The sequence below is a fragment of the Acipenser ruthenus genome, chromosome 26, assembly GCF_902713425.1.
Source record: "Acipenser ruthenus chromosome 26, fAciRut3.2 maternal haplotype, whole genome shotgun sequence".
NCBI lineage: Eukaryota > Metazoa > Chordata > Actinopteri > Acipenseriformes > Acipenseridae > Acipenser > Acipenser ruthenus.
Window position 1 is genome coordinate 7,158,134 of NC_081214.1, and position 123,968 is coordinate 7,282,101.

Consider the following 123,968-nt stretch of genomic DNA (forward strand, 5'->3'; position numbering starts at 1 on the left):
CGCCTGGGCGAGCCGTGGAAACACCCTGTGTTGTTGCCGGGAGCGCCAGGCAGTGGAAACAGGGTATTAGCAAGAGGCTGCGGCTTTAGTGAACAGATGTTCAGGATCCAATTTGTATTTGTATTGCTCTAGGAAATCCACTGTGCTCACCAGATGCTTGCTGTTACTAACTGAAAGACACTGGCAATGCTTCAACAGATAACCCCTCCACTCTTTTCTTACTGGCAGCTGAACACCTTGACCAGAAGATGGCAGGTAATAGAATATAAAATAGTGACAATGGGCACAGCCAGTATGTGGTGTTGCATGAGAGAAGACTGTACCAAATTTAGTCCACTTGATGCGTCCAACAGGGGGATTAGTTAGTTAAGTTGCAGGGGGTTTTCTAGTCCTGGAGTTAGTGCTCTTGAAGAGGACTAGCCCGCTGGCACACTGAGATTGACCTTGTGTGCGAGTGTGTGGAACACCAGCACTGCAAGGGTGGCTGTGCTCCTGCAGCTGTTTCTAAACTGTTCAGTGGAACCAATCGAACTTCTCCACCCAGCTGTGAAGTGTGTCAACATACCCGTGTGTGGTCTGCAGCAAGAAGCCATCGTAGCCATCTATAAATTGTTGCTTGAATAAGCTGCAGTGATAGAAAATGACAGCCTCAGCTATGCTTTTCTTTCTTGCCAGTCGCTGGTTAACACCATTCCTCCAGGTGACTGTTACCCTCCCAACCCCAACCGCAACGGCAACCCAACCCAACCCAACCACCTCCCCCAACTCAACCCAACCTAACCCAACCACCTCCCCCAACACCTCCCCCCCAACCCAACAACCCAACAACCCCCCAACCCAACCCAACCACCTCCCCCAACACAACCACCCCCCCAACCCAAACCAACCCAACCACACAACCACCCCACCCCCCACCATACCACCCCAGCCCACCCCCCACCCCCCACCATACCACCCCACCCCAATCCAACCCAACCCAAACCCAACCATCTTCCCCCAACCCAACCCTACCTCCCCCCCCAACCCAACATCTCCCTACCTCCCCCTAACCCAACCCAGCCAAACCCAACCCAACCACTCCCCTCCCCACCTGGAAACACACATCAGCAGGTCTTTGGATTTAAAAGTTTTCATTTCTCACGTTTCAACTGATGACAGCCTTCTTATGTAAAATAAAAAGGAACCGCCCAATGAAGCACTTTCATTTGTAAACAACCAGCACGACAAAGCGCTTTTAGTAATAAGGGACGAGGCAGACAGCACAGCCTTCCAAACAAATGAGACAGGTTTGCATTAACAACATGAGACACCATAACAAAACGTATTCGACAACAAGAATGAGCACCAGCTACATTTACAATGACTCGCCGTCATATATTACAACGTAATACGCAAAGACCACACAGGTAGAGAGATAGATTAACATCTCGAGTTTCTGCAAAAGCAGGCACAATGCATTCATATAACTCCACAAAAAGGAGGAGAGGGGGGGTGTCCCCCAAAATGGCTTTCCACCAGTCATAACATTGGTTGGTTTGCCTTGCCCCACCAAACAGGTGAGTGAGACGTCCCGAGTTTTGTGGTCGGGTGGGCTGTGGGGTGAATGGTCTTTGGTTGTGCTGTGCCTCAAGCTACCAGACTTTCCTTGGGGATTCGGTCAAAAGGGGGGTCATGCCCATTCCTTGAGCCCAAACCCACATGGCTTGTGACACATCAGACACTCTCTGCATGCAGGGAACACCCCAGCACTAAGGAGGGACCTGGCAGCAGCATCGTCAAGGTTCTTTAAGGCTTTCTCTGTATCTGGATGTTTACACAAGTCAACTTGCTGGGGGAGATTTCCCTGCAAACACCGCCAGCCCCTGTACTGGGGTTGAGACTCATTCCAGCACAATCTTTGGTCATTATCTCAGTGACAACTGGCCAGTTGCTTGGAAGTGGCTACTACAGCAGCCTGGTCAGCACATTTTGGGTCAACACCCCCTCCCTCCTCCTCGGAGACCAACCAGCAAGGATCACCGTCAGGTACCCCTACCACTGCAGAGCAAGCGCACTGTCTGAGACATTTCTCCAATACTCCCCACCCACCCCCAAGCACACAAGAAGAGGTCTCTAGCAGTCAAGTCTAGAGTCCACAGAATGGATGCATGGGGGGAGCGGGTGAAAAGGAGTGCACACGACCAGAGAGGGAGACGCACAGAGAAGCCCCCTCAGTCCAGCTCCAGCCCTTCTCTCACTTTGCAACAAGCAGGTGGTAGGGGGGCAGAGGGGGGACCCAGGGCCACCCCCCCTGCTGCATGCCAAACCACACTGTGCTCAGTCCCAGCCGTTGTCCTTGATCATGTGTGCCAGCTCGATGATGAACTTTCCCTCCTTGTACTTCTGACTGGTCTCAAACGCATGCTCCTGCAGACATGGACACCAAGGCAAATCATCAGTCAACAGCAAGAAATGGCAGTGACATCAATCCCCCTTCTCCACCGTTGCATTCCACACAGATCTTTACAGTGCTACTGCCCTCAAGTACTAGAAATCTCATGCAACCCCAAGCACCCCTCAATTGTGTTCTCAGAGGGACACAAATCCCATTTTGTTGTTCTCTGTCATTTGGTCACAATCAAGACAAGCTGCTCAAACGGTACATTCACTTTTCAGCACAATTTGCCACTAAACACAGTTATCAAGACACTTTCAACTACAGTTTCTAAACTTGGACTTTATCACAACAGCATCTGGCACAGTCAACAGAAAAGCAAGGCACATTTCAAAAGCATGCCTTGGGTGACATGGAGGGGTGGGGGTGGGAATGAAGGAAACACACTTACATATTTCCAGCCCAGGGTGGTCTTGCAGTTTTCACAATAGATATCCGCCACGGCGTGCAGGCCGGTGAGCAGGACTCGCTCCTCCGCAGGGCCGCAGCCCACATTCACTCTGGACAGGGAGAGACGCACGGAGTTCAGCAGCCACGCCACACCCCACGACACATTTTACTCAGCTCCAAAACCACGATTCATGCAATTCCTCAGCACAATGCTTATGTCCAGTAGTGTGGTCCCAGTACCGGAACGCCACAAAAACGTTCATTTCTTCAACAAGAATTATTATACCAACTCACATTTTATTTGTATACTGAACTTCTTATACTGAAGTTCCTAATGCTTTTTTCATTGCAACTGAATCAGACAGTTGTGCAGGAGATGCGAGTCATGTGACTTAGCTTGCCTCTTATGTGAGTTCCGGCTCGTCTTTGCAAGAGGACCCCCACCTCTCCCCCTTCACTGTCTCAACACAGAAACCTCATTGGACTGTGACAGTAAGAGGTGGATGTTACCAATAAAACAAACAGATCAGACGGGCCATGCATGCTATACACGGGAGCAAAGTGATGCACCACAGCCATCACACTAACAAGTGGCTTTTCCCCATCCAGGATTGTGTGCTGGACAGATCCTGCAACTCACCTCAACATTTGGGCCAAGCACAAATCTGTAATCTGGACTGTAAAGAAAAGTACAACCAGGGATACTTCTGGACTTCATCCACCCTTCACAGTCCTAAATTTTTGTGCCGATTCTATTACTATTAGAGTCGAGCACATCACATAGATGGTGAAAGACATTAGGATTTGCCATGCTAGTCACAGCAACAGGGCTAGTGCATCTGAAGCTTGATGCAGCTTATTCATTGAACCAGGATTTCACAACTCCTTACAAATCTATTCTTCAGTGATTTACACTTTCAAGAATTTCAAACATAGGTGCTACTTTCCATTTGCACATCACTGCTTTGATATCACAGTTAATAAAATACAGCATCAATTCTTCACTAAACTGATGATCATTTAAAACAAACACACAAGTACAGAGCGAGCAAATTACCTGCGTGGGAAAATACTGCCCCAGGGTCTAAAGGTTACCAAAGACACCTGTTTCTGAACACAAACTTCCCCCGGAGTCTCAGCAATACCACTTTCAAACAGGTGGCGTCACACCACCTGTCCCCATAGAGACCCCAGAGCAAGAGCAGTGACCCGCAGAGCTCTGGGGTCAGGCGTGCAGGCTACACAAACACAGTGCTGTGGGAGGCAGGCAAGAAAGAAAAACACTCACACAGCGTTGAAGAGGTACGCCCGGCCTTGGCTTCCTTGAAAGGACTGAAAGACAAAACAAAAGACACAGTCCATGAGTGCAGCAGCTTCAACACAACTCCTTACAGCTCTTTCACTGCCTGGAACAACCAGGGAGGGCAATGAAGCCGCCACTGTGGACACCAACCCCAATGCTAGGCTGGAAAAAACACAGGACAAGGCTGCAAAAATATACATACACTCAAATCAAAGACATGCAGCATCATCCCAAGGGAAAGCAACACCTGCCGGCTCTGGGGTTCCAGTTGGAGCAGTGCGCTCCACAAGGTGCTTGCATGCATTTCTCTAGTCAGGAAGGTAAAAAGAAGAAAACCATACAAAAAGTATCAGTATCAGTACAACATGAAACAGACTGTGGCCAAGGAAAGATTTGCTTTACCTTCCCCTAGATACACAAGGAGAGCTTGCAGAGGACACTCAGAACCTGCCCCAGCAGCAGGACGTGACAGCAGGAGCAGGAAGGGCAACAGGGCAGCTCAGAGAAAGGAAGCTGCTTCTTGTGTGTCTGCGCAGCCAACAAAGACTCGGGTTTCTCCCAAAATAGACGCATCACAGAGGAAGACGAGAGAAGCACTCCATCTGTATCTAATTCAACACCTTTCACCTTCCTTCAGAGTGCAAGGACCAGTTCTTAATGGGCTCCTTGTCCTGGGAGATGGTCACTTCTCACTCATCATTATACAGCCTTTCTTTATACACCAGTAGAGCCGGTACAACATTTTCAACAGCAAGTTAGAAGGGGTGTTTTTGGACAACCGCACTAAAACATTCGCCTGCGCATCAGGACCTGTGTATCTCCTACTTAGATTTAGCGCCCAAAGAATGCAGGTCACACACGCTGGGGGGGGGGATGCTTAACAGATTCCATTCTGTTTGTTCATCCTGTGAGAAACTCGAAACTCTCTACGTGAATCCAGAGCAAAGTGTTGGAAGCCTTTAAATAGTTTTTGTTTTTTAAATGCAAAACGTAAAACATTCCTGGAATCATGTGAACAGGTGAAAGGCGAACAGCTAATACAGATTCTAATACCAGAACGAGACTGGCCAATTTCTTGACCACACTGTTGGCAATCGAGTTGCTGGAGCAGAACGCTAGTCTATTTGCAGCTCATGAAAGAATGCAGCGATGGTGATTGCCTGCAGCGGGCTTCTCTTTACAACCCGTTGCAGTTGGTGCCACCTTCAAAATCAAAGGAAACATCCCATCTACTTGGGGTTGTGAATTCACTAAATACTTGAAATTACATTCACTTGAAATAAAAGAGGCCAATGTAAATCTTGTTTAATTTAATATCTCACCAAAAACATAGTTGTATTGCAACTTGAGTGCTTTCGAAAGGCTATTTTACCTTGTGAGGTTATCTGCAATCATTCACACTCATGTGACTTTGTCTACAATGAACACAATGGAGAGACATTCTTAGCATTCCACAAAGTGATGTCTATTCAGCTCAAATCCACATACAATGAAGCTGAGTGTTAGGAATCAGAACCACGGGGAACGATTGCAAACATCAGAAGCTGAAATAGGGAGGCCACGACTCAACTCAGCGACAGGGTCAGGAGCTCACCCTTTCAAAGACCACCTTGTAGGAGTTTAGAGGGTCTTCAGCTCTGCTCAATAAAGTCACGTTAACATCATGAACTACATACCGCTTTGTAGTTTTTCATATACTTAACGAAAAACTGACAAAAACTGAAAAAAATGCGACATTTCAAAATCTGACATACTACAATTATGGCTTCGGGTAGACAATATAAATGTATATAATGTAGCTTCTTTGGTTACATTTAAATAAACGTGGTCTTCGTGCAGCTCTGTCACAAGATGCTATCGCTTCAACAGCTGTTTCCTCATCTAGATTATAACGTTTCTATTGAAAGACTGCAAGCCTGTCTGATAAAACCAACATCAAACTTTATACTTCTGCTTAAATGACGCATACGCAATCCCAGAACTCCAGCTCCTATCAGAAAATTTTGGTGTATCAAGGGCATGTATCACACTTGATTTACTTTGTTCCTGAATAAACTCTTTTGACTGAAGTTACCTGAAGAAGACTGACCCTTACATGACCATTGTTCAGCTGCTATCACATACGACAGGGCATGACTTACAAAAAAAGAGAAGGACAGGAGCAGAGGTACTTTAGAAAACAGTCTTCTATTAAGTCCTAGCTACGAAAAACTGGACGGCTAAGCCATTTACCGGTAACACAACACATATACTTATCAAGTATCACAATACCTTTTTTATGTAGGCCTGGCCCCACAGGCCTTAGCCTCAACGCCCCTCTGATGCACCTTACAGACCTGGTTGTATGCACCTTACAGACCTGGTTGTATGCACCTTACGGACCTGGTTGTATACATGTTTCGGACTACCAGTCCTTCTTCAGCTGAAGCAGCGGGGTCTCTCCTTGTGTCTGGTTACTCTTCCCAGGATCTCTGACACTGTCTTTCATGTAAGCGACACTGGTTTAAACAGGATGGTACCTGCATGCTTATTTTTCTAGCAGGGCTCCTTCTCAGAAGGTTAGCCGTACACAAAATAAAACATAACAACCAACCCAAAGCCTGACTCCGTGCTGGAGCGCCAACTTAACCTTTAAACAACCCCTAGCTACTAAATCAGACGGCAAAGGCTTTTACTGATTCATCAAAACAACGTTGCAAAGAGCAGAGAGGAAATGCATTCCACACACATACTTCCACGTTTCAAACCTTTTCCGTCGTCACCGGAGCAACCTATGAATCGTAGCACTCAGACATGTCCGCTTGATTACAGACAGGTCTGCCGCATTTGGAAACTGACCACAGAGGCATTCTGGGGGATGTAGTCTTGCTCTCCATAATTAAATGACCAAGACTACATTCAGGTTCAGAGCAGCTGCTTGTAACTACACACAGGAACAAGCAAGCAAGCCTATAATCCTGGGATAATGCCATATTTGTCATGGTTAACGGCACTAAAAAGAATAACCTGCACACACAGCGTCTTCAATAACAAACACCCTGTGACAAACCCAATGCCCAAACTCATTAGCCTTATAAATACAGCTTGAGACATCCATTTAGGCTAATCAAACACAAGCTGTACTGCAGAATCACAAGCTGTACTGCAGGGCTCTGACAGCCTTGGATGAAGAGTATACATTTCATCAACCACGACCTGCAGTTTCACTGTATTGAATTCATCAGGGACATATCAGCATGCATTTCCAGGACAGCCAGTGGCTTCTGAGTTAGGGAGGTAGACAAAAACAAACCTGCCTATTTGCCAGCTCAGAGGGGCTGCACCAGGCCAATGTGTTTCTAACAGATAAATAACACCCTGTGGAAAAAAAATCAGCTCTTTGGAAAACAGACAAGCCTTTGACATTTTCTGAATTAAAGCAGCCTGCCGTCTCAAAGGCGCTACTGTCCTGAGAACAGCCACAGTGTGAACAGTGCGGGCTGTGTGCAGCACCCCAGCAAGCTGCCCCTTCAGACACAGGGAGCAGCCCCTCTGAAACGCACCCACCTCCCTGAGCACGGCCTCGGGCTGCTCCACTGAGACTCCACTGCAGCTTCCACATGCTTCTACAGAGACAATTAGGAACCTCTCTGTGTTCACCAAGCTACTGCTCTATCAAGCACAGCTGCATTACAGCATGTTACTGTAAGTCCTGTTTATTTTTAAACATTAACACTTTAGCATGACATGTTGAATCCTCTATGGGAAATGCGTGTACCCAGTCAGGCAAGCCAGCATAAGAATCGCCATCACTTCTGGAGACTTTACTGAAACATGTACAGGTAGTGAACAAAGAAATGGAAACACCTGGGTAAATGAGGGACACCAAGTATATTGAAAGCAAGGGCTTCCACACAGGTGTGGCTCATGCGTTAATTAAGCAAATAATATCCCAGCATGCTTAGGGTCATGTATAAAAATGCTGGACAGGCCTGGTTGCCTATAATTATGGCTAGCATGGCTGCAAGAGGAGACCTCAGTGACTTTGAAAGAGGGGTGATTGTTGGGGTGCGTTTGGCAGGAGCTTCAGTGACCAAGACAAGTCAACTTGCTGATGTTTCACGAGCAACGGTGTCTAAAGTGATGTCGGCATGGAACTCCGAGGGAAAGACATCATCAGCAAAGGGCAACAGTGGGCGGAAGCGCATACTCCAGGATCGTGATATCTGTGCATTAATTCGAAGTGCAAGGCAAAACAGACGAGCAACTGCAGATCAATTGACTGTAAATTTCAACCTGGGGCGCGTGCAGCCAGTTTCATCAAAAACGGTCCACCGAGAACTCCACAGAGCGGGATACCATAGTGGCCCAACACCCTATTAAGTGACTTTACATTGGTGTTTCCATTTTTTTGTTCACTACCTGTATTTAATAGAGCTGTGTATAGCATTTCATTGCATCTGGTAGACGTTGAACACATACTCAGCATGAAATGGCTCACACGGAACACTTACTACTATGTAAGCACTAAGGCTGGCACCTAATCGGACCTGCATATTTTTAACAACGGTTCAACATTTAGGCAAATCTCTCCACGTTTAAACATATAAGATATTAACACCCCTATTTCATAACTCTACAAACTGCAGTCTTTTCACACAATCTAGACCTCAATAACATGGTTACGCAGATTAATAAAGATGATAACAGTGAAATGAAATTCAAATACATGATGGGATTTTCAATTACACACTGTGGTGGTGCTGGGTCCTTGAACAGAATTAAAATGAAAATACAATCACAACTTTCATTGAAATTAACCAATTGCCTTTTTGTACTCTGTTTTTTCAGTATACAATCCATGGCTAACTTGAACGATGGCAGTGTTGTTTGCGATGGCTCCTGAAAGGGCCGATATTGCTCTAAACTGTTTGCTGTTGTTTACAAGCCGATTCCCCTGCCTGCCGGTCCCCTGGGCAATATGAGAGCATTCTGTTTCCTGCCTTCATCTGGAACCCTCTCTCCACACAGTGGCTCTGAAACACGCAGAAACACAACCTTAGACAGGCAGCCGGGCTGCCAGCCAGCGACGTGCGGAGAGCAGCCTGCAGTCTGGTTTACTGCCCAGGAGAGGAGCAGTTAAAGGAAGCATTTACTCTCCTGCAGCCCCACAGCTTCTCTGCATGTAAAGGAAGCGGTGAGAGATTCAATGTTTTAGCCCTATAAATACAAAAAATGGACGAGAAAACGAAAAATGTAAGCTCATAATTAAGGGGGCCCCTAGTCTTCTGGAGACAAACCACCAGCCTGGGTACAGACAGACCGCCAGCCTGGGTACAGACAGGCCGCCAGCCTGGGTACAGACAGGCCGCCAGCCTGGGTACAGACAGGCCGCCAGCCTGGGTACAGACAGGCCGCCAGCCTGGGTACAGACAGGCCGCCAGCCTGGGTACAGACAGGCCGCCAGTATGGGTACAGACAGACCGCCAGCCTGGGTACAGACAGACCCACCGTGATACACTCAATGATCTGTTTAAAAGTTTCATGACAATTCTCTCAATATAAATGCAGAAGTGACATATGGACACATGATAAGGGTGCAGCTGCCTCCTTGTTGCCAGGGACACACAGTCCAGCACGGGTCACTCCACTCTCAGCTCTCCAGCCGCGTCGCTCCCCTGCTTGCTCTAATCACACAGACGCCCTGGTACCTTTGAGATGAGCTCGTCATGGTTGGCGAGGTGTGCCCGGCAGTGGATGCAGCTGTAGGTTCGGTGGCAGCTGGGCAGGTAGGCCTGGAAGGTCTTGGAGCGGGTCATTCTCAGGACGGGCGGCGCAGGGTGGCGGTGCGGGAACGGGCTGCCGGCCCAGGTCGGCTCGCACGGGAAGCACCGCAGCACACAGGTGAGCGCCGTGGTGGGGCTGGGGGGGGTGGCGCACACCTGAAACACACACAGCACTTCATTCACCTCGGGGGAGCTGTGACATTCCTGCATATTTACACATGACAAATTAGTCTGTAGCAATAACATATTTCACTATTACTTGCAACAGTTTAGAAGTTTTTCTTTTCATATCCTTCCCCAATAGAGATCCTTAAAAATATGTTGGGCTGCTGCAGCCCTATCTAATACAAGGTAGGGAAGGGCTGCTGGTATGCACTTAATGTTTTCTGTTTCTTGTTTATGAATTGGAAACAGAGTGGCTATCCTTGAGGGACTGGGAGGCAGGCAGTGTGGCCTCGTCATTACAGATGATGACTAAGAGGTAAGCAGTGCGGCCTAATGGTTTGAGCTCAGGGACATGGAGGGAGAGTGTGGCCTAGTGGTTAGAGATGCGGAACTGGGAGGGGGAAGCAGTGTAGTCTAGTGGTTTGAGTGGAAGGACTGGGAGGTAATGGTACCACAGCACAGTCTCACACAAAGTCCTGCACTTTTCTCCCTGGGACCCTGCCAGCGAGGATGGAGCCATGCATAAACAGCCCTCTCACAGCCCAGCAGTGGCTGGATTAGCAAGCGCAGAGTGGAGCCTCCCAGCTCCCAGCTCCCAGCTCCGGCTCTGCCCGTCTCCGGAGCAGACACCCGATCCTTCACCAGACCCAGGGCTCTCATGTTATTCAGCACTTTCTCCCTGTCCGCACACATTTCACTCACTTTCAGAAATACACTGACTCGTATTTCAGGACTCGGGTCAGTCAAATCTTGAGTCATATTTTCCATCTCTGCTTTACAGGCTAATCAAGACCATTGGAATTGGAAATATGTTATTTAGAGAGTGCTATGAAGTGAAGGAGAAACCTCAGTGTGCTGCCACTGTGAACACAACTCACATTTCAAGAGAAACCTATAACAGCGTCACAACAAAATATTACAATTCGCTTTTAGTAATACTGTTGTATATTCTACTAGTGTTATATGGGTGAAGGGAGAATATCTGCAGAACCCAGAGGTGGAAACTCAACCCTATACAAAAGTTTATCAGATTTTCTCTTGCAACAGGGAACTACAACGAGTGTGTAAGAGCTTTTCTTTCATAAATTCTATTAAAATAGCAATACTTAAAGGGACTTTGTGTGTATCCATACCAACACCACGCTGAGGGACGTGTCAGACACTGTGGGGTTTACTGAGGTGACTGGGGACATGGTCTTTGAAAAAATACATACATTCAAAAATACGTGTACATTGTGCAGTACAGATGAATGGCTTTTGGACAGTTAGAGGCTGGAAGCAAGAATCCTAGAATAGAGCATTAGGAGTTAAACTAGTGCTGGTTTAACAGCTACACGGAAATATCCAGTTTCCATTTGGATCATTTGAATAGAAAAAGAGATTAAAATCACTCATGAGAGGGATTTACATACTATTTTTTTATTTTGTAATTCTGTATCCAACCCTCTGTATTATTTGTGTGATTTCGTGTTCATTCCACAGGGAGTGGTGCTTTTAGAACACGGTATAGTCACAGTGAAGCTGGGCAGCATATTGAGGGCAGGGGCGTGTCTGGGAGATTCTGGACAGATTGGCCCCCAGCTCAGGAGTGAAAGGTGTGTGTGAGAGTGAGAGTGTGTGTGTGTGTGTGTGTGTGTGGCGGGGGGGGGTTCAGGGATCAGCCTATGTGCAGCCTCCCTAGCGCCTCAGCATGGTAACCGTCTGGAATGGGATGGGTGGGGCTCTTCACAGGGGTCATCAGGTGGTCACCTCCCCTCTCCAGTGTTTCGTTGACTAGCCCACTACACCTGAAAAGGCTTGACAGCGATGCTGGCGTCCCAGCACCACCACCCAACCCAACCTAGCCCAGTCCAGTTTACTAACCCTAACCATCCATTCCTTTTCAAATGAATCAGACCCAAAACTAACCCATCCAGCCCAGGTCTTCCATGATCTCTTTATCTTCTCTTACAATGGAGTGCTCCCTCTCTACAGTCTGTGTACATTTTGCATCTGCTGTTGAGCCCAATCTCAGCCCCCAGTAAAAGCCCAGGGAGGTGCAGTCACGCTTAGTAAAAACATTGTCATGTAAAACACATGCAAGCAGGGAATTCAATGTATCTGTAAACATTTACAATAACACAGGTAAATGAAACTACAACTACAGTCGCTTATACTGTAGAAATTCACAGAGCAGCAGCACAATCTAGGGCCCAAGTCACACAAGGGAAAAAGTACATTAAAAAAACATGACAACTAAAATTGAAACTGGAATTAACCAAATACAGGATACAGTACTTCTATATGAAACCTCAGGACAGAGACGACTGGCCACATTAAGCGCCTGTCAACAAAACAGCAAAATGAAAATATAAGTGATGAGTCCCTTTGAAATACAGCCCCCACAGAAAGCATCTTTTCTTTAAGTCAAAGACAGACAAACACGCTCTGGAATCTTAAATCTCAATGGTGTAATCAAACTACAGTACAGAACCGGCCTGGATAACTGGCAAACACACACACGCACGCACACACACAACACGGTACAGAAACTTGATTACACGGTGTTTTTTCATGAAAGTACAACACCTACACATTACGCACATGAAAACGTGTACCTGCCAGTGTGTTGAATAAACGAGCCGTTCGCATAAAGATCACGTGTGTCCACACTAAGCGAATGTTGCATTAAGCGAAGAGCCCTGTTTTTATTCTACAGTAGCAATATGCCTGGACAAGGAGGGTAATTAAGAGCAGATCTTAACCAGCGAGGTCCCTCACAAGCCCCGAGCGGGCATGGAGAGACTGTCCTGCTACCAGGAGGGTAGGCTGTCAGTCCTGGGATGGCTTGAGGCATCAGCGCTATTCCTGCTCTGCGGGTCAATACTGTTTGTGTGGACTTGGGTCACACTGACCAGTGCTGGTACCATGAACTCCAAAATGCATCCCTCAAATGAATATTGTTTTAGTTTTTCAATACTAACCCCTTTATCCAGTTTAATTGAATTGTGTTGTGGTCCACTATCTTATTTTTGTTGCATAGCGAATTGCATGTTCAATCACTGCTAAAATAAACGAGGACGTCATTGTTCACTACGCTGCTGCTGCTGCAGTAGATTCACCACTCTGGTAATATTGTTACAAACTACAGTGAAACAGAATCTAACTGCGCAGACAGGCAGTCCAGCCAAGTATACAGAGAGCTGCTGCAAAACCAGCTGCCCTGACTTACCCCGGCGTGCACAGCGTTACAAACCTTTCCCAAACTTTACACCCTGTCATCTGTGTTTACCTTCAATTGACGCACTGCACAACAAAAACAGTAAAACACCATGCATTTACCTTCGAATAAAAACAATATGAACAGGTTTCAATCGCCCCTGCGCTGGTTTCTTTGGGTGACCAGTCTCTTGAAAGCAATCGTATCCCGTGTTTGCCGTGTATTCCTTGGGTCCCCCTTTTTCTCCAGACGCACAGGTTTTTGGATGCAACGCATAAGCCCGGCGGTGTTGTGAGTGTGAACTCAGAGCTGCATTTCTCTCCCTCACCGTACGGACATGACGGACAGCCACATCTACCAACAGCTGCACAAATTCGGCATAGCAACACTCCGCTGATTGGCAACCGGCGGGGACAGCTGGCCAATCAAAAACTTTATTTTTTAATCTACCTGAAAACTGCGCTGCGGATAGCGGAGACCGGAGAACCGAAAACACACGACTGCTGAGGGCAGCGTCTGACACACCTATCTATATATTTTACAACATTTAAGTATCGAACCTTGACAAGCAGAGACATTTAAACTGCATAGTAATTCGGGCTCTGGGACTGACTATACACACATAAATATTAAACCACACAAACGTGGTTACCATCAAACGCACATTACATTCCCTAGTTTAGTAGAATTATATAACTTCATGAATGAACAGCGTAATTGCATGACTTTTTGCGGGGTCTGTGCAGTTACACTACACAGACGCAATATACACGCTCCTGTCACTTAGCAAGCGTCATACTGGTGTGAGGAGATAAATACATCTAGGATAGAATTTATAACATCTGGAAATCAACCAGCTGTTTAATTGGCAAAAGAACGACCTCTAGCGGCTGTTGGGCGTTATGGAATTCTTGAAACTGTGACGCCACCGCGTGTCCATTAACAAAATCCACTTGACAAAATTGATAACAAATGAGACAATAATTCCACCGTTTGTTACAGAAAAAAAAAAAACAACTGGAGACGGATCTGATATTAAATCAAATAAATGATTCATCATCCTCATACAAGCAAAGTTTTCAGAAATGATTATAATAAGCAAATACATTCAGCATATACTGTAATCAAGATGGATATCTGCAGCAACTTTATTTAAAGATCAAATGGAAGTCCTATGAAAGATTCATTGTATGACCATGATAACTAAGATGCCTAATTAAACCACAGAGTGGTGTAACATTTTCACACAGGAGTGCCTGTGGTTTCTATGAGGTTTTCATGCAGGTAGGTATGTAAAGGATATAAATGACCCGCTCTGAGGTGTTCTAATAAACGTGCACAGTGCTGTGCATTGCAGTATGGTGCCCTCAGTGCTGCACCTACCAGAACCCTGCTGTGCTGTCCAAACCCATTTCCAGTACTGTTAATACTGTAACAGTTTTCTAATGGGTCTGCTCAGGTTTCCTCAGGGCAATGCTCTCGTTTAATGGCATTCTGATGTGATTTGTAAGGTCATGCACATTAACAATCAATTGAAACACAGCACCAGAAATCTTTCAAAGTATTTATTTTCAGCTCTTTATTTCATTTTCTTATAGCAAGAATTTATGATTTTTATTTGCTTCACAACTCATTCAAATATTTGTGCTAGAGTGTAAACAGCAGACAGCGTGCATCTGTTTACTAGTTGTTGGTTTTTTGTCTTTCTACACAAAACAAACAGGGTTTATAGTGATGACATTTTCCAGGCAAATCCCATGTAGGGATGGGGCAATGGCTAGCTCTCTACCAGATTAGACAGACTAAGACTGTCCACTGTCTGTCTGTGTGTTCCAGACGCGACTGCCTGTCTGTGTGTTCCAGACGCGACTGCCTGTCTGTGTGTTCCAGACGCGACTGCCTGTCTGTGTGTTCCAGACGCGACTGCCTGTCTGTGTGTTCCAGACGCGACTGCCTGTCTGTGTGTTCCAGACGCGACTGCCTGTCTGTGTGTTCCAGACGCGACTGCCTGTCTTCTAGGATGTCTCTAGTACTTGTGAAATAAGGTGTCACATGTGTAGCCACTGTGGTTAAAAACTACTTGCCCAGTAAAGTTGCTTAGCCCCGGTTTAACAGTGAGAAAGACCAGCTGTGTCTACACTCAAGTTACTCAACAGCGTTGCCCGATGAAGTATCTAGCAATCCCTCTGTCCCACAGCTGCTTTCTGATTGCACATTCTGGTGAGTTTGAAATAGACAACCCGTAAAGCAGAGAATCAGAAACTGGACACGTTCTTCTGCGTTCCTCGAGCTGAATGCCTGAAAGAACCTGGCTCTGCTTTGCACAGCTAGTCACGCCCAAAAACACTGCCAAGTTCACACCTCCACAAACTGACTGCTAGAAACACAGGCTCCTTGAATGTCACATCATACAACCCTAGAATCAATTACTTACAACTTTGATACAAGGTGACACTCTAGGCATTATTTAATATCAATTCTACATATACAAAACGGTTAGAAAACGATTGGCATTTATTTCTGTATGTATGCATGGATGTATTTCTAGGAAATTCAGTTATTTATGTTGCCCTTGTGGTATATTATATATATATATATATATATATATATATATATATATATATATATATATATATATATATATATATATATATATATATACACACAAACACACATACATACACATACATATACACATTCTTGTAGCTCAGATGGCATTTTAGCATTTGAAAGCATGTAAGGATGTTGAATGGTCAATACTTCTTGTATGGTACCTGGAAATCAAACGTGACAGAGACCTCCTAGAACACAGGCGTGTATCAAAGTTATTTAAAGAGTGAACACTTTCCTGCAGGCTGTAGCTAAACAAGCAAACAATAGTTTAAAACAATTAAAAATGCTTGGATTAATTACCCATTACATAACTGATTACTTAAGTATTTTTTTAACTGGGACACACATTTAAAAGGGGTTGGTCTTGAGTGGGATACAGGGGTAACCCTAAACCCCAGAGCTACCTCTCGGGTGGAGATTAGATCTTAACTCTTTTAAAAAACAAATTCCCAACCATGTTACTAACAACAAAAATACATACGAGACCAAAATAAAACAATCCTGCATTATAAACCAACTCTATTTACCAAGAACCCCAGCAACATTCAAAACAGTCATTACACAATTCCACCTTTATAAAAAGACAGCATGTATCAATCTGTACTACCAAAACCAACCCTACTCACCTTCACAATTCCACCTTTATAAAAAGACAGCATGTATCAATCTGTACTACCAAAACCAACCCTACTCACCTTCACAATTCCACCTTTATAAAAAGACAGCATGTATCAATCTGTACTACCAAAACCAACCCTACTCATCTTCACAATTCCACCTTAAAAGCAGCACCCGGCTCACACAGTAGCTTCTTCTCACTTCTCAGCCCAATCCTGCAGCATCCACAGGTACAGTCAGCACTGCCAGTGCAGCGTTCCCCTGGGGGTACCCCGGCTCTCCTCTATCTGAGCAACGGCAAGCCCTCTCTGCAGCACTTTCTATTCTAACACATGGTCAGCTGGAGACGCGACTCAGAGGAATAACACAGCTATTCCTGCCCTGAACACACCCTGCTTCACTTACACTCGGGACGTGCTTCAGGAAAAGCAGTCTGACAATGTAAAGTGCACTGAATACAACCTGTCTGTAGAGCCCACTCTGATCAGCGACTGTGTGGATACTCATAGAAAACTCCTCTGTAACCCTTTGCTTTTCCCACAGTTAGACTATGCATTTACAATTCTTTACCTCTCTGGGTTTCACCTTATTACACGTTGCTGTGCTTTGACGATTATTAGGGTGCATTTCCCATCACGTGTAAATGAAGACCACTCAGACAATGCCTGCAGTGATCATGTTTCATTGTGGCTTGCATTAGCTGGTGCTGCCACCTGCTGTTGGAATAGCAGCAGTAAAGTCAGGCATTAAAATGGCATGGATGTTTTATTCCACTGCTGTTGCTAGGATATTTTATTTATTGATTCCAGGACTATTCTATAATGTAATAACCATCTATTGTTCAATCTGAATAGCAGAGAGGGTCCTTAAAGCATATTAAACTTTTCTCTTTTCTCTTTCCAGAAAATACAGTGCTGCTGTGACTTGGAAAGAGAAAATCAATCGCTATTTCTGTTCCACAGCACCACTGAATAAGGCTTACCGCCAGCTGTACAGCTACAGTAGAATACTGTTAGGTGAACAGAAATGGGCTGATAGAAATTTGCAAACTAAGTGTCATCTAGTGATCCATTCCAACTACAACCTTTTACCCTTTTAGTCTAACATGTACGCATCTGACAGTGTTTTACAGGCTGTCAAAAAGGACAAGGTCAAAATAAAAATAAAAAACAGCATTAAAACATTATTGAAAATATTTACACTTTAACTGACTAAAATGAGGTAATAAGACACATCACAATATCCTCCGACGTGCCTGGGGGGCAGAACCATCGCTGCTGCTTCTGTGTCACTGGGGAGAGAAAGATGAGTGTGTGAGGCAGGGGGAGGTGGTTCGCTGCTCTAACTGCTGCAGTTTCTTTCCATGAACTCCTTCAGCTTGGTGGGGTAGTCTGTCATCACTCCTGTCGCCCCCAGATCGAACGCACGCTTGAAGTCCTCTTCATCGTTCAGCACCCAGACATAAACCTGGAGAGACAGACAGACGCCCAGCATCACGTATCTACCTGAAGCACTCAAGGACTGACCGGTTATTCAGATTGATCTCTCCACAGGTGAGGGTTATTAATATTGATCGGGCATTCCGAGTGAAACGAGAGAAGAAACATCACCAATCAGTATTTTTCGAATGCTTGATTTTGGGTACAAAAAATGAAAGAGCATAAAAACTCTCTCTAGGTTTTGTAAAATCTGTGAATTGAATACAGGGCAGCTATCCAACACTGTCTCTGATGTAATATAAGATTGCTTTTCTTTTCATTATTCATTCATTCATTTTTTTAGAATTAGAAAACAGTTACAGAACATCAAATTACAGTTCAATGATATAATACAGATTTAAAACACAGCATTTCTTTTCTAAGGCTGCTCTTCTGTCCTCTCCTGTACCCTCACTCGGACACGGACTGTGAAATGGGCCGATACACATGGCAGTACAAGAACACCTCCTTACCTGGATCCCTCGTGCTTGCAGGTGATTGAACAAGGATTTCCTCATGAGCAGCCTGCAGAGAAAGACAACCTCTCAGAGCATGAGCACAGCCGGCACACAACAGGACAGACGGACATGGCAACTGAATAGTGGCTGGGATGGATGGATTTCTTTTCTAGGGAGAGTTTATGGACTGTGTTTAGTGTTCTTATGCTTTACTGTCGCAGTGGTGAAGTATCTCTGTGCAGTGTACTGAGCCCGGGCTGTGGGCAGGCTGAGCTGAGGGAACAGGTACTTACGTGTCTGCCAGCCACGCCATCAATCGCTGACGCCTTGTCATCGTCTGAGGGTCTTTAAGCCTTAAACAGATTGAGCCAAAGCATCACTTTAAACAAGCCTACTGTATGAAAGCAGTGCGGAAGTTACACTGATATCAGACTAATACCTTTAATTAAGCACAGCACGATCACTGGTTGGTGCTCGATCTATGATTGTACCCGACATACAAGACGCTTTTTACTCCAAATAGTTACAGCATCGGAGGACAACGCAGCTCTGGGCAGCTTACAGGCAAGCCCGCAGGTGCCCGGCCAGACTACAGGGGTTCGCTGGTGCGCAGTGAGCTGAGGACATCCTGGCCGACACTCTGCCAATTGTACGCCGTCCCCTGGCAACTGTACCTGGACTCGAACCGGCAACATGCAGGCTATAGGGTGCATCCTGCACTCCACGCGGAGCGCCTTTACCGGATGCGCCACTCGGAAGCCCCTCTCCAAATAGTTTTTAACATTTTTTTTTTTTTCCAGAAAGGAAAAACGCAGCCAGTAAACTTACAAAATCAGAGGCATTTCACTTAGTTTGATTTTTTTGTTTTTGCACTTCATAGTCGCTTGATCGATGATGTAAAATGCTAAGAATTATAAAGGAGTAGAGTTATAAAGTGCATTAACAACATTTACAAATGTTTCTCTAGATATTATTTTTGAGAGTCACTCAGGGGAGCACAAGGGTTCTACATTTTACTGAGCGTTCTCAGGACCCCCACAAGCCCACACTGGTGTGCGGGGCAGCGCAGTGCCCGGTACTCACTTGGTGATGATGGAAGGCATGGGGATTTCCAGGAACTGCTCTCGCAGGGGCACGAAAGGCAGCAGACCGGTGTAGAAGAGCCCCACCAGAAACAGCACCCTCTGCAGGCTGAACAGCAGTGGAATTCGAGGGTTCTGGTACGGACAAGAGGAGGGGCAGAGGTGAGAGGCAGGCAAAGGAAGTCACAGGCAAAACTGAAGAGGATTTCAGTTAAACCTGATCAATAAAATATTAATAATAATAATAATAATAATAATAATAATAATAATAATAAACTGAGCACCTTGTTTATATATGTAGCCCGTTAGAGAGAGCTAATTGCCAAGGTCAGGGGTAACTTCTTAAACCCTGTGGAGTCACAGGGCAGCATACTGCCACATTGTCTGAGTGCTAATCCGCTGTGTGGGTTCAGCCCCTGCTCTGCAAATCCCCATTTGCATGCCCGCTAAACAGCAGTGCTCAATTTCAACAGGTTTGAGTGTCGAAGCATGTCCTGTGTTGCTTCAGGTTAGTTTTCCATTAGGGATGGAAAGAGTTGAATCCTTTTGTCACCATTAAAGGGATTTAACTTTTTCCCATCTGCGTTTTCAGACGATTTAATCTCGTACCTGTGTGATACTTATTGTGCATTCTCTACCAATCTGCAGTTGCTTCCCCTTAGAACACCATTTAAAATGCTTACTAGCTATTCCAGCAAAAATGTCCTTTTTAAATTCTAATAATTACTAGCAGGGATGTGTAGCTGTTTTTTTTTTCTTTCTGAAGTTGTGATTTTCCATGTGACAGATTACATTTTAGAAATACAGCTTTTAGAACTGGTTGTAAAAGGTTGTTTTTAGTATGCATGGTAAATAATTTGAGTTTATTCAGTACACATGTAATAGGGTATTAAACAGGCAAGAAATGTAATATTCTGGAAAAGTACAGGGTCCCATTTAATATCAGCGTGTGTGTGTGTGTCTATTTGTGTCTGTGTGTCTGTCTGTCTGTGTGTATGTGTCTGTGTGTCTATGTGTGTGTGTCTGTGTGTCTGTGTCTCACCTCCTTGTAGCACTTCTCCACTATCTGGCTGCTGGAGTTGCCCCACACAGTCAGGTGTTCCCGGTTGTACTTGGTCACCAGTTTTGACACCTGCATTGAAAACAGCGAGGAGGTTTACAGCTCTACAACTTGCCACCAAGATCACAGACAGACACCAGTCTCGACTCCACTGAGCGCTCAATGTATTTTGTGAGAGTAATACAGCACGTACCTTCCTGATGAGCGTGTCGTTGTTGACCTTGATGTCGATGTTGACCGGGGTGTTTGGGAAGGCGTCGAACACCTCCCTCAGCAGAGGGATGCGCTTGTCATCCCCTCCCTCACAGCTGCACTCTGAGCAAACAAGGACAGCGCTGTTACAACTGCACACAACACCAGGGGCTTGAGTCTCAAAACTAATAATTGTGCTAATGACGATCTGGAGTAAAGAGCTGTGAGAACCTTGCCATAGATGCGCTGTACCCCGACAGCGATCGACGCAATTCATCCTAAGAAACATAAGTAATGCCCATAGCAAGTTTAATCAAGTTAACCATGACTGAGATTTGGAGCAGGAGAGCAGGAGCTGTCCTAGCTGTGTCACAGTGCTGGTTTTAGAGTTTACTTTGTGTTCTAACCCAACCACAGACATCCTAATTCAACTGGTTCAAGTCTTTATGGGTAGCAGGGTAGGGCTGGACAGATGAGAAGGGACACTGCCTGTCTTGCTGTAATGTCCAGCCGAAGATCATGCTGGCTTTGGCAATGCGCACCTCTCTGGAAAGAGACGTCCAGCTTGCACAGGTAAGGCGGCAGCTCCTGGAAACGGGGACAATTGTTAAACATTGTAAAGGCAAATAAAAACTACAAATGTCCATACCAATAATGTGCTTAGGGATGTACTGTATGAGCAAATGGCAAATGGAGTTTGGCTGTTGTAGATTGACTCTGATCTCCTCAATCTGCCAGTCTTTCCTCAGTTGGGAAGTACTGTACATGCAACGTCATTACTTAATTAGAGTAGAAACACACCAAGGTAAATGTTATGCAACAGCCCATCATGCTTCTTTCAAACTCTGATCATTCTTTTCTACCAGCTTACTGCTCTAGGACTTATATACTGTCCAGTCACTCACTTGAATAACACTAATAAAGGCACAGCCAGTGGATAAATCAAAACAGTGTTGACTCACAGCGTAGGTCAGCTCCGAGATGTTAGCGCAGACCCCCGTCGACCTCTTCAGGTTCTTGTCATGTGACACGACCACCTCCCCGTCCTTGGTCATGTGACAGTCCAGCTCCAGCATGTCTGTGCCCAGCTCCACCGCGCTGACAACGGGACACAAGGTGTTAGCAAGGCAGCGTTCTCGTTCTCATGGGGCTGTCCGTGCTGGACTTGCACTGCAGAGACTTTCCTGTCACTTTTTACATTTAGGAATCTACAATAATGATTAAAAAAATCTTTCCTATGGCTGTCTTTAGTGTTAAATAATAAAATAGGAAAATAAAAACAAAGTCTGAATTGGCTCTGGGTGCGTGATGAGTCTCTGGTGGTCAATGCAGCCATGTGACCATATAAAAAACATGGACAAATAAGGAAATGGTGAAGGACTTTAAGGTCTTTCTCACCCATCACCCTTTTCAATCACACCACAATCTATCACACCAGCCAAGCAATGCTGCAAACGTTGCTGCAGTATTGCATGCCTCTATTCTCAAGAGCCAGTCTCTTAATGGCGTGCTACTGAGCCCCTTCCCGCCTCTGAAAGGGAACATGGAGGCTTGTGAAGCAGCAGCCCCTTGTAAGCCCTCAGAACAGGGGCCGGCATTGTGTGGGGTGCCCAGCGTGTTGCTAGGAGACGCCATGCACAGGAGCAGCTTGTGAAGGGGAGCTGACACCCGAGCAGGTTCGCTCTGTTCAAAAACAAAACCACAAGACAGCCAGCTGCATAATGCCCCTGCCTCAAAGCTTTGTGCACCCTGACCGGAAAGCTGGGGTGGTATTATAAATCACAGTGTATTACCCTGAAGAAACCCACAGCATTGTCTACAATGGAAATGGATTTCAGAACTGCACAGCGGCCGTGATGCAGTGATAGCACTGTCTGGGAATGAAAGCATATGGGTATCAACAACACACTCTCACGCCTGTCTCCCTAAGGGTCTCCTCCACTGGTTTTATTTACATGGACAGTATGTTAAATAACTTCCCACAGCCAGAATCATTTCTAGAACATCCAAAACTGAAAATGCAGGCGACAGGTGTCTAAACATAGCCTTTATTCTGATACTGATAGACAAACTAATGACAGGTTCATCTACTGTAAAAAATGCGATACACCTCCACCATAACCCTGCCAGCAAGTATATCGTTCAGAACTATCAACAACCAATCATAAGACAGATAGAAACACTACGAAGAAATGAAGTATGAACTGTAGACACATATTTAGGCGAGAAGTCTTTATAAATATCTTTAAGGAAACTTCTTTTTGTTAATAAGAATCAAACTGGCCTTGCTGATGAGATGGACTGGTGGCTCAGACACCCTTGGCTCACTATAAAACAGCTTGAACCCTTTTTTTTTTACTTTAAAGATATTTAAGCAGTAGAGATCCACTGTGGTGCAATGTGACCTGACCTCTAGATTGTCCTGCACCTAAGGAAATGAGAACTAGTCAGGGGTGGTGTGGGTCACTGAATGGATCCAAGCCAGACCTGACATGTATGGGAATTTATTGATAACATCAGGGTTAAGCATCCATGCTCCTCCTTGGTGTAATGTCTCATCTGAAGGATAGGAAGTGCCCCCTTTACTAACACCATGCTGGGGCATTGCTTGAGCTCAGGCTCAGACAGAAGAGGGGTACCCCTATTGCGCCACCAACAACCCTTTCTGCAGGACCTGATTTTTCTTAGAGGACCCCCATGTAGGTACTGACCGGGCCCAACCTTGGTCTGAGGTCTGATGAGATCAGGCTCTTGGGATCCCGAGGGGCACTGCAGGGACCAAGCATGTGGGCAGACAGGTTAATACTGAGTCACGGACAGTGCAAGCTCTGACCAGAGCAGGAGCGTACTGTAGAAACGCTTTGTCAGCTATAGTAAGCACTTCACGTTTTCATTTCTCAACTGTTTGTTTTCATAAATAACAGCAAAACACTTAATAACACATTATAATAATAAAAAAAAAAAAACTGTGTAAAGAAACTGATCAAACAGACAGAAGTTGCATCACCAGTGGCATTGGACAAAGCGGACACTTTTCAATAAGATAAACCAAGCTACTGAACATTTTATTATGTCCCCTAGATCCACTTCTGCTTAGACAACTTGAATACAATCCATTATGTAATTAAACAGCCCTGTTTCATTTGCAAGCCTTCTTCATAAGCACTACCAGCGTCATTTTGAATCAAGCTCAATTTAAAATCTGTTTCTACCATGCCGGCTAATGTCTAGAGAGCACACTGTCAGCACTGACTCAAGCAATGAGCCTGCATCTTGTCGCCGGAGACAACAGCCTTCTCAGTTACCAACGACCCATAAACCAAAGCAGGCTGCTTTCGCTTGTCCTATGTAAGTGATCTGCACTGCAAAGCCCTTGGTGCGCTGCCACCCCGGGCATCACAGCCCCCTTCTGTGCCCTACATTTGAATAACTGTGCTCGCCACACAGCTGCCTGCTGGGTTAAGCAACTCTTCCAAAACAGGGTGTTACTGGAGTTCAGCAGCCCGAGAGACCCAGGCTCAGGTTAGTTCAACCATCCCTCTCAACACTCAACCATACCATATACAGTGGAGCAGTTCTAGGAACACAGTAGCAATTCAGAAAAAACATGTTACACAGTTCAGTTAGCCTGGGAGGTCTAGGCTCTGCAGGACTCAAATATTACAGTTTAGAATGATCAACGACTACAAATGACAGGGTATACTCAATTGCTTTAAACAGCGGTGGATCTAAATAGGTCATCATCCTCATCAGTGATTGCAGTAGGACATGATTAGCTGTACCCCCCCCCCTCCGCTCCCCCACTTCGAGAGTCCGCTCCTTCTCCACCCTTGCCCCTCATGGATATCAGAACTGCTCCGTCCCTGAGCACCTTCAGCTGCCTTCTCAAGACACACCTGTTCAGACAGCATCTGTAAACCTCACAGCTCTCGACTATACTGGACTATATGGCACCCAATTGTACCAGTACTTGCATCAGCTTGTACCTGCACTGAACTGCTCCATACCTTGCCATATTCTACTACTGCTCCTAACTATAACTGTATCTTGTATTTGATTTTACTCTTATAGGTAACCGTACTCACGTTTTTTGTAATTGCTCTTATTTGAAATCATTCTCACCCGTTTATCATTCTTACTACCTGTTCTTACTGGATTTTATTCACATAAGCAATTCTTACTTGAATTTGATCCTACTGTACTTTCATAACTGCTCTTATTTGTATTATGATATTCTGTAATGTGATATTTTATAATGCAATACTTTGTACTGTGATACTTTGTAACAACTGTAAGTCACCCTGGATAAGGGCTTCTGCCAAGAAATAAATAATAATAATGAATTTATTGCTATCGTGTATGCAGTGCTTTTCCAATCCAAATTGTTTGGTTTTAAAAATGCAACTGCAGTTACAGGTAATAGTCAGTCCCTCTGCAGGGTGGTAATTTGTTTTTAGAATCAAATAGTACAAATAGAATATAGATTTCCTCACATAGATAAAAATTATTCAACAGAATAAAAAGTGAGCCTGACACTTTTGAATGGACTGCATGTTCTATAACGCCCATGCAAAGCAGGCTTAAAATCAGCACAACGATTCCCAAGATACAGCCTTGAATCACAGGCCAGACCCAGAATATACAGATTCCGATGCTTACAAGAACATGCGTGAAGGAACATCTATGCAAAGATTCAGGTGGGATTGAAAATGAACAAGCTGAAACGTTTGTCTGCCGAACTTAAGTTTCTTATAACCTTTGAAAAGAAGCGTCCTCAGAGTGATGTCACCTGTTTGTAGGTGTGCATGGGCAGGGTGTCCAGTAATGAGCTCACCCATGCACTCTCCTGCACGCCCACACGCCCTCCCGCACGCTCTCCCGCACGCCCGCACGCCCACACACTCCCCCGTCCTCCAGCTGTGTTTCTACTCACTGTTTGAAGGCAGCCATTGTGTTCTCCAAGTTCTCTCCAGCACCTGCAGACAGATGACAAAACCGCCGTCAGACTCTGTACCACTGACTGGTGGTAAAAATGTAGCACAGAGACTCTAGTTGAACCATTAGCTTAATAGATATTGTACAGTTGTGGTCCAGTTGTGTGTACTCTGTCTTCATGTCATTGGTACAGCAAATTATGAAAATTGTACTATGCTAGGTTAACCAGGGTTCAAGTCATTGTAGCTTCTATTGCCCTTTTGACTGGTACAGAAGCAGTGCATTGCCACTGAAGGTAATTTGGTAAGGGCAGGTTCAGTGGGAACACCAGGTATGGGGATGAGAATCTTTAACTGTTGTCACTGTTGTGGCTGAAATTTAATTACACAGTTAAAATAATGGTACTTGCAAAACAAGTGTTATTGTTTAATTACAAAATGTGATCCTCACATCAAATGTGCTGCTGCATTGCTGATAATGTGTACCAGCAATAGCAGGAGGCGGAGACATATTAAGACAAGCCCCAGTTAGTAAGCAAGATAAGGGAATAGGGAAGTTTGTACTCTTGACTTGGTAGTTTTGCAAAAGCAATGCAAACTCTGACAGCCCGGTACAGCAGCAGCTCCTGCCCAGCCTTTCAGGATGAGGCTCAGCTCAGTAAAGGTCGACCCCTCCCAGCTTTCAATTATACGAGTGTGCAAGTGACACCCACTGGACAGAATAAACTCTGGAGAAAGAGCTGTAACTGATAGGGGGCGGGATGTTGAAATGTGAGGCTCAGGTCACACTAGCAATAACACTGAGTCTATAAATGGGTAGGGGCTGGGAGTCAAGCAGGCTGGCATAGTGGTTAGAGCTGAGGGACTGGGAGTCAGGCAGGCTGGCATAGTGGTTAGAGCTGAGGGACTGGGAGTCAGGCAGGCTGGCATAGTGGTTAGAGCTGAGGGACTGGGAGTCAAGCAGGCTGGCATAGTGGTTAGAGCTGAGGGACTGGGAGTCAAGCAGGCTGGCATAGTGGTTAGAGCTGAGGGACTGGGAGTCAAGCAGGCTGGCATAGTGTTTAGAGCTGAGGGACTGGGAGTCAAGCAGGCTGGCATAGTGGTTAGAGCTGAGGGACTGGGAGTCAAGCAGGCTGGCATAGTGGTTAGAGCTGAGGGACTGGGAGTCAAGCAGGCTGGCATAGTGGTTAGAGCTGAGGGACTGGGAGTCAAGCAGGCTGGCATAGTGGTTAGAGCAGAGGGACTGGGAGTCAGGCAGGCTGGCATAGTGGTTAGAGCCAAGGTGCTTTTTTATTTTCCATGGTTGCCTGTTGTTTACTATAGTGCAGTCCAGAAGTCATGTTTACCACGCTATACTGCAGAAAACTTCAGACCTCACAACAAGGCCGTGGGGGTCGATGGGATTTGTAGCCACTGAAGAGATGCCAAAAAAACTGCAGTTATTGATTTGTGCAAAAAAAAAAAAAAAAAAAGCAGTAAAGCTATTAAAAGTACCTAACTTTAACTAAAAAAACCAATTGGGCGATATTGAACTTGATAAATAAAACACACACGTTTGGGGGTGAATAATACATCCTTCAAATACACCGCGTTGAAACAGCAACAACACAGCATGAAGATGGAGGCATACAATGTAAAGACAACATGGACCCTGAGCACCTTCAGAGCCACTCAGAAGCTGTGACTCATCCTACCCTTGTGATAAAATACTATCTGTATGCTTTTCATTTGTAATTCATCACACAGGCTGACATTTACTATGGTGAGAAGGTGCAGTGCAACCTTTAACCAACACGCACAAACTTCACAGCGTGCAGGGCATTCCTGTCTGTATAATCAATACTGACCCTGAACTACAGTCCATAGCTCACACCCTCATGTCACTGCTCTGTCATTCCCCTCCTCCTGCTGCTAACGAGCACACCTTATACAGCACACACAGTGAAGCTCTTATCTGGGAGTCTTTATCATGGGATCAAGCAGGTACTGCCACCTCAGAAGTGATCTCTGGAGTTTCCAATACACTGTAAAACACTTAAGAATGAAACGTTATCTTTTCTGTGCTAATGTATTGTGTATGAAAGCTGCCTGTTCCCTCCCGAACACTATTCTGTTTAATTTGGCATGTTAGAAGTCAGATCCGATCACAAAAGAAAATGGTCTTAAGATTCTTAATACAAAAACACTACGTGACCTGAGCACATAACTGAACTGACATCCAGGGCTGATGGATAACTGAAATAGGATCCCCGAATTTACTTTAATACCGCTTTGAGAAGCCAGGGGTAGAAGCAGTATTCCTTAGCTGGGACAGTGACAACACAAGTCAGCACTAAATAAATAAATAAATAATAATGGATGCAGTTCGATCTGGTCGCCCACAATTTCTTATTGCCCCAAGCTTGGTTTTACCACCTGGGCAAATCGCACTGATACAAAAAGGCACCAACAATTGAAGATGTGGGTTCACTTGTACTGTACACCAGTTATAACTACAGTATACGCACCTACTAATACTGACTGAACAAAATCTCAAAGTTCCGCATTATTAACAGTGCTTGCGATGCAGTCCACTCACCGCCGCGGTGGGAGATGTGTCGACTCCGGAACGTCTCCTTCTTCCTCCTGTGCAACAGCGACGGGCACTTGAACAGCACGACCGAGGTGAGCACGTACCCGCCGAGGGTGGACAACGCATACATCGCCGAGCACATCCTCCTTCGCTGCCGGCGTCCCAGACTACAGTTTCGGCGGAGAGAGACCAGACCGGTCTTTGTACAGTATATACAAGACAGATACTGCGCCGCGCTGCGCTGGTGTTGATCCCGAGCGTGTATGGCGTTCTTTGTTTCTTATCCCAGCTGTGTAAAAACGCTGGTCCTGGGTTGGTGTGTACAGTCCCTGGTTCACTGCCCGGACTGTTCTCCGCTGTTGTTCCCGGCTTCCACTCTCTCTCCCCGGCTGTGTTCGCCACAGCTAGCAGCGACAATGGAAACAAGCGGACAGCGCGCATGCGCTAACTCACTCGCTGACTCAGGCCGGCTCAGGGTTGGTTATCTGTCCCGTGCAGGCTACCACAGCAACAAGGACAGATCTACGCAGTGTAAATAGATGTCGACACACCGCCGAGTCCCATAGCTCGGATAGTATGAAAAACAGGGATGTGAGAATGACCAAAACGATCTCTTTATTGAGAAATAACGCAGTACATATTTTGTACTGTGTGGCGCTAATGAGCTTCCGTACGAGGTAGTTTAATACTGAGTGGTGGTCAGTTCATCGTGAACTGGCGAACTGTAATTAGAGGGAATCGACTCTAAAATAACTGGTTACCACTTCAGAACCAGTCTGAATATCATGCAGGACTTCTCACCACTACAGCCAGTCTGTAAATACAATGTACCCAAAGAAACCGTTTCAGGCAGCGGTAACTACCCGCATTGGTATGTAACTAAAAACTACACACCAAAAAATACAGCTACAGGAAGGAATGTTATATTTTTCAGAGTAGATCAGTGTTTATTTTATGGAGGGGTTTATTTTGGTAATGGCTGTATTCACCCTGCTTGGGATTCAGTACGTTTTTTTTTTTTTTTTTTTTTGGTAGTACTATGTGCTTCAGATTCTATTAAAATGTCTTAGAAGAGCGTGAAGTTTGTTTAAAATACTTGTTTTTGACGTGTTATTTATATCACAGCAAAGCCCAGTCACTGTCAGCCTTCTCTGGACAGAGTGGATTTCAGAATTGGGTCCACACTATAACGTTATGAGGATCCGGTCCCACAGGAAGGCAGCCGGTACTGTACCGATCCAATCGGATTTCCATTCTAGTGTGCTATTTATATTCTGCATGAAAACCTCTGGGGGTGAGAATTTCAGTTTCCGCTCAGCAATCAGCGATATAGAAACAATAGGCACCCGTGTGTGAAAATGTTACACCACTTTGTGCTTTAATTAGGCATCTTTAACAACTTCTAGTCTCCTGCATTTTAACATTTTTAGGTTATGTGTTCATTTTCTTTTACTATTTAAATGGAGTAAACGAGGCTGTGTGGTCCAGTGGTTAAAGAAATAGGCTTGTAACCAGGCGGGCCCGGTTCAAATCCCGGCTCAGCCACTGACTCATTGTGTGACCCTGAGCAAGTCACTTAACCTCCTTGTGCTCCGTCTTTCAGGTGATATGTAGTTGTAAGTGACACTGCAGCTGATGCATCGTTCACACACCCTAGACTCTGTAAGTCACCTTGGATAAAGGCGTCTGCTAAATAAATTAATAATAATAATAAATGAATTGCATGTGTGGCCTATTGCAGTCATCAATTAGGCAATCACTAATTTGCCTATTTTGAAAGTTTTCAGTTCCGGTGGTTTGATTTCATATGCACAACAAATCAAGGCAATGGGGTTTTGTAATACATTTGCACAATGATGTCTTCATAACGACAGAAGACATTAAAAACAGGACAGCCTTAATGCTTTCATTTCTTCTTAGTAGAGCCAAGGGTTGAAGAAGCCCCAGCAAGGGGAAGGGGGGTAAAGAGAAAAACAGTCCAGAAATGTTACCTGCAAAGAATACATAAATACATAAATAAATAAATATACACATTAAACAAATCAATGTGCCAGTCGTTAGGTCTTTAATACTTAAAGTAATGTTACAACGCAAACTTCTAGAAACTTTAGAACACATTTCTTATTTGACAAATTCCTTGACATGAACCAAATACAAAAACTAAAAAAATCCATGTATTTATGTTCTCATGTTTCCCTACTGAATGAGCACGGGTCTCTCAGCTCTAACCACTAGGTCACACTGCTTACCACCCAGTCCCTCCGCTCTAAACACTAGGTCACACTGCTTACCTCAGTCAGGCCCCACCTCCACCCAGTGACTCCCCTGAGAATTCTTGTGGGGGGTGGGGGGTCTATTTATTTCCTGACTGCTTCCACAGGCTACACAGAGAAGTCTGCAGCTCCTAACCAGTTCAGGGTTTTGACTGGTTCCCCATTCTGCCAATTTCCAAAGACCCATGCTGCAATGTCACTGCTTTGCACACGCGTGCAGCACGGTATGATCTTCCACATCATTGGTACACCCAGGTGACCAACTACACGCATGCAAAGCACTGAGATTACGGCAAGGAACCCTGGGGGGGGGATCACAGATCAGCCAATCAAAACAGTGAACTGGCTTGAGTCTGCAAGATACACTGCAGCCGGGGAGAGGAGGAGGAGGGTTCGGGAACCAGCTGGGTTTGCTTCCTCAAGTACGTTCTCTCCCAGCAGCTCCCCCTGGTGGTGCTGAGATGTCACTGTGGTGTCCGGAAGCATCACTGTTGCTGCACTGGTGGTGGGGCCGGGTTGGCAGTGCTGGCGCGCAGAATGCCTCTCAGGGCGCGGTAGCTGGCCAGCGGCTGGTTCTCCTTGGGCGGGTAGCAGGGCCCGCGCTCCGTCACATAAGCGTAGGGGAAGCGCAGCACCCACAGCCCGTCGGGGGGCAGCACGATCTCCGCCCGCTCGGGGTGAAAGATGGGGCAGGGGGGAGGCCCTGGCTGGACCTGAGGAGGAGAGACAGAGAGGACGGTGAAACACAGGGGACAGTAAGGGGTGCTTTCAAGAATACTGTTCGACCACCCTCATAGCCTTCAATGGGGCTGCTACAAACCGATAGCAACTGATCCCTAATCTTGATCCCATCCCAATCCTCCATCAGCCTGAATAATCTAACTGGCCTTCATTTTCAGTGGAGGGAAGTGGGGCATCAATACTGGACCATTAGTTTCCACAAAAATCATATTAAGATGGTAAAGATCCAGGAATTGTGATTAGAGTACATCATTGTGAATTGGGCACAGAGAATATCCAGGGTTTTTATTGGTTCACAGTCTGTCAAGTATCTAATTTAAATAAATGTTTTTTTTATTTATTTAATATTTGCCATGCATTTTTTGATAGTAAATCTTAAAGAATATGCATTACCACCAATTTCATACGTGTCTCTATATGACTAAACAGCCTTGCTTATATAATCAGACATCAAGTTTCACACACAATGCTGCAGGAAATTGCAAAGGACCAGTAATTAATGATTATTTTCCGTGAAGGGCGCACACGCTATCAGTTTGTGTAAAAACACAATATTTAGGAGCTTGGGGTGAAAAAACTGCATTAAAATTATCCACCTTCAGTTACTAGCAAGGTAAAACTAGAACACATTTACTAAGGTACTGCTGTGAGGTGTGAGAGCGCCCCCTACCTGTGGAGTGAGGATGATCTCCAGGGGTGCGTCAGGCACTACGATGTAGAGCCGAGCCAGCTGTGCGTAGTGTGGCTTGAGGCCCCGGCCCTGCGCGGGCGAGGGGATGTACAGGGGCATGTCGGAGCTCAGCACTCGCCCAGCTGGCTCCTTGGGGCCCCCAGGGCCCAGCACCTTCACCACCTTGTCGGGCCCCGAGCTCATGAACCTCCGGCCACGCCCATCTTCATACTCAAACCCCACGAAAGCCCTGGCCACGTCGTCTCGGCGACGCCCTCTGGCCTGGCCCCCAGCCCCACCCCTCTTCCCAGGCAGCGCTTTGTTGGGGGCGGGCCAGGAGGAGGGGCCTGCATCAAGGGGCTCGGCCTGCCCCACCTCCTCTTCAGCCCGGCAGCGAATCACAATGTCCCAGGGCAGCAGGAAGGCGGAGCCGGGGAGGAAGCCGGGCTGGTCAAGGCCGCTGTGGCAGTTGTAGGCTTTGGCGGGGCCCAGCTTGACCAGAGACCAGCTTGAGAAGGTAGGCAGGAGCCCCTTAGGGCAGCCGGAGTGCAGCATGCCCGGGAGGTACTCCACTGTGGAGGGCTGTCTGTCCACCAGACTGGGCCTCTTCTCCTGGCCCTCCGCCCCGTCGCCTCCCCCGTAGGGCCCCAGGCTATCAGTGGACTGGCCCAGGCTGAGTGCCAGGCTCAGGCTGGTGCTCTCCCCAGGGGTGTGCCCCGCAGCCTCCTCCTTGTCCTTGAGCTGCTCTCCCTCCGCTTCTCCCCCTGTGTCCGGGGGGCCTGGGGGGTCGTTGCAGGCAGGGGCCGGGTCTGGGGTGCTGGGCTGGAACACGGGGAAATGGGTGTGCTCCAGTTTGGAACAGCACTTCTCTTCCAGCAGCTGAGGGACACAGGCAGAGCACAATCATGAGCTCACTAGATCAATACTTTTTAATGGTTTATATTTAAAACGAAAAAGCACTGGTGCTCTCCCTTGTTAGAAAGTATTATTAAAAGATAATGATTTTCACACAAACCAGTGAATACAGTGCATTGCTTATTTAAATGAAAAAATGTAACACTTAAAAAAAAAAAAAAGAAAAAAACATTTTGCCTGCGGACCAGTTTGGAGGAATGACCTGCTATATATTCCCAATGCCAGCTGCCCCTGTGCCCAGCACACTGACCTGGTAGAAGTCGTAGTTCGCTGCCTTGATGTCGAAGGGGTCGTCGCGGGGCGCCTGCTTACGGCCGCAGTTACAGGAGCTGGTGGAGCGCCCCCTGCTGTTGTGGTGGAGTACAGGCGGGTTGCGATCCATCTCTGGCTTCTCCCCTGTAGGGAAAGATAGGAGGTGTCAGACAACACAGCACAGGACAGCAGAGTCAGCCTCTCTGTGACGAAACTGGATCCACCCAAACACGGACTGGGTTTATCAAAACACTGGACCCATCCACGTTTAGACTGCTGGAAAAAAAACAGTCCAGGTGGAAACCAATGCAAACAATAGGCATTCTATTCATACTGCCATTACATCCCACCCTGTGCATGCAAACACAGATTTGAGTTTAAAATATCAAAATGTATAAAACTATCCATCCACTATGCATAGACGGCTTTAACCCATTTAATGCATACATCACAGGTGAAATACTAAATGTATCAATTTCTTATCCTTTTTTTGTTTGTTTTAAATCAGGGAGGATTGCACCACAGCCTGCAACATGCCTGTTTTGGGGAGCAGGTGGAACTTGTGCATGCAGTGCTGGTCTGTCAGGCTCCGCTCCTCGCACAGCTGGTGCCCGTTGCTCCAGAACTTGTAGCAGTCGTCATGCAGCTGCAGCGCGCACCTCTGGAAGGCGACTCCGCGGGCGTGCTGGCTGTACACGCGCAGCGCCTGGGCCAGCTGGTTCTTGTGCACCGTGGTGGTGTAGTTGTGAGGCAGGCTGGACTGGTACGCGCTGTGGGCGAGCGGCAGAGCCTTCTGACAGCGGCTCTCGGAGAACTTGGCGTCTGCGTCCAGGAAGCCTTCCAGCACTTTGAGCTGCCCCTGCACCTTGAGAGCCAGCTCTGCAGAGTCCTCCTCCTTCCCGGACAGCATCACCTGGTACAGCCGGGAGGCCACCTGCGCCCACTTGGTGTAGGTGGGCAGCTCAAAGTGGGAAGGCTGGGGGTTGCGACCCACGCTGTCATCGAAGCCCTTCTTGGTCAGGACCAGCTCCACGTGCTGCCACAGGAACTCTTTCAGGGTGCAGTCCACCAGCTGGCCGCCCCCCGCGGAGGTCAGGCTGCTGCTCTCCACATTGAAGGAAGGCTGGCGGGGGGAGTGGCGCAGCTGCTGGTAGCGCCGCGGCCCCGTCATGAGCCCGGGGGACTCGTTCTCCCGCAGGGCGCAGTTGGCTCTCAGTTGCCCCAGGAGGGCACCAACCGGGTCTTCTGGGCCGGGCACCACGTACACAAAAGCCTGGTTTGCGGGCACCGTGAACAGGCAGTTGATGCTCTGGTTGGTGAGGACGCGGCTCTTGCGGAAGATGCGGTAAATCTGGTCCTCAAGTGCGTGCTGGAGCCGCCGCCGTGGGGAGTGCTTTTTCGGCTTCTCCGGGTTTCCACCGGGGGCCTCTGCACTCGCTGTGCCCATGCCAGCTCCGCCGCTGCTCACTTTGAGGGCGCCGTTCAGCTGGAAGACAAAGAGCAGCCGCGGAGGGCAGGGTCGGCAGTTCAACTTCCACTCCTTGGAGACGGGGCAGTCCTTGATTGCCGCCCGCAGCAGGGGCAGAGCCTTCTGTCTGAGCGCGTCCAGAGCGCGGAAAAGCCGGTCGTAGGTGACATCGAAGGAGCAGGTGGGGTGTACGAGCAGCAGGACGTGGCACAGGGAGAACAGGTAGAGCAGGTGCAGGCACTGCTGCCTCTCCGCGCCCTTCCAAACCTCGTGTGCTTCGGCGTGGCTGATGCCAGCCTCCAGTGCCTCACAAGCCCGCAGTAGCTCCCTGTTATCGCAGACGGAGGTGAGGAGGAGGTACAGGACGCGGCTCTCCTGGCTGTAGTAAGCCCGGATCAAACTGCCTCCGTCCGGCGTCTCTTCGTCCTGCTCTGCCCCGAACAGCGGGAAGACGTGCTTGTCCGCCAGCGTGTTGATGAGTGACTCCTTCGCCGAGCCGGGCTGCAGGGAGCTCTTCCCGAAAATGCCCAGCACACAGAGCCCCTCATCCCGGTACAGAGAGTCCTCCTGCACCTCCGAAAGAAGAAACGCTCCCACAGGCATGGGCGCCGCCATCTTCATTGAGAACGAACACAACGTACAGACCGTGAACTTCCGGGAACCTGGGAAAAAATAATCCGGGTGGAAACAACCAAACAACCGCGAGGCCGAGCTTTGTTAAAAAAAAAAAAAAGCAACTCGACATTCTAGTCATACAATTATTACATCACAGAGAATGCAATTACATTCCACATAGTTTCTACAATATACAAGTTGTATATATGCCTTTGGTTAAAAGCGCACTCTCGTCTTGTGTGAAGAGTCTGGTGTAGCTCACATTGGTGTATGCTTTTGTAAGTTTTAGAGAAATTTGGTCACGTTTCACCATTCAGGAGTGCCCGGCCTGTATGTGGGAATTGTGTGGCGCTTCCATTTTAGAGTAACTGCCACCGTGCTTCTCGTTTTTATTTTAAACATGGCATCATAACAATAGGACACATTTACTTGTAAAGAGAATGGATGTATTTTTCTTGCTTTTTAAACATCATTAGTTTCCCTCTGCAAGTGTGTTAAATCTTCCAAGGTCAATTTGCTTTAGATTAGCTTTGAGCAGACTTTTGGCTGATCAAAGAACCAGACTGATTTTGAAAAGAACACGAATTGTAACTGGGCAGAGAGGGTACCAAACAATCAGCAGCACGGGTAATGGGTACTGTAGGCGATGCCACTGAAGTGTGATTGCATGGAGAGCTTAAAATGGAAACCATGTATCTAGGCAAGGTGGATTAATAAACACACCTCAGGTACCTTACACTGAAAACCACAGGAGTGACAAGACTTTATTTTTTTATAAAGACAGTCTCTTTGAATATTAAGATGGAACATCATGACATTACAAACATACACAACATTTATTGTTCAAGTAAATCATGCATTTTTATTGCAGGACTCTGAAAAGGCATGTTATACCCCCTCCCAAACAAAAGAAATTAAAGGGACACCAAGTTCTTGCCCACATTTAATTTATTATGAAAGTGGTTGTTCTGAAAGCACCGGCTACAAGGACCCCAGAACCTGTAACATGCAACCGCTATCCACAAGCAACTTCAGATACAGAGAAAGGGTTTGAAACATGAAAATATTTACAAGGAAAGAGCAGGCAGGCAGCGATAGTAAAGAGTTCACACCTCAAGGAAAAAAAATACTGTTTCAGTGAAAACAGCTGGAACCATGGCAGGTTGTTTATTTAACAATACTGATAAAGGTACAAGGTAAAAAGGCACTCTTGTGCTCCAGTTCAAAGTATTAACATACCTAGGACAACCAGTTATGCAACCACTGCAAACGAATCTTAATGCAGTGATCATGAGTAAAGGTCCCTGTCTGTGTTATCAGAAACATACAATGAGCATTGCATTGCTATTTACATATAATAAACAGGAGGGGCACTGGACCATACAGGTAGCCCCACTGTTGTGATAAGTTTGAGAACCTCTGGTTCCAATCAGTGGTTAAAATATGTGATCAAGTGTTTAGGTCATGAAGACTAAATGCTTTTCATTGGAGTTGTTGCTCTCTGGTTATGTGCAAGATAGTGTTTATATTTTTTACACTATTTAAGGTGCAACAAGTCTTAACTCACACAATCTTAAATCATTGCACTGAATTTCCTAAAGTCTTTTTGCTTTACACAGGTGTGTAAGGCTATGTTGCATTACAGTATGGAGACATTCAGTACATATTCAATACATTGTTTATTGCATAGCATTGATAAAACAATCCCGAGGGTATTTAAAAACGCATTTCACAAACACGCTGCAAATACAGTACTGTTGAACTGAATGAGAATGAGTATTCAGATAATTATTAAGTGTGCAATGTTACATTCAATGCATACCTAATAACACGTACAGTTTAAAAGGATACGAGATGTGTTATGAAAACCTTTCCAAAGTAAACAACCACCCAGGTGATTATTATTACAGGTTAGATTTTTTTTATTTTTCTTTTTTTTTTAGTTTTTTAAACAGGTTTCTTCCTGTGCAACGGGGGCCTCTAACTGATGCAAAAAGTAGACTACAGGTGCCTATTCCCCACATGGTTTATATGGTAGATTCCCTGCCAATATCAATATGATTAAGCAGCTGCATCAGTCACGTTTAATAAAAAGACCACATGCCACATCAGGAAATCACTCTAAATTCACAGACCCCGATTAGCACTAACGTTGGACTACCTAATGTTACCTTAGGTAAAGCAGTCCAAGATTAGAGCTAATTGAGGTTTGAAACCAACAGTGAGTTTTGAATATATCGACAGAACCGCATGACTGTCCTTTCAGACAGATTTACAGATGCAGCCATATACCCGTTCTTAACAGAACCCTGATTATTCATTAACACAACTCAATATAAAAAAATGAAGCGTATAAAATGTTTTAAAACAGGAGTGGATGCAGGACAAGGAGAAGTGGCTTCCCACGCCCCTGAACTGCGTATAAAACCTGGTCGTGCAGCAGTGGAGATTCCCTTTGCTGTCGGCAGCTTTCATAAAGCACTGGAATGGCTGCCAGCAGCACCACCACCACAGTTAATAATAAATAAACAAATCAAATAAAGTGCAGTAGTTTAGTGGTTTGTGTCATCAAAACTCCTGTTCACAGGCCGGTTCGAAGGAGAAGGGCTTTTAGGATGAGCCATCTGTCAGAAAGAGGAAGAACAACAGGAGTTAGTAACTGGGAATAACCACACACTGCATTGTTTGAGTGGAAACAGGTGTCCTGTCCAGCGTTTAAGGTTTCTGATTTAGGCCACTGTATCAAATCTATCGATTGTCACAATACACATCACATTATATCACATCATATGAACAGATAAATGATCATACCTTGAAGATTTTCTAATTGTATATTATGCATTTAAGTGTAGCTGTACCAAAACACAAAGTGTATGTATTATATAGTGACTGCACAACAAAAGAAACACAGAGAGTGTGTGTATTATAGTGACTGAACTGAAGCCGTGCCTGAAACTTGCGGCGCAGCGCCTGCGTCATGATGGGTGTGAGGCCGGTGCCAGTCTCCCTGTTCTCCTTCTCGTACAGCGGGGTCCCCCCAGGGCTCCTGAGAGTGCAGGGAGAGAGAATCACTCCGTCAGCACTGCACCGCACACCTTATAGCCCCCGCCAGAATATATTCCTATCCCGAAACAGTCATTAAACACGAGACGAATCGGTGCTGGGGAGCGTCTCACCTGTCTATGTTCACTTTCTTCAGGTGCTTGCGCAAATTCAGAGGGCTCTTACTGGGGGTCCTGGAGGGAAAAAAAACATCAAGCAAACAAATCATAAAGCGCATACGCAGATTCACAAACCACGTTATCATTGGGCACCCAGTTCCGATGCTCCAGTCTTTCACCTGTGCAGCCCGATTTTGAGAGGCAGGTCGGTGTGCGAGGATCTCAGGCTGACTCTCCGGAGGTCCGACATCGTTATCAGTGGGGCACGCTTCTTCTCAGGAGAGATCGCCTGCTTGGAAAACAGATATAAACAATCAAGAATGAGGAGCCATGGCATTGTGCTGGGCTGTGATTTTGTTATAGGCTTGAACACTTATAAATGCAAATACAATACTATTTCAATGAAACTGTTCATATAGAAAAATTCAGCAAAAACAAGGATCCAATCAGAAGTGGTTGCTCCTTACACAAGACAAATCTTTCCCTTTTGAATGACAGAATGGTTTTTGCCGTGAAGTCGCAGCTCTGGTATCCAAGCCAGGGCAGTCCTCCTCTACCTGGGGCTTGTGGAGAGGTGCATTTGCTTTCCTCAGCTTCACGTTGAGCAGGTCCCTGAGGGTCACTGCAGCTGGACCAACCTGTTTCACTGCAGCACTCTGTACGAGACAACACAGCAAAATCAACGTCAATTACCATTAATAATAATAATAATAATAATAATAATAATAATAATAATAATAATAATAATTAAATAAAATAAAATGTTTATACAGGAAACCAGACAAGGTGCTAACCATACCACTTTCTTCCCCATAGTTTACTGCTATTGTCACTGCTCTGCAGGGTGCACTGTACTTCAGTGTTGCTCACTCTTACCTGGCGTGATGTGGTGCTCCCAGCCTTCTTCTGGATTTGCAGTGGCTTCGGCGGGGGCAGCGCAGGTGGGGGAGGGGGAGGGGGAGGGGGTGGAGGAGGAGGAGGAGCTGGGGGGAGGGCTGCCAGTGCCGGGAGCTGCATGCCGTGTCCCTTAACAGACGGGGTGTGAGGTGGTGGCAGCAGCAGAGAGGAAATAGCCCAGCCCCTAGTGTCAGGAGCCTGGCAAGAGCACACTACATTCACCGCTCCACTCAGCTGAGAGAGACAGTAAAACCGTGTTTCTGTTAGAGTAATGGAACAAATGCATAGCCTGCTAAATTCAAGTTTCACATTTGTGTGCTGCATCCCCTGCCAGTGACAGAGGACACTCATATCCAGCATCATCGAGTCTATTCTTATAACACCAAAGGCTGAATGATGCTGCATTAACCACACCTTAAAGCAGTCTGTTAATAGTGAAAACACTCATGATTTACACTGGAAATGTAAAGGAGATATAGGACTGACCTGCAGTGCGCTGCGCAGTCTGGCCATCTCCACCTGCAGCTCATCCACCCTCTGCTGCAAAACGTTCATCTCCTGCAGACACACCCGGGAGGGGAACAGAGCACCCCACAGCCTGGAACACACCTGCAGCAGCACAGGGAGGGGCAGAGCCAGAGACAGCACGTTAATAAAGGTAATTCAGCTACGTGCGCCTTCATCGCCGAGTCTGACCGGCTGCTGTGCAGAGCTGTCAATGGGAGACTTTGTGACGTTTGTTTATTGCAACTGCACTGTGCTTTGGAATTGCAATAAAAGCAAACTGGAGAGATAACCTAGTCACACACAAAGATGCTTAAATGAATATTGTTGTACCTTAATCAGCCGGGACCTCCAGCCCCAGTACAGAGAGGATACGGCCAGCAGGAGGTTGGAGAGAATGTTGACACTGGTGACTGGAGCCCACCACGTTACAACCTTCTCACCAGCACTGCACTCAACCATTGGGTCTGCAGGGCTGAGGAATGAGAACAAGGGAGATACACAACAACACTGGATGCTACTGGAACCTCTTTCCTTGGAGACTGATCTTAACCTGACATAATCACACCACAAACACTCTCAATCACAATACAAAAACATACCCAAACAAACACATATTTAACCCTTTTCCCGTTGCAAGATGCCAGCAAATATTCAGACGGCGAGTAACTTACTAGCGTTGTGAACTGCAAATGTTGCTTTTCATTTATGCATCAAACTAGTTTGAGTTAGAATGAAAACTCGTGCAAACGGATGTACTGACGCGAAGCCTGCTGTGCACTGCATCTACAGCACGTGCTTCCCTGATGGCAGCTGCAATGGTAAATGTGAAAGAGGCAGTTTAAACCCTGTTCTCACCACTCGTGTGCAGGGACGACGGCTGCTCTGGGGCTCTCCGCGGCTATGCTCCGCTGCCTCGCACGGCGCTTCCTGATGGTCTTCCATTTCCTGCGCCGCTGCTTCAGGTTGGTCATGCCCTTTTGGGAAGGGGTGTGAAGAACAGCACAGTTTTATTACATGTTAATCAATAGAGACAGTACACAGCCAACCAACTTAAAAGAGAGGAGTTCTTCAAAACGGGTTTAAGTGCATGAAGCTCTGGAAAACTGCAGATCTAATCTTTAAGTCATCCTTAAAATAAATAACCCCCAGTACACATGGGGTGATCTTAATTGTTTGAGTGACAGGTCATGTCTTTGAAAAACACTCACTAGTTAGGTCCAATTCCTTCTGTGCATACTAAGCTTCTAGAACAGATGAAAACATGACTGACTTCTGCATGGTATTTCTACACTATATGTACGTGACTGGTATCTTCGGAACCTAACAATCATATCAAACTTCTTAAAGCTGTAGTTTAATAAAATATAAACCACAGAGTGACATGGTGGCAAGAAGGTTTCAAACTGGAAGATGCATGCGTCCCTGCTGCAGCTAACGCAATGTAAACTAACTGGACTGTCAAGAAGGGTTGCTTTCTGATAGGTAGAGTGCTGACAAACTATTTACAGCAAGCATATATACACGAAGGATTTGCATTAGTATGAAATTGAACTTCGTTGTGGTGGGGCACACTGTACAACAAATACAAACAAACAAAAAAAAACACGTCAACAGAAAAAAACTCGGCAAACAACATTTAGGCCTTATATTGTGTTTTTAGGAGTTGGCGATCTGTCCGGGGTCCAAACAATTAGACTCAGAGCGGAAGCCAGTCCAATACTAACCCTGAAGTTATCCCAACGCTTTTAAGATGTTTGACTGCCGGACATGCTTTACTGTGTGTATTACAGCTGCAATGTATTTCGCATATGAAGCAAAAACTTGTAATTGAAAAAACTAAATAAAGAAAAACATTGTTTATCATTAACCTTAAATAATATAAACAAAAGCGCCCTTACCCCAAACATGTCAGCAGGAAATGCAAGCGGGTATTTTTCAAAGTTAAAAGTGAAGTCGGTCCAACCAATCAGATAACACACGCCCTGGCGGCAGAGTCAGACCAACATCTGATTGGATACAAAAAAGTCTACAAATCACCAATCGTAACAGAGTTATGAGACGCAGGTATTTTGTGCGGCCAATGAATAAGCGGCGGGAGGTAAAATAAGCTAATGGCAAAACAAAATAAAAATACCAATGAAGAGATACATAGTTTTCCATCTGTCCAATCAGGTTTAAGAAAATTTTCCGCCAATCGGGGAATATGTTATTTTACGACAGACTGTGATGTTCAGAACCAATAGGAAACCGTCTTCTCCACCTGAACGAATACAGCTGCCCAATCCAAATGCAATACTTTGTAGGAATCAGCCAATCGAAGAACAAATGAATTGTTCGCCAATCACAGATCAGAATCCCGTTTTTACGAGTCCACTGTTTTCAGCGTCCATTCAAAAGCAATTTTTTTTCCCCTTCACCAATCCGGCGCCACACTTTCTGACAGCTGCCCAATCAGAATTGTCGTTACACGAAGATCGGGCTTTGTATTTACGCGTCTGCCTGAGGAATGTAAACTATTCAACATGGAGACAGCAGTCAATAAGCTGGAGGCGATGGTAAGCGGCTGTTTTATCTTAAAATTTAAAGGAAAAATGCGAGAATCGACTGTTAATATTTCTGTTCATCACACTGTGGAGAAACACCGGTAGTTGACAACACTCCGTGTTAACAAATGGCTGATCAAGATGGGTAAAAAAAAAATAAAAATACAGTCTCGTTTCTCTTTTTGAATCGCTGGATTGCGCCAATAGCAGAATATAAAAATGAAAACGTAGGTAAAATGTTAATAAACTGTTTCTTGTTTTTTTTATTGGCAATCTCGCACAATAAAGCGAGGAAAGCGCTGCGCGTGCAAGAGGCCGTGTGCTGGGGTCGGCGCGCGCGCGGCCGTTGGTGTTTGAAAAAAAAAAAAAAAAAAAAAAAGTCTCGCGCTTCGTGGGTGTTCATACGGGTATTGGCACTGGGCATGGTGGTCGTGGAGCGGGGTACTGTCCGCGGTGGACGATTCTCATCAATATCATTATAAAAGCTAATACCTGGCTCGCTGTCATTTGTGATTTTTTGCCGGTGAGGAGAGTTGATTTTTATTTTAAACTTCCCACTCCATACTTCATTGAAGGAGAGGTTTACTTGTGCACAGTGTTGTACCACACAGGACTGCTGTGGGAGCGCACCCTGCACACCCGGACCCTGTCCAAATATAAAACAATATTGACCCCAAACCACGTTGTGTTAAACACTCTGTATTTCCATTGAACCTTATCACCTTCGTAACGTGTCCAGTGTATTTCCATGGTTATAAAGAAAATGAAATATATGAACAATCCACTTGGTAGCTGCAGTGTCAGTCACTAATCTTAACAATTAAACATGTACCAGTAATCGCGTATCTCACACCATGTGAACAGTTATGAGAAGAGAAAACAAATTCGAGTTGTTTGCTGAAACCAGTTTAAACTAGCTTTTGTCCTTAAAAAAACATAAATAGAGTAAAAAGCCTTTTTTTCTTTTTTTTTTTTTACTTAAAGCAGTTTGCATTGATACTGGCCAAAAACTAAACCAGCTACAAAACAATTTGACAGGATTAGTCTTGTGTTTGTACCTGTCTTTTTGTGTAATTAAGGACTTTGTTTAATTAAGACGGCTATTTCTTTGTAACTCAGCTTTTGATTAAACATGTATGTTTCCTTCCAAACCATTGCTTCTAAGTGTTTGTGTTGATGATGATGATGATGATGGGGAGAGCCAGGATGCTGTCCGTCCACACTTTGTCTGTCTGTCCAGTGCCCCTTTTATGTTGTACTACTGGTGACCCTGTAATGAAAGCAGTGCAATGTTAAAAGGGCATTGGCCAGGGATTGTGCCCAAGCCCTGGCTCCCGTGTGTGAAGCCAGGCAGTTGCAGCGACACCCGACAGCGGCACCGCCAGCTGCTCGCAGCTGCTCTGACTTTATTGCACTACTGTGGTAGACAGCTAGCAGTGCAATAGTATTGTCAAAGCGTCTGAGAGCGGCGGAGCACCACTCCAGTGAGAGGAAGGGCCACTGCAGCCTGGTGCACCAGGGTCCAGGGTGCTGTCTACAACAGGGCACCAGGGTACTGTGCTTAGCCCCTGAAGCCAGGACTCAACTTTCCATGCTACTGTTTGCAGGTCCGTTTCCCAGTGTCAAAGCTTAATATTGCTTAAAAATGATGTCTCATTCAACTACTTGCTTAAAGAGTTCCCAAGTTGTCCAAATGCTTTGTGGTTGTTGATGGAGTTGTGCTAGCAGTGTAATATCTGAAGCAACTCTTCAAGCAGTTTTCCCCAGGCTGCTCAGATCAAGACTGTTTGGATTTCATTACTTGAATCAACTAGCAAAAAGTTGCCTGAAAGTTGCCTCTTGTTACCCCCCCACCCCACCACCACTCCCTGATGCATAAGAATCATAAGAATGTATCCAATTGCAATGGTGTATGTGTGCCACATGCAAGTCATTTTTTGTTTTTTTTAAATCCTATTTGCAGGAATTTGAAATAAGACAATCTTAAAAAAATAAAATACAACTAAAAAGGAAGCTCTGTCCTTTGTCAGTAGTGTGTGCTTTGAAATCCATCTCCAAAGAGACTGCAGTGTTTCTTTCCCGTTGTTTTGTCAGTGAGTGAGTGTTTCCTCCCCTGTGGATTGAGGATGCCCTTTCTGTTCTGCTGTTTCAGTGACAGCACAGCCGCAAGCAGGTCCGGATCACTGCTGGCTTAAAACTGCACAAGTTCGTTCAGAATATCAGATCAAAAAACACGCTGGTGGAAAGTGCAACACTTAGTTTAAAAGACACCATTTTCTTTATTTCTTGCATATAAAAAGAGAACTTTAAATAGCTTCAACTACTCCGATTACAAGGAATCTCAGGGTTATCTTAGAAGTGCCCTAAAAAATGTGAGCAAGGAATGCAAAAATGAAGCTGTGTTGTGGAAGCTGATTCACACGGGTACTGCAAGAAGCAGCTTGATGAGGTTCCTGCTTTGATCAATAAACAGCCAAATGAGCAAGATGTGTTATCTTTGCTGTGACTTTTTATAAGTAATATGCACTTGGATTCACTTAAACTAAAAGAACAGAAGAAACTACAGTAAAAGTAAACTTCAGTAAAGAGATCAGGGTGGCGATCTGAAAGGTTTCAATAAATTGGTGGCATTTCCTCCTTTGTTTTTCACTTCCTTAAAACACTTTTGACATTTTGACTGTCCGCCTTCAACCAGATTGCTGTTGTCATCTGGCTGAAATCCAAATAGTTCCACACCAAGCTTCTCTCCGGCATTTGCCGTGACTGCTGCAGTAATTTCATTTTCCCAGAGCGCGGAGGGTAGTTGGTCACTTCCGCTAAGCGGAAATGAATAAGTTTAGTTCATACTGTTTTTAAAGCACACAATTGCAGAGTTTTGCTGTAAAAGCTACAGCCACAGTATAAAAAAACTTGATACTTTGATATTTGGATTTTACCCCGATATTAGGTATCATAGGATTCTGGTATCATGATGTACTGTAAGTATCGATATACCGCGGAACACTAATTTGAATTGCGATTCAATTAAATTTAAATCATTTTTAAAGAGTCCTGTGTGCAAAAACCTGTAAGGTGAATTTCGGTATATTGCTAAAAAAAAAAAAAAAAAAGATTCTTCCCATTTCTCTTAATAGGGATCACATGCTGTTGCTCTATTAAATATCCTGAGTATTGTAACCCTATCGATATTGTCTTTGCTGTCCTCACTGCTCAGAGTAGTGCAATACTGCTTATAGGGTTTGAGTGTTTGAGCAGGGCCCTGTTCCTGAACATGGCTGCAGGCTGGGACCAGACCACCCTGTCCTCAGGCCTGCTCGCGGTGTGAGATAATGTGTGTGTGTCGGTGAACTTTACTGCGACCTATTCCTGCTTCATAGAAAATAATGAAAATGTGTTTTTCTATGTCTGAAATATTAGTGTTTGTTCAAAGCAGCAAATCAGAGGGGCTGAGGGAATGATTGTAGGGTCTGTTTTAGTGACTTGGAACCCTAGTGACAGCAGACCTAAATACCAGCGGCATAACACTTGCAAATACAGACCTCCTACCACGATATTTGTATTGCATTTTAATTCCGTTAATAAGGTGGTCTTTAAATCCCAAGCAGCATGGATATGGAGGAGCGTCTGGATCACTAACCTGTGTGTGAATGCGCTGCCCTGCGTATCAGCACACTGACCTGTCTTCCTTTCAGTTCCAGCAGGCCGAGTCAGACCTGCAGTACATGGAGCACAAGCTGGAGTTCGAGTTCATGAGCAGCCTACCGGAGAACAGTGCTGCGGAGGTGAGAGAGATCTGGAGCAGCACAGCCTCACACACGCAGTGACAAACAAGCAGCACAGCCTCACACACACACACAGTGACAAACAAGCAGCATAGCATTACACACACACCCAGTGACAAACAAGTAGCACAGCATCACACACACACAGTGACAAACAAGCAGCACAGCATTACACACACACCCAGTGACAAACAAGCAGCACAGCCTCACACACACACACAGTGACAAACAAGTAGCACAGCATCACACACACAGTGACAAACAAGCAGCACAGCATCACACACACAGTGACAAACAAGTAGCACAGCATCACACACACACACAGTGACAAACAAGTAGCACAGCATCACACACACAGTGACAAACAAGCAGCACAGCATCACACACACACACAGTGACAAACAAGTAGCACAGCATCACACACACAGTGACAAACAAGCAGCACAGCATCACACACACGCAGTGACAAACAAGTAGCACAGCATCACACACACAGTGACAAACAAGCAGCACAGCATCACACACACAGTGACAAACAAGTAGCACAGCATCACACACACACACAGTGACAAACAAGTAGCACAGCATCACACACACAGTGACAAACAAGCAGCACAGCATCACACACACACGCAGTGACAAACAAGTAGCACAGCATCACACACACAGTGACAAACAAGCAGCACAGCATCACACACACAGTGACAAACAAGCAGCACAGCCTCACACACACACAGTGACAAACAAGTAGCACAGCATCACACACACAGTGACAAACAAGCAGCACAGCCTCACACACACACGCAGTGACAAACAAGCAGCACAGCCTCACACACACACACAGTGACAAACAAGCAGCACAGCCTCACACACACACACAGTGACAAACAAGCAGCACAGCCTCACACACACACACAGTGACAAACAAGCAGCACAGCATCACACACACACGTAGAGACAAACAAGCAGCACAGCTTCACACACACACAGTGACAAACAAGCAGCACAGCATCACACACACACGTAGAGACAAACAAGCAGCACAGCTTCACACACACACAGTGACAAACAAGCAGCACAGCCTCACACACACACACAGTGACAAACAAGCAGCACAGCATCACACACACACGCAGTGACAAACAAGCAGTACAGCATCACACACACACACACACAGTGACAAACAAGCAGCACAGCATCACACACACACGTAGAGACAAACAAGCAGCACAGCTTCACACACACACAGTGACAAACAAGCAGCACAGCATCACACACGCACACACAGTGACAAACAAGCAGCACAGCCTCACACACACACACAGTGACAAACAAGCAGCACAGCTTCACACACACACACACAGTGACAAACAAGCAGCACAGCCTCACACACACACACAGTGACAAACAAGCAGCACAGCCTCACACACACACACAGTGACAAACAAGCAGCACAGCATCACACACGCAGTGACAAACAAGCAGCACAGCCTCACACACACACAGTGACAAACAAGCAGCACAGCCTCACACACACACACAGTGACAAACAAGCAGTACAGCATCACACACGCAGTGACAAACAAGCAACACAGCATCACACACACACAGTGACAAACAAGCAGCACAGCTTCACACACACACAGTGACAAACAAGCAGCACAGCCTCACACACACACGTAGAGACAAACAAGCAGCACAGCCTCAAACACACACACGTAGAGACAAACAAGCAGCACAGCCTCAAACACACACACGTAGAGACAAACAAGCAGCACAGCATCACACACACAGTGACAAACAAGCAGCACAGCATCACACACACACACAGTGACAAACAAGTAGCACAGCATCACACACACAGTGACAAACAAGCAGTACAGCATCACACACGCAGTGACAAACAAGCAACACAGCATCACACAGTGACAAACAAGCAGCACAGCATCACACACACAGTGACAAACAAGCAGCACAGCCTCACACACACACGTAGAGACAAACAAGCAGCACAGCCTCAAACACACACACGTAGAGACAAACAAGCAGCACAGCCTCAAACACACACACGTAGAGACAAACAAGCAGCACAGCATCACACACACAGTGACAAACAAGCAGCACAGCATCACACACACACACAGTGACAAACAAGCAGCACAGCCTCACACACACACACGTAGAGACAAACAAGCAGCACAGCTTCACACACACACACGTAGAGACAAACAAGCAGCACAGCCTCACACACACACGCAGTGACAAACAAGCAGCACAGCATCACACACACACAGTGACAAACAAGCAGCACAGCCTCACACACACACACGTAGAGACAAACAAGCAGCACAGCCTCACACACACACGCAGTGACAAACAAGCAGCACAGCATCACACACACAGTGACAAACAAGCAGCACAGCATCACACACACAGTGACAAACAAGCAGCACAGCCTCACACACACACACGTAGAGACAAACAAGCAGCACAGCTTCACACACACACAGTGACAAACAAGCATCACAGCTTCACACACACACAGTGACAAACAAGCAGCACAGCCTCACACACACACACAGTGACAAACAAGCAGCACAGCCTCACACACACACACAGTGACAAACAAGCAGCACAGCATCACACACACACACAGTGACAAACAAGCAGTACAGAATCACACACACACACACAGTGACAAACAAGCAGCACAGCATCACACACAGCTAGTAAATCATTTAAGCTACATAATTTAATAACTACTGTATTATTATAATTGCTAAGAATTACTTGCGGCCTGCATGTTACTGACTGCCCTGTTCACAGCTGGGCTGCACACATAAAAGTGCTCAGTAGAATTAGACTTGATGCCCCCTCTGTGACGAGAGAGTTTGTTCCTCTCCAGGAGAACCCGGTGAAGCTGTTGGAGAACCTGTCTGCGATCAAGGCCCGGCACAAAGCCCTGGTCACGCAGGTGGAGCAGATCGCTCTGGAGCAGAAACAGTCGATGGAGGCAATCCGAGAGCAGCTGAGCTCCACCGTGCACATCGTGCAGCAGCTGCAGCAGAGCACTGATATCGAGGTACGCACTCTCACGGCACGCACTGCAATACAACTTACATCTTTTTTTTACTGTTTTAATAAGCAAAAAATCTAGATTGTTAATCATCTGGTTTCACTGACCCCGGTAAGCACTAATCTTGGAATACCTTACCAAATTTAACATTATGTAGTCCAGGAGTAGTGCTAATCAGGGTCTGTGAAACCAGCTGGTGGTCTGACAATTTAAGCATCCCAAATGATGGCACAGTTATCTTTATCATGTGTTTTTGTAAAAGTCTCTTAAAACCTAATCCTATGATAAGTTATGATTGTTATATTTTTATTAAACAGATTTTTTTCTGAAAACTGTCTTCTTATCTATACTTTGAAAGAATACTTTGGGGACAGTGAAATGTGCAAGCGGCACTATAAATAGTTTTGGTATCTGTAGCGGGTCCAAAGAGAGTGTCTGATGAGCACCTGTGTTCCCAGGTACCCCCCCTGACAGAGGAGGAGCAAGCAGCCATGCAGGAGCAGTGCTCAGCTTTACTAGGCAGCACCACACAGGAGGTACAGTCTAGCCTCTTACTACCTGAAAACTTTATTGAAGTGACCTGGCTCTGCAGCAACCCTCCTCAAAAACATTTTGAATTCCTATTGATAGACTCTTCTAACACAACTCAAATATACAAATACTCACTGCAGCTGAGCAATGGACCCCCTGCAACCTTTCTGCAGCCCCCCAGGGTGGTGCGACCCCCAGTCTGAAACCCCTGCTCTGAACCGTGCGCACACTCCAGTCATTCCTTGTGTTGTTTAAACCAAACTCTCAGACATCAGCCATTCAATTTGCTTTGTATTTCAGTACTGTTTATTGCTTGCTAAAGGCTTGATTATCAAACTTGGTATTAATCTGCTGTGCGTTTGTAGTTTTTCTTAAATGTAATGTTCTCTATTGCTCAGTGGAGTTATGTAAATATTGAAAAACATTTTTTTAGTTCCATATCTTTATTATCAGAGATTTACGTAACAGAAATTACCAAGCACTGTCCTTTTATGGAGAGTATCATTCTAGCAATGCAGTGTGTGGAGTGTGTGTTAACAGTGCTGTACTCACCTCAGTCTGTCTCTTATTCCAGACGGCGTCCTGCTCTGAACCGGCGGCAGTCACACAGCAACCACAATGTGAGTCTGCAGGAGAACTGCTGAGCATGTAATAAACAGCTCCAACACAAGCACACAGGGAGAAAACAAAGGGGTGTGCAGCAGGCTTTGACACGCAGCTACCCTTATATAATTCACACTGAAATAGAATTATTCATTGTGCCTAAGAACTTCCACAACTCTAACAGCTTTACAGTGAAAACTATATCAGAAATGTCTTTGTATCAGATGGTTTGTATCCAGTGGAAATCACTCTGCCATCAAATTAGCTAAACTGTTTAAAAATATAGTTAAGGATGCTGGTTTTCACCCACTCAGGGTCAGAGCAGCTACTTGTAGAGTGACTACCAGCTTGTATCTGACACGATGTTCTGTACAGTGTGTGAGTGTGTGTGTATATATATATATTCATCCTCCTATCTGGTGTCCCTCAGTACCTGCAGAGCCGCAGTTTGAGCCGGTCAGCGAGGAGGCTCTGGACTCGGTGCCGCGCAGCGTGCGCTCCAACGTCAAGCTGGCAGAGCTCAATGCACTCTACAGGCAGCTCTACCAGCACTTCAGTGAAAGGAGGGACAGGTCTGCCTGAAACACAGCCCTTCATTCACAGCTTCTACTAAATAACTCCACACTTAGGGGCTTTAACCCTAACCCCAACCCTAGCCCTTCATTCACAGCTTCTACTAAATAACTCCACACTTAGGGGCTTTAACCCTAACCTAACCCTAACCCCAACCCTAGCCCTTCATTCACAGCTTCTACTAAATAACTCCACACTTAGGGGCTTTAACCCTAACCTAACCCTAACCCCAACCCTAGCCCTTCATTCACAGCTTCTACTAAATAACTCCACATTTAGGGGCTTTTGATTGCCAAATCATTTATTAGATTTGAAGTATTCTTCTATTTTATTTCTAAAAAAATGTTTTGTGTAGATCGACTGATTTTATGTCTACCCTGTATATCTGTTATATCATAGTTGGGGCTGTATTTTTTTTTCACTATAAACATGGTTTATTTCACAGCATTTCATGGTCTAAAAATATGTATTTCAAGATTTCATGATTAAACATAATATTTACTAATATGTATATTTTCACAGGGAACTACCTGTTACATGGCAATGGGTATATTTTACAGAAATCATAAAATCTGTGATAACCGTGAACAAAATGCAGCATTAATCAGAGATTCCATTTACTCAGACTTGTGTAATATCCCCATGATACTGTGAAATCTCAATACTGCAATATGAGTACAAAAAGAAGCATGAGCCTTGCTCACCAGCGCTCCTGTCTCCACAGTGCTGCCCTGAGTGTGCTGCAGATGAACAAAATGAACATGAAGCCGAGTGATGCCAAGCTGAAGACCCTGAAGCATCTGTCCCTCATCGAGCTGGACAGAAAGGGGCATGTCCGCCTAGCACCTAGACTCTGAGGGGGCAGCCTGCAGCCTGAACTGTCACCTGACCTGGACTGACAGCACACATCAAATATCTTCATAAAACCTGATAGGGGCCAAGCGGCAGCTTCCACCTTGATAAGATCTGAAACTGTTTTCTGTCTTTGTAAGAGTGAGGTAGTTTTTATTTCTCAGAGGTCTAATATGTAGAAATGGAAGGATGACCATTCCTGGAAAGCAATGCAGCTGGTTGGCTGTGTATCCCACAGCCCTTGAATATCGCAGCGGACTTGGGGTGAAACCCATTTGCACTGTATTCTATTTTGTATTGTTTTTTTGTTTGTTAATAGTTATATAAATTATTGTGTTTGGAATGGATCATGATTTTAAATGTATGTAAAGATAAATAAATAACCTTTTTGCAGAAATATCCTTCACAACACTTAAACATTTTTGAACACATTTTATTAAACATTTGAAACATTTGCAACATACATCATTTAAATTCATCTGAAAAGTTAACAGCAGTTGATCGTATTGAACGGCTAAAGATTCGTTGTTATTTGATGTTCGCACTGTTTCTCAGTGCACTTAATGCCTTATTTTTATTTTCACAGGCAGAAAACCAGAAAAGCACAGTTAAAATTGAATGAAGTTCAGTAGGCAGCAGGTATTTCCATTGCAGAATCTGGGACAGCTCAGATTCAGATTCTCTCAATACAGCAATGCTACCTGCTTGATAATTAAAACTATACCGTATAAAAATACTTTACCTAGGTAATGCAAGCCAAAACACAGGACGGAAATGGCTTGCAGGTTACGATTTCTAATTGTAAATGGTTTTTGACCAGGTTAAGAGCTCATTCTTTTGAGTGCCCTGCAGTAGTGATACTCTCACTATGGGATAAATGATGGGGTCCTGGCTTGAGCCGATACAATCAGGGCAACCCTTCAGTAAAGCAGACTGCCTCGGGGACTGAACTAGGAGCTGGAAACACAACACAGACCAGAGAACAGCACTTTCAGAAACAACGTCACACAAACAGTAACAAGTGTCTGTTTGGGCTGGCAGCAGGGAATCGAGTCCTTTAATACATGTCAGTAACTTTAAGAGCTGTTGAGCCTGCTGGACATTTTCTCAATGCTTGCCTCTTGTTTTTTTCATTGGAGTCTGCTCCAGAACAATCACTCTGTCAGTATAAAGAAAAACAACATGCATATAGAGAGTGTATATACAGCTATGGCCAAAAGTTTTACATCACTTAGAATTTTAGTAGTGAGACAAGTTCCTGCTTTGGACTCTTGGTACACTGTAAGTGAAAGTGTTGTGTTGATTTTCAAAGCGGTAAGGCCATGCTTTCTGCCATGGTGACGTCGGGCACTGTGGGCTGGCAGTTACCACATGCATTTTGTTGTACCTGTGTGGCTGGATCCAGTGCGCTCTCCGAGGGGAGTCTGCTTTCTTATCCTGCTCATTGACTCTGTCTGGGAGCACAGAGAAAGGGCCAGGGTCAGCTGGAGGATGCAGACCTGTCTCCACCGTACCCCCTGGCAGGGAAAAATCACCCAGCGCAATTCTGTCACAAAAATCTAAACACCATCATATTATTCTACTGGTAATACTGTAAAAGAAACTAAGCCAGTAGACATTACGTCTGGAGCCGAACACTGATCATGCCGTTAGCCGGAACATTTGTTTATCTGACTTTGCTTTTAAATTGTGCATTATTCTATTGGTGCAAAACAGCTGCAGTGTGTATGGTGTGCAGTGATGGAGTTTGACTTTCCTGTGCAGTAATGCGTACAGTACCTACTGTCACAGGAGATGCACTGTTGCTGGCCTCTCCTCCCCTCTCTGCTAACTCTGAGCTCTCACTGTGGGGAACACAAAAACACTCAGTGAACCGCAGGCCTCAGTATTGTGAGTCTAACCTTAAACTGCCATGTAAATCAAAAAAACATTGCAATAGTATTGCAAAAGTAATAAATAAATCAAATAAAAGGCCCATTCTTTGCATCCCATTCACTTTCATTCAGAATGGCACTATGTAGTGACAGTGCACTGCTGTAGGGAAGTTCACCTCCCGTTCCACTGCAGTTGTAGTGTTTTAGTGAAGTTTAGTGTTTGATGCTTACGTCAGCCCGGCGTGCCTGTCAGCTCCCCGGGTACACTGTGTGTTCTCACTGGCTGCTCTGTCTGCCAGCATCCCCTGCAGGATGTCATCCAGAGTGGAGTGAGCCCTAAAGAGAGCAAATGTCTGAACTGCAGTCGAGTAAAGTGTGAGATATGCAGAACTAGCATTCTTTTTTAAATACCCAACATCTGTTGCTACCCCGCATGCAGGTGGGTTGTGTTTACCTGTCGGTCTCCTCCAGCAGCTCCTGTGCCTCTCTGCTGCTGCCCCCTCCCTGGCTCCATGCCCCCAGAACTCCCTTCTTCACCAGGGCTGCTCCACGCTGCTCCTCCCCGGGACCCCCGGCTGTCAGAGCAGGGAAAGGGTTAATACAGTGACACAGTTCTTTCAGCTTGATCATGGATCTCTTACAGTGCAAGTTTTGTCTACTGAAATTCACTGTATTGTGTTGATGAATATTGTATTGAAATGTTTGTGAGTTGTGTCTAAGCAATTATGCATCAAGTGTACAAGGAGATATCAGTGGAGTATCGTTCAGCAGCCTATATGATATTCTATATGTGTTGTACAGGTTGGAGGAGTAGAGGGTCAAGGTGTGTCTGTCTGCTCACCTCCCCTGTCCTCTGAGGCCGCGCTGCCTCCCTCCTCCCCACTCAGGAGGGCTGGGTCCTGGGTATCTGCAGGCTGCTCCAGGCTCATCTGGTCAGACCTCACCTTGTCTCCTCCCACCAGCGCCGGGGCTGAAAAACAAACTCCAGTTTCATGGCCACACACAAGCTCCTACAGAGCCGATCTGTAGCTCCAAAGGGAGCGAAACAAAGAAAGTTAACATGTGTCATACACTCTAGCTAGCTGGGAACCAATTCTCTCAAGGAGAGATAGGGACATGTTTTCAAAGTGTTTAGTCTTTTACTGTTTCATAAAAAGAAACCATACCTGTTGACAAATAACTTTCAGAAGCAGGAGGAGGCAGGCAATCTAGCAACAAAAAGATAAAGAACACATCTTCAATAAGCGTGTCTCGTGTCTCGAGTGAAATAATTTTCTTCCTAACTTCCTTGGTTTACAGAGAGAGTTAAAGGCGTGCCAGTGTCTGTGAATGGGTTATATCTGCACTCGTAGCCAGCACTGCCTCGTACACAGCGTTCACTGTCCTGTAACCCTACAATAGCCCACCTTCCAGCGGGGAGCGCTCCTCTGGGGCTGGGCAGGGCTGAACAGGCGTAAGGGTGGGAGTCACACTGCGTCCTGTATCACAGTATCCAGGGGAGGCACTTGTGCCTGCAGGAAACAGAGTCTCTTTGTGCTCTAAAGGAGCGTCGGTCTCGATACCTGCAGGAGCGAGGTGTCTCTCTGTGCTGGCCGTGGCAGGGGAGTACACTGCACTGCAGTTTGAATGACCGTTCTGTGGGGAAACAAAACACATTGATGCTGTTACAGAGAAACACTGAACATTGAAAATTGGTTTGATAAGTATTTTAATGAATAATGGGATCCATATATCAAAATCATATGTTTTCTTTACATATATTTTTGAAAGCACCCTTTCTTGTTGATCAGCATTCAATTCATATAAACTGGGAAATATGTGGAATAAATTAGAGCTGCTGTAAATAATCACTTAGTAATTAAGAAAGCATGCTTATCAGATTAGCCACTAAATTAAATCAATATTGGAAAAGCATAACCAATTAAACCAAGTTTTCTAAGAGAACAACACTGTTAATATTTGATAATATCATTCAACTTTAAAGAAAAAACTAAGGTGCGGGTCGGAGCAGTAAACACACAAGTTGAAACAAAAAAATGAGGGCAGCTTTGCACTGGAGTATAATTCTCTTGAAGTGTTAGCGAGTGGAAATGGATGAGCAGTGCTTACAGTGCTGGCCGTCCTGTTGCAGGCTGTAGCAAAGGAGCCCGGGGACTGAGGCTGAGAAGGGGAGTGAATCTGGGACTGGGAGCTGCTCCAGGGACTGGAGTCCAGTAGCCTGCTGTGGGGCAGGAGCACTTCCAAACCTGCCACCTGTGAGCCAGGACCAGCGGGGCGGGGCGCTCCTCCACAACACAATCAGAAACACTCGTACAGGTCAGGAAGAAATGCATTTCAAACATCCGGGATTCAGGATTTACAGCGTAAGATCAATTACACATGAAGCAATGCATGCACAATACAGGCATCGTACAAATGAGAACACTGCTTAGGAGGAATGAAATGGAACAGCTCAGCAAGTACTGAGTTCTGCTGCAGTATTAGCTGCAATCAAATCTAAATGACTGTGGGATTCTAGTTTTCCTGCAGCCTTTTACTTCCTCATTCAAGCACTGGCAACGGTCTCCCCTCCAGTACAAACTAACTGATCCAACTCAAAAGAGATTACGTGAAAGACGACTAGTGTTCCTCAAGGCGTTGGGGTCAAATTATAAAGCATGCTAACTGTATTACATATTTACTGGCAATTACCCAGATTAACACATACATAGAAATGTAACTTTAATGCTGGCCTGTGAAACATATATGGAATTCCAATGGCAGCCTGTGTTGTGCAGTGTTGGCTCCTGAGAACCATACCTGGGCTGCGCGGGGTGCTCACGAGGGCCACAGTGTTTCTGATCACAGGGCCCTGCTGCTGAACCTCACTGCTCAATGAGTCTCCATCACAGGCAATACTGGACAGATCCTGGATATCAGTCAGGGAGCTGCAATACATCGCACTTAAAGACACACAGCCCCTTTCATGGGAACACTTGTTCATATATTTCACTTACATACACCACTTAAAACAGTAAGACACCGCTTCACAAGGTGCAGACCTGCACACAGTCCGTTTCTATATGTGACTAATTCAGCTCACAGTAACCCCTGGAACAGATTACACTGAGGATCAGTGGCACTGTGTTCTCTCACATTCACTTACACTTCTTCACTTTCTCCGACCTCCACTTCAGCAGGAACTTCTGCACTCACTCCAATGGCTTTGAAGCTAGGAAAGGAAAAAGCCGTTGAGTGTGTCAAGGCAAGTTACAGGAACTGTATCTGCTAGGTACAAGCACTGTATAAAGTACTTTTAGTGTGCTGTGTTACAGGCTGGGGCTGCCAAGCCTGGGAATATCAGTCATGTTTAGGTCCTTGATTGATACTGAGTGATAGTGACTGGGCAGACCATGAGTACAGTGTAGCTGAAGATGATGCTGCCTGCAATACACAATCACTTTCACAGAGGAATGGGCACAACCAAGACTCCTTACTTCAGTGGTCCTCTTAATACAGAATTATATGTTCTCTGGTTACCTGGTCACAGGTGAAGAGGCACACACCACAGCACTGTTTGGCTCAGTGTCTAAGGGCCTTTCCACTGCTGTTCTGCTTCCTGAATGGTAGAATAAGGGACAGGTTAAAATGTGATGCACTGCATATGAACACACTGCAGGCAGATCAATATGTACATTGCACATTCAATCCCAGTGAAATAGCATGCAGAGCCAAACATGCACACCTGCAATGCATGTTTATAGAATAAATAGTTTCATATCCATGAAACTGTTGTAGTCTGTTGTTAAAGCGAATACAAAGCCCATTAAGTTCACATGATTAATTAATATACTGTATACTGACAGCGATCTGGTGCTTTAAAAAGCAATACCTAAAACTAGAAAACTAAATCATGCAGGAAAAACCTTGTGTCACACGGTGGACTAAGCCCAGCCCTGTTACTGTACCACGCAGCAGGGTCTTCCTTACCGCCCGCCTCGCTCCCGGAGTTCAGGCCAATGCTACCCCCAGCCTCAGAGTCCAGCCTGGGCCACAACACCTCCACTGTGACCTCCAGGTCCTCCTCCGAGCTTGGAGTCTGCAACACAAAGAACAAGAAACTGTAACAATGGACAGGCTGGCTTGATGTTAAGAGTCCAGACACTATTCCAATCTGTCAGTCAGATCAACTGAACACCCTGCCCCTGTGTGTTGCTTCCTACCTGCACAAGAGCCAGTCTCCCTGAGTGCAGAGCTGCTTCCTGGGACACCAGGAGTGGATTGGGGGTGAAGAACTCATCAGATACTTCGAGAGAAGAGTCCGGCATGAAATCAGAACCCGAACTCTGTTCCACCTGGTTAGAGAACACAGACTGGACTTTCACTATCACTGGCACAGTCCTTAGACACTGGGAACTATCTTCAAAACTTTAAGGAATGTTTTTTACATCTCACTTTGATTAAATGAATCAAGGCTGAAGTCCATGAAACCTTTTTAACTGTTTTAGGGAGGGGTTATAAGTACATCTCTTTTCTTAAAGCAAAAAAGTTTTGTTATGCATAAAAGTCTCTTCAAAGTCCCTTAAATGTAGTAATTTGGCCCATTATTGCAGACTAGTACAATTAAACGGGACCATTTTGCAGTGACTGAAGGTAAAGTTATACATTAAAGTCTGAAAACAATACATACAATGATACGCTCCTTAGAGATAAGTAGCATGACTACGTAGTGTGAGATATAATATGATAAAATGATTAATAATGAGACTTTCTGTAAAACACCTAAACTAAATGAGAAGCGATGCACTCATATCAACAATAAATCACAGAAAGTTTTCATTCAAGAACTATTTGGCGGGTTTCAGGTAGCTTTATATATTTTCTTATGGCTCTGTATCAAAAAGGATAACCTCTGTCCAACGACTCCGAATGAATTCTTGAAGGCTGCTGAAGGTTTTTCCTACCTTCCCTGGGCCAGCGCTCCTCTGCACTCTGGGGCTGATATTAAAAGTCTTATTCATAGTCTGGGGTTCACTGTCTGTCTCACTGTGACCTGGGAGAAAGACAGGGGGTTAGAAAGAGAGAGAGAAGGGGGTCATGGGTCCACTGAAGTCTGCTATTTAAAACTGCTGCGTCCAATAATCGAATTCACAGTCACACACCAGACAAGAAAATTAAACTAATGGGCTGCAGGAGATGCTGGAATTGACTGAGCGCCGTTCTGTGTCCTTGTAAGTCCCCAGACAATATAACTGAAAGGTGTAACATCCACTGGCTATTGGACATGAACGTGAGGACTTGCCAAGAACGTTCTACATATTTAAGTACTCAAAGACGTGTCCTACAGCATGCTACTTTTGCCCTACTCTGTTCAACGTTTTGTGCATTCAATCAGAAAAAAGTCAAGTGTTTCCATTCCCCTAAGGTACTGTTAGTGGCAGGCACATAAGCACCCTACTCCCTATTTCCAAAGTGCTTAACTCATGTTCTCTTTAATTAACAGCTATTAACAGTATGGGAACCAAACAGGTATACAAATGCCTAAATCCCTAAACCCTGGTTATGCTGAGAAATCTGACTAAAAAAAGTACATGACTAGTGATAATCGGTAAAGGTTTTGTACACGCTCATTGTGGCGTGGCTGTGTCTCACCTGCGAAGCTCCTGAACAGGCTCTCCAGGGTGGGGCTGCCGTGGCTCGGTGCCGTGGACGCTGTGGTAGCAGAGTGGCCTGTGAAGCGGTAGAACAGCTCCTCCATGTCCTCACTCTCGCTGCTCTGGCCCTGCTCCTCCCTCGAGCTCCAGGCTGCAGCTCCCAGCTGCCCCCTGGCCATCTTCTCAACCAGCTGTGCCACCTCGCCTGCACCAGACACAGACAGGCAGGGGTCACACACACACACCTGGTTACAGCAAGAGTGTACCAGGCTAAAAGCATTGCAAAGTATAGGGAAGCTTAGTGAAATGAATGGTAAAGCTAAAGCATTGTAAAGGAAATAGGTAACCTTTATAAACAGATTCATTTCATTGTTTCAGCAAGAGAAAAGCATTGTAAACTGCAAATTACAATGGCTCCAGGCACACACACACACACACACACTGCCCTGCAAAACAGCCTGCTAGTCTGTAGTTCAGTAAATACATCCTGTTTGAACGAACTCAGCTCACAAGAGCCAGTATGCAGCTGGGGGACTGCGAGGCGAGCATTTTAAGCAGGACAGATCGGTCACACTCAGTACTTACTTGTCCAGTTGGGTGTGTTTGTTTTCTGATAGTCAGACAGAGGATAGCCTCCTTCATTGCCCTCCTGCATCCCTGCTGTGATGAGCCTGAAGAAGAAAGCAGGCAGTTCCTGTAAAAGGCTGGCAAATGCATTACCAAGCAACCAGCAGTAGCTGGTGTTCTATCACTCTAGCTGGAACAGCTCACTAAACTGAGTGTCAGAAGTGAGACCACTGGTTAATGATCCTAATGTTGTCTGCTGTGCTAGCTGGTTTAGTGGGTGGTGTCAGTGCTGGGGTCCTGTACTGTGCTGGCTGGTTTAGTGGGTGGTGTCAGTGCTGGGGTCCTGTACTGTGCTAGCTGGTTTAGTGGGTGGTGTCAGTGCTGGGGTCCTGTACTGTGCTAGCTGGTTTAGTGGGTGGTGTCAGTGCTGGGGTCCTGTACTGTGCTGGCTGGTTTAGTGGGTGGTGTCAGTGCTGGGGTCCTGTACTGTGCTGGCTGGTTTAGTGGGTGGTGTCAGTGCTGGGGTCCTGTACTGTGCTGGCTGGTTTAGTGGGTGGTGTCAGTGCTGGGGTCCTGTACTGTGCTGGCTGGTTTAGTGGGTGGTGTCAGTGCTGGGGTCCTGTACTGTGCTAGCTGGTTTAGTGGGTGGTGTCAGTGCTGGGGTCCTGTACTGTGCTAGCTGGTTTAGTGGGTGGTGTCAGTGCTGGGGTCCTGTACTGTGCTGGCTGGTTTAGTGGGTGGTGTCAGTGCTGGCTGCTGTACTGTGCTGGCTGGTTTAGTGGGTGGTGTCAGTGCTGGGGTCCTGTACTGTGCTAGCTGGTTTAGTGGGTGGTGTCAGTGCTGGGGTCCTGTACTGTGCTAGCTGGTTTAGTGGGTGGTGTCAGTGCTGGGGTCCTGTACTGTGCTAGCTGGTTTAGTGGGTGGTGTCAGTGCTGGGGTCCTGTACTGTGCTGGCTGGTTTAGTGGGTGGTGTCAGTGCTGGGGTCCTGTACTGTGCTGGCTGGTTTAGTGGGTGGTGTCAGTGCTGGGGTCCTGTACTGTGCTGGCTGGTTTAGTGGGTGGTGTCAGTGCTGGGGTCCTGTACTGTGCTGGCTGGTTTAGTGGGTGGTGTCAGTGCTGGGGTCCTGTACTGTGCTAGCTGGTTTAGTGGGTGGTGTCAGTGCTGGGGTCCTGTACTGTGCTAGCTGGTTTAGTGGGTGGTGTCAGTGCTGGGGTCCTGTACTGTGCTGGCTGGTTTAGTGGGTGGTGTCAGTGCTGGCTGCTGTACTGTGCTGGCTGGTTTAGTGGGTGGTGTCAGTGCTGGGGTCCTGTACTGTGCTGGCTGGTTTAGTGGGTGGTGTCAGTGCTGGCTGCTGTACTGTGCTGGCTGGTTTAGTGGGTGGTGTCAGTGCTGGGGTCCTGTACTGTGCTGGCTGGTTTAGTGGGTGGTGTCAGTGCTGGCTGCTGTACTGTGCTAGCTGGTTTAGTGGGTGGTGTCAGTGCTGGGGGCCTGTACTGTGCTGGCTGGTTTAGTGGGTGGTGTCAGTGCTGGGGTCCTGTACTGTGCTAGCTGGTTTAGTGGGTGGTGTCAGTGCTGGGGTCCTGTACTGTGCTGGCTGGTTTAGTGGGTGGTGTCAGTGCTGGCTGCTGTACTGTGCTAGCTGGTTTAGTGGGTGGTGTCAGTGCTGGGGTCCTGCACTGTGCTGGCTGGTTTAGTGGGTGGTGTCAGTGCTGGGGTCCTGTACTGTGCTGGCTGGTTTAGTGGGTGGTGTCAGTGCTGGGGTCCTGTACTGTGCTAGCTGGTTTAGTGGGTGGTGTCAGTGCTGGGGTCCTGTACTGTGCTAGCTGGTTTAGTGGGTGGTGTCAGTGCTGGGGTCCTGTACTGTGCTAGCTGGTTTAGCGGGTGGTGTCAGTGCTGGGGTCCTGTACTGTGCTGGCTGGTTTAGTGGGTGGTGTCAGTGCTGGCTGCTGTACTGTGCTGGCTGGTTTAGTGGGTGGTGTCAGTGCTGGGGTCCTGCACTGTGCTGGCTGGTTTAGTGGGTGGTGTCAGTGCTGGCTGCTGTACTGTGCTAGCTGGTTTAGCGGGTGGTGTCAGTGCTGGGGTCCTGTACTGTGCTGGCTGGTTTAGTGGGTGGTGTCAGTGCTGGGGTCCTGTACTGTGCTAGCTGGTTTAGTGGGTGGTGTCAGTGCTGGGGTCCTGTACTGTGCTAGCTGGTTTAGTGGGTGGTGTCAGTGCTGGGGTCCTGTACTGTGATGGCTGGTTTAGTGGGTGGTGTCAGTGCTGGGGTCCTGTACTGTGCTGGCTGGTTTAGTGGGTGGTGTCAGTGCTGGCTGCTGTACTGTGCTAGCTGGTTTAGTGGGTGGTGTCAGTGCTGGGGTCCTGTACTGTGCTGGCTGGTTTAGCGGGTGGTGTCAGTGCTGGGGTCCTGTACTGTGCTGGCTGGTTTAGTGGGTGGTGTCAGTGCTGGGGTCCTGTACTGTGCTAGCTGGTTTAGTGGGTGGTGTCAGTGCTGGGGTCCTGTACTGTGCTGGCTGGTTTAGTGGGTGGTGTCAGTGCTGGGGTCCTGTACTGTGCTAGCTGGTTTAGCGGGTGGTGTCAGTGCTGGGGTCCTGTACTGTGCTAGCTGGTTTAGCGGGTGGTGTCAGTGCTGGGGTCCTGTACTGTGCTAGCTGGTTTAGTGGGTGGTGTCAGTGCTGGGGTCCTGCACTGTGCTGGCTGGTTTAGTGGGTGGTGTCAGTGCTGGGGTCCTGTACTGTGCTAGATGGTTTAGCGGGTGGTGTCAGTGCTGGGGTCCTGTACTGTGCTAGCTGGTTTAGTGGGTGGTGTCAGTGCTGGGGTCCTGCACTGTGCTGGCTGGTTTAGTGGGTGGTGTCAGTGCTGGGGTCCTGTACTGTGCTAGCTGGTTTAGTGGGTGGTGTCAGTGCTGGGGTCCTGTACTGTGCTAGCTGGTTTAGTGGGTGGTGTCAGTGCTGGCTGCTGTACTGTGCTGGCTGGTTTAGTGGGTGGTGTCAGTGCTGGGGTCCTGTACTGTGCTGGCTGGTTTAGTGGGTGGTGTCAGTGCTGGGGTCCTGTACTGTGCTGGCTGGTTTAGTGGGTGGTGTCAGTGCTGGGGTCCTGTACTGTGCTAGCTGGTTTAGTGGGTGGTGTCAGTGCTGGGGTCCTGTACTGTGCTAGCTGGTTTAGTGGGTGGTGTCAGTGCTGGGGTCCTGTACTGTGCTAGCTGGTTTAGTGGGTGGTGTCAGTGCTGGGGTCCTGTACTGTGCTAGCTGGTTTAGTGGGTGGTGTCAGTGCTGGGGTCCTGTACTGTGCTAGCTGGTTTAGTGGGTGGTGTCAGTGCTGGGGTCCTGTACTGTGCTAGCTGGTTTAGTGGGTGGTGTCAGTGCTGGGGTCCTGCACTGTGCTAGCTGGTTTAGTGGGTGGTGTCAGTGCTGGGGTCCTGTACTGTGCTGGCTGGTTTAGTGGGTGGTGTCAGTGCTGGGGTCCTGTACTGTGCTGGCTGGTTTAGTGGGTGGTGTCAGTGCTGGGGTCCTGTACTGTGCTAGCTGGTTTAGTGGGTGGTGTCAGTGCTGGGGTCCTGTACTGTGCTAGCTGGTTTAGTGGGTGGTGTCAGTGCTGGGGTCCTGTACTGTGCTGGCTGGTTTAGTGGGTGGTGTCAGTGCTGGGGTCCTGTACTGTGCTAGCTGGTTTAGTGGGTGGTGTCAGTGCTGGGGTCCTGTACTGTGCTGGCTGGTTTAGTGGGTGGTGTCAGTGCTGGGGTCCTGTACTGTGCTGGCTGGTTTAGTGGGTGGTGTCAGTGCTGGCTGCTGTACTGTGCTAGCTGGTTTAGTGGGTGGTGTCAGTGCTGACTGCTGTACCTGCCCTCAGTCCTGTTAGTGGAGCCCCCTCTCTTGGTATAGACCTGCTCTATGAACTGCTGCCTGCCTCCTGCCTCTCTTGTCACTACACTCCCTCTGTCAGCCTACAAGGGAAACAACGACTCCCACAGTCAACAGCTACCTCCTTCAAAGCCTCTACACAAGCCTCCAGTCCTGAGAGCTGCACTGACATAGTGTCTCAGTTTAGCCTTGTTTCAAAAGAGATGTTTAGATTTTTAACACAGTCAGCCCCTTAGTTCATTTTTTTATTGTTTTGTTACTAGGGCTGTGCAGGTATCTGATCTGACATATTTTAGTTGTTAGGTATTAATTCAAATGTAATGAAACATGTTAAAAACGTGTTAATTTCACAACATAAAACATCTGGTCTCATCTACACAACTACTGAGTACCAATCAATGACAAACCGCCTCTTCAAGTGCACACCCCTATTTGTTACAGCTACATTGTTTTGCAGTAGTAGTTCACTGTATTAAACTCTAGGTGATGTAACTTATCATTGAAGTAAACATATAGTAAGTGTATTGTAAGGTAAGTGTAACCCATACGTACACTACACATCAGGGCTGTCAAATAGGGCCTTATTTATTTGGAATTGCAATACATACATAGCTATGCCAGATTATTCTTACGCTTACGGGTTGCAGAATGTGGTTCAAGTTTACACAGAAGCCCGTATGAAATCTGCCAACGTCTTTGGCTGTGAGTGAATGTCTGCTCTTACCTTGCGGCGGACGGTCACAAAGCTGTCTTCTAGCGCTGAGCTGTAATCACTGCAGTCCTCCCCCTCGCAGCCCCCCAGCCCGTCGCTGAGCCCCTCACAGCCCCCCAGCCCGTCGCTGAGCCCCTCACAGCCCCCCAGCCCGTCGCTGAGCCCCTCACAGCCCCCCAGCCCGTCGCTGAGAGTCTTCGCGGTGGCCGGCAGATCGCTGTGTGTCTCCCGGAGGAGCTGGTTTTTCCATGAGAGGGGGTGGATTTCCCCCTCACTGTGTATGCCATACAGACGAATGGGGGGCTGGTACCGCCGAGGAGGGGCCACAGCCTGGGCATAGCCTCGCTTACTGTTGGGGTAGAGGGAGCTCGCCGGTTCAACCCGGCAGCTCTGCACTTCATCAGCCAGCCAACCTGACCCCTCCACCTCCCTGTCCATCATGCTGCACCGGTCGTCAACTTCGTCCAGGCCCACCCTACCCCAGCCTGCCTCTCCCTGCATCTCACCCTGGGCTGAGTGACTCTCAAGCTGCCCTTGCCTCCCTCCCAAGCCTGAGTAACTCTCCCCCTTTCTACCCGGTGTTGATCTGAACTCAGTTCCCAACATTTCTTGTGTCCCACTGGCTCTCTTCACCTCCAGCAAGCTGTTCTCTGCCTGCTGCTTCAGGACCTGGGAGACCTTCAGGTTGAGGACACAGGTGCTGATGGCCTGCCCCTCGCCCTGCTGCCGATCTGGGCTGCCTCTCCCGCCCTCCCCTTCACTCTCGTCCTCCGTCACGGTGGAGTCTGAGTCGGTCTCCAGCCTGATGGCCCCTGTGTCTGTGTCTGAGCCGCGCTGCAGGGAGAGCCTGGTGGGGTCCAGGGGCAGGATCTCGTGGATAGACAGGTCACTCTCTGGGGCAGAGGGAGTCACGGCCGTGTTCTGTGCTGCCCAGCCCGTGTCGCCAGTCCCCCCTGCCTTGGCTGCTCCCTCCGGGTCAGTTTCCCACTCCAACAGCTGGTCCAGTTGGTACAGGTGACGGAGGATTTCACTGTGGTTGTGCTGCATCGGGTCCCCTATGTCTCCCCCATTGGAGCTGAGGTTAGAGTTCTGGCCAGTGGCATAACAGCCTGAGAAACACAAGGAGGACAGCCAGAATGCAATGGAACTTCAATATATACATGTACTGTTGTGCAAAAGTCTTAGACATGTTTCATTTTTCTTCTCTGATACATTATGAGCATCAATAATTTACTTAAAGCCTCCACTAGTGTTTTCTACTATTATAACAACCTAGACTTGCATAATGAAGGAAAAACATTGAGTGAAATAGCTTGCATCACTCGATTTTCAAGGCTCTTCGCACCTTTGCCACTGATTATTTTGAGAATGCACTTTGTTTTTGAGTGATTTTTTGGCCATTGCATACAATGTGTTACATATGTTACACTGATCCTCATATACATTCATGGAATGGCCCTATTTGAGCTAGCTGGACCAATAAGACCCTTACAAGATGCTTTCATGCTAATTCCAAAGGATCCCGTATGCGTTCTTGTCTGGTGTCTGCTACCAATGTGACTAATATGCTGTATTTTTAAATGCTAGTTTTTGCAGTTTGACCAGAAAACTAACATATATTTCTGGATTCATTTACGATTTCCCCCAGGTCTTAATGCCCCCTGAAAGACATAAGTGAACGCAGGCAGGCTGGCGTACCGATCTCTCTTTGCACCCTGTTCTGCTGCGTCTCCAGCCCGGCCCCCCTGGGCCCCAGCAGCATGTCCATCTCTGGGTACAGACTGCCCTTCCGACAGCTGAGCTCCTGCAAGACAACACAGCAAGCCTTCACACAGCCACACGAGGAAGCGGGCTCAATGGAGACCACTGGGGTCGAGAGTGCTGGTTTCCTTCATTCTTTCCTATTTAATCTTTCTCACTGCCATCATTGCATCCATCTGTTTTCTTTTATTTTTGGACGTTACACAAGGCTTTGCCCCGTATGCTACATTGGTTAAAGTCTGTTTTGATTAATCAAAAACAGTTTGTTACTTATAAAACTTTTTTGGACTATTGGTAAAGGAAACAGTGCTTTCTTTACCAATAATAACAATGGGCCTTTTGTCTAATTTGAAAAAATACTACCCTTAAGCCTTGTTCATGGTGTTCTTTTCATTCACTCTATGAACTGACTGTCTGATTGTATTGCTAAATTTCTTTTTAGTACTATTATATACACTGACTGGCCACATAATTACAGAATGACCTTATAGTGGGCAGGTCCACCCACCTCCCAGCGCACTGCTCGATTGCAAACAGTTTGGGGCTCCTGTAATCTGTGCCACTGTAGCACGTTACACACGTCTGTGGGCTTGATCACGACCAACTAGAAACTGGAGTTTCTGTTCTTAGCAGTGGTGGATTTCTGTAAAAGCTGCCATGCCACAAACACCTGGGAGACTGTCTTCATGGACACACTAGACAATGCACCCACTATCATGCACCTTGAGAAGTCACGAGATCCTTCTGCTTTCCTATAGTTGTTGCTGCTACAACTCCCACACAGCATATACAGGTCAAAGGGATTTTCCATTTCTTTGTACTTACAAGTACAAAATCAAATACTGTAAAGGATGTCCCTGCTGTCGCGTGACTCCGCTGTACCTGCATGTCTTTGCGCAGCAGGTAGCGGATGTCCTGCAGGCTCCCTGTGCGCTCCTGGGGTCGGAGCTGCAGCCCGCTCCTCACAACCTCGTAGTAGGGCTGGGGGACCTGGGTGTCTGCAGCCAAGCCGTGGCCGCCCTCCAGCAACTCCGTAATCATCGAGGCTTCCAGACCGCCCCAGGGCAGCGTATCTACAAACAAACACCCACAGAGGTTTGGCAATTGAACTCCTGGCAGCATATGAATGGATGAGGGCACACAGCAACTTCACATAAAACTAGTCACCAGAAATAATGGTTTGGAAATCAATACCATAAGCGTAATTGTGATTAAGTGTATTTTTTTCTTCTGAAAATGTCTGTTTACGCAAAAGGTTTAAACATTTACATCTATTAAGTGGACAGCCATAATGCAAATGCCGTATTTTATATTCTTTTTCTAAATAGCTATACCATGACATCGTACAAGCAGACTCAGTGAATGCCACGTGGCGGATTGCCTCTGGTGGTACCTGTGCAGAGCTCCTGGATGAGTGCACACAGGCTGTAGAGGTCAGCCTTGACAGTGCAGGGCCTGCCTCTGATCACCTCCGGGGCCACCCAGTTATACAGCTCCGCTGGGATGGGCAGGCGGGTGGGGTCGCTGCTGGCCCCTCCATCACTGCTGCAGAGGACACAGGGAATACGAGTTGCGGCTACACCAAAGCTGCTTTAACCAACGGCTCCAGAGAAGAACCTGCTCTACACGCACAACCAGTGGCTTTATAGCAACAAGCTGCAAAACCAAAGAGCTGGAACCCACTGGCTGTGCAGAAAACAGACATAACAAGATCAAACAGTGGCAGTGCTCTAGCTGTCCACAATCTAGCAATGAGACAGTTTACCTGTCTATATTAATCTCTGTGTCAGCAAGACAATCTAGTTGCCCACATCAATCAGACAGGGCGCCCCCTACCTGTGCACCATGAAGTGCAGGTTGGTGAGCTTGGCGACCCCGGGGTGCACCAGCTGCACGGCGTGCGAGGAGAGGCTGCGGTGGATGAAGCCGCGGCAGTGCAGGTACAGCAGCGCATCCGAGACCTGCAGGAGGAGGTGCAGCAGGGCCTCAAAGCGCAGCACAGGGAACTGGGCCCGCTGCGGAGCATCACAATGCAGGAAAGCAAGAGAAATCAATAAAAATGTGCTTGCAAAGCTGATCTAACTGAAGACAAAGAACAACCAATCAGAGGTCAGAACTGAAGCAATGCTTTCTGATAAGGGATGCTCAAATCAAATTCTGTCACAATTGTCTAAAAGGTAAACATGAATACTGCGGGGCGTACAGATCTTAGGCAGACAGTAATAACTACACTGCCTCAGTTAAACGTGTCACATTTCCACAGTCCTATAATATGAAGAGTTTTTCTTCCTTCAGTGAATCCAGCCCAAGACAGTATTCAACGAGGCGTGTGTGAAAGCTCTGTCTGACTATAATGAAGAGTGAGGATTCAATGCCTACCCTCTGATGCAGGATGCTGTAGAGGGAGCCGATGTGCACTCTCTCAAACACCAGCCGGGTCTGCTCCAGGTCTGCAGACACACACACAGCCAGCAGCTGCAGCAGGTGAGGGTGGAACAGATTACTGCAACAGCAAGACATCGCTGCGTTAGGCATGGACACAGCCCTGTGCTGAATCCAAATAGCTGACAAAACTAGAACAAATCAAAGGGTTTTGTGAAACATTCTTACTAGTTCACATGACAGATACGTTGCTCTATGTATGTTCTGGCTGCACAGCATTAAGGAGGCTCACCAGCAGTACTCCTGCTCTGCTGTCAGCAGGTCCATGAAGCTTCTCTTGCTGTAAGGCAGCAGCGCATCATGAGACTGCAGCTCCTTCACCGTCACCCGGCAGCCGTTCCAGCTGAAACTGAGGCACACAGTTACATCCCCAGATTCTCAGATAAGGACTGACCTTACCAAGTTCTGTCTTCATTGGAGAAGCAGTTCTTTGGGTGTGATGTAATATAATTGCATTAATTACATGAATATATAATGTAAGCGTGTCGCCTCCTCCATGGGGATGGTGAAACTATCTTAAGTCCATCAGTGTGAGACACACTTAAACACTTATGTTTGTCTACAGAACAGAGGAGGTTAGCATGATAACTGACAAAAACAAGACATTGACAGGATACTCTAACTGCTAACTGGTTATTAAAGAGCATCTACTCTTTTTGTGTTACAATCCTCCTTTATCTGGCCCTCTGTGTTGCTCCCCCTATTCTCACTCCCTCGCTCTCACTTGGTCATGCTCATGAAGGCCCCGTTATGGAAGGACAGCGAGGGCTCGTCATCAGCCTGCACCAGCTCCTTCTCCCCGATCACTGGAACACAGGCCAGGAAACCAAACTGCTTCCGCCCTCCGACACACAGCTGCCACGCAACACGAAAACACGACTCAAACACACAGACATATCCCTTACCAAATGCCACTACAATGGTTTTACAGGACATCAGCTCCACAAATAGTAGCAATAGCTACTATGTGATAAGTAATTTGCAGTACATTTTTCAGATTTTGACAAACTAAAGGTATCACGATAATATGAACCAATTCACACTGGTAATCCATTGTCATTTTATGCTAAAATATCAGTGCAAGTGTGACACCGTCTGTTCAAGATGTGAGGCACATTGCTGAAAATGCTGTGGTCTGCTGATGGTTAAGGGTTCTCAGGGGTAATTACGGTATCCCAATGGTAAAGCTCAGCTTTTTCTGTGTCCTACCTTTCCAAACCCAAAGCAGTGCACTGTGTCTGAAGCAGATGGTTTAGAGCTCAGCATTCTGTTCAAATGGAGATTCGAGCCTCTAAAAACACATTGAAAAACCCTAATAAAGTGACTAATTGCAACATGCATAGTTTGTATTTAAATTACAAACCTTAAAGACAAGCTTCTCATAAATAACATTTTTGTTTTTTTTTCTAAAAATATTCTTTTGTAATGCTTTCACTTTGAATAAAGCTGGTTTGGGGAAACACTAAAAATCCACATTGTAAAACATTTATATACTGATAACATTTTACAAGAGACACCTATGAAGTGTATATTTCAAACACAGGCTTGTGAGGTAACACCTATCTTAGATATGTAAATAATCTTGTTATTTACCCTCGTTTGAGCAGTGACAGCAGGGAGGGCGAGCGGATGAGGGAGTTGGATGAGCCGCTGGTCCTCTTCAGCTCCTCTCCTGGGCTCTGCTGGGTGAGACTCTGCATGTGGGTCACGCAGCTCTGCATGAACTTCAGCATCTGCACAGAGAATAACACACAGTGTTAGCACAGGCTGAGGAACAGCCACACGCACCTGTCTGCTATAAACACATGTATTAGTAACTTTGGTAAACACATAGTAAAATTAAGAATTGAAATCCTAATAAAAAAAACTTCTTGAAGCGTTCAGGTTTTGAATTAAATGTTTCGCTGGCAATGTTACTCATAGATTTGTCCGGGGGTCGTCATGTACAGCTGTGGCCATAAGTTGTGCATCACCCTACTGAACTAACTAATTGTGCTTCGAATGAAACCTGCTGAATATGTTTTCCATAAAAAAAAACTGACAAAACTGGAAAAATGTGACATTTTCAAAATCTAACATAAAATACTGTACTACTAGTGTGGCTTCTGGTAGACTATTGCGATATCATTTAGTAGTTTATTTAATTACATGATGTTAAATAACATATCTAAATTATGTTCATATAGTTTTTTATGTTTTATTATGGCTCAATCCTAAAATTCTAGATGATGCAAAACTTTTGGCCACACCTGTACATTAACTTAATATTTAGAGTATGTAATGTTTGCTGGGCCAAAGTTGTGTGTGTTTCTTGGTTGAATTTCTGCACAGTGATGAGCTGGCCTCCCTGCCCCGTGGTGTCAGAGGTGTGTACCCGGGGGCTGAGCTCCGGTCCAGCCACCTCTGCCCAGTCCCTGGCAGTGCGCCCCTCTCGGTCGTGCAGCCGCAGGTCTCCCCCCACATCCAGCAGTGCGCTCAGGATCCAGGGGCTGCAGGAGAACGCTGCAGCGTGAACCGGGGTGCTCCGATCATCACAGCGGCTGAGACACACAAACATGGGGAGGGATGGGGGAGTTCATCAAAATATCAGTGCTCAAATACTGTAATAGACACACACACTAAACATCTGAGCTATCTAAACCAGCAGAAAAATTACCTTCTTTTTTTGCAGACTATTCTAGGTTTCTGACTGGACATCATTTTCAAACTGTATTGCTTACATTAACAGAAGGATCATCACTCTGTTCAGTTGTATGTCTGTTATGCTACAATGTATTTGTTTTTACTAGGAAGAATGTTTGTCATTTAAAGAAGTATTATTATTCAGCTCTGCCACAGCTAGTCTCCTCTGCCTGGCTGCAGTGCGAGATCTTACTGGTTGGGGTTTGCTCCGTACTGCAGCAGCACATCCACCACTTTTGCCAGACTCAAGAGGGAGGCACAGAACAGCGGGGTCTGTCCCAGGTTATTGACCGTGTCCACGTCCACACCTAAGAGACAGGATGAGCTCAAAATGAGAGCGCATCACTGCACACAGCGCCGCTTTGGTATATTACCTACCCAAGTAATAACAAGGTAGAAAATAGGGGTGCTGTTTAATAAGGTTTTAACTGTAGGACTGAGCCAGCTGAAGTGGTCAAAACTTGCAAATCTTTGTAGACTCAGAAAAGCCATCATGCTCTCCAATCGAATACTCTTACTTTCTTATGAACTACTATAACCTTTATGTCCAAGACCACATGTGTATGTATGTGTATGTGGAAAAGACAATATGCTGCATAAATACTAGGCTTCACAGGCAAGAGCACAATTGGAAACGTTTAAACTCTAACTATCAACTGCTCAAATGACAGTAACAAACACACTGAGTGGAGAGGCTGAGGCGGCTGGGTTGCAGTGTGTACAGCGTGGTATTGTAAAGCTGCTACCTTTCTTGAGCTGCTTCTCCAGCTTGTGGAGGCTCCTCTCTCTGACATGCTGGTGCAGCCGTGCACCGGGGCCATCCGTGTTCACTGAGCCCAGCTTCACTGGACAGTGCAGATGAGGGAATGCAGCCTGGGCCATGAGGCAGCCTGGGGAGGGAGGGAGGGAGGGAAGGAAGGGGGGAGGGAAGGAAGGGGGGGGACGGAGGGAGGGAGGGGGGACATTGTGGAGCGGAACTTTACATTTGTAATGCAATTTCTCGAAAAGTCCATTTCAAGTTAAAGTTCAAATACACTTCCTTTTTTTGTTTTTTTACTGAAGCTGTGTGACAATAAAGAAGTTCCTCTGAGGACACTGTCACCTGTTTTCATGGTAGGGTTGCCAACTTTCCATTTTTCCAAAACCGGACAAGACCAGCAATGCGAGCGAAGTAATTTTTTTTTTAAATAATAGATGCTCAGTAATCAGATCCCGCTAAGCAGTGAATGGCAAAATAACGCAGAATACACTGCAGTGTACTTCTCAAACTTAACGGACCGATCATAATAATAAAAAAAAACGTTTGCACAGTGGACTGGCTTAGCGAGAATGGAAATACCCAAACGGCAATGAACAGTGAGTAAGCAAGATTCGCAAGAACCGGACTTTTGCTGTCCGGTCAGTGGTTCTGACCGTACACTGTACGAATTCCCGGATGTCAGGTCAGTTGGTAACCCTATTTCATGGACTCCAGTAACACGTGTTTGTCCTGCACTGAGACCAGTACGCGGACTAACAATTCATACTATCACAGGGATTCCAGATACGGCACCTTTTCTGTCTGTCACTGGAGAGTATTAAACAGTTTTCAAACGCTGAACCTTATGGAAAATAAAAATAAAATTGTTGTAAAACTATATATAGACAAAATATGTACAATGAAAAAAAAGCATTTGTAGTGCAGTACTGTAAAGTGTACTATATACACGTGTCTGGATAGTTTTTGTTGTACCCCAGACGGAAAACGCCAAAAAAATATCGAAGTCGGTTAATAAGATGGCGTTTATTTTGCAGTGAATCTGGAGGGAAACGGTTTTCCTGAGAAAAGTTAAATTTCCTGAAGCTGAGCGAGGACGGAGACATCTGAACACACTCGATAAGTTTACCCTGAGGCAAAACCTTTAATTTAATGTATAATTGAATTCATCATGAAGTAGTTGTTCCCTACCTGGATAACGGTCCGAATGTACAGAGCGAACTGCCGATTTCAGTTAAAGACGGCGGCTCGCAAGGACAAAACAATGTGAAGCCGAACGCGAAGATGATATATATATATATATATATATATATATATATATATATATATATATATATATATATATATATATATAAATCGAGTAATACGGTTTTTTTTTTTTTTTTAACTTGGTGTATAAATAACATTTTTCTACAAGGATATATAAGAACTCAAGAAGACATTATTTCTAGTACGGTGGAGCCTTTAGCCTTGCAGTATAGTTGTTAGCCAGCAGAGGGAGCTAGCGGACCGTAAGTCACGTCCATTCTGGATAGCTTTGTATTTCCTGTTGCCATGTGCAACGTCGGGATTCAGTCGACTCTGTTTTCCTTGCTCGGCAACTTGAGATCCGAGAAGGCACGGCTGCAAAGCAAGTTCTGTGTTAAAAATGGTACAGTTCACTTTTTACTACAGAGTTGCATTCCCGGTTTAATAACCTGCTATTCATCATTTAAAGTTTGAATTTGCTCTTGCCTGCTCGTTTGAAGATGCAGAGAGACGTAGCGAGCTTTGCTTTCGCTCCTGCAGTGAAAGTGAGGCTGATCAGCGCTGGGTTCCTGACTGCTAAAGACATCCGCGACCTCAGACCGACCGAGCTAAGCAAAGGTGGGTAAGCACTGTGTTAGTCTGCACTGCTGTCTCGGCAGTGCCGTGTGTTGTGTTTACGTACTAACACAGTTTAGCACTCCCAGTCAGGTTTACTGGAAACTAGGCCTTGTTGATAGTTCATTTTGCTTACATTACCACACTAGCTTCCTCCCTACTTCAAGCTCTCCCTTCTGAAATCACTTGCAGTATTAACTCTGCAGAGGTACTGCAAAGCATTATATTTATGCAGTAGGTTGCTATGACAAAATACTGCATGACTTATTTTTTGTATAACCCATTTCACTATCAGGAGCCACAGTCTGTAACAGCATTGCATATACACAATACTGCCTTTGACTCATATATTTCTCGCTGTTCCTGTGTGTTACAGAAGCAGGGATCTCCCAGCAGGAGGCGCTAGAGGTGCTGCAGGAGGTGCGACGGGGCCCGGCCGAGCAGGGGGCAGCAGAGAGCAGGCTGACGGCTCTGGAGCTGCTGGAGAGGGAGCAGGCACTGGGCACTGTCATCACCTTCTGCTCCGCACTCGACCAGGCACTAGGGGGCGGCATTCCCGTGGGCAAGACCACTGAGATCTGTGGGGCGCCAGGAGTGGGCAAGACACAGCTCTGGTACCATAGATGGGGGGGGTGGGGGGGTCACTGCAGAGACAGAAGTAAGACGAAAATCCAGTGAACCATGAACTAACCGCTCACCAAAGGACTTGTAGCTCTTTATTTAAGATGTGTCTGTGATTCACTTGCACTGGCTGGTAAGAGTAGGAGACTGCTTAGCACATGTGTCTGTAAGCGCAGGTCTCGCTGTTTAATGCATTGGCTCTCTCTGCCTGTCCACAGTATTCAGCTGGCCGTGGATGCTCAGATCCCCGGGTGTTTCGGGGGGCTGGGGGGGCAGGCGGTCTACATCGACACGGAGGGCAGCTTTCTGGTGGAGAGAGCAGTGGACGTGGCCACGGCTGCTGTGCAGCACTGCACTCTGATCACAAAGGACACGGGTACAGAGATCAGGGGGGACACAAAAGTCACAATAGGATTTGAGGGTGACCAAACCTTATAGCCCATTCGAAAGCTCCCTTATAAAAGTTCACCACAGTAAAAACATTGCATCATGCAATAAAGCTTAGTAAAATCACGGTAAAGCATAGAGAAGCATTTTAAAGCATAGAGATGTATGGGAAATGCATAGTATCCAGGGAAAACAGCAAAATTACTATGCAAATGTACCGCTGTAAACTTGTCTAAGGGCTTGGCGCACACCGGGTCCCCATCTGATGTCTGTGCCTGTGTTTGGTTCTCAGAGCAGCGGGAAGCCCTGCAGAGTTTCACTGTTGAGACTGTCCTCTCCCAGCTCTTCCTGTTTCGCTGCCATGACTACGTGGAGCTGCTGGCTCAGACACATCTCCTGCCAGACTTCCTGTCTCAGCACCCCAAGGTAGGCCTGTGTGCCCCGGGAGCGACACTCTGCAGAAAGAGAAGCCTGTGATTTAATAAAAGGTTTCCTGTCGGGAATTACAAATGCAATATCTTTTTATTTGAGCTGTGGTTATTACGTCTTTTAAAAAGCTACACAGTGTGTTTTGAGAATACAACAATGAGTCAGTTTAATACGTGCAGTCTTCATACCTGACCTGTGGTGACATCGTTCTTTAACAGTTCTTTCTTTTGTAACTGTTTTCCAGCAGAGCTTGATATCCTTTCGGTCCTTCTAATAAACATACACACAATTCATGCATTCAACACACACACCCTGCTAGTAAAATATATCACTGCAAGAGATTACAAGACACTGCATGCCCAGTCCTGCTGGATTGGGATTGGGATTGGGTGTGAGGAATGTCAGTCACTCTCTCCTCTGCAGTGATTGGTTGAGCATGGCTGTGCTGTGTCCCCTGACAGGTGCGCTTGGTGGTGATTGACAGCATCGCCTTCCCTTTCCGCCACAGTTTCGAGGACCTGTCCCTTCGAACTCGGCTCCTCAACGGTCTGGCCCAGCAGCTCATCCAGATAGCCAGCCAACACAGTGTGGCAGTGAGTTCTTTTAACACGTATCTTGGACTCTGTTTGCACCAGGGCAGGAGCGAGACAGACTTTTTAATACATTATATTGCATGGGAAAACCCATCTGCACAAAATAATTCACTCTCGCTGGCATCAACACTAACGGGGGGCGCCTTCCCTCCTCAGGTCGTCTTAACCAATCAGATGACAACACGAATTGGGCAGAACCAGTCCATGCTTGTCCCAGCTTTAGGTAAGAGCTTGGAAAAGGGAGAATGTGTGTGTTCTGATTTCCATATGATTGACACTGCATATCAGTGCCACATGCCTTTCTAGCAGGTGCATCTGCAATATTATAGCATGAAGGGACCTGTTACAGGTTATGTTGTTTCTTACCACCAGAGGGCAGCATGCTCATCGTGGGTGGGCTTGATCGGCAGCAGGGTTGGGCGCTCTGCAGTGACTAAGTGGGACAGTAACACATCACAGTATAGCTGTGTATCCCGGTTTTCAGTGTTTATTTTAGAGGCGTATTGTAATACATCACTCCGCAAAACTATAATGATTTTGGACAACTCATTGCCTGGAATGGAGTCCATACTTATTTAATAATGTGTTGCTGTTTTCTGCACTCCAGGGGAGAGCTGGGGTCATGCTGCCACACAGAGGCTTATCCTGCACTGGGAGGGCAAGCACAGGTAAGTGTCTCCAGCAAACCCTTCCCAATCGCTGCCTCAGACACCCCAGAGGTGCTGTAGGACACCAGCTCCCACTCTTAATGTCATTGTCAACGTATGGGGCGACTGTCTGAATGATTCTGTAAATGCTAATTAAAAATGAATTCCTAAATTATAGGAACTGCGAGGAAGGAACTTCGGATGAGTCGTAAAACTGAGGTCCTGTTATAAGTTACTCTGCAGCTGCATTTGATGATGCATAATTCACCCCCTAGTCTCTGTAACTTGCTCTGGATACAAGCCTCTGCTAAATGACTCGTTCTCAACTAAGGCTCCCACTGCGGTTTGAGACATTCAAGACTTTACTAAAGTGGCTGACGGCCTCTCGAGAGCTTGTGATTTTGTATTATTATAGTCTTGTTGACACCCATGCAGCGTTGAAAGCTCCATGGCCCAAGATCACAAGAAACCCCTGTTTACAATCTCTCCAGAATGGGTATACAAAAACATAAAGCTAAAGAATCCGTAGCGTGAATATCGTCAGCTCAGCTGAAACGAAGGGAAGATTCAGCACCTTTGTGTAAAATCTGATGGGAGATTCTGAATTTTGGAGAAAAAAAAAAGCGAACTGTTACAGAATACTAGTAGAAGCACATGAAGCACTCTTAACTTTTGTTTATTTCTGGTTTTGCAGCATAACATTTTTTCCCTCTCCCTTGCACTTAAGCAAAACCATTTAACCCCCCCCCCCCCCCCACTGCCTTTTAAGCACTATAAAAATACTCTGCATTAGAGACGAGAGGGTTCTGCAAAAGCCATTTCTATTAATAACTGTGCTCTATGAATATCAGCCGAAAAAAACACTCTAACCAGGCCATTTTTCTGCTTGACAAACAATCGAAATGGTAGCTTAGTGCGTGCTCTTTTTACATGTTTTTAATTAGTTTTCTGTGACTGCACAATTTAGGATGTTTTAGTCTGATTTATTACCTACAAATGTATATCCTCAATACATACAGTAGTTAAGTGGACGAATGAAGGGAGTTCAAATCGCACTGAGATCTCCAGACTGTACAGAGTTCTCACTAGACTGTATTGAATTAGCTGGCTCTCTGATCCCCAGTACAGAGTTCTCACTAGACTGTATTGAATTAGCTGGCTCTCAGATCCCCAGTACAAAGTTCTCACTAGACTGTATTGAATTAGCTGGCTCTCAGATCTTCAGTACTGAGTTTAATGCTACACTGTTTAAATGTGCAGGTTATCAGATCCCCAGCATCAGCTTCACAAACAGTAGTAATACAACCAGGGACCATGAGTCTTGAGTTGCTTCACACTGTCAGTGTGACAGGACAGGGTGTGTAACCCTCACTGAGTATCGGGCTGATCTCCTCTGCGTTTCCTATTCTCACAGGTTTGCTTCACTGTACAAGTCTCCAAGTCAGAGGGAGGCCACCGTGCCCTACCAGATAACAGTGAGTACAGGGCAATGCTGGGCAGCAGCTCAATGGCAATGCAGTTGTTCTGTGTTAAGGGGCAATGTTAACACAGCTGCAGCTATAAAGCCATGAGACAGTAATTGAATGGGACCACATGGTCTCCTGTTTTGAAGAGCAGTACCACATCAGTACTATACATTGTGGTACTGTGTGAATATGTATTCCAGTTCCATTGCTGGTGATGTCATGGTATTCTAGTACGTTTTCCTATAGGCTTCTACAGCGTGATACACTGGCATTCTAAAGATGTGATCCTTGTATAATCCAGTAGAGTCAGCATCGCTGCAGCAGTGTTCGAGTCCCTGACCTGGCATCTTGAGCTGCATAATTAAAAGCTGCTTTGAATACACCAGGAAGGCTATTCCAGTCATGCTGGGGATGAATATGCAAAAGACTTCCTGCAAAATTATTTCTTTATTCTAGGTCAATGTGCATGTCTTATGAGTCCAAGCCCATTGACTCTGCTAGTTTTGGTTAAAGTGGATGAGGTATTGCAAGGTAGCTGGTCAAGCATTTATACATTAATAAAATCCAGCTGTATGCCTGATCCCTGTAGAGGACACAGCTGCAGTGTTTGCAAGTACAGCCTAGCAAATCAACTTGCATTACTAGAGCAGTCAGACACAGTGTCCTCATAGTCATCATAGAAGAACTTATTGCATTCCTCTGTGACTACACTGCAGACTTCAGCGAGGAATGCTGTCCCCTCTGAAAGATACTTGGTTAGGACGTTCCTTAATGAGAATATGTGTATATATGGAGGCACCCATCTGCCTGTACCTGTGTATATCGTGATTAATGTAAGCCATCATACTGATTTTGTATACAAATGCTGCCGTGGTTAATACCATTTTGCCCTTCCTTCCTGGTGTTTTACATGTTTTTACATATAGATACACAGTGAGGAGACTTGCATGCTTTGTTTGAGGTTTCATTTTCCTAACCTCGGTATGGAAAGAGTCCTATTTAAATGATAGACCGCTATGTTAATTCATTGTATAATCAGCTCTCTGTCTGTGTGCCACCTTGCTGTACACAGGCACACTGCATCATTCTGCAGACAGTTCAAGCCATTTGTCTTTTTTCCAGCCACATGGATTCCGTGATGTCCAGCTTCCTGACCCCTTGGTGACCCCTGCCGACCCTTCCCTGACCCCAGGTCTGAATTCTCGCAAGCGTCCCCGGGTGGAGGAGGGGGATCCCTCAGACGTGTGACCCCCAAAGAAACGTGGGGGTCGATGACTGTCGGATTTGGGAAGTGTGCGCCTGGCACTGGTGGGGCCCTATACTGACTCTCAGGGGGGGTCTTAAAACCTGCTGCACAGGAAGTGAGTTTATAGTGCGGTGGCATGATAAATGGACTGAAATTCAAGTCCAGGTTCAACGTCTCATTCAGAGAATGAGGAGGAGATGTCGGGCTGGGATACTGACTGTGAGGATCATCATGCCATTGCACATTCCTGAGCTCATACTTTCAATAAAGGAAGACAAGCTTCAGTTGGATTGATTGGGTTTGGAAGTTTCTGGTTTCTTCACACAAACATCTATTGCAGATTTTGAATAGTATATATATGTGGTGACGCACTCTTCAAAGATGTATTAAATTTTTCTAGTCCACATAATATGTTTTACGTGATGGCTGACTTAGTATTGTTTCCAATCACATGTGGTCAAATTAGAAATTTCTATAATATGTGGGCACAGTAATTCATTTAGTTTAGTCCTTGACTGTGCTGGCTGTTCAGATCGCTGAATGCCACTTTCATTGTTTGAGAGGGCTTGTAATTTATCAGTTTTAATTCAGATACACTCAAGAGCCGTCTACAGCAGTGACATGTAATGGACAATGGGTGAATGGCTGACCCTTTCTGTATCAGCCTGTGCAACTTTCACCTGCACCTGGGCTACAGTACTGTATTTGAACCTGTTGGACAGTCCTTCAGAAGCGGGGAGTGGCATAGCGGGTTAAGCACTAGCCTTTGATCTCTGAGGACAAGGGTTCGAATGCAGCTGTGAAGTGAGTTGGGATTCAGCTTCCCTGCCAAGGAATGGGTGCTCATGGGAACGGCTACCCTCTCAGCCCTACCTGACAAAGCAAGACCACCCGGCACGCCATAGTGGCAATGTGGGGAAGCTCCCAATGCGACTGCTTAAAGGTGTGAAGCTGAGGGAACACAAAGCCACTTTTTCAGGAACAGTGGCTTGAAACCTGGTTCCAGGAGACCTGGTTTGAGGCAACTTTGCTGAATCAAACCCCAAGTCTCCCCTGGTGTGCCATGCAGTGTCCTGAAACCTAGTCTCCTGAAACCAAGTTCCAAGCCACAATGTGGCTCCGTGTTCCGTGTTCCGCTGATGGGCGTGACCCACTAGTTTACGTATGATGTGCAATGAGATGCAAATGCTTGCTGCGGTCTCCCTTGATTGAGTGCTTCAGCAGGGCGTGCTGCTCCCCTGAGATCACTTTGTTCTCTGAAGGAATCTGCTCTTGGCAGGCATGGCGCAGTTGCAGCCATTATATCATTATTCTGCCTTTTAAGAAAATTAAAAAAGCTGTAAACCATTACAGAAATATCGCCCGTGTATAATTTAGTGAGCCGTCCAATATGGTTGAGTCTGATTTCCTCTCTGGTATGGATTGCTGGCTGGAGTGTGAGAATATTAATCTCCGCTGTTACTTAGAGAGTTACTGGGGCTGGCAAGCAAGCCATCTGCGGTTTTATGTGCTGCACTGAAATGGGATCAATTCTAGATCAGCCACTCATCTAAAGCACCTGTTGTGTCTCAGTGGTCTTGCCAGTGATAGAGAATCATGATTTTACCATCTACAGCAGTTTGAAAGTCACGACTTTCAGGATCATTAATCAAACCGAGTCTTATTATCCACAATCACTATGTTGCTTTTAAACATTAATATAATGGGCATTGATTCTGCAGTCAAACTCTGGCCCATGTTCTTATTCCTACTGGAACTAAAGAACAGCTCCTGAACTCGGGTGAAAACACCTCAATGCAGACTTACAAAGCAAACCCAGTACTGTGCATCAGGGAATGCTCACAATGAATGCAAACATCATACAAAGGGGAAAGTGGGGACAGTAAATCAAATATATAAAAGTGAAATGTGAAGCTGCTTACTCTCTCAACTAGACAGGACAGCCAGCTCCATGTGATCTGAATATTGATTTTGGGATACTGAAAATAAGCTGTGCATCATAAACTAGAAATTAGTCTTAATGCTTTCGTTTGCATTCTGTACATAACTTTGTGAATACCAAACTAATGCCAAAAAATAATAATAAAAACAGTAGTGAAAAAGTTAATTGTTCCGCACTCCAGTGTACTGCGCTGATATTTTTAGAATGGTAGAAGTGGCTGTCCTATATATTGAAAACTGCGCTGCTTTTAAATGCCACAATCAAGACGACTCAATCCCCAAAGGCATTCAGTGTACAACAGGCCCATATTGTGTTTGTATTGTAACAGGAATTTAAATTGCAAGGCTTTTGCTGCAGTTTTCTTTAGAAAATAATTAATATTATAAAGCTTGCTAAAACACGTGATCCATTGTCAGGATTTAAAGTGGTTTTCGAAGGCCGTCATTACCATGCAAGTTAATGCAGAATGTAGCAGCTCTATAGTCTACTGTAAAATGTTATACAGTTGCAGACAAAAAGCATTGGCATCATAAAACATAATTCAAGGTAACAAATGAAGGACAAGATTGTCCACTTCTTTCAAGCGTTTCAGTTGAGTTTGTTCTGTGGTACTTCTGTATTATTGCTCTGATAGTGGATTTTGGTGTTTCATATTTCTTCCATCCCATTCTGTAGTCATTTCCTTTGTTGTAGTTTGCTACAGAACAGTAGAATGCTTTTGTCCAGCGAGAATCCAACTACTTTGTCTTGACCGTCATGTGCTGTGTTACCAAAACGTTCTTCTCAACAGATTTTGGAAATAATGACCTCTTTTTCTGGTTATTGACTATTATAATTAACCTAATTTCTGTGTCATGGTTTTCAATTAATGAATATATATTTTAATTAGTTCAATTAATTTTGTACAGACTTTTAATATAAAGGTGCAAATACTTTGGTCATCTACAGTACACATATTTGAAGTTGTGTATTTTGGGCTTTGTCATTTGAATTAGCAGCTAATGTTCCCTAAGTGCTTGTATTTAACATGTTTTCTTATATTAAGTGCAGGCTGACAATACTTTTGTCTGCAATTGCAGATGCTGTATTAGGGAGGCTGTGTGGTCCAGTGGTTAAAGAAAAGGGCTTGTAACCAGGAGGTCCCTGGTTCAAATGCCACCTCAGCCACTGACTCATTGTGTGACCCTGAGCAAGTCACTTAACCTCCTTGTGCTCTGTCTTTCAGGTGAGACGTAGTTGTAAGTGACTCTGCAGCTGATGCATAGTTAACACACCCTAGTCTCTGTAAGTCGCCTTAAAGGCGTCTGCTAAATAAACAAATAATAATATTCCACGTCAATAGCATTTTATCATTGGTGTCTTACTGTGTGTGTTTATCGAATGTGACCCACAGATTGTAATGTGGGATTATATGGGGATATAGAAAGTACACGTGTGTCGCGATACTTATACATTATTTAATTGCATTTGTATGTAATTGTGAACATCTTGATAGCCGTGGCTTCCTTGTATTTAGAGTCCTTAGTTGTTCTTTGTATTTAGTTGTTCTTTTGAATGACGTTATCCTTATCAATACAGCCAGCAAAGCGGTACATTGTTGTAAAATGTATATGACCAACGTATTACATTCAGATATTTAAAGCACCCGGTCTACAGGCCAATAAACCTCCAAACATTCACAGAAAGTGCATATCTACGGGAGGGAAGACGGTTGAAGAACAGGCAGAGAGATGCTTTTTAAAAGCTAAACGTCTTGCACAGCACCTCGGAACGGCTGGCTTCTTTTGATCGATATCATATTACACTGTGTCATTCGTGTTGTTTCACGTAACCTATATAAGAGCATGGTAAATGTTTTTTTGTTAAGGTGACATTCAGGTGATAGGACAGCTACCTCCCTCAATTATAGTGAGATACAGGCAGGAGCAGACCCCTGTCATTGTACTCAGTTTATTGCTTGTCGTGATTTCAGATAACAACGTACGATCATGAAACAATATAATTATTAGGCTTTCAGCTGTTATCTGCGATCGTATGACTCATGGGGAGCAGGAGATGAGACGCTTTCTTATATATATTCTTATTCAGAACCGACCGCTGGAGAACGAATGAAAGGCGGCTCGTCTTTGATGAAGCGCAGCGTGTACGCGCCCGCCTTATAGGGTTCTCCTCCTGTGATTGTGCGAGCCCGGACCACGCGTGCGCGCCCCCCCGCGCACTGGGAGCTATCCAGCAGCGCCCTGTGCCCCTGCACTGCTCGATCTGTCTGTCTCTCCAGGAATGAGAAGCGATGGCCGGCACCGCCAGCGAGGAGAAAGCCTTTCGCAGGTTCCTGGAGATCTTTCTCCGCGAGATGAGAGGAGCGCTCGGGGAGGACGAGCCGCTGCCGCTGCGCCCGCTGCCGGACCTGGTCTCGGAAGACGAGGTTGAAGGGGAGTGCCTGGATCTCTGTCTTCAGCACCTATGCAAATAGTTAAGTACCAGCGACATCTTTAACGTTATATTCTATGATTCCTGGTTCTGGGGAGGGAGGGAGGGGGAGCGCGGGGTGTATCGGAGCCCCGCTTTCTTTGACTGGAGCCGGGCAAAAGTGATAGAGTATTACAATAGCACCGGCGGACAATATTAATATATCGGCATTAATAAAATACATAATTGTTGGTGCTGATTTCATTGCTATCGTTGCTCCCAGTATGTGTTAGAGATGTCTCTTCTCTGGTGTAATGGGAGATTTGGGTTGCTATATATAGCTGGCAATTTGAAAGTAGCATTTTCTCACCGTAGAGATGCACTCCTAAACCATGTACAACCTGCCTCTATATTTATACCGACGTTATCTTTATACTTTCCGTTAAATATTTTGAATGGGTTCCAGCACCACCCCCATATACGCGCTTATGAATACGGTCGAGCAGTATTGTGGTATTTAATGCTGCAACAGATCTGCGGATTTACACACTTGTGCGCCGTTCTCTCGACATTTAAAGACGTATTATTATAAAGGCAAAAGGGTGCCAACATGCTTTGAGATTTCAGTTTAGATGACCTTGCTTTACCGTGTTTTCAATACCTTGATATTCTCTTAGGCTGCTTGTGTTTTCAGTGAAACTGGCAACGTAATAGTAACACCCGCTTCAATGTGTATTTGAATGAATGAATGAATGAATGAATAAACGATGCATGTATTGTGGGAATTACATTTTCTAATCAGATCTCTACTAGATCGGCGATGCTACAGTCCTTTATTCTCAGCAGCCGGCCGCTACAGTAATGGGGTCGGGTGAAGCGAAGCACAGTCGGGACGATTTAAAACACCCGATTTAAACACCCAGAGAGGGTCGCTGTATTTGGTGCAATCCTATACCTTTTTGTCCTTACACACTACTGCATCACAGTGCATTATATCAATTTGCTTCTGTTTTTTTTTTTTTTTTTTTTTAAATGTTATGCGTTATTACGCCCCAGTCCACGGAAAGGCGCGCGCCAGTGGGTATAGCTTCATTTTTGTCGCTGTGGTTACTGGATATTTAGGATGGTTTTGATATGCACTAAGCACTTTATCACCTAAGACAAAGCTACGTTTAAACCTGTATAATAATAGCCTGTATACTGTGGGTGTTTAACGTTGCAACCTGCCGGCATGAGCCCCCAGGATGCGCTTGCAAATTGTATATCGAATTCACGTCAGTCTATCGGTGTGCAAAGGTATTTAATACAATAAATAGCCTCGCTGAGTGCTCGTGGGATGGTTGCGCGTTTAAGAAAGTACGTCACTCTTGTGTTTCCTCGCTACTTAACATAAATCAACGGGCAGATAGGGGGAGGTCGGTAGGCAATAAATAGACAAGAGAGAGTGAGAGTGAGCGCTCTATTAGGATATGGATCCAGCAGCAGCGGCACACAGCTGTATAATATAGTGCATCTCGCCAATAGTGTCTCGATTGTGATCGCGGGGACGCTGTTTATTGTGGGGCATTTTAAAATGCGGGTAGGAACCACTAAAATATTCAGTACTGATATGTTACATGTCATTCCTATTTTCCTATTATTGAATATTATTGAATATACATGTTGACAGCCGCGGGGTGCCCCTGCATAGGCCCCTAAGCTCCTGGATTTTTAGACCTGGTGTAACCTCAAAACATTAGCTACTGCTTGACATTCCCGAAGCAAGCAAGGTCGTCTCTGAGTGCTGCTGTGTTTGTGTGAATGTGGTTATGCGTACAGGGCCATAAAAAAGAGACTGCAATGCAAATTAGCTTTTACCTGGAAAATGAAAGTTTAGCTACCTTCACACTTCTCCAATTTTCCACCCTCTAGCCAGACTGATAATGCACATGATATTGGACATTTCGATACAAACTTTATTATTATTATTATTATTATTATTATTATTATTATTATTATTATTATTATTATTATTATTATTATTATTATTAATTTGTCATTTAGCAGACGCTTTTATCCAAAGCGAATTACAGACTAGGGGGTGAGCTATGCATCAACTGCTGCTGCAGAGTCACTTACAATAGGACCTCGGTTTTTAGGTCTCATCCGAAGCACGCCGTTCCTATCATTTAGAAATTCATTTTTAATTAGCATTTACAGTGGCACTAGAATAGGTGCATGTAGCTCAAACCAATTGAATAGAAATGTTTTTGTCACACATCTGCATAATAAGTGTTTGCAAACAAGCAACTGCGAGAGAGAGAGAGAGAGAGAGAGAGAGAGAGAGAGAGAGAGAGAGAGAGAGAGACAGAGAGACAGAGAGACAGACAGAGAGACAGACAGAGAGAGACCTGAGGCTGATATCAGGGCTGGGATCTCCTCCCCGGTACAAAGGGACGGGTGTTGCACAAGCCTGCAGCTTGGCTGTTATGCAAATTCCTACTGACTAAGTCAAGCCACCATGCTTATTTTGGATTTATGGACTGTCTGGTAACACTGACTATAGCATTCTCTCCTCTCTCTCTCTCTCTCTCTCTCTCACACACACACACACACACACACACACACACACACACACACTATATATATAATGAATATGAATATGCATGCAACCCACAAAGCCTCTGATGCAAACAGTTCAGCAAACCTTCTTGTAGTATTGTCTCTTAGTCCCTTAACCATTGCACTGCACTGAAGATGGTAAGGACAGATGGTAAGAGTCATTACTATAAATAATATTGCCATTGTGACTCATTTCACCGATTACAACAAACAATGGGAAGCAAAAGGGATGGTCTTTACCATTCCATATATATATATCAGGATTCTTTTAATATTACAAACAAAACGTAGCTGAAAATCCTGATAAATCCACCTCGTGGATCATCGTTCAGCGTCATTATTCAAGGCTAACCTTTTAAAAAGGTTCCTATAGTAAAAGCATAGTGAAATGTATTAAAGCATAGTGAAAGGAAGGTAATAAAGATTCTTCTGTACAATGCTTGTACAAAAACGAACGATTTTTCATCGCAAGAACAACAACACATTACACGTTAGATTCTGTTTCTAATTTGTCATCATTTTAGGAACAGTACTATGTGATCTTAGTTTTAAAATGGGCCCATTTCTATTTTATGTGTGATTAAAATAGAACCATTATGTTTTCAAAGCTAGCAATACACAATGAGTCAAAGCCCTCACATAAATAATAAAACCGGAGCCTTGCTTTGGTACATTAGCTCCCCTGGGATCACATGCTGTTTAAATGCATGCTTTTAAATGGACTGTCGTGGGTTTGGTTTTTTTTTTTTACTTTGTGTCCTCTGTATGACTTCAGACCTGTTCCTCCAGGGGTTAATGATTTTTGTCTCCTTTCATCTGATTATTCTGCCTTTGAGATGCAGTCTAATAATAACCTAGAGACAGATGTGGGGATCCCCCTTGTTCTTAATGTTCAGTGTGTATGTGCGTGCGTGTGTGTGTGCGTGTGTGTGCGCATGAGTGTGTGAGTGTGTGGGAGGGAGTGTAGTCACAGTGCAGACGTTTGCTGTCTTTGCTGTCGCACAACCCCCTGTGGCTAATTTCAACACCTTTTCCACAGTAGTGGAATCAACTTTTTTTTTTTTTACAATTCACTGAATGCACTTCTAAAAGAATACCATTATAATATATAATAATCTTAAGAAACCATGGGCAGAAGAATTAGCAAACCACAACATTAAAATGTTACTGCAGTGGATGACTAGACAGCGTGTTTTGGTTGTTCACACATCTGTCATACCATTGTGAGCGTGGCACCACTGTGGCACCACTCTACCAGGCTCGCCCTACCCTTGCAGCAGCTCTTGTGCGACCATCACCCCTTGGCACAGAACCACTGCATTGCCATTGAATATCAGCTGGCATTGCCATTGTGAAAAGAAATGCCCGAACCCCAGTCGAGAAGCAGCCAAAGCTTTCAAATATTTGTTCTTCCCTTTTCTTGTTGCCGTTATCAACTGTATCACTAGTCCTTTGGTTCTTTACTTGTTTTGTTAATTTCTCAACCGTGACTATGCAACAGTAAATTGTAAGATATCTAGAAACACTAAAAGAAACTAGTAACTCAAGATATTTCAAATCCAACCCCTTTACAGTAGATACAAAAATCAGTAAACTGCGGGTTCCTGGTTCGATATCACAAAGCAGGAAGTGATTAGGTACCAGCTCTAACTTTTCATATATAGCGTTGTATTTGAAATCTGCATGTACCAAATAAAACTATAAAAAAATAAAAAACGTGCAAACAGCCAACAGATTTAAGACCCGGGGGACCAGCAGTGATTGAGCGCCTGTAATAAGAGGTGAGAAAATTGATTTGCAAAGCCTTGGTTATCACCCCATAGAAAAAGGATGAAATGAAGGAGGAAAGAAGGTCACTTGACATAGATCAGAGGGAGCAGCACAGGATGAGTGGGAGGCGCTGTAGCACAGAGGTGTCAAGGACAGGGGGAATGTACTGGCAAGCCTTGCTGCAAGCTGCATGGGATTTGTAACATCTCCTTTTGTATTCTGTGGCACGTCCCAGCAATTCAGAGAGAGCAGCCCAAGGCTATTCTCAGAAGAGAGCTGGGTTTGATTTAACAAGGTCTGGAAACTGGATCATAGACCATCCTGTTAATACAGCTCATTTTAGACAGGTGAGATATCACTATGCAAAACGCAGGGTGTCATATCAATCAATCCTCAATACAATCAATCAGTCATCTGAACATGATACTGGTTAATGAGACAAATTAATACAATCTAGATTTGCACAACCCAGGATGCGACAACCAGTTTAACCCAGCAGTGGTTAATACTGTGTCCAAAGATTAGACACACCTGCCATAACACTTCCATAAATTAAGGTATGTTTCATCACCGCTGCAACCCTCTACCACGCGAGAGAACTGAAGGTCAGTGGGTGACATCTGTTCCACTATCAGGCCAATTGCTGAACCTAAGCAGCACATGTTACCAAGCTACTGAAACCTGGGGGCGGAGCCAAACATGGCAAGATTGCACCTAGAATCACGGGGTGTCTGACCCAGCAGGGGTTTCTGAAGCGCTAGGAGGTGAACATCCAATATCTGTGTGCTCACACTAAAGCAATCAGTATTCATCATGCCTCTGCTTCGCTGCTCACCCTGCACGTCACACTGCAGGACTCTTACTAGGAGAGCCACTGGGATACCCTCTGACTTACCTATCGAAATATGCAGATGAATAGCTGAACTGAAAAAGGTCAAAATCCGAATTTAAATATGATTCTGTTCAATCAAAATTGAGAAATGTACAGCTGCATTAAAAGGGAGGAGAGAACATCTGATACACATTTTAAAACCAAGTACTGCTGGTCTCCAATGGAGTTATCCGGCTCTCTTCAGTCAGCTATGATAAGGCAGTGTAACTGACCATGAAGATTCAGTCAGCTACCCTGATAGGCTAGTCTATCAACAGTGACAGATAAACAATTGCATTCAGCTGCTAAACATATCAGTGTTGCATATACACATAGTTTCCCTTTCGAACAGTAGTTAAACAATGAAATGTTAATGGCAGGCAGGGTGCTGTATGGGTTTGTGTAGCATGAAGGCAATTAGATACATCACTGTTACAGTCCATTCGATTTCATTATAGAATTCCCAGGAACCCCGCTGAATGCATTGGAAACTCTAGAATTCTTCAATGAATTATTGACTCTAATCCACACACAATGCAGCAACAACACCGCCTGTAATATCTGGCAGGATACTATCGTATTTCTTTCAATGAAAACAAACAGGCCAGCATTTTTATATGAAATTTTGTTTTTAGATTTCATTACAAAACGAACACAAGTAAAGCTATCTAAGTGAAGTAAAGCATAATAAAGCATTGGAAAGTGTGGTAAAGTGTGGCGGGTTCTGGTAAAGCATGATTGCCTAGGAAAAAAAGATGATGAAATACTACAGATTGAACTTGTGAGCCTGTTCCAGACATTGGCAGTCAGTCCCAGGGAGTCGGTTCGTCTTCCTGCCCGCTGTGAGTGCAAGGCATCCCCTGGCAGAATGGGAGTGAGGTAGCAGAGTGTGGCTCTGTTACACAGTCCTACCTGGCACTGCCAATTAGTGTCACCCGGCTGAACACCCAGCTGTAGCCCCTTCCAGTGAGCTTGCACTGTAGCACGTGGTACATAGTCTGAGCGCCCGGCTCAATTCTCACAGCCCCCCATACCGCTACAAATGACCACAATATGTGTGAAAAATATTTTAAATTCTGTAAAATACAGAACAAAAGAAACACCATGCTGGAGGTCCAGGATACTCTAATTTCGGTATCGTGAACTGAGCATTGAGAACATTACGAGCCTGTACACCTCCACCCCCTGCCCAAAGGATGCTGTTCAAGTCTGTGATGAATTATTCTCTCTCGACCTCTCCTCTCTGCCTACCACAGAAAGAGCAGGGGAAAAACAGGCCTCAGGCACTCAACTAAGGCAGCTCAGGGACTATTCATTTGCATTACCTGTACAGTCTGGATCCATCAGGGACTATCTCCAAACTAATTTGCATTACCTGCACAGTCTGGATCCATCAGGGACTATCTCCAAACTAATTTGCATTACCTGCACAGTCTGGATCCATCAGGGACTATCTCCAAACTAATTTGCATTACCTGCACAGTCTGGATCCATCAGGGACTATCTTCAAAACCAACAGCACTACTTGCAGACTTGCATACAGAAGCTTGGTTTCCCCTGTCTCTCTTTAATTGTAACACCTCACAGTTATTGCACAGTTTGGTTCCCTAAAGGGACTGCTTCACGATTCAGTCATTACAGAGTGTCTGTATACCCTAGCTTCCTAAGGGACCAGCTCAGAATTGTCATACCTGCAGGAACTGTCTCCACATTTCCATGCCCTGATATTTTTGGTGCAGTAGCTGCAAGGGCAGTGGGACTTCACAGCATCATGCAGCAGTGAAAATGTAACTCAAAAGGGCTTGCAATACTTTCTCCTTTGCTTCAGAGAGGTCTACCTTGTATTGAGAAAGGGGAGCGCTCTCCAGGTAATTGAATAGAAATGATTGAGTGGATGCTACCAGCAGTGGCTTTAGTAATTGCATTGAGTGCAAATGGCTCCATCCTTGACTGGCCTCGTAGTGTTAGCAGGGAGGCAGGCAGGACACAAATCATGTCGTTAGGGGCTTGTCTGAGACAGTCACAGGTCACATTGCTGATTGATACTGTATCAGTAGCCTCAAGTCTAGGTTCAGTGTGTGTAGATGGGTTAGTTCATACAGCTAACATGCTTTACCATATTATTTTGTATTTCTTTGGCCTTCACAAAGTTTTTACTTTGCTTTATTTAAGTGTGCTTTCAACATGCGTGTCATGTTGTATGGGTTTCGTTCCTCCTTAAGCCTCAGGGTGTGTGCATTGCGTTCCCTCAGGGGTGGAGAGGAAAGACAGCGGGAGCTTCGGCCCTGTCTCCTGGGTTCAGTAGCTTGGTAACATTGGACAAATGAAGGTTACATCTTCAGAAACGAGAGCCCACATTCATTTACCTAGATGGAGACGGTGCAAGATGTTATTGTACAGACTGTGAAAGTACTGCAATGGCAACCCAATGGATTTGGGACTAGGAAGTGCTGCAATAGTAAACTGTCTGGTAAGGTATCGTGGCACTGGACTGCAATGGAACAGTTCTACTCATTGATCATACCATTGTGTCTGCCCCTTTGCTACCATTGCCCTTCAGTACAGAGCAAATGTATTGCTACTGTAGTGTTGCCATTGCAGATAATCTGATACAGAATGCAAAGCAACCATCCATGTCTCCACAGTGTAAACAAATGAGCTTGTACTTAAAGAAGAGCCCTGTCGTGTCTTCCTAAAAGCAAAGGTTGTTGCGCTGTGTATGGAACAAAGCTTCAGCTCTGAGAAACACAACAGCAACACTTCCTTCGGTCTTCCTTTTGGAAACCTCTTTAGTTTCTGCTGGGCAGTAACCCTTTGAAATGGAAGTTTCAGTAGTTTAAAGTGATGCAGAAGCCATTGATATCAGTAGGGCTGGTATAAGATTTTCACACTATTAAGCTATATTTCTTTATACCTCAAATATCCAGATTTTCCTGTGATCAACACCCACCAGAAAACAGGCAGTGGCAAAAGCAGATTAACCAAACCAGCTGGATTGATCCCAGCTCCTACGCAAACACATGCACAAGCACGCACGCACACACACACACACACACACACACACACACACACACACACACACTTTTAGCAATTCAAGCGTATGATCTTCATTTTGGTATTATCAAACACCTTTAAACGATGCAGAATTTAAACAGGTATACATTGCAATTGGATGTATGCCCTTCTCATATTTTTGTGTTTGGAAATAAGAAATGTAACCATTCTAATAATACCTCTTGACTACAGTTACAGCACGCAGTGTCCTGTAAGCACACCTAGACCTTCCTTACAGCAGCAATTATAAAGAGAAGGAAAAGTCTTGAATTTGGTTGCTAAAAGAATCCCTCCCTGCAGCTCAGAAAGGGCAGGTATATATAGTCTACTGAACGTCAGCAGCGCTAGATTGTGAGCAGTGATTTATAGCACAGGTATGGACAGCACTGATTGGAAACAGTGGGTTTTTATAGACTTACAATACGTAAATTCAATACGTAAGTTTTTTGTCCAGTGACTGCAGATATTTTATAAAGGCACTGGATCAACACTAAACATTATTGATTCATAGCCACATTATAAGGTATATTTATCCACGGTGAGTATAGCACAGGCTGTAACAATGTGAGCTTCCCCAACACTGCCCTGGGAGCATGCCTCAAGACTGTTCTGGAGGGACCAGCCTGGAAGGGGGTGAGGGAGCAGTTCAGTCCCCCATACCCATCCAAATCCTTGGCCTCTCATTCTGAGACTGCCAGCAATGGTGCCCAATGCCACCTGTCCTGAATTCTACTACTGAAATTCCACACGACTAAGCTGAGGTCCCTAAACACATTGACCTTGTGATCGAAACCAGTGACTGACACAGGGTTCAAAGGACCTGTCAGCACTATTGACAGCTTCCTCACCCTCATGGCCACATCTCATGAAAGTGAAAAAAATCTCCCTCCCACTGCCAGACTTTGTTTTGCGAATAGTGATGTCCATCAAAGGTGTCTTTGTAAGCAGTTTTTATTTCTTTAACTTTGCATTCATTTTTATTTATTCTGGTCAAAGTACAAATAATGTCTGCCAAATAAAAAGATCATCAAGGTTTCTTTAGTGGCACAGCCCAGTGCCTGACATTAAACTATAGTGAGCCCTGTCACAGATTCCCTCTTGCAAAGTTGTTACATTTACATAAGGGCTTATAAATTGCATAAGAACACTCATTGACGTGGAGATTCACCTTCTCAGTTTGGAACATGTTCCAGTCGACCCGTCTGACTTTCCAGACTGCACTGAAGGCATGCTGTGCATGTTCGTTTCATAAGAGAGCACAGACTGTCAAATAAACCAGCAGCTGCCCACCCTAATCTGTGTAGCTAATTCTCCTCCTTTGCTTCAAAGCAACAGAAAATGGGCATGTTGAGTCATGCATTTACCAGCATGCATTGCAATACTGATGTTTGGTCAAAGAGCTTGCCAGGACTACTTCCAGCAGATCTCAGTTTTTAATAAAGAATTGCTTGGTACAGCCTGTAGTTATAGTAGAAAACTGCACGAGATTACGTCACAAACAGGATTCTTCACTGCTGAAGTCTCGTGAACATAAGGTAAGGCTTTCAGACTTGTTTCCTTAGTTTTAGGCCAGTTTGCGCTGCTTTTTAGCGTGAGAAGGCGATTTACCCACCTTTTTAAGCTGTACTATGTTTTGGCCGCCTGTTTATAAATATTATAAAAAATTCCCTCTTATATGTAAGATTTTATATCATCGGTCTTATTGGAACAATCTGAAAAGTGTCAGAATTTAGATGCTCCCTCTATCCTACCCCTTTCAAACCCGACTTCATCTTTGCTTCTGTCCTATATACAGCCAACTAACTAAAAGCTAACTGCCCAAAGCCTTATGTGTTACCACATGACATGCTGTGTCTATAAAATAGTTATATTTTCATAGTATTTAATGAAATACGTTTCATTAAATAGTTTGATTTTACAAGAGTGTCAGCACATTTCATTTAGTTATACCTTATGAAGTGGCTCTATCCTTTCCTTTGAGTTTAGTTTATTCACTTTGTGCCTGTGGGTCCAACACAATATAATAACAATACAATAATACAATACTTTACTGAAGCACTGCAGTTGCAGAGGAGTTGCTTGTCATACGAGTCCCTTCTATCCCAGTGCTAGAAATCAAGAGAAGGAATGATCAGACTTGTGTGCTGAAGCGTGGCTCTCTGGAGATTGCTTGACAGGTGTGGTGTACCGAATCAGGACTGAGCTCGGCATGCTTCTACAAACACAGTCAGCACTCTCCAAACTGCAAGGCTCCGCTGGCACGGCAGCTTGTGGTTTTCTTTTTGAAAACACGATCCGCCGGTTTCAGATGCTGATGTGTCGCTGTTAAATCGCCGTGATTACAAAAGCACTTGAGAAAGGTGTGTGGGAATCAATTAACTCCCCTTTCAGTTATGCTCTTTTTCGAGCCTTGTAAAAGGGGTTAAATGAGGCACTTGAGAGTGATTTATGTATCTCGACATCGCCAAGGGCATGGGTCGAGAGATGCCTGAATTATCAACAGTCATGAGAGAAGAGAGAAAGTGTCCTCTATTAATAAGAACTAGAGAGACCGGAAGATTGTGGGATTGAACCCCATTAACATCTACCTGGATCTGAATCTCACAGTTCTGCTGCTGACTCACTAACTGTGTGACCTAAAGGTGATCCATCCCAACTCAGACTGTGAAAGCAGGGCCCAGTTAGCTGTGTGCTCTCCTAAATGACATTCAATATTTACTGGGACATCAGGCTCACAGCCCTGCTGCTTTCATAAAAAAAAGATTTTCTTTTTCTGTTCCGCCCTTTTGAGTTTTATAAAGAGTCGCTGGCAGGGAGCCAGTTCCCCCAAACAACGAATCGCCTCAGTGCAACACCGAGCTCCTGAGTGGTTCTGTTCCTCGGAGAGAGTTCAAAGCGGTGCGTGTGTGTTTTTGTAAAGCAGGTGTAAAAGATGTATTTTGTGAGTAAAGCAGGGTTTCCAGTGAGCAGTCTGACCTCCTCGACAGCAGCCAGACACAGGTGAGAACGGCAGAGCTGCATCGGAGGAGTCTCATGGGGAGCAGCAGAGCCTTCAGCCTCACTGGCAGGGCACTGAGAGCTGCTTGGGGCTCCACATCACAAACTCTCCCGCCTGATGGAACAAAAGCAGTGAAGCCAGGGGAGACGCTTTGCAGCATTTATAGACTAGAGAAGGGTATCAAACTACACCTCTGTGTCTGCTGTGTTTGCTCATGCAGAAGGGGGGTCCATGGCTGTCTGGAAGTTTGCTTCATAAAACAAGGAAATGGCGCGGGACAGAAAGCAGCGCTGTACCCCTCACCAGGAGCCAGTGGGTCAGGTTTACAAAGCATTTACTATAAAAAAAGACAACTGGACAGTAACAAATCCATCATTGCTGGCGGTCTTAAAACAACTGCCTGAGAAAACTATTGCAATCTGACTTTTTCAGTGATCAGCTGTCACCAATGTCAAATCATTTGTACCTCCCCATCCTCTCATTTTTCTTGCAGCTTTGCTATTTGGTTATTGATGCCTCATAGGCAAATGTTGTAAAACAGCTGCAGGCCTCTCCCTTCCATCCGGTCTGTGATCCCCCTCCGTGTGCATGAGATCCACTTCCACTGGCTCAGCCCTGCTCTCTGTGCACAAGCATGTGCAGGCAGGGCTCTGTCCTAACTGTGGGGCACATAAAGAGTGAGTGACACAGAGCAGGCTAAAATAAACAGTTCAACAACAAAGCAAATGAATTACATGCTGAATGAATTTAGTGGCTGCTATCTCTCGAGTTACGTTGAAACGCTTTGTGCACGGCTACACATGCAGCAGTAGTAATGAATTAAACTGAAATGCAGACACATTTAAAGCGTGACACCCTCAGAGCTCAGTGCCACATGCGGTGCATTTTGAGTGTGTTTTCTTTATAGAAATGTGTATATGCTTATGAAGACCCCAGGCCATGACAATATAGCTGCATCCTCTCCTGCTCCTCCTGTTTGACTCCTTCAATAAGATGTGTCCCTCACTGAGCCATGGGCATGCAGCAGACTGGCAGAGAGCCCATGTGCCTGTCATGCATCTGATGCAGGCTGCCAGCTTTATCCAGCCCTGTGATCTAAGCTGCTTTCTGGAGGCTAAAGAGGGGGCTTTCTGCAGCTTTTCAAACAGGCCTGCCTGAGTGCACTATTTCAACATATAGCATTACACTGCCATGGCCACGCAGCAGCAATGCAAAGCCATTTGTGAACCAATGCATATTTAATACTATATTTTAATACTGCTGTTTCATACCTGCAGTAAAGCCCAGTGCATTATCACATTATCACTCCTTTCCCAATTCTTACTGTGTTCTGTACTACCTTACATTCTTAAATTATTATTATTTATTTCTTAGCAGACGCCCTTATCCAGGGCGACTTACAACTTTTATAAGATATCACATTATTTTTACATATAATTACCCATTTATACAGTTGGGTTTTTACTGGAGCAATCTAGGTAAAGTACCTTGCTCAAGGGTACAGCAGCAGTGTCCCCCACCTGGGATTGAACCCATGACCCTCCGGTCAAGAGTCCAGAGCCCTAACCACTACTCCACACTGCTGGATACTTTATGTTATCTAAAAATGGTCTAATATGAATTTGCTTGCCTGTTTAATATCTTGTTACTTGTGTTCTCAGTCATTTAGTATTGTGACTTCAACAACAACAAAAAAAACATTTACAATTTCTGAAGTGAGGTGGTTCCGTCCCCTTTGAAACAACAGTTTTGTATAGAGATGCTCCATTTACACACCCCGGTTACACGCCCCTAGTGGCCATTTTTCAAACCACTCCACCTCATGCATTCAGCTTTTCAAGGTGGGTGAAAAAAAAGCCGCATTTTCTGGTGTAGATTGCAAGCATGGTAAATAATGTCCTAAGCAGACACAGCAATGGCGATTGAGAGAGAATGCACGCAACAGGACACCTTTGACAAGCAAAATAAACCTTAACGCTGTTATATAAAGAAGCTGCATCTCCCTGTTGAAAGCCACTTCCAAAACAACAGCTGGGACAGACTGGCGGAGGGCTAAGGGGAGGCTCTCGGTTGAAAGTGCCTCCGTCTCCAAGACACTGCGGATGTTTTATGAGGGACAGTCACTCGAGAACAGACTGCTCGAGGTCTCCACCCCCAGTTGTAACCCCGGGTTACGGTCATGTTTACCTCGAGGACAATTCACACACCGTACAGACTTAGCAGATGCCCTTGATGGCCCTACAGTGTATGGTCCAGTGTTTCTAATTTGTATATTATTTATTTAACAAGATTATTTGCTGTGCCAGGGCCAAATAGGATGACAGTTACTGTATAACCACATATTAAAGCATGCATGCAGATACAAGCTTAATTACACAAAGTCTAAGTGCACACATTTGCACAGAATTAATATACAGAGGAGCACTGTGAAATCCTTTGATCTGTGGATGCCTTTACTCCAGAGAGAGCAACCAGGGTGAGCGTAGCTTTTATTAACAGGATGACTGTAGGGTACCTCTGCTGACCTCCATTTTAACACACACCCCAAATATTGCTTTTACAGCCAGTTCCTTGAATGTGTATTTCAAATCAATGCAGATTGAGGGAGTCTATTTGAATGAACATAGTGACAGCTCTAAATACCCCAATCGCCCTTTAAACTGTTTATTTATCCTGCTAGTGTTTTCAACCAGGGGTGATGTATTGCTCCCCTCATTAATATAACTGAATACAATCCAAATACAGCAGACTGCAGTACGAGAAGGCAGGGTAATGTATTTGATGGCTCCCTGTCACAGGGCTGGCTCGCAGTGGTGAGGTTGATGACGTCACGGACCAGGAAGTAACTGAAACCAAACAATGGATGGGCGGGTGAAGCTGAATGCTATGGCACTCAAAACAGAAAACAAAAAGGCGCGATGGCCAAACAAATAGAAACAAGTATACTTTTTTAAATATAGCAATTGTTTTGTTGTATTCTGCGCGCTCTCTCTCCGCTCTCCCATACTCTCCACACTCAACCACTGCAGAACGGACAGCTGCCGCTTCTTATACTCTGGCCGAGGGGTTAACTAGTTGTTAATTACACCGTGTAACAATTTTTTATTTTTTTTTGGTTCCTGGGTAGTAAGTGTTATTTCCTAATTGCTTATGCCTCAAAAGTATAGAAAATGGCTATTATTCCCCACAAACTTTGCTTTTGTGACCAGGACAGTGATATTTTGAAATTTACCTATTTTCCAGAACATTCCAGATAGATTCAGTGCTGAGTAAACTTGGAGTAACTTCTAGAACTTTCTAGAACTTTCCAGTAATATAAATAGTAGTATAAATACAGGGGCCTTAAGCCCACCAGTTCAGTTTAGTTCCAGCTGCCTAAGTGGATACATATCTGCATTTTTCTGAGATGGCATCAAGAGGCTGCAATGGTGGCATTCCTGATGGGTCTCCAAGGCGGTTTTACCAAGTTTCCCTGCTATCTTTGCCTTTGGGACAGCAGGGACACCAAGGCGCACTACCACAGGCAGGACTGGCCACAGTGGACCGAGTTCTCTGTGGGGAGGAACGACGTCAAGTGGGAGCCACTGGTGGACCCCCGGAAGGTGCTGATGCCACCACTGCACATCAAATTGGGCCTTATGAAACAATTTGTCAGAGCTCTAGATAAGGAGTCGGCAGCCTTCAAGTACCTTCAAGACTTCTTCCCTAAGCTGTCTGAGGCAAAGGTCAAAGCCGGTGTCTTCGTCGGACCCCAGATAAAGAAGATCCTGGAGTGCAATGAATTCCCCAAGAAGCTCACTAGTAAGGAGAAAGCGGCTTGGAACAGCTTTGTCGCAGTGGTTCGGGGCTTCCTGGGCAATCACAAGGCCGAAAACTATGTGGAGCTGATTGAGACTCTGGTGAAGAACTACGGCACAATGGGCTGTAGGATGTCCCTCAAAGTCCATATCCTTGATGCTCATCTTGATAAATTCAAGGAGAACATGGGAGCGTACTCGGAGGAGCAAGGCGAGCGCTTCCACCAGGATATACTGGACTTTGAACGCCGCTACCAAGGACAGTATAACGAGAACATGATGGGAGACTACATTTGGGGGCTGATTCGTGAAAGTGATTTACAGTATAATCGTAAATCTCGAAAAACTACCCACTTCTAAATCTTTTGTAGTCATTTTTGTATTACTTTAGTATAAATACATGTTAATTTGGATTCATATGTTGTTTTTTTCTGACTTTATGTGAACGAAAAGACACAAATTCGCCCGTTTTCTCATTGGAAATAGGTAAATTTCAAAATATCACTGTCCTGGTCACAAAAGCAAAGTCTGTGGGGAATAATAGCCATTTTCTATACTTTTGAGGCATAAGCAATTAGGAAATAACACTTACTACCCAGGAACAAAAATTGTGTTACATAGTGTTATCTTATTACCCCTCGGCCAGAGTCTGCACGCGTTTGGTAAGGATGCATGACTGTCAGCTACTTAAATAATCAGTATCTGATCATGCATCCTCACGGGGTTTTTAAATATAAATAATAAAAGACGCAGCGCTTTTACCCGCGCCGCAAACAAAAATACAAATAATAATACACAGGGGCGGGACACTCCGCTACACTCCCCTATTCCCCTATACAAGTACCCTGCCTCCTCTCGAAGGGGCTTGCGGACAGTGAAGGGTTAATGTCTCTATCAAACCCTGGCTCGCTGAGTGGGAGTTGTGCCGTTTGTCACTCAGCCCACACAACGTGACTTCGATTTGCTAATCTTAATTTTGCTGGTGCTCTGTCATTAGGAAATTAAAGGAAGCGTGGAAAGATAATGCTGAGTCTTTGGGAGTGGGGTGAGGTCAGTCTATGGGAGAGAGATTAGTGCCTCCCCTTAATGCCTGAAGCAGGTTCTTGTCAGCCTCTATCGTAGAGTTTAGCAAACACCTTTATGAAAAAAACATTTCAAAAGTTTTGCATCACTCTATAGAAATAACTAATTTTGCTTCATAAAGTTCGAATGAAACCTGCTGAATAATGTTACGTTAACATATTGAATTACATACCACTTGGTAGTTTTCCATATACTTAACGAAAAACGGACAAAAATGTGACATTTCGAAATCTGCCATGAAATACTCTACTACTATTACAGCTTCCGGTAGACTTTTGCGATCTCATTTTGTAGTTTCTTTGATTACATGATGTTAAACAAAAAGATCTAAATAATGTTCATAGTTTTTTGTTTTTATTATGTCTCAATCCTATCATTCTAGGTGATGCTTTGCATCATGCTCTATTTCAAACTGGAAAAAGGCAGAGATATTTCATGTTGCTGAATTCCACAGTCATGGAACCCTTTTCCATGCATGAGACAACTGTTTAAGGCAAGAAAAGATCTGGAGAATGTTTGTGAATCAAGCGACGTGATTGGCAGAGAGGGATGTAATGTGTGGACTTTATAGACCAAACACAGAACAATGCAGCACCCAAACTACACAGCAGCATCTTAAAATGCAAGAGACTGAAGACTGGGTTCCCCTGTCACAGTGCTGGGGAAAGTACTGTGCACTGATAATCCGCCCAGATAATCTCTATAATCCAGGGATGAACGAAATACATATATATACACTACCGGTCAAAAGTTTTAGAACACCCCCATTTTTCCAGTTTTTATTGAAATTTAAGCAGTTCAAGTCCAGTGAATAACCTGAAATGGTACAAAGGTAAGTGGTAAACTGCCAGAGGTTAAAAAAAAAGTTTAGGTTACCAAAAACTGAAAAAGTACATTTCAGAGTTATACAAAAAGGCCTTTTTCAGGGAACAAGTAATGGGTTAACAACTTACAGCTGTTCTGCAGCAATGGAAGTAAATTAAGCCTTGAAAGTTGATGCTAACAATTCCTACAGGTGTCCCAACTTTTGTTGATTACTTACAAACCCTCTGTCTGTATAAAAGCAGTGTTGGAACAGACTGTGTTACTACACCCTCTTAAGCATTATTTGGACAGTATTGTACTGCAGGAAGTAGTATATTGCTCTCATAATGGTGAGAAAAAGGCAATTAACAAAGGAAGAGAGACAGACCATTATAACCCTTAAAAATGTAGGTCTTTCCTTTAGAGAAATTGCAAAGAAAGCCAAGGTGTCAGTGAGTACAGTTTCCTACACCATCAAAAGACACTTGGAAACTGGAGGAAACTCTGACAGGAAGAGGTCTGGCAGACCCAAAGCCACAACAGAATCAGAAGACAAGTTTCTGAGAGTCAACAACTTGCGTGATAGGCGGCTCACAGGACAACAGCTTCAAGCACAGCTTAACACTGGTCGAAGTAAGCAAGTCTCAGTTTCAAATGTGAAGAGAAGACTTCGAGCTGCAGGTTTGACAGGTCGAGTGGCAGTAAGAAAGCCATTGCTAAGATGGCAAAATAAGAAAAAGAGGCTTGCCTGGGCCATGTAGCACCGCCAGTGGACTACTGAAGACTGGAAGAAGGTCTTATGGACCGATGAATCAAAATTTGAAATCTTCGGTTCATCACGCAGGGTTTTTGTACGCCGTCGAGTAGGCGTACAAAAACTGTCAAACATGGAGGAGGAAGCGTGATGGTCTGGGGCTCTTTTGCTGGATCCAGAGTCGGCGACTTGCACAGAGTGAGTGGCACCCTGAACCAAAACTGCTACCACAGCATTTTGCAGCACCATACAATACCCTCTGGTATACGCCTAGTTGGTCAGGGGTTCATCCTACAGCAAGATAATGACCCAAAACATACCTCCAGGCTATGTCAGAACTACCTTAGAAGAAAAGAACAAGACGGTAGGCTTCAAATCATGGAATGGCCAGCACAGTCTCCAGACTTAAACCCCATCGAGCTGGTTTGGGATGAACTGGACAGAAAGGTGAAAGCAAAGCAACCTACAAGTGCAACACATTTGTGGGAACTTCTGCAACAGTGCTGGGAAGAACTTTTCGAACAATATTTGATTTCCATTGTAGAAAGAATGCCACGAGTGTGTTCGGCTGTTATATCTGCAAAAGGTGGCTACTTTGATGAGTCAAAAATTTAGATTAAATTTTGTTAAACAAAACGATTCCATGATTTCTCCAATTGTTTATTTGTTCTATGCTTTAATTTCAGAGTACATTGAGACATTAAACTGCATAAATTTCAATAAAAACTGGAAAAATGGAGGTGTTCTAAAACTTTTGACCGGTAGTGTATATAGGGAAAAAAACATGGGATTTGTGAAAACAGTACATCAGATGGTAATCATGACACATTAAGGTATTGTGAATAAGGTGAACCACATACAGCCTAAATTAAGAGTTATCCCTTTTAAACCTGGATACCTCTGCAGTTCCAGCCTTTTGTTCGTTATATCGAGGGGTTTGTTATCAATCAAAATGAACGACACACTGTTGGAGTAAGTTAATGAGATGAGATTGTGAATACAAGTAGAATTGCATGTACCTGTTCATCTCATGTATGCAGTATTCTGCCTTTGCTTTATCCTATTGGTTAAAGAATTAAAACGCAGTACAGAAAGGAAGAATCCCGAATTGAAGCTGAACTTTTATTCAAAATCAATCTGACGTGAATCGTTTCAAAGCGCACCAAATCTTAATCCAGCATGCAAGAATCCCAAACCGAGCTTTCATTCCAAATCAACCCGCCATGAACATGTTGACATGAAAAGTTCATCAGATCCTCAAGTTTTGTTGTAGTTGTTGTCTTTTCTTTAATCAATTTTGCTTTGCCGCATGGTTGCTGAACAAACCAAAAAACGGAGTGCTTTTTGACAACCTCCTGTTTTCAAACGATCAATATAGTTTCCAGCTTTGATGCAACATAAAATGACTTTCGTTTTGGAGGCATAGTTACACAGCGTTCGCTTTTTATTAAGACAAAAGATTTGACTTCACTGCAGAGGTGGCGTCCCGTGCATACAGACCGGGATGTTGACAGTGTGTGTTATCTTATTTAATTTTTTTATTTGGGGTCCAGGGGCCAGGTTCGTTATAATGAAGGGCGTTATAGCGAGGGTGTAGCCTACTGTATTTATCAGGCACAGGGGTTGTATTGTAATTGTTCCCTGGGTAGTAATGTCATCTTAACAACTTTTAAAGTAATAATTGAATTTCTGGTATGGCACAAATACAAATTAGGAACACCCTGTGGTCCCATTAATTTCGAAAGAGGTTTCACTATATGAGCCTAACATTGTAATGGCAGCAACATCAGTGTTTTCAGAGTGCACCAAAGAGTAAGTAGCAGGGTTCCGAAAAATACAGTGTTACACGTCCCCACGTGCTGCTACAACTGTTTAAATAATGTACCTGTCATTTATCTTTTCATTCTTAACATCCTGACAACTTTTTACACTTTGAACTGTTACAAAGCTCTTTTTGAAATGTCTGCTCTAGTGCACTCATAGTGTCAGGATTATTGCCCACATTGTCAAACAGGTAACACAGCAATAACGATCCAGTGATTTAGAGGACATTTTGAAAATGTTAAAGTTATAAGTGTAAAAAGTGGTCAGGTCAGTTAACAATGAAAAGAGAAATTACATGTACATTATTTAAACAGTTGTAGCAACACATGAGCACGTGTAACGCTATATTTTTAAACAGTTATTAAAAACAATTAGTGTCCAAAACAGTCATATGTAAAACACCAGCAGGCATATCATTTCCGCAAAGCGTTTTCTCTGCAGAGACTCGCAGATTGGGCAATTCTCTTATAATTCATTGTAATTGATGTCCATGTCGCTAATGAGCTGAAGACAGAATAGACAGAAGAAACACGCTACTGCCCTTATCATCCCCCACAGGGATACAGCAGGCACTGGGACGAAGACACAGAAAAAGTCTTATTGGTTTTCTTTAACGTGATTTTAAAGACTACATAATTCTTCATTGTTTTTCATTTTCTTAAATGAATAATAACTTGAAGCAGTGTTCTCTGGAGTATCTGCTGCAGTTACTGCCTGGAGGGAGATTGAACTGTCTTCCGCTTGCATTAAACTCTTCAATTCTAAAACTATAATGATTGCAGAAAACTATTTGAACATGATCTCCTTAAAGCAGCAGTGTCCCTCACTGCTTTTTCAGATATAATTCCTTGGTGTCTGAATTAGTATGTGAGTATCATTCTGTGCACTGTACTTTCATCAAAGCAGCAGACCTTGTTGATCAGCTAGTTGGTTTACATTCCCCAGAGACAGTTTCAGCAGTATGGACACAAGTCCCCATAAAACCTGCCTGACCCAGCGCTCTGTTATGCAAACAGGAACGCATAACAGTCGCTACTTGCAGCAGTAGAAGTTTATAAATCACATCAAGCACTATATAGCCTTTTTTCCCCTAACAGTGCTTTTTATACTGATAACATTTTACAAGAATGATCTATGGAGGTTATATTTCAACTTGGACTTAGAAGGCAGCTGTCTTTTTAAACATGTCAAATAAATTGATTTTTGAATATCCAGTCGCAGCACGAGCAGAAGGGTTTATTTTGAAGGCTAGGGGGTGGATTGCTGAGATATGAAATACAAATAGAACATAGCATCATGGTTGCCTTGGCAACGTCCTTGGAGTGCACCCTACTGCTCTATCAGAAGAAGTAAAAAAAAAGGCCACTCCAAAAAAACAAAATGAAATGGTGTCCTACATACTTATTTAATAGAATCATACACATCTCCCACCAAGGAAAAGATTAAAAACGTTTCAATATCATGAGGTCACCATGCGCTTGCAGCATGTGGAATAGCATCTCATAAATCAACACTCCTAAGCTATCGCCTTCAGTAGGCCTCAGCCCTGCAGGTAGCTATTATCTACCTCTACAGCATAAGGAATTGGTGTACCAAGTGTCCAGCAAAACATCAGCACATCTGGGTTACAGACTGGATTGTAGACTGCAGGGGAAACCAGTGGTAGGCAGCCCTTGTTTGCTATTTGAATGAGACGAGATTGAGTTGTGGTGCAGGTGGCATTATTCAGTGTTGGCACTGAGGATGCCCAAGCTCCAGTTAGTGTGGCACCCTTCTCCAGCACCACACTGTATTATAGCAATCCTCTTTACAGGACACCTCTGGTTGGCGCAGTCTCAAAGTTACAGATAACTTTTGGCGGCTCAAGTAGGTCACTCCTCTGAACAGATGCCTTGTCACATCAGTGCAATTCATCACTCTTCTGACACCACGCTGCCGGCATATTGGGTTGCAGCTCACTTATTCGTTACCTCCATCTCTCTCTTTCTCCATCTCTCTCTTTCTCCATCTCTCTCTCTCCATCTCTCTCTCCATCTCTCTCTTTCTCCATCTCTCTCTTCTCTCTGTCTCTCTTGGCCACTCTTTCTCTCCTCCACATTTATATATCTGGAATATTTATTTAAGAAAGTAATTCACTTTTATGAATGGCTTCAGGGCATAAAATGATAAAAGCACAGGAAAAAAGTCTAGCAAATTACAATGAAGGCTTGGCAAAGAGTGGGGAAGTAGAATACATAACATCAGCACTGAAAATAAACTGCATGACATGTATCACCCTGAACATGAATGCAGTATGGCTATCTGTACACCATATAGGAACGCTTTCATATTAATATTATATTAATTATAGCCATCAGTGTACTGTAAACAATAATGTGGATGATTGTGATGGGTTTCTGTGATTATAACAGGAGTTTTTTGATTTGACTAGGTACCAAGTACTGCTGCTCAGAGGGGTCACAAACTTTGATAAATGCTAGACTTTGATAACTCTAAGATCTGATAGTAATTGCACCAACCTCTTGTGCAGCCTCGATTACAAGACCGAGAACCTTTATTCTGGGCTGAGTTTCCAGCACTGACTTTGTGTTCAGTTTTAAATCTCATTTTAATAAGTCATTTGTTTAGCAAATGGAATTGTTGGCTTTCATGGCCTGAAGATGGATTCAGCATTATTCACAGTGCTGGAAGCGGCTAGATTTTTGTTAGATCTTTTCCCCTGAATTTTGCAAACGATCATGCCATTCCTGTGTGCATTTACCATGCTTTACCTTACTTCTCAGAGCCTCACCAGCTTGAGAGATTTACATTTTCCTTTACTTCTATATCATTTAGGATTGAGTGTTATAGATGGTTTCTTTAAAAAAAAAAAAAGCTGTGCCTTAATCTCAAGGAAAAGACTGTGAAACAGGCAGGAGCAATGGCCATACAGTCTATGAAGACAATGTAATTCATTCAAATAAAAATGCAAATGTAAAAAAAAGAAGTGTGGTCTCAGGGGGCCCAAGATGATAAAAATAGCTTCTCCTCTGAATAGTAATTAAGGCTCTCCTGTGACAGCTAATTACAAATTAGCTGCGCCTGCTGGAATGACGCTGCTGTGGGGTCGAGGGTCATGAACATTAAGGAGATGCAAGGCTTTCTCCACCTGGGTCCCTGAGTAGCTCAATAGCTGCTGCAGCCACGCAGTTCCTCATTGATAATGCTGCACCTGGTGCTCCTACCTGAGGTTTGCTGCTTAAGGATTCCGATGGACCACCACCAGTTACTTAAACGTTTTTATTTCCTCTCTCAAAGTTTATGCAGATATTGCCACAGGGAGATTAAATATACTCTTTAAATGTCAGGTCCCAGGATGCTTTCCATTATTTCTATGCTGCTCGAGATGCAGGGAGGCAGATAAAGCAAGCCCCATTACTGTGACTGTGGTTTAGGCTGTGCGGAGGGTAAGTGAGGATAGCTCATTGAGAAGCTGGTTTGGCTGAGGGAAAGCTGGCAGGCTAAGTGGATGATTGTAAGTGACCGGGAATCTCCAGATAAGATTGAGGGTTTCCAGTGAGGATGCATCTCTCTAGACGAGGGAGAATTTGAAATGCACAGCATCTTACTTACAGAATGAGTGATACTGACCAGCACTATAGTATAGCTGGGCCATTGCAGAGCATTATTGAAGCCATCACTGCTAGACAGTATTCACATAGTGCAAACCTGTTAGGTCCTATTACAATCACAGCAAGGAATGATGGGCTAAACATGAATAAAAACAGTTATAGTCATAAAGTTATTAACGGGTGGTAAGCATGTGTGTGTGTGGGTTATATGGACATCATATTGTGTGCACAGTTCACTTATACTTCTGCTATGTGGTGTTATTGCTGGAACGACTCCAGTCTCCAAAGTTACTGTTTCACTGTGTGTAACATGGGGAGTGCTGTATTAGATTAATAGAGAGGGCAAATATCATAACTCAAGAGCAGCCACACAGCGTGATTCAGCCTTGAAGTTTTTATATTAGAGATCTATAAGGGTGATGAGGACAGTGTGGTCTCCACGGCCAGCACTTCATCTTTCAGACCGACACTTTCATTTAGGAAAACCAGGGTGTGTGTTACTTTGCATTGGAATCTCATTAAGTCACTTCCTTTAAAATCCTGGCAAGTTGGATGACTGACAAAATTTCAGTTCAAACCGCTTTGTATTCACTCTGCTGCAAATGAAAATGAATGGGACTTGAAATGAAGGAAAGAATGCAGTATTTAATACTAAAACTGTGTGTGTCCCAGTGTAGTGACTCACACGCACACACACACGCGCTCTCAGGCAGTGCTTTATTGAGAGGATCTGTCAAACTGCACCATCCCTGCAGTTCAGTGCTACTGTCACCTTACAAAACTGTCCGACCACAAGAGATAATGCCAATAGCATGCTTTTAAAACAATACTGTGAAAGCAATGTTAACTACTCCTGTTGGATTCATGTGAAGTAACCCTTATCAATGCATTCTGAAAAGTTATTATTTGCTGTATTGAAGAGTGTTATAGTTTAACGTTGTCGACGCTACTGTGTGTAGAACCCCTTTTATAAAACTGCTGGTCTCAAGGAAGCTATCTGGTGATATCTGACGGATGATTTGGCTGCCATGAGTGTCCACATGTCAAATCACCTGTACAGTAACTGAAGACCACCGAGAGCCAGTCCTTTGAGTGGTCATTGCACGTGTGCCTGACAAAATGAAAAAAAAAAACTGGCAGTATTTTTGAAGGTCAGTCGTGCCATGTCAGGTGACTTGAATATGGGTAACGCTGCCCCCAGGGGGTTAGATGATAAGAGATAGAAGTGCCAGCCTGCCAGGGTTACTCCTAAGCTAAACGGCACCACCAAGCCACCCCCAAGCTGGTATCTGCAGCATGTTCTCCCTTATCAGCAGCGTGTCTTCACTGAGCTGTAAATCCTGGTTCTGAATCCAGGAGTGCTGACGTTGTTACTATTTATAACACTGTCTTTCTCCAGAGTTGTTCTGCTGTGCGACACAGGAGTCATGAAATGCTGGAGTTAGTCATTGCTGGCATTTAAAGGAGACCTGAAATATTTATACAAAGCCTTTCAGAACGTCGTTTTTTTTATATTTAATGTGTCCATTGAGGCAAACAGTTTAAAAAAGCAACTGTTCTACTGTAATCTATGTCATGGAAACTTACCTCCCATTTCTTGATTTTTTGAGGTGTGTAGGGGCTAGAGCAGGGGTTCTCAAACCCGGTCCTGGGGACTCCCTGTGTCTGCTGGGTTTCATTCCAACTGAGCTCTCAATCACTTAACTAAACCCTTAATTGAACCAATAATTTCCTTAATTAGACCTTAGTAGTTGTTTTCAGCTCTTAAACAGTTGAAGAGTTCAAGTTACTTATAAAATGTTACAGCTAACTTGAAACCTGCAACTGTTTAGAACTGAAAATAAGCAGAAAGGTCTAATTGAGCTAATTATCACTTCACAGCAGATTTGTGAAGCCCTGGGCTAGACTATATGAACTGATCTGGCATGGTTGCAATTTTACATTTAAGACCATCGCATCTCTGAAGTAATCTGGTCTGTCGCTGTACAGAGAAGTTCAGAGAGGATGGGGTTTCTGTCCACAAGATCAATCACATGCAGTTGAGATGAAAATATATTTATAATAAACAAGGCAAAGTTCTAAAAAGAAAAAAATGGCAGCCAGAGTTTTAAAAAGCTATGTTAAGCAGTGATGGATATGTCATGCCTACGAGAAAAGTTTAATAAACTTGGTACCAATATAAGAACTATTTCACAGTGACCACTGGCTCACGTAGTTCAGTGGTATTGCAGCATAGTATAGCACTCATTTCGTAGCACCAGATAGTTATTTTTTTATATCCAGGTCTGCTATGTCTAGGAAATGGCAGACATACTCAGAAGTGATGGGGGAAGGTGACGGCTGCAGAGGAAGGCATTGATCAGTATACACAATATAAAACAACCACTGAATGCAGGGTGGGGGCAAACAGTTTCAAAGTGAACAATGAGGTGGCTTTTTTTTTTGCGTTTGTCGAAACAGTGGAATGTGTGACTGCACCAAATGAGCAAGAAACCACTGCAGGAGGGGGTGCATTGTATTAAATTAAAAAAAAAACCTCAGGCTATTTCAATTCAAAGCGGATCTAAGGGAAGATGATAATGACAGAGAGATAAACTGAATTGAGTGTTGTTTGACACACATGGTATTGATAAGGTAAGCTAGCACAGCCGTGCAGTTTGATGAAAAGGGGGAGAGGGGGGATCTTGTTGCTCGCTGTCAGGAAAGCTATGCAAGTCTTGAGCTGTGAAATTGTTTCTGGCACATAACAACTGACTCATAGGGAGCCGATAACAGCCTCACAAATCCCCAGCTGACATCGAAATGGCTGATGCAGTCTGGAGACTACCTACGCGTTTCCATTCATAGAATCTCTCTCTCTCTCTCTCTCTCTCTCTCTCTCTCTCTCTCTCTCTCTTTCTCTCTCTCTCTCTCTCTCTCTCTCTCACTCATATACTCACAAGAGCCTCATAGGCTGGAGCACAACAGAACCCTAGCTCAGCCAATGAGAAGCCTCCCTCATGATGAGTGAAAGAGACCGAGTCTGAGGGAGATGAATGCATATTGATTAAAACAGAAGCCTGTACTAGGTTCTTATTTTGGGGTGGGGTGGAAGGTAGATTTAACTGTTTAAATAGCTCACAACCTTCGTGGGGGTCCGGGCGTGGGTGAGGCCCTTCCTGGAGTTTAAAATGGATTCTACAGGCACAGATAATGCCAGGATCATTTTGATCAATTAAATAAAATAATTCAAATTCAGTATTGGAGCCACAGTCTTTCAGTTTGTATTGGAAATATCCCTTATGCAAGTTTACCATAGCATAGTAAAGTGCAATAAGCATTGGAAGTCCAGTAAGGTATATTAAAAACATGACAAACCATGATCCTTTATTAAATGGCATTGTATTAATACCAGTAAGATATACATATTATAAAACATTTACTAATCAAAATGCACATAAATATGTTTATACAGGTAGTTTCAGGTACACTACACTTTTGATAAATCTTTTTACTGACATTACAAAACAATCCATTGAAGTGATGTACAGGACGCACTGAAAGAACATGCCTCTCCTAATTAAACCACGGTGTGTTTACATACCAGCAAAGTGGTATTTATGTATTTGTTTATTTAATGCTATTTACATAAATATAGATAATTGATAAAATACATAAACAAGCATTAATTGGGCATTCCAAATTTGGGAGAAAACACAAATCACATTATATTGTACATTGTAAGTTTGTTGTTACTGAAGAAAATGATACATATATGCCTAACCACGCGACAGGTTTTTCAATTTACTGGAACACGAGATGATTACGCTGGACAACAGCATGCATGCGACATTGTGTCCATGGTAACGACTGCTGTGCAAATTTACCATGAATGATTAAATATCCCCAAAATCAAATTGGAAGTTTTAAACGGAAAAAGAAAGTTCCAAAATGATTGAATTGTAGTCGATAGGCTCTTGTAATGCTTTGTGGATATTTTAACAAAAGTTTCAACAAGAAGTAGTTTTTCAGAGTTTTCATCGGATGAGTCTATTAGTAAATCGAGCAATGAAAATATAAAGTCTCTATCGATGTAATTAAACTGTAGAATCAAATAGAAAAATGAAATGTTTCCCTCGTCTGCCCGTCTGCAGTCTACTTCATTAGTTTGAAAACCCATATATCGAACGATCCTCTACTGAACGGAAACGTTTCTTAGTTATTTTTAGCCTTCAGTTAATTGAGTGTTTAAAATGATTAACGACTGAAAAAATGCAGCATGTTCTAATGACTAGGGAGTGATCCATTTTGGGCTGGTTAATTTGAATGTTGCACTAGTTTACCAGCTCTCTTCGAGTATTGTGAATAGCTGGCTGCCTTGTCACAAACACCCACTCCAAACGACACTTCTAAGGAGGAATTGTTTCTCGGGATTACATGATCCATGATTCATCTCAGCTCCAAAAGCAGCAGCTACTGAATTAGAATCAGCTCTGTCTAGAACAGGAAGTGCAGTCAGAGTGAGCTGGTGCAACTGCATGTCACAAGAAGAGAATCAGATATTGCCTTTACCCCAAGGAGCTATTCAATATATTGAATGCAAATATGCACAGGTATTTCTGATATTCTGCATGTGCTGGACTTGCCTAATGGCACCTACATTAATTTTGTGATTCTGATATACTTTTTAGGGGACATGTATGTTCCTCACATAGGTCAATATTTTGCCTGATGCCTTCATCAGCACATTGTCTACTGTAGTTGAAGTTTATGGCAACGTCATGGCTACTTAATTCATACTTAATCCAAGCCTTAGTTTAAGATTTATAATTGTAACCTTGTGTTTCTAAAATACCTGGTTAATACATGGAAAGGGTTAAGTCAGGTACTGTATACGGAATGTGTATGAGGCTTTCTGTACCTTCATTGACCATGTCTGTCTGCCTGCCGGTCTGTCTGTCTGCCTGCCTGCCTGTCTGTCTGTCTGTCTGTCTGTCTGTCTGTCTGTCTGTCTGACTGTCTGTCTGACTGTCTGTCTGTCTGTCTGACTGTCTGCCTGCCTGTTTGCCGGTCTGTCTGTCTGTCTGTCTGCCTGCCTGTCTGTCTGTCTGTCTATCTGCTGTATAGACCCCCTTCCTGTTTCTACAGCACTGCTTATCCCAGGGTGGACCCGGCTGGCATTTGTAATGTTGTTCTTGCAGGATCCCAGCTGGCAGTGCGCTGCGCGGTGCATTTAGATCATGCTGTCATTGTGCTGTCCTTGCACTAGGCTGCTCTACTTCTCCAGCGCATGTACCTGAGCTGTGCTCCACAAAACCAGCAAGCGCAGAGAGGCTTGGTGCGCCTTCCAGGCGCTGCTCCACTTTCTCTGTGTCTGAGGGGCATTGCTGTGGATACAGTACCTGCGCGACTAGCTAGACAGAGACCCACACTAACCCTATGTGCCAGAACAATCTATAAACAAGCATTCTTAAAAAATATATGTCAGCCGATGAATGCATCTCTTAAACAGTCAATTACTGCAAAGTTTTTCAACTTGACCTATAGTTTACTAAACTTGTACCTAAAATTGAGTGACACAATAAATTCAAACATCACTGCCTTCACAGTACATAGCAAAATCAAACATTAATAACGGGATTTAAAATTCCATTATTATTCAGTGCAGACAAGAAGACTGAATCATTCAGAATGCTAGAGGCTAACGTTTTGAACACACACAGATATAGACATTTTGCTCCATTATCATTCTGAAATAGTGATTGTACTGTATTTAGAATAATACAGAAGTGTGTGTATGTGAAGCACAGGGCTGTGTAATAAATCTCTCTCTCTCTCTCTTTCTGTGTCCGCAGTAACTGCCCGTTCTCCCTGGCGGCGGGCCTGGCGCGAGCGACTGCGGACGAGATCCTGCAGAGTGACCTGGCCGCGCAGCACACCAGCAAGCACGCAGACGGCAGCGAGGCTATTGAACGTAAGGTTGCACGTAGGTCATCTGAAATGGGGATCGACTGAAAATAAGCTTGTGGGTTATAAAAACACATATGATAGCCTGTCAATAGCCGATACATAATTAGCTTGAGCAACAAGAGCTGCCTAGCAAAGTCAAATCAAACTAGTAATACATTTGTTCAGAGAGTGGGGCGACACAAACCTGCAAGTGTCAAGCTCATCCTTAATGACTTCACTTGTACGCATGGATTCAAGTGCTGGGGTGACTCATCAAAGGCTGTACTCCTCATTTCCTAACACCAGCAGAGTTTCTCTTTTCTGCTTGTGAGGCAGTGCTGCCTGGAAGGTATGCAATGCCTGGAAGCCCATTTCTGCCTTCGGTGCACAGGGAGGGAGGTGGTGGTGCTGGGTGTGAGATTCAGCACCATGGACAGCGACACCCAAGCAGCCCTGCCTGCCAATGCTGCTCATTGTGGCACGTCTCTTTGTGCTTCTGGAAGGTGCCGGCTTGGTAACAATGGAGAAACCACACAGTAAACAGTGTAAACTATTTATCCACTGAGCAGGGATAGCACATGCAGTGACACTTCCCCAACATTGCCACCAACATGATCTTTCTCATGCTTACCAAAGTAGAATTCACTGAAAAAAAAACAAAAAAACAAGAAGGGTTATTTCCATGATTTCTTTGGACTGGAGATCAGGCTTTAGTGTATAGTGTTAAGGCGTTGGAATAATTGTATTGCCAGATGATATTAAGTTATTACATTGTTTCTGTTGATTGGGTTCATTGTGTTGTGTGTTGTGAGTTCAGGGTCTCACTCTTATATGTTGAGGGTCTCACTGTGTTGAGGGTCTCTCTGTGTTGTGTTGAGGGTCTCACTGCATGGAGGGTCTCTCTGTGTTGTGTGTTGAGGGTCTCTGTGTTCTGTGTTGAGGGTCTCTCTGTGTTGTGTGTTGAAGGTCTCTCTGTGTTCTGTGTTGAGGGTCTCTCTGTGTTGTTTGTTGAGGGTCTCTGTGTTGTGTGTTGAGGGTCTCACTGTGTTCTGTGTTGAGGGTCTCGCTGTGTTCTGTGTTGAGGGTCTCACTGTGTTGAGGGTCTCTCTGTGTTGTGTTGAGGGTCTCACTGTGTGGAGGGTCTCTCTGTGTTGTGTGTTGAGGGTCTCTCTGTGTTGTTTGTTGAGGGTCTCTCTGTGTTCTGTGTTGAGGGTCTCACTGTGTTGTGTGTTGCCCCCTGCACAGAGCTGGAGTCAGTGAAGCTTGCCCGGCTGGTGTTTAACAAGCTGTACGAGACGTGCTGCATGTGGCTGAAGGATTTCCCCCGGCGCAGGAGGCCCCTCCCCTACTACGAGACCTCCATCCATGCCATCAAGAACATGCGCAGGAAGATGGAGGACAAGCATATCGTCATCCCCGACTTCAACACGCTCTTCAACCTCCAGGTACGAGCTGGGACTGAGCAAGCAGCTCTCCCACTGCCACTCACTGTGGAAATGACAGCAAGGTTGTGGTATAGGCGGGACCCAGAGGACAGCGTTCTAGCTGCTAGGCTTTAAAAATAACATTTTTAATGTATTGCTCAGTAATCTTAGGGACAGTGACACTGGCTACAGTCAGGCATAACGAGAGCGTCCCCTCAGGGCTCTGATCCTGACCTGAACACCCCTGTCTGCCAGCTATGCTGAATTGGTTTAGTAATTTGCAGTTGATAATTAATAGAAATAATGCATTGCCAAAACACAGCATTCTGCCTTGGTCACGCCTCCAGCAATGCTGTCCGGTGTCCCTGCTCTGTGCGTTTCAGCCATGTCAATGCAGACTGTGTTGTCTCCCCCTGCTGACAGGACCAGGAGGAGCAGGCGTACTTCGCAGTGTTTGATGGCCACGGAGGGGTGGACGCCGCGATCTACGCCTCCAACCACCTCCACGTCAACCTGGTGCGGCAGGAGATGTTCCACCAGGACCCCGCCGAGGCCCTGTGCTGCGCCTTCAAGCTCACCGACGAGAAGTTCGTCCAGAAAGCTGCCCGCGAGGTGAGACGACACTCCCCCTACACACGCGCTCTCTTGTATGTCAGACTTTTCATTGATCTCTTTCCTAAAGGTGCAGGGCCTCAGATGGTGCATTTTAATGACTAATTATTCCCATAGTTTAGCCTTCTGAGCTTTACTTTATCACTTTGACGGTTCCACTGTTTTGGAGAGTTTTTTGACTCTGTATGAATTGATTGAATGGGTATAGACTGGCAATGGGCTGTGTATTGACTCTGTATGTATAGACTGGCAATGGGCTGTGTATTGACTCTGTATGTATTGATTGACTGTGTATTGACTCTCTGTATGTATTGACTGGCTGTGTGTTGACTGTTCAGAACCTGCGCTGTGGCACGACAGGGGTGGTGACGTTCCTGCGGGGGAACATGCTGCACGTGGCCTGGCTTGGGGACTCCCAGGTCATGCTGGTGAAACGTGGACAGGTTGTGGAGCTGATGAAGCCACACAAACCAGACAGAGAGGTGAGCCCGGACCAGCCCCCCCCCCCAACCCCCCCCCCCCCACACAGATACACAAAGTACTATACACATAGATAAACACTACTGCACAATACACCTCGCAATAAAATGAGACAGTTGTACAAAAAGAAGGCTAAGCTTGTTTTACCTACACTGTAAACATTAGAAACATCTACACTGACGAAGGCAGTGCCAGTGTCTGCTTGGCTTGTTAATTTATAGGACTACTCTAAGTATATCTTACAACAATAAAGATGGATAACAATGACCAAGTTCAACAAGACACAACATTTTAATATGTGATCAAAAAGACGGCCAAGCTCTCTCAGAAGACAAGAGTTAAGATGGATCTCAAGGGCTACCCCACTCTGTGTAAGATGTTAAGATAGATCTCAAGGGCTACCACACTCTATACCCCTCCTCTAGGATGAGAAGAAGCGGATCGAGGCTCTGGGAGGGTGTGTGATCTGGTTCGGTGCCTGGAGGGTTAATGGAAGCCTGTCTGTATCCAGAGCGATTGGTAAGAGGATGGAGGGGGTGCTTCAGAGGATATGGCCACATGTGAGGCTTGACATTTGAAATAACATTTTAACTGATGATTTACCTTTTCTCAAATATCAAATTTCTTTAAAAAGAAGTTCTGAAGTCTGTGTTAAGTTACTTTGAAAGAAGTGGTTTTCTTACCACGTTTTGATTAACATCAAACATATAACAGATGTCGTTTTCATTAAACACGTGAACACTTGACTTTAAAGTTAGATATTGATGAAGGCATTTATGTTTGACTAACTGTAGTTTTAAGATCAAGTTTTATGATGATTATGTTATATAGAAACGCCACGGCCTATAGTACAGCAGTGGAGTTGAAATGCCAGCCTCTCTCTGCTCGGTGTGACAGTGTCTCTCCGTGTCTCTCTCTGTGCTCCAGGCGACCCGGTGCACAAGCCCTACATCTCTGGAGACGCTGACTGCACGTCTCTACAGCTGGACGGCACTGAGGACTACCTACTCCTGGCGTGCGATGGCTTCTTCGACACAGTGAGCCCCGAGGAGGCGGTGCACATCGTCTCCGACCACCTGCTGGAGAACAGCGGTGACAGCAGTATGGTGGCTCACAAGCTGGTGGCCTCAGCGCGCGACGCAGGCTCCAGCGACAACATCAGCGTTATCGTGGTGTTCCTGCGAGACCCAGACGCGCCCCCACCCGAGGAGGAAGAGGAGGAGCCAGTGCAGGGGACGGACTCCTTCGAGGGAGGGGGGGAGCAGGACAGTCAGAACCAAGGGGCAGAAAGTGGGGGCAAAGCCTGGCCTCTGCACCAGTGCTCTGCCCCAGCCGACCTGGGTTATGAGGACCGAATGGACTCCTTAACTGACAGAACTAGCCTCAGCCTGGGCCCCGAGCTGGCCCTGCTCCAGGACAAGGGCCGGCTGCAGCTCCCAGCCTCCGGAGCTGGGGACCCCTCGAGATCCGCCCTCTCTGCCCCAGCCCTGCTGCCAGCCTCAGGACCCGGCGCGGCCAGGCGCCCCCCGAGAGAAGAGGGTCTCTCAGCCTACGGACTCCGTGATTCCCTGTGGGCCCCCAAACCCCGCCTGCCCTCCTCCTCCTCCTATCAGCGCCCCACCCCTGCTGGACACTGGTTCGAAACTGCCGCCCTTCTTTCCCAGGAAAGGAGATCTCTGACTCAGCCACCCTTTTCCTTCCAGAGGCGTCTACGTCGCTGCTGTCGCAGAGGGAAGGAGGTGCCCCCCTCCCTGCCCTGGCGCAGAGCACCCCGGCACAGCCCCAAACCCTGGAGCTGTCCGGAGCGCCCTAGTATAGCCATCCTCGACCCGCACAAGTGCTGTAATATATAGAGGAGAGCGAGAGAGCTCTGTGTCCTGTAGTGTTTCACTTAGCTAGCATAACGATGCATTACACCCTCAGCGGGACCCTCTCGGGACACTGTGGCCAATTCCGACACCTCCGAAAATAAACCACTGTGCTGCTGCTGCCAGACATACCCCCTACCACCCCGCTGGCCACACCCACCATCACGAGATAGAGCCAGGAAGGAAGGAAGGGGGGGGGGGAACCCTGGAAAAACAATTCCTTGTTTCTCTCCTTCAAAAATCATACAGTGAAACCTTTATTTATTTTGATGTTTTTCTTCTTTGAAAAAAAGCCATGCAGTAGACTCGGGTTAACTGAAAACTTGATTTGAAGTTTTCATCCTTTTGATCCTCAAATGTAACCCCCTCTGTAGGATATCACTGGCACTGAATATCTGAGTTCAAAAAAGAAGGTGGGTTTGGTGGCAGCAATGGAATCAGGGACCACAGATCCAGCTCCCCTACTCCCACCCCCAGCCCCCATGAACTAAACTCTTCTGAACTCACTGCAGTCACGTGACTTTCATCTGCCTCCATGGAGAAGAAGTTACGGACCAAAATCATTCTGATCCTCTCCTGAAGTGAGCAGTGACCCACACCGCCTCATTACAAAAGGACACATATTATATAACCGGTATATAAATCTATATTTCTATGTGTGTGTGTGCGCGTGGGTGTGTGTGTGTGTATATGTATATTTGTCTAATATTCAAACCGATACTGTAAATCGCAAGGAAACGGCACATTGATCTCACGAAACATTCTTGAATAGGCTTCACGCATGTAGATCTCTAGCAGCTGTAGCATTAGGTTCCCCATGTGGGCGTACGAGGGATCTGCCTCCTGAAATGGGGCTGTATTTACAAGGCAGGAGTCCTGAACTGGGAGATTTTCAGCTTCAAAAAGTAAAAATGTAAATCCTCTACTACAGTGATAAGTAAAAGCAAAGTTAATAAAGACTTATAACTAAGCTAAGTTTGAACGATAGCTGGTGCAACCGAGCCCCGAGGCATAAGGGGCCAGTGTCAGTACTAAGTGCTTGTTATACCCTGCAGGGAAAGTTTAAAGAAAGGTTCATAGAAACCTTCATCTCTATGTATTTATGTAGCGTAAGTGTTTTGCAGGCTTGCTGTTGAAATGATACCGATAAAAACCTGTGCTTATGAACCGTGGCCGTTATAAAAGCGAAGTGTAGTAAAAACATTGTAAGGTAGCAGGTATGTGTGGTAAAACATGACACAAAGATGTATGGTATACACGTACCCAGGGTACATATTATAAGGTTCTCAGATAAGAGGAGCACGATTGCTGAATATTCTCACCCCTCCTCTTGAGATTGTTTAGCCAATCAGAGCTTATCTCTCCCCCACACGTGCTACAACTCACTGAACAAATCTAAACTACCTCCAAGTAGCTGATGTTGTCAGGCACCCGAGAGTGGTGGGGTCTATTGAGTCACGTTAACACCACCCACCACCGTTTGGATCAGTAAAAGATCTCTCTGTGTTAAAGTCATGAAACACATAAAAGTGCACAGAAGTGTATTTCCATCAATAAAAATGTTTAAAATCCCAAGAAAGGTCCGAACAACAACAGTGATATTTAGATCTGCCACTGTTTAGATAGACCCTACCCAATGCTGGAGAAGCCTGCATCAGTAGACCCCGCCTCCTCCCTCGTAATTCTACAATGAGCTCCAATGGGAGCTTGTTGAAGTGTGGACTACCTCTGGTGCTCCTCCCCCTTCTTCTCCTGCTGGCAGATCTAGCCCTGTCCCCGAGTTCCATAGCCTCTAGTACATATTATCCACTTGACACAGCCCCTGGTTCCATGCACTAGAAGATAACAGTGCTTTGTCAAGCACACTGTTTCATCTTTAATGCTGTTGGTGATAGAAAATAGTTCCTTCACTTCTCCTTTTTCATTTTCAAGTCTATGTGCCCATGTATACGGCTGCTTGCTCCTGTAAGCAATAAATAACCTTTGAGCCGCGTGCCGGGAGGGCTTACTCAGTGGGTTTTTTTTTTCTTTTTAAGGTAAGAAAATTAATAGGAATGCTCTCTTTGGAGCTGAAAAACATGTTATTATTATTAGTTTCTTAGCAGACGCCCTTATCCAGGGAGACTTACAATTGTTACAAGTTATCACATTATTTTTACATACAATCACCAGTTTATACAGTTGGGTTTTTACTGGAGCAATCTAGGTAAAGTACCTTGCTCAAGGGTACAGCAGCAGTGTCCTCCACCTGGGATTGAACCCACAACCCTCCGGTCAAGAGTCCAGAGCCCTAACCACTACTCCACACTGCTGTTAAGTATGCAAAAACATGTTCTCAACTTATCATTATTATTATTTATTTATTAACAGACGCCCTTATCCAGGGTGACTTACAATTGTTACAAGATATCACATTATTTTTTACATACAATTACCCATTTATACAGTTGGGTTTTTACTGGAGCAATCTAGGTAAAGTACCTTGTTCAAGGATACAGCAGCAGTGTCCCCTACCAGGGATTGAACCCACGACCCTCCGGTCAAGAGTCCAGAGCCCTAACCACTACTCCACATCCTGTTCAAGGTTCCCTGATATCACAAGTTTCTTGTCCTGAAATCTCATCACCTTGCGTGTGCATAGTCAGAATGTCATAAGGCAAAGTGACATGATTTTTTATTTTTTTTGCACTGAGGGTCAAAATGAAGTTTTCCTTACGTGGCGTATTTAACAGCAATGAGAGCGAGTGCAATCCAGAGCTTTTTCCTCATCTCTGTCGTGGTTTCCAATCACCACGGCATTCTTGGATGGATCAGGTTTTACTTGTTTGAATATTCACGAGATATCCACGATAGCTTTGTCCCTACAGCTCAGTAATCAGGCAAGGCAGCATTTGCATGTTGTCTGGGCAGCACTGTGATTGCTCAAGCCTGCTCGTCCTTGAATTACTGTTCTCAATTCTGGTGATCCTGCCTACAGTATGTAGAGCTCCTATCAAGGCTGTGTTATCTGGAGGAGCTTTAGCATTAATCAATACAAAATAAATCACAACAATAACCCTTTTAGGTTCCAGTCCTAGAAAAAGCTGCCTCAATGATAAACAATCCCCAAGCTGTCTCCAAGGGGGGGAATTCAACAAGAGAGAACTAATGGTGCTCTAGGAGCTACCATAACTGCATTATAGCTTAAACAGAGACTATGTAACTGAACTGGGATTTCAGACAAGATCGCACCTCTCTGTCGCCCGGTTCTAACCGCTAGACCACGATGTTTCTTCCCATTCTCCTCATCCTAACCACTGGGCTACTCTACCCCCCAGTCTCTCTGCTGAAACCACTAGGTCACAGCTACCTTCCCTGTCTCTGCTCAAACCACTTGGCCATCTAGTTCCTCAGCTCTAACTACAAGACCTACACTGCCCCCTAGTCCATCCTGTTTCTCTGCTGTTCTCAAATCAAACCCACTGAGTGAATTCTCTTTTGCCTGCAGGTTAGATTACAAGTAAACGTAGTGTATCTTCTGTGTTCTGATGGTATTTATCTGGTGACTATTAACATGTATAAAAACATGGATTAAAAATCTCTGATGTTATTTATTCATTGTTACTGTCTGGGTTTGATCTTCTGTTCTCTTGAGTCTCTCTTTCGGGCAGGGTGCTTTCAATGTATTTGTTGTTTCTTCTCAGTGTCTGGGCGATCAAAGCCTATCAGCTGGTGGTTTAAACTTCAGTAGACTAACAACTAAACAGCACTGCTGTCATCTTAGTCCTACATTGCCAAAGAAACGTTCTAGTAAGGTGCAGTTGTGAAGTACAAAGGAACCATTGCTTGGCATATAACACAATATTAGGATTTGAAAGAATTTTATTAAACATTTTCCGGGTCACTTGGGATGACTGGTCAAGGTATACACACACACACACACACACAGATATGGATTCCACCAGGTAGCAGGACGCCCCCTCCCCCAGCGGGGCAGCAGACAGCTGGACAGGATGGAGGGGAAGGGGGTCCACAGACACAGGAGTCACCCCATCAGCCCAGGGTTTTCTAACCAGATCCTGTATAACGTAGCTGATCTTACTGGGGACAAATTCAATAATTACCCCCAAGTATTGCAATGGAAAGGATGAGAAGTTGGCTACCCTTGTTTAATGAAAGGTATGGCTTGGGGACACCCTGGAGCTCTGACTAGGAGCACTCTTATTTAGCAGCTCCATCACAGCATTGTGTTTTCTTTTTTGGCAGTAGAATGCATAACTAAAAGGGAGGAGAGGGGGGGGGGGGGTTAAAGCAGCTACAAAGACTCTCTTTATTCATCTTGCTTGTAGACATTCCTCTGCATGGTGGGCAATGAAGAATGCCTGGGCTCTGGGGTCATGTGTATTACGTGGAGATTTTCTTGTACAGCATAAGAGCCCCCAGGAGCACACTTAAAGACTGCGACTCTCACATCAGCAAACCCACATTTAAACCATCAGCAAAATTCAGAGGAGGGCTAATTAATGGTGAGCTCTCTGAATGTGCCAGGCTTGCAGAATCCCTCAGTTCCACCATCTCCACCCATTGTTTTGTATAGAGGTATGTTCTCATTCCCCGGAGCTTCATCAGTTATGTGGAATGCGAGTTGCTTGCGATTGTTAACAGGAGTCTGTACAGGTACAATAAATACTGCTTCTATGCCTTCTGACTTTGATCAGACTAATTTGGAGCAGGGTTTTTTCATAGGGAAAAAAGAAAGATGATTGATACTCAAATTACTTAAATTAATAAACAAAAATAAGAAGCCTACAGCACAATCCCACTGCAACCCGTGTAACTGCACCTACCAGTGACAGCTGCTTTCTTTCTTCACTAAAACAGGGCATTCAAACACAGTATACACAGGTTACAACTGGGCTGGCAAAAAACATTGTGTTTAATACACTGGAATTCATGAAAATATGTTTTCTTCCTTAAAAATTAAATAATTCCAAAATGCATTCATAATAAATCCTAACCCTCCATACTAAAGTCACACGGTGTTCAAATCAGCTCTCAAATAGATAACACTGCAGCTGGCAATTATATATATATAATCTTTTTTAAACAATGTGTGAGTCACTGATCCACCAAAACAAAGCACTTCTATTGGAATGTGCACAAGCATATTATCATCTTGTAGATGACTCACCGAGCAGTGATTCAGATTTCAACGGCACAGAGAGACACAAAGACAGATTATGAGGAATGGGCAAAAACAGAGAAAGCAGTGCTGTCGAAGTAATGAGGGCCAATTAGCTGAACCACAGACAACATGCAAGGAACTGGAGTTTGCCACAGGCTTCTTTAATCTTCATAAACACCCCTGGAGAGGTAGCCATTACAAGTTTTAATTTTAAGCAAAAACTCTTAAGTACCTCTCCCAAGGAAAGGTGTATTGCAAGCATTTGCTGATAGGAATGTGCTGACCTACCAGGTTTCACTCATGTAATTAGATCATTTGTCAGGGGAAAAAAAAAAAAAAAAGCATCATCATTTATTAGTAACTACTACAGTAGCACCAGGGATGTGCAATTCATATCGCCCGACGCCCGGGACATGTTTTGCCGTTACATTTTGCCCATTGGACAAAGTATGATCTTCTGTTAGTTACAAAGAAACCCAGAAATGGCTGCCAAGAGAGCCTGGCAAAGCACAAACTAATCTTTTAAACTTAAGAGGTATTTACATTTTTTGTAAATTAACAAATAAGTGATACTGCTTTCTGAATACATGAACCTGACCTTTAAATGCAGCAATCTCGAGTAAAGAAAAAAAAAAAACCAAACACAAAAAACACATCGTGTTTTTATATAATTATTTGTATAAATATAAAAAATAATTACTTTTTTTTTTGTTTTACTAGATTTGAACAGAAGCAATATTAGTTATTGGACATGAACAATCCATTGATTTGTGAAACTACCAAAACATGAAGATTGACAAATGTGTTTATAATAATATAAATGATATGCGTAGATGGGATTTCCCATACAATATGTTATTATTTGTTTTGAATATGTATTTTTCAGTGAGTTGTGCAGGGAACGAATGTTGCCCTCCCAAAAAAAAAAAAAAAGCATCCGGGTATGAGACCAGGATCCCCCTGCTGCAGCAGTGCTCCAGTCAGCCATCACGGGACACGATGCTACATGAGGAAAAATAGCTGTAAAATGTTGTACACTGTTTAAAAGAATAAGTATAGAATAGAAAAAACAAACAAACAAACAAAAAAACAAACATTTTGCAGAATTTGATGGAGCCTACTGTAAATATTGCGTGCATTTTGGTAGAAAAAGTAAAACAAAAAATGGAGAGAAACTCGACGGGATCCACGTCCTTAAAATCTGGGGTTCAGAAGTTGCAAAACTGAATGTCAAGAAAAAGCAGAATTCCACAAAGCAGCAGTAATAGTTGGCAAGGATTTCATATCTGTGATGCAACAAACTGAAACACCTGTACATCAGGAGCTGGATTCAGCTTAGAGAAAAAACAGGCAGAAGCTATTTTTAAATTTGAAGAACGCCATGTATTGCTTATTATTGTTGTATGTTCCGTACATTTACTAGCCAACGTGTTCCAAACTGCACTGAAAGGAACATTTCAATAACTTATGATATACATTTTCTGAAGTGAGGTGAGGTCACAGGGAACCTTTTGTGTATCTTGAGGAATTTAGTGAATCAGTCAAGCTACAAGGCTAGATCCGCCTGTTAAATCACTAATTGATTGATTGTGTACACTGTTAAATAAAACCAAAATCTTACAAGTTATTGTTCTTTTTTGTGCAACGGGGAAAGACAAGAAGTCTTTCAGAAATTGCACACCCCTGAGCACTCTGGAATGACCTAACTTTTAAAAGA

General features: G+C 45.0%; 8 protein-coding genes across 14 annotated transcripts; 3 read left to right on the forward strand and 5 right to left on the reverse strand.

Moving 5' to 3' along the window:
* Positions 1 to 1,103: 1,103 nt before the first annotated feature.
* On the reverse strand, positions 1,104 to 13,639 carry LOC117429273 (protein yippee-like 2). Of its 2 annotated transcripts, XM_059001395.1 has the most exons (5): positions 13,379 to 13,639; positions 9,818 to 10,048; positions 4,113 to 4,156; positions 2,826 to 2,934; positions 1,104 to 2,406 (listed from the first exon to the last, which is right to left on the reverse strand). In XM_059001395.1, exons 2-5 carry the CDS (start codon positions 9,923 to 9,925, stop codon positions 2,317 to 2,319), a joined length of 351 nt encoding a protein of 116 aa, XP_058857378.1. In that variant the 5' UTR covers positions 9,926 to 10,048; positions 13,379 to 13,639; the 3' UTR covers positions 1,104 to 2,316. The 2 variants fall into 2 exon arrangements, with proteins under 2 accessions (XP_058857378.1, XP_058857377.1); XM_059001394.1 differs by lacking the exons at positions 9,818 to 10,048; positions 13,379 to 13,639 and adding an exon at positions 4,330 to 9,509.
* A 1,166-nt stretch (positions 13,640 to 14,805) lies between these two features.
* On the reverse strand, positions 14,806 to 28,842 carry LOC117430284 (lysophospholipase D GDPD1-like). Its single transcript, XM_059001205.1, has 10 exons — positions 28,270 to 28,842; positions 25,691 to 25,733; positions 21,720 to 21,855; positions 21,300 to 21,345; positions 20,759 to 20,880; positions 20,548 to 20,637; positions 19,507 to 19,640; positions 18,717 to 18,776; positions 18,439 to 18,490; positions 14,806 to 17,954 (listed from the first exon to the last, which is right to left on the reverse strand). The coding sequence occupies exons 1-10, from the start codon at positions 28,403 to 28,405 to the stop codon at positions 17,829 to 17,831; spliced, it is 945 nt and encodes a 314-aa protein (XP_058857188.1). The 5' UTR covers positions 28,406 to 28,842; the 3' UTR covers positions 14,806 to 17,828.
* A 451-nt stretch (positions 28,843 to 29,293) lies between these two features.
* On the reverse strand, positions 29,294 to 35,340 carry LOC117964343 (nonsense-mediated mRNA decay factor SMG8-like). 2 transcript variants are annotated; one of them, XR_009308956.1, is made up of 5 exons: positions 33,652 to 35,340; positions 33,113 to 33,258; positions 31,948 to 32,826; positions 30,555 to 31,249; positions 29,294 to 30,254 (listed from the first exon to the last, which is right to left on the reverse strand). XR_009308956.1 is itself a non-coding variant. In XM_059001203.1 (4 exons), the coding sequence occupies exons 1-4, from the start codon at positions 35,201 to 35,203 to the stop codon at positions 31,022 to 31,024; spliced, it is 2,805 nt and encodes a 934-aa protein (XP_058857186.1). In that variant the 5' UTR covers positions 35,204 to 35,340; the 3' UTR covers positions 30,306 to 31,021. The 2 variants fall into 2 exon arrangements, 1 of the variants encoding a protein (XP_058857186.1); XM_059001203.1 differs by lacking the exon at positions 29,294 to 30,254 and having other exon boundaries at positions 30,306 to 31,249.
* Positions 35,341 to 36,863: 1,523 nt separating this feature from the next.
* On the reverse strand, positions 36,864 to 42,118 carry LOC117430281 (proline-rich protein 11-like). 4 transcript variants are annotated; one of them, XM_034050159.3, is made up of 10 exons: positions 41,661 to 42,118; positions 40,618 to 40,736; positions 40,093 to 40,234; positions 39,742 to 39,864; positions 39,235 to 39,453; positions 38,826 to 39,014; positions 38,538 to 38,650; positions 38,374 to 38,433; positions 38,147 to 38,243; positions 36,864 to 37,821 (listed from the first exon to the last, which is right to left on the reverse strand). In XM_034050159.3, exons 1-10 carry the CDS (start codon positions 41,667 to 41,669, stop codon positions 37,750 to 37,752), a joined length of 1,143 nt encoding a protein of 380 aa, XP_033906050.3. In that variant the 5' UTR covers positions 41,670 to 42,118; the 3' UTR covers positions 36,864 to 37,749. The 4 variants fall into 4 exon arrangements, with proteins under 4 accessions (XP_033906050.3, XP_033906049.3, XP_033906048.3 ...); XM_034050158.3 differs by having other exon boundaries at positions 38,538 to 38,647; positions 39,235 to 39,489; XM_034050157.3 differs by having other exon boundaries at positions 39,235 to 39,489.
* Positions 42,119 to 42,171: 53 nt separating this feature from the next.
* Positions 42,172 to 52,119, forward strand: LOC117430286 (spindle and kinetochore-associated protein 2-like). Of its 2 annotated transcripts, XM_034050168.3 has the most exons (7): positions 42,172 to 42,317; positions 45,998 to 46,087; positions 48,993 to 49,169; positions 49,622 to 49,699; positions 50,269 to 50,314; positions 50,728 to 50,869; positions 51,595 to 52,119. In XM_034050168.3, exons 1-7 carry the CDS (start codon positions 42,285 to 42,287, stop codon positions 51,725 to 51,727), a joined length of 699 nt encoding a protein of 232 aa, XP_033906059.1. In that variant the 5' UTR covers positions 42,172 to 42,284; the 3' UTR covers positions 51,728 to 52,119. The 2 variants fall into 2 exon arrangements, with proteins under 2 accessions (XP_033906059.1, XP_058857190.1); XM_059001207.1 differs by lacking the exon at positions 49,622 to 49,699.
* Positions 52,120 to 56,442: 4,323 nt separating this feature from the next.
* Positions 56,443 to 73,270, reverse strand: LOC117963309 (inactive serine/threonine-protein kinase TEX14-like). Its single transcript, XM_059001708.1, has 22 exons — positions 73,197 to 73,270; positions 71,995 to 72,138; positions 71,442 to 71,556; positions 70,941 to 71,106; positions 70,160 to 70,299; positions 69,776 to 69,857; positions 69,291 to 69,421; positions 68,799 to 68,915; positions 68,504 to 68,627; positions 67,961 to 68,139; positions 67,518 to 67,669; positions 67,007 to 67,197; positions 66,062 to 66,167; positions 64,376 to 65,472; positions 63,631 to 63,734; positions 59,815 to 59,900; positions 59,228 to 59,434; positions 58,540 to 58,628; positions 57,799 to 57,930; positions 57,566 to 57,674; positions 57,116 to 57,194; positions 56,443 to 56,807 (listed from the first exon to the last, which is right to left on the reverse strand). Exons 2-22 carry the CDS (start codon positions 72,128 to 72,130, stop codon positions 56,738 to 56,740), a joined length of 3,612 nt encoding a protein of 1,203 aa, XP_058857691.1. The 5' UTR covers positions 72,131 to 72,138; positions 73,197 to 73,270; the 3' UTR covers positions 56,443 to 56,737.
* Positions 73,271 to 73,566: 296 nt separating this feature from the next.
* LOC117429398 (DNA repair protein RAD51 homolog 3-like) lies at positions 73,567 to 79,551 on the forward strand. Its single transcript, XM_034048824.3, has 10 exons — positions 73,567 to 73,656; positions 73,754 to 73,871; positions 74,245 to 74,482; positions 74,708 to 74,865; positions 75,169 to 75,302; positions 75,767 to 75,898; positions 76,055 to 76,121; positions 76,506 to 76,566; positions 77,960 to 78,020; positions 79,134 to 79,551. Exons 1-10 carry the CDS (start codon positions 73,654 to 73,656, stop codon positions 79,257 to 79,259), a joined length of 1,098 nt encoding a protein of 365 aa, XP_033904715.3. The 5' UTR covers positions 73,567 to 73,653; the 3' UTR covers positions 79,260 to 79,551.
* Positions 79,552 to 83,001: 3,450 nt separating this feature from the next.
* LOC117430279 (protein phosphatase 1E-like) lies at positions 83,002 to 120,687 on the forward strand. Its single transcript, XM_059001386.1, has 7 exons — positions 83,002 to 83,671; positions 112,610 to 112,728; positions 113,949 to 114,148; positions 114,551 to 114,739; positions 115,078 to 115,221; positions 115,645 to 115,738; positions 116,147 to 120,687. The coding sequence occupies exons 1-7, from the start codon at positions 83,490 to 83,492 to the stop codon at positions 117,070 to 117,072; spliced, it is 1,854 nt and encodes a 617-aa protein (XP_058857369.1). The 5' UTR covers positions 83,002 to 83,489; the 3' UTR covers positions 117,073 to 120,687.
* The last annotated feature ends 3,281 nt before the right edge of the window (positions 120,688 to 123,968 follow it).

Bases quoted from the DNA above. Each gene is read 5' to 3' on its own strand.
- LOC117963309 (XM_059001708.1), bottom strand. From the start codon at position 72,130: ATGGCCCAGGCTGCATTCCCTCATCTGCACTGTCCAGTGAAGCTGGGC. The intron at 67,670-67,960 runs GTAGGGGGCGCC...TGTCCTCTGCAG, and splicing joins CTGCACTTCATGGTGCACAG to CAGTGATGGAGGGGCCAGCA. The intron at 59,435-59,814 runs GTAAGTACTGAG...TGTCTGGTGCAG, and splicing joins AAACACACCCAACTGGACAA to GCGAGGTGGCACAGCTGGTT.
- LOC117430284 (XM_059001205.1), bottom strand. From the start codon at position 28,405: ATGTGCTCGGCGATGTATGCGTTGTCCACCCTCGGCGGGTACGTGCTC. The intron at 18,491-18,716 runs GTAAGTACCTGT...CTTTCTCTGCAG, and splicing joins ATGGCGTGGCTGGCAGACAC to GCTGCTCATGAGGAAATCCT. The intron at 17,955-18,438 runs GTAAGGAGGTGT...CTGTCTCTCCAG, and splicing joins TGCAAGCACGAGGGATCCAG to GTTTATGTCTGGGTGCTGAA.
- LOC117429273 (XM_059001395.1), bottom strand. From the start codon at position 9,925: ATGACCCGCTCCAAGACCTTCCAGGCCTACCTGCCCAGCTGCCACCGA. The intron at 4,157-9,817 runs GTACCAGGGCGT...TTTGTCTTTCAG, and splicing joins ATGACGAGCTCATCTCAAAG to TCCTTTCAAGGAAGCCAAGG. The intron at 2,407-2,825 runs GTAAGTGTGTTT...CCATGTCTGCAG, and splicing joins CCACCCTGGGCTGGAAATAT to GAGCATGCGTTTGAGACCAG.
- LOC117430281 (XM_034050157.3), bottom strand. The intron at 39,015-39,234 runs GTAAGAGTGAGC...TGTCTCGTACAG, and splicing joins GGAGCACCACATCACGCCAG to AGTGCTGCAGTGAAACAGGT. The intron at 38,244-38,373 runs GTGAGACGCTCC...CTGCACTCTCAG, and splicing joins AAGAAAGTGAACATAGACAG to GAGCCCTGGGGGGACCCCGC.
- LOC117430286 (XM_034050168.3), top strand. From the start codon at position 42,285: ATGGAGACAGCAGTCAATAAGCTGGAGGCGATG. The intron at 49,170-49,621 runs GTACGCACTCTC...CTGTGTTCCCAG, and splicing joins AGCAGAGCACTGATATCGAG to GTACCCCCCCTGACAGAGGA. The intron at 50,870-51,594 runs GTCTGCCTGAAA...CTGTCTCCACAG, and splicing joins TTCAGTGAAAGGAGGGACAG to TGCTGCCCTGAGTGTGCTGC.
- LOC117430279 (XM_059001386.1), top strand. From the start codon at position 83,490: ATGGCCGGCACCGCCAGCGAGGAGAAAGCCTTTCGCAGGTTCCTGGAG. The intron at 112,729-113,948 runs GTAAGGTTGCAC...CCCCCTGCACAG, and splicing joins CGGCAGCGAGGCTATTGAAC to AGCTGGAGTCAGTGAAGCTT. The intron at 114,740-115,077 runs GTGAGACGACAC...TTGACTGTTCAG, and splicing joins TCCAGAAAGCTGCCCGCGAG to AACCTGCGCTGTGGCACGAC.
- LOC117964343 (XM_059001203.1), bottom strand. From the start codon at position 35,203: ATGAAGATGGCGGCGCCCATGCCTGTGGGAGCGTTTCTTCTTTCGGAG. The intron at 32,827-33,112 runs GTCAGTGTGCTG...TGTGTCCCTCAG, and splicing joins CGAACTACGACTTCTACCAG to CTGCTGGAAGAGAAGTGCTG. The intron at 31,250-31,947 runs GTAGGGGGCGCT...TCTCCTCCTCAG, and splicing joins AGATCATCCTCACTCCACAG to GTCCAGCCAGGGCCTCCCCC.
- LOC117429398 (XM_034048824.3), top strand. The intron at 73,872-74,244 runs GTGGGTAAGCAC...TGTGTGTTACAG, and splicing joins ACCGACCGAGCTAAGCAAAG to AAGCAGGGATCTCCCAGCAG. The intron at 76,122-76,505 runs GTAAGAGCTTGG...TCTGCACTCCAG, and splicing joins CATGCTTGTCCCAGCTTTAG to GGGAGAGCTGGGGTCATGCT.